The sequence below is a fragment of the Macrosteles quadrilineatus genome, unplaced genomic scaffold (genome assembly GCF_028750875.1).
Source record: "Macrosteles quadrilineatus isolate MER2022 unplaced genomic scaffold, UCM_ALF_1.0 Scaffold_8__2_contigs__length_117827958, whole genome shotgun sequence".
NCBI lineage: Eukaryota > Metazoa > Arthropoda > Insecta > Hemiptera > Cicadellidae > Macrosteles > Macrosteles quadrilineatus.
In genome coordinates, this window is record NW_026542601.1 from 91903406 (window position 1) to 92047584 (window position 144179).

The following is a 144179-nucleotide window of genomic DNA, read 5'->3' on the forward strand; positions in this document are numbered from 1 at the left end:
GGCTATTATGTCTAGTGGGGCCTTGGTGCAACCTGTTCCCAAAGCTATAAAAGTAACTGGATTAGGTAGGAACGAAATGTGGCATCTTTTGGAACAGACGTGCGAGGTAGCGGCGCACGTCTGACGTGTGAATAGCCTCTGCCAAACAAAACAACTAAGAAGAAGAAGTAAACTTTTTTTATATTATCATCAGTTATCAGTACTGTATCCACTACCACTAACCTAACCTATTGAACTTTTAAGTTCTATTGTTTATCAGTAATTTTAATCTTTTTAGATTGCTATATTTTTATTTTTTTAGTATAGTATTTTGTTAAGTGTTGCTTTTATTAGTTTCAAAGTGAAATATCCTTTATATTTGTAAGATGATGAAGTGTGTAGCTGTAGAACATCAACCTTTCAGCTTTGTTATTAAAACATAGGCCTAATGCTACTACACAACTTTTCTATATTTCTTTAATTACAAAACAACGTTAATGAAATTGGTATAGTTAACTATGGCTTTTAAATCTTGTGTCCCAGAGATTGCTCGTTTGTCCTCTAGGGTCATTTCAATACTAGGATGCAACCCAGGGCCCATGACCTTACAAGGAACTAATACATATCTCATTGGAACTGGAAAGAGGTGACATGATAATTTTTTAAAGTTTTGTAAGCTTAGCCTAGGCCTTATAAAAAATATCTTATTCTAAATGTAGAATAGATTCAATTAACTGAACCCACTGTTAAATAAGTTAAAAGGTTAACCAGCTATGCCCATGCACTAGCTTATGCCTATTTATCCTTACGGCAGGACATCCAAACAGAGAGTTAATGATATAGCATTGCTTATAGGCTTCCATTTAAACCATGTCATAGTTTGAGGACTGGACCTTGATGACTGTCTGGTGTAAAGTTTTAGAGACTTTAGGGCCTATAGTTCTTTTGTAATCAGTAATTAAGGTAGAATAGTTAGTTTAGAAATAGGAAATCTTTCTTTTGTAGGCTAATTAGAATAGTACAGTGACACAATGTAAAATTCACCACCATGCACTACAATGGTTTGAATCTTACCTTAGCAACAGGCAACAGTCAGTCTAAATTCCATTTATTGATAACAACAATAGTGTAGGCTAATTAATATTATACAGTAGTTCAGAAAAACTTGAAACAAAATCAGGTGTCCCACAAGGTCCAAGCTATGAAAAATGCATCAAAATCTAAAGAGTTTTATTTAATAGGCTACTAAACCTAAGCTTAATTGTACTGTCGATACAATTTATACTGTCAAGACAATAAAGTATTTATTTATTGGACGCAACTTAATCAGGTTTTGGACTAACATGGGGAACATGGCATTACTAATTTGTCTTCTTGACAATGAGGATTGTTCAAAACTTTGATATGCGACTCCATTGTAGGCTACTATAAAAACATAAAAGGACCTACCTACTGATTTGATCAATAAACAAACTCATAACAATTAATAATACTTAATCTGGAGTTGGATATCAAAGTTTTCCCGAGGAATGTATAGTCTTCTAAACTTAAGAATCTCACACTGTTCGGACAAACATGGCCTAAGTTAGCCAATAAACCATCGGTTTCCTCACTTTTAAGCTAAATATGAATTTATTATAATAGTAACTTACGCCTACGCATTTCACAGCTATAAAAATTATGAACTGTAATTTTAACTCATAATATTCCAGGCGGATACTATTGGATACAGGAGATGAAAATGTTCCTCAATACATTGCCAACTTGTCCAAGGTGTTGAAAGATGAAGTATGTGATATTGAACATGTTGTTGTAAGTCATTGGCATCATGACCACATAGGGGGAGTTCCAGATGTACTTAAATTGACCAAGTCAGGTAAGCTTTTGACGATTAAGGATGCCTACGGTTGAACCTTAACCAAACCTCAAAAATTTAAAACAAATTAAACAAATCCCCATATTAATCAAAATGTATTAATCTTCTGTGAATATGTCAGTATACCATACCGGATACCACAACTTTTGTTATTTTACCTCTATTATTTGTTGGTTGTTAATATGACCTTAATTAGTGCTGCATTTAACTGTAGGCCTACCTAGTTTCCTTAAAAATGATATTGTCAGGAAAATTGTGTGTGTCATCTCAATTGTTGGTATCGTTTCAAATTTTGTTTTTACAGATTGCAAAGTTTGGAAGTATCAACAAATAGACGAAGACGGCAATTTAGTACCCTCTGAAATACCATTCAACTGTTTATCTAACGGTCAAGTTTTATCAACTGAAGGGGCCTCATTGAGGTAGAGACCTAAGTATTAAAATTCAGTGACTCGTGACAGTAAAATTTAAAAAAAAACATACATGGTTGGTTGGACACTTTAAATCTATTTGATCAGGTTACCACTCAACATCATGAATTAATTAATAATGCCTATTAAGAAATGCCAGTATTTTTGTAAAATGGTAGTTAGTTACTGTGAACAAATAAATACAAATCAGAAATATGAATACCTTACACTAAGGAAATTGTTCTTCTTTTCACTAAGGACTACTGTCTAATTGTTTTACTCAGTGTAAATGCATTTTAAATATCATATTACTTATATGCATCTTTTTTTATAAAAAGATTATTGAATGTTACAGGCTACTAAGTAATACAGTTTTTCTTTATGTGTCCCTGAAAGCCTAAATGGAATAATTTTGATACAATTTTGATGAGATTTAGTATGAATTTGAAGAGCTGGATAAAATTTAATGAGTTTGTAAACCAACAAGATTGGGTAATGAGATTGTGGTGGCAGGTGTTGTAGGTTTTAAAGTTTTTTTTTTTTTATTTTCAACCTTTAGATCATGAAAATGTCAAATTTTTATGACAGCTAGGCCTATAAAAAAAAAAAATTATTTGTACCCCAGTGTTTTACAAATGAAGGTTATCCCTTTCCATTTGAATTAGTCGACCCCTTGTTGTCCCATACGCTCAGGGGTGCCCAGAGGGGGGGTACTGTGGTGCGTTTGCGCCACACTTATTTTGCAGACTTATTTTGAGATTTTTGGGGGGGATATTTTTTTGCTAGCTGTCATAATGAATGTATAATTTTGTATAAGCAGCCCGAAAAAGTGTTTCCAAGTAGCTCACTATCACCACCAACAACGTTTTGCCGTTCGTAATTAAGATAGGTAGTTTCTAAGAATGGTAAAAACGGACCTTGCCAGACAATCCTTAATATACCAGTGTCGAATGTTACTTGCTACATATGTTTTGGTGGTTCTTTAACTCCACCATCGTCAGGATTTAATAAAAAAGATCCACTTCTGGAGGTGTCGTCAGAATACGACAAACATTTAATACAAAACACAAAACGATTACAGATAGGCCTGTCAATTCGTACATTGCCGTCGGCAGGACTGGAAGTAAGTAAACTGAATCAGGTTCAGGTTATGACGGACCGACGTGGTCCCTGGATTGTCGTCTGCGTTTTCAACAGCTGATATTGGACTATTGTAGTGACTGAGAAGAGTATTGAAAATATAATGGGATTCATAATTAATGTGCTGTCAATAGTTTTATGTATATTTCAAACTCCTCAAAGTATTTAATAAATTTCCTTTTCTGCAGTAATGTAGAATGTCGAGACCATCCAGCATATAAATTGGTTATTATTGTCAATAATTTTGAATGGAAAAATCAATTATGAATCCCATTATATTTTCAACACTCTCCTCCGTCACTAGAATTAGTCCAATTTCAGCTTTTGATAACACAAACACCAATCTAGAGACCACGTCTTCCGTCATTACCTGATTCAGTTTACTTCCAGTCCTGCCCGCGGCAATATATCCACGCGTGAATTGATAGGCCTATCTGTTATCGTTTCGTGTTTTGTGTACAAAAGGATTGTCTGACAATATGCGTTTCTACCATTATTAGTCATAAAAGGTAATCCTGGTGCTATCAAAATGAATTATAAGATTACTTTGTCACAAAAACCTTTTGTACTGGTGGCAATTATTAAGAGATACTGTGGGTATTTTGCCCGGCGATTTTTGTAGAAGGCAGCCTGGGAGTGGCGAGCAACAAGTCTGTCTTATTTCGTGACTCTGCCTATAATTTTGAAACAATATACTTTTTGCCAAAGTATTATTAATGCACTTAAAGCTGTTTGAATTCTTAAGCCCTGTAAAAATTAACGCCACCTAATATATTGTACAGTTACAGTACTGTGTTGGAGTAGAGTAATTCACCGAGTAGGCCTATATTGTTGTACGTTTTGAAGACGTTGTCTATTGCAATTGCAATACTGAGCACACATATTGGCTGACAATACAGATTCTGAATTGTAAATTGAAAAACTTCTAATTCGTCCATTAGTTAGATTTATATTGATGTTAGTGTTAAATGACGTTTCATATTAAACATTTAATTTTGATTATCAGCAAGTTTGTTTTTCGTACCTCAAGTTTACTGAATACTTTAAATGCTTGTTTTATGAGGTAAAGGGAAAATTGTCATATAAATTGGTGAGGGGAGGGTAGGTTTAAATAGATGGCAGCATAAATTGGGGGGGGGGGGGGACTACTCCTTTGGCTTGGGGGGGATTGCGCCTCTGGGTTTGTGGGGGATGGGCACCTCTGCATACGCTTACATTTAATTTCATGCAAAAAACATGTTTTGGGTTTTGTGTACATATACTGTTGAATAGTATGTTGGTAAAGTTCAAGTTATTTAGTTTCAGAAGTTTAAAAGTTTGATAAAACTGAAATAAGTTGAAAGGGTTTGATCTGAGACAGTTTTATATTTTCATAGTAACAATTATAAGTTGTAAACAATAACAAATAAAATCTAACCAGCTGACATTTAATACAAGCTTTGGTACACTCCGGGCAATGTACAAAAACTTACAATTCCTCACTTCTAGTGGATATAAAAGGTTTAAGGGACGTACAACTACATCGTTTTCTGAAATTTGACAAACAAAATTCTCGTCCAGTTTAAAAACTTTTAATTGTTGCCAACACTCACTTTTAACTACAGGTATATTGATTGGCTGGACACCACCCGAAAGACTCGCTAGAAAATGTGCAAGTACTAGTTCAATAAATAAACCAACCCTTTGGATAGGTAGTAGTTGAATTACTCAATTTTTCAGGACTGAGTGGGATACCCGCAGACCTCTAATTTGATTAAATCTGTATTTTATCTTACAAGAGTGATACACACTCCAGGACACACAACGGACCATGTAGTGCTGACCTTGGATGAAGATGGTGTGTTATTCAGCGCGGACACAGTCTTGGGAGAAGGCACGGCTGTGTTTGAAGATCTAAAAGATTACATGAACTCTCTACATGTTATAAAGGATGCCAAACCTAAAGTCATCTTCCCTGGACACGGTCCTGTGATTGAGGTTAGCAATTTCATTACTTGAGAATCTGTATTTTGACGATAGGCCTAAATTTTGTCATACAATCTGAAGTCAGAACTTTACAACAATGGCCTAACTATCTGTGGTGTTTGTTCAAGCAGTAAATGTTCTCATACAATTTGAAAGATGTATTTCAATACTATCCCATATAGATAAGGCTTATATACACCTATACACTGGATAACTACAGAACTTAACAGTAGCCTATACAGGCTGTTAATCAGGCCACTTTGATCTTGAGAATCTGTAGGTTTAGAAAAAGATTTGAAAATTGACCCTGCTGAAACTTTTAATAAAATAATTCAAGCCAAAGAATCAGTTTCCGTTCAATTATTGACTTTTGTATACTTAAGCAGACATAAGGACCAGCTGTAGCTAGTTTTTCATTAAAACCCATAGTTAAATGAGCCACTTTTTTCCCCTTAGTTTATGTCACTGCACGTGATAGTTGATGTGACATAAACAATGCTGGAGTTTATGACAAATTGTCCTTGAAAGTTAGCTTGGTTAAACAAATTGGCATATTTGATAGGAATCAGTAATTTACTCATCGGCGTAACTTACGCCAATGCAACCAATATGGTGCACCAACATGGGGCGCAAAAATCTGATATTCTGGAAAATGTTTAGCAAAAAAATATCTCCCTGTAGCTCACGTACCAAAAAAATAAATGTAAAAAATGTATTTGTGGTACTTTATTCCATTACATTTACAACAGAATGTTGGTGACTCTTTTGTTTACTATTATAATGATCTCCTCGGTGCGACGTGCACATCTGCGCTTATTGCGTTCTTATCACAAGAATAGACTGCTCTTGTTTACTTATCGTTAGCTACAAAGATAGACAGATAAAATCTTTTAGTATTATTTAGTAACCTTGATCTTAGTTTAGTATTGAACATGAAAGAGCTCAGTTATTAGATGTAAAAAATTAGCAAAACGGTTCATAGAAACAATGAGCCATAGGGGTTTTGTCAGGGAATCTATACTTATTTAATACGCAAGCAGGTTTTTTGTGACAATTACTCCTCCGAAGCTACTGAACCAATTGACATGTTTTTGGTGTCATTGGAAAGAGCGTAACGTGAAGTTGTGCAGGAAACTTTCTTTTTAAGGAAATAATTAGAGAGTGAGGCCATGGAGCCCTTTAAAGTTTCGTATTTATCCATAAGATTAACATGGGAAACAAAATTTGTTATGGAACTCCAGCTGTTGTCAGAAATTAAAAGTGAAATATTTGTTGATGGTATCCATGGTACACAAAGACAAACCCACAAAATTTAAAAGTGTAAACAAGCAGAACTTACTGTCAAATTAATTTTGATTTCACAATTCCACACAGCTGGTTCAATTATTAAATACTGCATGATTATTAGAACAGGAACGCTAGGGATCATAAACAATTATCAAATATGTCACTCGCCCGAATCATTTTTGTCTATGCCCGAATGTAAACATTTAACATTGATTAAATGGAACTGTCAAAATATATGTCAATTTCATTAGTACGGAATTCTTTCAGTTACATCATTTGTTGATCGGGTTTGTTACAATATTTTTGAACTGCTGTAATAATATTTTACAGGAAATAATTGTTAGATAAATTCATGGATATAAGAAATAACTCAGATTCTTCAATCTTTGCTGTTATTAAAATTGTGTATCCGCAGAAAACCTTCAGACTAAGCGAATTTCCATTTAACTGGCTTAATTTATACAAAGATATTCCCTGAAAATGGTCATTTATTTCCTATTTAAATAACATTAAGTTAATTTTAATATGAGTACTTAGGTTTGCTGCTACAGTGAAGGTAGGTGTGTTTTTGTTGAAATGTTGATAGCTAAGTATGATTGTTATTGGTTTGCAAATCCTGTAATACTTTACAATTGCTCGAATTCGAGCAACATGTACACTAGTAGAAATTAATGCAGTATTGTAACTATGAAATGTAGGCAGCTGAATCTTCTAGTAAAATTACCTAATCAAATTTTGAATAATGAAACATGAACATTATATTGTAGCTTGCGATATCATGTATACTGTATCATACTTGGGAATAACGAATAGAAATTCTATCGAATAGCACTATTCATTAGTTTTTTTGGCTAACTTCTATTTTATTCGTTTGTTTTTAAATTAACTAACTAATAACTTTTATCAGTTACTTTTTACGGGACTAACTAATAACTTCTAACTAGTTAGAAATTTCAACTAACTTTCCCAATTATGCGGAAGCATCTCAAATACTGGTTATTTATTTCACGTGATCAGTGAGGGTTGCGTGCGGCCGTGAGAGGTCTGTGCCCTTGTAGACAAACAACGCGGGGGGTGGGGAAAGAGAAAGTCAAAGTCCAGTTGCTTTGGAATGCAGTGGGCCTGCGGAAGGGTAGTGACGGCCATTATCAACACCCCAAGCACTGATGGGTGGGAAGGGGAAATGTTTGTTTGGTGATTGATATATCATCTCAAGTGTCAAAACATTGTCTTTAGTTGATGTTCATTATCTGACAAGTTTTATGTCATTTGTTTATGTTGTAGTAATGTAAAATGTGACAATGTTTGATTAAAACACAAGTACCAGGGGACCGATCTTGCTCGAGGTGTTTGATTTGTTCAAGAGGTAAAAAAATAGAGCTTATAAGCCTACAAATATTTTCAGTCTTACTACGATTAATTAAGTAGTAAAGTCAATTCTTTTTTGTTAGACATCCACCTATCCTCAATTTAGTCTACAAAACTTTTTAATTTGGACGATCAATCTATAAAACGTCCACAATAAGCTTTAATCAATATAAAACTCATGATACATAACATCTGTTATCTGACGACCGTTATTGCATTAAGTTACTGGGATCGTGGAACGTTGCAACTATAATTACGGGATAGTGTAATAACGCGTCAATTCGTGCGGTGCATCGTCGAAAAATACAAATCTCTTTGGCCTTTCCTTTAGATTTTTAGTTCAATGTTAGTGTATATTGTTTTGCAGTAAAACAATTAATGTTTTTGAACAGTTGTAATTATCCCTTTGGTTAGTAACACATCATACAATGCAAATGTATTATACAAGCAATTTTCAATAGCATTGAAATTGGAGGAAATCGTAGGAGCCATTTTTTAAATCATATCTTGCGCAATCTTTACTCATATTATAGTATATATTAGTAATCAAGATGTGACATTAAAAAATACTTTAAAACAACTGCCCAACAAACAACTAATTTCTACTAAAACTAACTTTATTTTCTATCAGTTAGTTTTTCAACTAACTAATAACTTCTATCAGTTACTTTTTAAACTAACTAACTTATAACTTCTATCAGTTACTTTTTACGGGACTAACTTATAACTTCTAACTAGTTAGAATTTTTGACTAATTTTCCCAACTATGTACTGTATTGGGTATTGAATAAATATAAAAGTTAAGTAAAGTAAGAAGTAGTCTATATTTTATCGTCCTAATAAGTACATTAATTAATGTGTATGTAATCCTTACTTCAGTTATGTTAATGGTGTTTGGAAATGTTTACAAACTTAATTTTACTTTCAATTAATTTTTTGAACAATATTTTTTTTATAATTCACTTTATGGTTACCTACTCTACATAATAAATTATATTTCTTTGAATAATCTTTCTCTAATTGAATAGAGCTTGCACAATGTCGTGTGTAGTGAAACAGTATCCAGGAAGTATGGAAGTACAGTATGGAGAAATGTCATTGTTAGTTACTTTGGAGATTATTTGGGGGGAGTGGAGATTAAGTCTACGAATAGGGGCGCACGGGGAATACTTGCATCGGGGCGCAGTCAGACTAGTTAGCCACTGAATTTACATAACCACATTCTGTTGACTCGTTTCAACCCTGATAATATTTATTCTAAAACTGGCTACAACTTAAACATGGGAATAGAATGTCCAGTTTTATACAGTCAACGTAGCATTTTAATCATATCAACTGTACTCACGTATAGTGTAAGATAACTGATAAGCCTAAACTGAGTCACAATTACATCGAATGGTTAAATAAAAAGTATATGCTCTCTAGTCAACTAAAATGTAATTCAGGTAGTTTTGTTACAGAACCCAGATCAAGTAGTGGCATACTACATTGCTCATAGACAAAATAGAGAAGATCAAATTGTGAGTGTGCTAAAGAAGGCGCATCAACCTCTTAGTGCTGCTGAGATTGTGCAAACCATCTATTCTGTAAGTTCAGAAAATTGTATATTATTTTAAAGAACTATAAATTTTTCAACAAGAGTTACAAATACCCCCGCCGCAGCAAACCTGCAGACTAAGCGAATTTCAACTTGTTTGATTACATTTTTACTAAAATATTTCCATAAATAAGACATATTTATTCCCTATTTAAATAACATTATATTTAACGAGTGCTTAGGTCTGCTGCTACGGGGAAGGTAAAAAGTGTTTTTTGACGATACGTCAATAGTATAGGATGAAATAAATAAATTTGCCAAATTTTATCAATATATATCCATAAACAAGTAAACTACAACCATTTTCATTTTCTCCATAAGAATAACATGGGAATTTTAAATTACACTATTTTTGAATTTTCTCCGTGACTGTTAGGCATACAACAGCGCTTCAATATACTAAATTATTTCTTTTTTTAAGCTCTACAAAACGGTTTAGGAAGAAATTGCAAAATGTTTTGTTTTTAGGGTCAAAAATGGGAAAAACCCATTTTTACCCCATAAAACCCCCCATAAACCCCCGTTCCCATGGTCCGATTATGCTGGATCGCGAACTCGTTCGAATAAACGTAGGATTACACGTTTGTACCAAATTTCATCAAAATCGAATCATTTTTGCTCGAGTTATCGCGCTAACGGACACATATATCTATACTTATAAAAGGCAAAGCCCTCACTGACACACTCACTCACTCACTCATCACTAATTCTCCCACTTCCCATTTACCTAGGACGCTGAAATTTGGTACACTGATTCTTTAGGCATTAAATAGGAAAACTAAGTTGTTTTTATTCTGATCGGACCCTCGGGCTCCGCCCCAGTGGCTCTGGAGTTTCCCATGTTAACCTTATGAGTACTCATATTTAAAAGGAATATTAATGAATCTTATCAGCTGTTTCAATTAAACAAGTTGGTTCTGTTCTATGATGTTCAATAGCATTAAAGTTACAAGGATTACCAACAGGGTGCAGCACTATTGTTTTTTTTAATTTATGACAACAGCTAATTTGCAATCAAAAGGTGAGTGAGCGTAGCGAACGAACTTCAACCTGGAGGCGAGTTAGCGTAGCGAACGAGCTAACCTGAAGGCAAGTGAGCGCAGCGAACTAGCTCCAACCTAAAGGTGAGTGAGCGTAGAGAACGAACTTCAACCAACACGTAATTGAGCCATGCGAACGAGCTCATCTTGAAAATTAAGAAGTTAAACGGGCTAGTAAATATATATATATATATATATAAATATATATATATATATATGAATTTAAACGGATGGTGTTTTTGGTCTCTAGGGACCTCAAAACGAAAAAGTAAATCGGTCCCGGGTCCAGGTCTTACCATGAGTACTACGATAATAGCTTATTCCCTATATGGGAAATTCGCTAAAATGGATAATGATAATAAAATGATAATGTACCAAAAAATTTTCATTATTATTTTGTTTGTTTTTTAGGATTTAGATGAACGACTTTTATTAGCTGCAGAAAATAATGTTATTAAACATTTGATCAAGCTTGTAAAAGAAGAAAAGGTCATTGAAATTGATGACAAATGGCAAGTAAGTACCTACTTTAAGAATTGTAAATGTATCCTTCAGTGAACAAAAACCACAAAAATCTGGAAGAGTTTGGGTTTAGAGATTCGATCAGAACTTGTGTCACAGCTGACCACGTCAGACCGTAAATCAGCTGATAGCTAAACTAAATTGATGGCTTCGACATTCCCTAGTTCTCAAAATTAAATTTCTTTTTAACACAAAACCCATGAAAATCCGTCAAGCGGTTGATTCAGAATCTTGAAATAAAAAAAACCCTGTCACGTTTTAAATGTTTTAATATACAGGGTGTCCCGGAACTCTCCACCAATATTATAGGGCATTGCTCTTGGGTAATAAACATACCTAAATATCATATTTAAATTGCCCGAAAGTCCTTAGTTACTCACACAGCCGCCATTTTTTTTTTCAGTTATTTTTTTTCCTAAAGAATGGTTAAACATACGAAATGGAAACTTTGCACAAACATTTATGACAACTAGACAAAGCTACCAAAAGATTATGACGATTTTTCAAATGCATAAAACAAAATGGCGGCCGTTTAAATTTTTGTTTCTTAAATAACTCGAAAACCGTTGATTTTACCAAAATTTTACATAAATAACTTGTTAAGGCAATGTTATTACAAACCGATCGACACCTTAATCTTTAAGATTGGACGAGTATTAACTGAGATATGGCAGTTTTAGTGATACGTGACCGCTGGAGGCACAGAAAATATACTCTGGAGGTTAGTTGCAGCGCATGCTGAAAGCGGTCACATATCACTAAAACTGCCATATCTCAGTTAATACTCGTCCAATCTTAAAGAATAAGGTGTCGATCGATTTGTAATAACATTGCCTTAAAAAAGTTATACGTGTAAAATTTTAGTAGCCTATAATCAACGGTTTTCGAGTTATTTAAGAAACAAAATTTTAAATGGCCAGCATTTTGTTTTATGAATTTGAAAATGAGCCAGAAGAAAATCTTAAATGGAAGCATAGGTCAATATGCACATCAAATGTAAGGTCTTTTTTAGTAGAATACAATGCCGTAAACCGCACTTCAAAAGGTTGATCCTGTGCAAAATGGCAGTCGTTCAAAGATTTCTTGAATCTGCCATTTTGAATCTTTGAACGACTGCCATTTTTTACTCAGCTTGTTTTGAGCTTGAATTTACGGCATTGTAATCTACTAGTGAAGACCTTTAATTTGATGTACATGTCAACCTATGCTTCTATTTAAAATTTCCTTCCGACTCCTTAGGGGACGTCCCCATAATATGACAGAAAATTCATAGTTCCTTGAAAAAGTAGATTTTTAGGTGTGGTGCTGATGTACCAAATCTTATTGATATCTGTTGTCGTTTAGAAAATATTAAGCCCGTGCGGGACTTTATATACACCCTGTATATATTTGGCCTGGACCTAGAGCAGAGGAATCTTTTATCTCTCTACCCCCTAACGGTTATTGTGGCCAGTACGCGCAGCGAACGAGCTCCAACCTAAAGGTGAGAACTTTAACCAGGACGTGATTGAGCCATGCGAATGAGCTCACTTATGAAGTTAAACGGGGCAAAGCCCGCGGGTACAGCTAGTAATGATGTGTCAAAACTGAATCTCAAATCTCAAAACCATCAAAACTTAGGAAAAGTTTCGGTTTCGAGATTCGATCACCAAGTTTCGAGATTCAAAAGTTTCGAAATTGAAGATTTTGGCAGTTTTATTTTTGAAACTGCTGACCTTTTTTTTGTGTCATTGTTATTGTTTCCACACAACACTGTTTCCAAACAAGCTGGTAGCAATAGAGCAAACATCACCATTAAACATTAATGACACAAGTAAATTTTATTATGAACTTCAAAAGGTATCTTAAATACTATAACTGGTACAATTCAGTTTCACATCAATATCATAGACAAACCAACACAAGGGAGTATGTTTTATCTATGTCAATATTTACTAAACACAAAGAAATATTGACCACTAAATGTTCTAATTAATCTAATTCATGTTAATGTCGGTGTTAGAAGTTTTATTGATTTATTTTTTGTTGGTTGTTTATGAAAAATTATGTTGTATTGGGTTTTAAGATTATCAGTCACATTCACATATTTATGTTATGTCACGGTCAGAAGTCGATCTCTTACAGTTTTGATTGCATACTTAACATTTTATGATTATGTGTATTTTTATGTAACCTTGACCTTTGTAACCAGCTAAGTAAAAAAGTTTCGCGTTTAGGTTTTGAGATTCGAGATTTGGGATTCGATTTTTTAAAGTTTCGGTTTTGAGATTCAAAATTTTTGGTTTTGACCATCACTAATTTGCAGGTTATTAGAAGAATATACAGTGCTTATCTTTCCATAATATTATGAAACTCATATAATAAAAGAGACTTAATGTTGACTTTAAAGGACCAATTCCCTCAATTACATGAAATAAATACATTCTAACTATAGTTGATGGGTTTTCGGTTTCATGATAACCATTTGCTATTCCGTGTGTGTGCCTAGACATCAATCTTCACACTGCAAACGTTCCTTACTGTGCACCGCTACAAATGAAATGCCACACAAACGCTTATTTAAACATTTAAGACGCTCATAACCTCTCAACCACAGTGACTGATGACCCCGGGACCTGTATTAGTTAAGACGTTATGAGGCATGTGCTTAACAGCAAGAATGGACCTGTAGTTGATCAGGCTCAACTTAGTCTTCTAGAGTCTACTAGATATTTGATAATAGTAGCTATGAAAAACTTGCATGTATCCTATTAAAGAAACACTCGGTAGTATAGACATTTTCATTTATTTATTGTTAAAGAATACATTTCCAAACGTTTACACATTGTGCTTTAATCACAAAGTTTCTGAACACTGACTTCATTAACATACAGCAAACAATTAGGAACAAATGTCACTACTAATAGCTAAATGCAAAGGCAAATTAAGGGCTGCATAACATCAAAGAGGATTGCATTTTATAATAACTTGTAAAAAAACATGCAGCTTTAAACAAATTATTTTTTACAGTGTTTCACGATTAACTCTTAAACACACATTTAAAAAGTATATCTCACTGCTCCAGAATTGATAAATAAGACATTTCAATCTTTTGAATCTTGTGCTTTTAATTTAAACGTGCTACTCATCAAAAAGGTGATTGGTTTCTGGATAAATATTTCAATTTGCTTGTATACTTTTCAATATTTAATACATATTACCTTTTGTGATTTTGTGATTACCTTTTTATCCAAGAATATCTTGCTTGGAAATCAATTTAATTCAAATACATTTTTACAGAGCTCCATAGCTTGAAGTACATCAACTTAAGTACAAACTTAAGTACAAAAACTCAAATACAACCATAATATTAAAACCATTAAGCATCCCAAAAATGCTGATACAGTAAGCCAAGAACTGACTCATGTTGGTTATGCTCACACCAACTCGGACTGTAGCATAGCATCCTTTTTCTTTGTAATGTAAATCTATTGATCCGGAACTTCCCCCAACATCCCTTTTCCCGAGCAATAAACCCAACTCCTTTTTTCTCAAAGTTGAGCGACTTTTATATGACTCTTTAAGTTCATAAGATAAGGATATACAGTCCGGTAAGCATCCACAGTCACACATTTCCTTATTCACAGAACATTCTTGAAAGCAGATCTTTGTGGAGATGTTGAGTCGAGGCAGGTAATATGGAACACATCCACACACATTTAGAGAACAGTTAGCAATACATTCAGTCTCACAGTTTTTCTCAGTGTAGAATTTGAACATGGACAACTCTCTTTCATAGGAAAAATAACAACCTCTCTGATGAGACGAATAGGTTTTGATGCCTTCATCTGTTGTCAAGAGTTTGGGAATCACTTTCAAATGTTTTACAAATCCTCCTTCAAGAATGAAGTCACTTTCAAAGTTAAAAGGAATTTCGAAAGGGCTGTGTACAGCAAAAGATGTTTGTGCCTTATTTTCTTGAAAACATGGTTCCCCTTCTTGATCGTCTGTAATAATATGTGACTTGAGACGGATGGCTTGATCATTGGTAATGTACATTGGTATGGTATGTATATTCCCACCAGAATAGAGTGCATTGTCTAAGTTCAAATTTTCCCCAGTGTAGTTTTTCTCTGAATTTATGTTGGAGCCATGTTTTGCTGATAAAATAGGAATTGCAGTTTTTTTGTAAATGTCTTCATGATGCAATCCATTAATAGTTATACACACACTCTGATTTGTTAAGGAATATTGGCAGTGGTTATAAAAACAGCCCGATTCATACGCTGTCCCGAGTCCACCTTCAGATAACTCTTTGAATAAATTAATGTCATACCATAAACTGATAGCTTGAAATGCATAGTTTGGGAAATCTACAAAATGTATAGTTTGCTGAATCTTTTCATGGAATACTTTTGATAACAGTAGATTAGAAGGCAATAGAGATGAGCAAAGAAGGTAGATTAAGCCTAAGGAAGCTTGCTCTTCATGGGTACAATCTTCGTTAAAACAATAACTATGGTAATTATTGTGATCTTGATCAATGCTATCGTCTTGATTATCATACGTGGAATTGGATTTGCATTTCCAGCACGTCTCTACTACTCCAGCATAATCTGATCTGATAATGGGTTCGAGCGGATAGCACATCGTTATAGCTGGGAATGGGATTTCACTGGCCAAAGTTAAGTTATTAGAGATATATCTTATAACGGGTGTACTTTGCCAGCTGTCATACTCTTCCTTGATGAAAAAGAGGCTCAGCAGTAATGCTAACATTTGGATGGATACCCACAAATAGGTGTGCAATCGAGGTTGGTTCCTTTCTCCAAGAAACTGAAATCCAGGCAAGCTTATAGACTTTGTTATGTCTCTGAAGTAAGAATGTGGAAAACAGTCTTCATCCAAATGAAAGGTGTCATGTCTGTCTTCAATATCAGATTGACACTTGTTGGTATTTACTGATCTGTCAATTGTATCTAGAGAGCGAAAATTACCTGAGTTGGTACACTGACTGGATTCCATGCACTTTAAAAGCTCTTCCACCTTGTTCAATCTTATTTCAACCAATTCTAGCTTGGAGGAAGAATCTTGCTGCTCATGTTCTGGTGGAAACGAAGGATTCATGTTGCCAAACACGATAATTTGTGAATAAACACGAGTTCTGATTTGAAAGTTCACAATGATGCCTTTAAAATGTATTAAACACTTTTTACAAATATACAGTTCTACTTCAGCATCAGTATAGGATTGTGTTGCTTATGATATCCTGTTAAAATAATTAGGAAAATGTATCAAAATTACCCTGTTTATTTATTCAAACAGCTAATTTTATTACAACCACACCCTCTTAATTTGGGTAGCACAGGAGTAGAGTTTTCAGGCTGTTTTATAGGATCAATAACAGGACAATTAATTTTATCTACCTTATAAAAAACATAATTAGTAAATAGCAAATAGTATTATTACAAAAAAATAATACATATCCACAGACTCAAAATCTAAAATAAACTTTTTCAAATTATATACCAAAACTGTAATTTGTTGTAATTAAGTCAAATTTAAATTTATTGTTCTTGGCAGAAGTATACTGTACCCTCCCCCAAAAAATAAAACCCCTGTTTCAGGTGGAACCTGAGATGAAGTGATATGATGACAACAACCCAAAAAATGTTCTTGATCCTTATGGGTTTATGTTGGGGAAGTTTTTGGAAAATGATTTTACATATATAACTACTAGCAGAGTACCACTAATATAAATAATATATATATATAATATAATAATATTAATAATTATATGTATAATTAATAATAATAAAAATAATATATATAAGTACTAGCAGAGTTTGGGGAGCGAGCTGGCGTAGTGGTTAGAGCGCGGGATTTCAGTCCCTGAGGTCCCGGATCGATCCCCGCCAAGTCACCAATGGATTTCATCTAAGTGATAATGCCGCAACCCCTAGGTCTAGCCTGAAGTAATGTGACAAACAATCCCAGGCTCGTGCCTAGCGTCCTTAGGACAAAAAAAAAAAAGAAAAGCAGAGTACCCGTCCTTTGTACGGGGTTGGCATATAAGTATAAAATGCTTATTGCAGTTATACTCAAGCTTTGACGACTGGCGTTGCCTTGTCCATTACGTTCTTATGGTGGCTAGAAGGGCCCAAAATCTGTGGCCCTCCAATGTGTTAAGAGATTATTGCATTGTATTTCAACAAAAGTTATGACCCGTTGAAAGTTCAAAATTAATTTACATCGCAGTTTATTTAATAATATCAACCAAACAAAATAGGCCTATTAAGAATTTAAAAATATACTTTAGTGTTTATTTTGGGTGGGCCCGGCCCACTTGGCCCTTATGGAAGTACCGCCACTGATAGCTACCAAATTTATAAACATGTAACCGAATCTGGACATGACAGCCTGCTTAATGTAAAAGAAGACTTTAACGGTTCCATCATCTTTAAAACTATTCATGAAATAGAAACTAAATCTAACCCATAGTGCAACATTGCAGAAAACAGGCACTGTCGCAAATAGTGATGTGTCAAAACCAAATCTCAAAACCATCAAAACTTAAGAAAAGTTTTGGTTTCGAGATTCGATAGGCAAGTTTTGAGATTCAAAAGTTTCGAAATTGAAAATTTTGGCACTATTTGTTGAAACTGCTGAGATTTTTTGTGTCATTATTATTGTTTATAACACTGTTTATATATACAAGATGGTAGCAATGGAATTTTTTATTGACCTCTAATAAATGTTCTAATTAATTTAATATCATTATAATGTCATATAATCTGATAATTAATTTAATATCAGGAGTTTTATTTATTTTGATGTTTCTTTATAAAAAAAATTTTTGTTTTGGGTTTGAATTTTTATGTGTCACATTTGTCTGGATCAGGAGTTATCTCTTTCAGTTTTGATCACATAATCATAATGAAAATGTTATCATTAGGCCTACCTGTATTTTTAGGGTAACTTGGGTTTAATCACGTTTGGGTTTTGAGATTCAAAATTCGATTTTTTAAGTTTCGGTTTTGGTTTCGAGATTCAAAATTTAAGGTTTTGACCATCACTAACAGCTAGTACAGGATAAAGTACACTAGCCAATTGTTATCATGCAGTGTCTTTAATCAATAGTAAATAAAAAATAACATCAAAAATAAAACAATAATTTAATTTAAATGATCAGTCACTATCTCCTTGGGATGTAGGCTGGAGGAGGCATATCGGATTCTTCTTCTCTGTAGCGTTGCCTCTCGATAAAGTTGAGAAGAATTTCTGTCGTAACAGGGTTTGCAATAGTGTTACAAACCGCTGAAAAAAAAAATGTTTTTGTAAAGAGAAAACTTATGGCTGCCATGACTTTTTACTCAATGCCAAATACTGAAAAGTCCTTGGTGATTTAAATAAGTGTTGCAAAGTCCTGGGAAGAAGCCATATATCCCTTATTGAAGACCTAATTTGCAATATAGGTATTTAAGAAACCTTTTTTTTTCAAAACTCTTTCATAAATACTAGTACCTAGCCTATTAAATGATGTTGTTACTGTTATTTCAATTTTCGGTTCACTACAAACAAGAAATTTTGTATGAAATGAAATAGTTTCCTGTACTACTGATTGGCTATATTTATATCTTACAAACACTAAATATCAGATATAACTATTTACAACTAAATAATAAAATAGAACTAATTTCTCTTCAAAACACAATCCGGGAAATTGTAAACATAACTATTTCTATTCAGTCTCAGCATAACTGTAAAAATAGACAACAAAATATAGCGTAATTTAGGTGGCCCTGCTAGCTACAATGAAAGAGCAAAATGAATTGGCGATGAATGATTTGAAGCTTTTGGACGGAATAGACACATTAAACTGCCAATAAGTCCATGATATTGTTGTGTATTATATGAAGAGTTGATCTCAGCAATGCTCGTGAAGTCATAGCACCAAAGGATTAAGGATGCGCTCTATCTCAGCTCGGGCTTCAGTAGCGATGTTGCGCCATTGAACAGCACCGCAAGAAGCGCTTGAAGATGTTTTCAAATTACTCAGTTAAGTTTCAAATTTTTTTTTCATCTGAAGGATATTCCTTACACCTTAGAATAAAATTTATGACTCTTTTTTTATATTTTCTTCAAAAAATTCATTTATATGTGTAAAATGCTATAGAAAAAAGCTTATTTAGAAGTATTTACCAGTCATTTCCCACTTAAAATTCTAATATTACCAAAAAATTAAAACAATACAAGCCTACAAAAAGAAAATATTAATAAATTAACAGTAACATATTTTCAATCGGGTAAGAACTAAGCTGACAATGACGGAGATCCTAAACCCTTGAATTAGTACGTGACGTAGAGCGCACCCATAATGCCGCTATTTTGTCTCATAATGTTGGGTTTTATCCTTTTTTTTTACTTATCCATCAGGGACAAATTCCTGTCATACCATACTTACATTGTGCAGTAGTGAAACTGTTGGGGAAAGACTTGTCAGTTCGCTCTCTCATGAACACCCATGCGTTCTTCTCATATTTACACTCAATAATCTTGTTGTCCAACTCCTTCATCGATTTGGATACTTTCATTTTTGAAAATGGGGGTTCCAGACCTCCAACAAACAGCAGACCTACCAGACTGGGCACAATTCTGAAAAAAACCACATTTTGGTTAAGTTATTGAAAGTTATTAAAAGTTATCCTTACTCAAAACTCTTTTTAACTGCCATAAAAAAATCAATTTGGTTGATAGCATGCTATGTATGTGTAAGGTTTAAAAAATGTATGACAAGCCAATCAAAACATTGACAAATAAAAATAAATTATGCTGAAAATCATCCTTTGTTGGCCAATTATAACAAATCCCAGTTGGCTTAAACAATAAGATACACGTTTAATATAATTATTTATAATATATGTGTTTTGTTTTTGTTTGTTTCAGCTTATAGAGCAAACGTCAAAGTTTTAGGCCTAATACCACACAAGGCTTTTACACCAGTATACAGTTTATGTAACACGTGATATTATAATAATCAACATGCAAGCAATATAGACTTTGACTTGTTCACATTTGTTTGAACCATCGATCTATTACTACAACTGGATCGCGCGCTGTGTGCTGGGTTTTCGGTCCGGTTGCTCGGATCTTCCCCCACCACCTAACGCCTGAACTGTCTCTCTCACTCATTACTTCTTATTGTTTCTGTATTTGCGCTCACAAAATACGCTACATCTCTGTTCACTGTTACTCCATATTCAATTAATTTACTTAAACAGTTGTAATCTCCATGATACTGTGGAGATTATGGAATAGATTTTATATCAAAATCATTCGGTTTTAGATTACATTCGATACTAAAATCTGCTAAACACAGTCTGATGCTGCCACTTTAAATTGTAAAGCTGTTATCTTCGCTAATGATTAATTTATTTGTCCGGTAGTCAATCCGTCCAGTAGTTAATGCGTAATTGAACTTCAAACAAACAAACACACAAACTTTCACATTTATAATATTAGTAAGATAACAGATATCCATTAGCTTTTATTAACTTCACTTCATGGGTGGTTTCTCCCAGCTAATAGACATCCATCTTCATGGTCTCTAAAAATAGTTTTGGCAGAAGTTCCAAAACTATTTTCAGAGACCATGAAGATGGATATCAATTGGATAGCATGCCATGTTCACAACATGATAAACCATTTTTTCCTTTGTAATATTATTATTCAAAATAGACTGGAAAAACTTAACTAACTTAAACAGTTCTTGAGAAGAGTAAAACAAACCACCCATATCTATAGAAGCCGTGAAATCCATGTGTGGCTGAGGCCGTGTTGATCTTTGTTTGGGCCATCCTTATTTCCCTCCAATCTCCTTAATCTGGTGGAAAGTGAGTGAACTAAGTAATGCAGTGTTTGTGTTTGATTGGTGCTGAACTCTGGTGGGCAAAGCCTGAACTTGGTGGAGTGGGTGATCTTATCTACTTTCTCTCTTCTGGAAAAGTTTTCAGACAAGCAACATGTCTAGGGTTTTGTTTGGTGCAGTGTTAAAGTTTCTAAGTATTGGTTTAAAGTAAATGTAAATATGTAGTGCTTCAAGTAATTATTTTCTTTAATAACTTCCTATAAAGATGTAAAGATCTTCGAAAGTGGGTAAGATCACTCCAGCATCATAAGTGAACATTATTAGCATCAGTAACTTCAACAGACATTATGTGGCCACTTCCCTTCCTTCCTCCAAGTCCATTTAACCATTATTAATTATTGGGGAAATTAATGCATCTGGCCAGATTTAAACTAATAAATCTAAATAAAGTTAAATATGACTGTAAGATAAAAGGTACACTTAATTTCTAGGTAAAAGTAAACTACAATCCATGTTAACTGTGATGAGTGAGAGCCTTAATAAACCAATTGTTTCAAATGTATGTATTGTTCTTCATGTCTAGCCCCAAATAAGTCACCAAAGCAAGTCAGATAATACAGTCCACTTAAGTGTATGCTTAAAATAAAGTCAGTAAAAGTCAAACACGGGCATTGGTCCGAACAATCTTAGTTTCACTAAAACGTTCAAACATTCTTTATCATCAATTTTCCAGAAATGTAATAACAATACATTCTCCTGGTAATACAGATTACCAATTAAGGGTTGACAGAAAAGTCGAGACTTGAATCTAGTAATGTGCACCTGCAAGACGTTCCCGGGTATCTCGTCAATTTCATTTTAAAACATTTCCGTTTTGAATCAAATTTTTTACATAATGTGTTCAAATGAATTGATTCGAAAATATAATAAGCTCTACCTTATATTTTTCATTTCAACTTAAAAAAAATATTATTTTGACTTAACTCCACTAACTCATGCTGGGGCTTTTGTCATTAGATAAATTTTAATCCGTCCTATTATAGGGATTTATTTTAAAGTACAAAGTAGTACACATTTTGTAAATAAAGTAGGCTTAGAGGGCTATACCTTTTTCTTGCTTTGATAATGAATGGTACAATGGAGTTTGTAATAATAAAACAACATCAAAACCTCCGTACTTACATGATGAATACAACAGTGAAACCCGAATGTGAACCGAATAAGTATCAACAAAGATACGACAGTATATATCAATGAAAACACAGTAGCCCCATATTAAGTGTATGGCAGAAGCTGTGGAAGGGGGTGCGCCGGACCGATACGAACAAAATTTCTGAGCAGCACAGCCTGCGATCCAGTTGTAGTAATAGAGATGAATGGTTTGAACTTATTTAAAAATATGTGATAAGTGACAGCACAAAGTAATATATTTAGTAGTAAAAATTATGTTACCATTTTCAGTCAACTAATAAATTTAATATAGTTATGTTTTATTTGACTCTTTTCCCCATGATGCCTAGGATTTACTTACAAAATAGTGTATTTTTTTGGCTGGTACTTAATCCTTTGACTATTAATACAATAGTCAATGCTTAATCTTTGTCTAACGTGGTTTATTATGTTGTATTAATTACTGCCTGCAGTTGAATACAGGTTGTATATATTAATTGATAAATACTTTAGCAATAATAGACATAAAAGTCGTTTGCTGACATCTTTGTGCTTTTGATTTTGATTATTATTCTTAATGTACCTCAAGTTAACTCAACTTTGGCCTGCAAGAGCCCATATTTTAGTAGTGTCAAGATCTACAACTGGCTACCAAGGAACATCATTCAAGAGCAAAATATCAATAAATTCAAGAAGATGTTAAAGGAATATTTATGTGAAGCGGCCTATTTTAAAGTAGAAGATCTGTTCAATTAGGCCTATTATTGTGTTTTCTACCCATTTTGACGACCACGTCGCAGGAGCGGTGCTAGTGGGACATCAATAAAAAAAAAGAAAATATACTCATCAATTAAAATTAATCTCGTGGCTTTTTAGCTAAGTTAGGCTCAGAACCACCAGGTTATTACATTATTACATTGTTAAACCTGATCCTCTAGTCTAGTATACAAAAAAGTCTAATCATTAGACCAGTAGTTAGAGTTGAGACTTTACTCCAAGTACAGCTTCAAATCTCATTGAAGAAGAATCATAAGACCAGCTATTCTGCTCCCCCTCAAGTGACAAATCAAAGGTAAAGTGGAACACTTACAATATTTTCATTACAAGCAACTTTCTAATTTATTTTCTACTGAATCAATTTTAAAACTCACCCCTCGCCTCCCTCTCTCTGGATTTTCAAGCGGAAGTCCACTGAGTTGTGGCTCGGAGGTTTCCACTTCAACACTTCCTTACATTGTCCAGTCTTGTAGGGCTGAGGACACAACATTACTAATGAGTCAATGTAGTTGAAGATGATTTGGTAGGAACAAATATTAGTTCTATTTGGAGGGGTTTTGCTTGAAATATAAGGAATTTACAAATTTGTTTGTACAGAAAAGTATTTGGTACATTGTTAAAATGTAATTATCGACCTGATCAATAATTTGTATTATTTCCTAGCAGGTAAACATGACTTATTTGCTTATTTATTATTTGGATGGTTCTTAACCAAAGAAGACTTTTCAAACACATAAGTGAGAAATAAGGTATAACAGGGTCTGTCAGAATCGGCCAAATTGGATCAATTTTAAAGGATATTTTATGGTGGAACACTTCATTTATTACTTCCTAGGTACAAAATTTAAACATTTTGATTTTAAGCATTTGGGGAAATCGGGGACTTTTCAGGAGATTGGGAATATCAGGAATCAAGGAGCTGTAGACACCTTTTAAAACATACTTAAGAACACTACAAAATTATATTTTATGTCCAAACTGACTGAATATTTTATGGTGAGCATGATCTATAAAAAAAGCACCAACTATCTATATTCCCAAGATTTACCTGACAACAAGAACAGATGGACATTTTCAAAAATCATGGAGCGCGTTCTGGGAACACTAACCGGTGCACTGGTACAAGACCGGTGCAGAAAATGTGTTGTTCTAAGAAACCAGTGAGTTTACCTAGCAGACAGCCCTCCGCCAGTGTATATACACCAGCGGCTTCTGATTGGTCAGTTTCTTGGGCACCAGTCTGCAGCTATGGCAAGATGGCTGTTCCACAGAGTAAAATATCAATTGTTTATCAGTTTGATGGATTATATTACCCAATAATGGAATAATATATCAATAATCTATTCAGTGAGGGTAAGTTAGTTCAATGTTAATATTATAAAGTAAACAGTAGGTTTATGTGTAAATTACAATCCAATGTGCACCGTAAACTGCTGACTAACATTCTGGGATCCCAAGACTCAATTGCGCTGGGGCAGTACGAGTGAGCAAGACACCAGATGCACAGGGGCACCAATCACATGTTCCCAGAACGTGCCCAATGATAGATGAATTCTTATGTTTTAATTACTGTATGTTGTACTTACATCGTCTGTTGGTTGGAATATCAGTCCGTCTGGTTCATGTGACAGTTGCTTGGCAAACTTCTCTCCCAGCAAACTGCCAGCTTTGTCCACCGGATAAAACTGTTTCATTCTAATACTAAATGGTTCTAGTTCCTTTCTGATCCTGCCTTCAGTCACAGCTTTGTTCCTAGGTCCAACTACGTCTACCTCTATGACTTTTAGCCTCAGAGGAAACTTCATATGGGCCACGTCGATTCCATCACACTTGATGATGTCGTAGGCCAAATATCGAGGGATATTCTGGCCTTCGTGTTTGTCTATCACCATTTCCTAAGACAAAAGAAACACTGATAAATGCATTATAACAAGTAAAGCTGGATAATCAAGCTATTTTAGAATTATTAATTACTTATTAATTATTTGGATGAAATCTAAAATGAATACAGCCAGGTTGTTTGTTTGTGATTTGTAAAACAAACAGCAATAAAACACACCCGTGTTGTCACTAAGATTTATATCAGCTTATGCATATATTTTTTTGTAGTTTTTACACCAGTAGAATGTATGTTACCAGTTTCTAATTCTTATTTTAAATTATCTTATTTTTCTCAACATTTTTACTTAAACTCAATAAAAAGAGTAATCTTACTAATATTATAATATTGAAATAATTGCAGTTTCTCCACAAATTCAATAATATAGTCTAAATAATTTAGTCTAATAATTTAAATTTTCCTGTTATTTAAATCATTTATATTTAATGTTAAGATTTTCCAAGCGTTAACTTAAAATTGACCAAACCAAACTGAAAACAAAAACGTTCTGACGCACCCCATCTAGAAGAGTATTTGTGAGGTGTCTATTTGGGTCTTTACGATGAGGAAACTTTAGTCCTTCAACTTGAAAAACGCTGTTGTCTCTGTCCAAACAGTAAACTTCCCCTTGCTTTAAGATGAGCATCATGTACCTAGAAACAAACATGTCTGATTACACGATGGAAAGTTGTTTTATGTTAAGTAAATTCAAATACAGTGTTTTCATAAAATAATGGTGGGGTTTTAAATGTCTATAAAACTATTATAAGAGGAATTAAATATTTCATATTGGTACCCCTGCATTCGGTAGCTCAAACAGTTTTGTTTACATTAATTAAAACAGCCGTGTGGATTGTTGTGCTGATCAACAACCTACTAATTCTTTTAAATAAACTTCCAAGTTGTGTTTTCTTTACATGATTTCTGATCATGATTAGGCTAAATGTGTAATGTTATTAAGTAAACTAAAGTCAGTGACTCTAGTACAACAGGCATTTAGAAGTTCCACATCATGAAGAAAATAACATTCGTCGTTGGAGTAAGCCGTTTATAAACACTGGATCAGTTAAAAAGCAAAGTAGGCCTGGGAGACCACCAGTCTTGAACCAGGCAGTGAAAACATTTAATAGATAATAGGATGGCGTATCATCTAAACAATGATTGGTATATCTAGTAATCATTAGCAGGAAATGGGAGAAAAATCACACAAAATTGGGTTTTGGACGTGTGTAATTTAATTTTACTTCCTAAGTAGGTAACTTAGGCCATGTATTCTAGGGAAAAGTACCGGTATCAATAATCGTTGTCAAAATGTGGTTACAGTAGAATCCCGCAAACTCGGGGTAATGTGGACTGGAAGGGTGCCGAGTTTGTGAAATGCCAGGTTATCAGGAACTAGGGTTAAAGATAAGGACAATACAATTTTTAAGCTCTTTAACCTCCTTTTTTTATAATACAAGTCAGTATTAAGTCATCCGATATAGTACAAAAAATCCTTGGTACGGGTTGTGAATGATTTTACTTGAGCTGGCTTGAGTCCATGTTTAACTCGGACTCAAAATATTACTAATTTTCTGAGCCAGGTGATGGCCGAGTTATCCAGACTGCCGGGTTATCGAGTGCCGAGTTTGCGGGACTCTACTGTATAAATAATTGGGTGGGCCTAAGTACCCAAGAGATGGGCTATGGGCCTATTGGTATGGTCCAGCGATTGCAGCACATAGCGGTGAGTAGAAACCGAAAGTGATACTTTGGAAAAGCAAGTTTAGCAGCATCCGTAAACCTCTATTACGATCACAACAAAATCTAAAAGATCTTCCAACATCGCAGCGACATCCATCACCACCCACTGCAGTTGTGATTATTTACTTTACAATTCACACAACTGATATTGAAGCGCCGTTAATGAGTGGAAACCTTGTTTGTAAGCTATTGGCGACGATGATTTAAAACATGTAAGTTTCCCAGCCCTATACAACACTGGTTCATGGTCATGGTCTTTTCCCTGGCATCAAAACTCAGGTATAATTTGATACACACAGAATCTCCGGTTCCCGACCTGGATTGTGTTAAAAGCTTATCAAATAACTAGCTTGTAACTGCAATGCTAAGTTTAAACATTTACCTTGTCCCATCTGCCTTCCACGACACCTTATATGGCATCTTCTGAAGGAGCTTTATATTACTGAGATCCATTGATACAGGCTGACATCCTGGGAACCCTGATCTGGAAAAAGAGTTTATGTTTTAGATATTTCCCTCCTTTAAAATAATAAAACAAAATATTTAATATTGGATCATGGTTGTTTTGACAGATGCTCATGATGAATTAACTGCTATTTGGTTTTGTAATAATTTTAAACCGATTGTTAAATACAGTAGAGTGTTGTTATCTTAAATCACAATACAGTCAAGTTCCACAAACTCGGGGCCCCATAACTTAGAAGTTTGGATTCCTAGGCCCCTTTGGATAACCCTAACCTGGCGTTATTTATAAACCAGTGAGCAACTCTGGTGGTTAACCATAGAAAACAGCCTGAATTACAGTAGAACCCCAGTTAACCGAAACCCGGATTAACCTCAACTGTTCTATAAATTAATACATGGCTAAAATATAGGTACAATACAAAGTTTATGTAAACAGCAAAGCGCCGAGCCCTTCACTAGAATGGGGCTTTTCTATCCCATTGTAACATTTTTGTAGCTGAAATAAAACACTATATTATATGGAATTTTTTTTAAATACATTATTTATACACACTCTGGTAATACATATATAGGCTATTTTCAGCCTATGACAAGTTAACCAAAAAATTTGTCATCCGAAACGGCTCTCCCCCCTTTCGGTCAACAGGGGTTCGACTGTGTGATAAAACAGCTTCGAGCTTACGTCCTAGGATGTGAAGAGGGACATCAAAACAATACTTAAATAGTTCATTGCCTTGACTTTAGACTTAGCACTACTAGCAGATGTTAAGAACGGAATTTATAAGTTATGTATGATGATGATCAAAGTGCTGGACAGTAGCCTATTCAAGTCAAGTACTTTTTCAACAAAATAAATTAAAGAATTTTAATTTTGTGGTGTTGTAAATGTAGATTCTGTAAATGAAAAGAATGGAAAATGTGCTATTTGTGTTTAAGTTTTAATTTTAACTTTTTCCTAATGATCCTATATTTCATGAATTTAGCTCTCTTCAAGACGAATTTGTTAAATTTTACTGTATGAAAAAATCTATCCATCCAAAAAGCTTACTGTTGGTAAATATTTTTTATTTCAACTTGTCTTTACTCGCCTATTTATCAGCTGATTATTTAAATGATTTAAAGTTGTCATCTGCCAATAATTTTGTTTTACAATTATGTTAATGAAAAATAAAGTTACAAGTTTGTGTTAATATGTTGAATTATTTCCGTGAAATACACTTTCAGCAATTGTCATATGAGATGATCTACAAAAGAATTAACGAACACAAGGTAGACGTATGTTAAACTCACTTCTGCCAGTTGCACATCTCTTGTACAACAGTCTGTATTTTGCCGAGTCTTGGCTGGTCCTGCACTGGTCTCACTCCAGGTACACCTTCCATAAACACTGGGTTTTTGTTGTTCATCTCCCGTCTCCGCCGTTTGTTCTTGCTGCCTCCGCTGATGAAAAACATTGAAAAAAACTATTACCAAGGATAACAACGGTTCAAGTGGTTCAAGTTTCGTTCAAAGTAAATGTCTAGACTGGAGTGCAAAACACTTATAATATTTGTTTATGTAATGAAATGAAATGCAAAATTATTTATTTACACAGGCAAAGTTAGGGCCACATGACCCTTTATTACACTTAACCTGTACTTTAAAACATGATACATGAAGATTTGTTTCTTGGTGCCATGTGGTTAATGAATCAGACTTTTGCATATATTTTAAATGCAATACACTATATAAAATGCTGGTTTTACAAAACATTTCCTGAGTTAAGAGTGGGCCAAACAGCTACTGTAGTACATTTATAAAAAAAATTCATAGACTTACAATACATTACCTAATAATATATTCCTGTTTCAACGGTTTAAATTGGATCCTAATCCATTACCCAATTAAATAAATTAGGTTAAATTAGTTAACCCATTGGCCTACTTGGATATCCGTCGTACCACCATGACGCTCTAACATTCCTGGACGGAAGAGTTCATTGCTAGTAGTTTTATGATTTACCACTAGATTGGAGCACTTACTGGAACAACAGTTGTTTCTCCGTGAAACTGCATTACCAGTATTTTGTTCTGTACATTGGCTAAATTGATGTGCGAGATTGAAATAATACATGTAAACAACATAAGAGTCAAAAAAAAGGCTGACGATGTCGAAGAAATTAAGTCAAATATTTTGAATTTACTTTAAATTGTTGACAAAGTTGTATCTGATAATGCTTATATCAACAACAAACTAGATTTGATTTTGGATTCACAAACTAAGCCGGTCGATCATATTGTTAGTTATAGGTAAGCCTGCTGGGGAACGAGATGATCTAGTGGCAGAGAGCGCTGGGCTTCAATCCACAAGGTCCCGGGTTCCAATCCTGTCAGTCACCAAAGGATTTTATTTAATAGATAATACCGTAACCTTCTAGGCTTAGCCTTTTAAAGTAACGTGTAGGATAAGAAGGTGCAAAATAAAGTTAAGCCTGCTTAGTTCCACTTATCTACCACACAAAATCCATAAAACTTTGCCTTTACCAAATAACATCATAATAGATAGTAAGTGTGTCGAAAATTAATCAAATTACCTTGAATCTGAAGTGTCTTCTTCGTTCTTTCTTCGGTGGTTCTTCCAAGAGACAGGTTCGTCTTCTTCTTCAGGTTCTTTAAAAAAATTAAAATTTATTAAAGATATCAATAGTTGGCATTTGATTTCCTGAAACATGTGCTCATATTTGTCATGCAAACAAAACTGCATTGTTTAAGGCGAATATACATGATGCTGTAGTATGATAAGAGAATATATCCAAACTAAACATTGGGGCATTACAGAGTGCCCGAACAGTCATCAATAGCTTAGTTTGACTAAGTACACATGTTTTGATAGTTTCCTTTAACTTTGAACTAATGCAAACAGCTTGACAAGGTTTGGGATCTTACCGTCACACCAGTCAGGCAGGGCTGGTGCAGCAGGGGTATACTGTACTTCATCATAACGTTTGTACAACTCCTCCAGGTAGTCTTGCTTGTAGATGCCCGGAGGCCTGAAACATATACCAAATCAGGCCAACACAAATATTACTTCATAATCTTTACAATACAATAAGCGTTTTCTATGTAACATCTCTTTATTACCTATCCTTTACCAACTTTTTACAACTGAGGTCATTTGAAAGATTACGGAGGAGGGAAGAATGGCATTTAAATATTGCAGCAAGTATGCAGACCAGAGGGAATTCACATTTGTCATCATGCATATTAAAGACATTTCCTATTTAGGCTATATCCTTTTATGTTTTTATCAAGTAGGCCTAGATATTTCAACACCATTTGTCAATTTTTAACCAAAATAAAAGCTAAAAGAAAATCTGTATCCTCCTCCTCTATACCAATGTAAATTGAGAAAAAAAAACAGATGTATGCAGTCCTTTTTAAACTTACTAATGTGGTCAACTTTCAACTTTCGCCAGAGCCAGATACCGTTCATTTAAGATGGGCCTGTGGGCCTGCCATTACCCATTACAGTTAAGCCACACATTACCAAGCTCAATACGGATTGCACATGTACGGGATTCAAACCTCAGCTGTAGAAAAAACATCATGCTACATTTGTCAGTGCAACGCCTTAGCCAACTGAGCTACAATGCCACCATTTTTCGACCGGGTCAATAACCATTATAAGCGCACAAAAAAGACACTAGAGCTTTTATGTTGGATTTGATGTACTACTTGAGGGCCAGTAGGTTAACCGTATGAGTATCTTGAGGACGGCCTACACTCGCCAGTTGTCATCATGGGTTAAACATGACAGATTTATTTTCTGTTTAGCTAACATTAGGTTTAACAAGTAAGCCTACTTACGTTTTTTCCTAAAAGGGTGGGGAAAAGAGTGTTTTTTTTTTTTTTTTGAAAGCTTAGCATGAAATAAATAAATTTTAACCACATGTAATATTGTAAACAGTTTAAAAAAATTATTTTAATATGCTACTTTTATTGAGTCTTATTGAGATAGGTAAATCACTCTATGGTATGGATATCAATCGACATAATTTAGACATTGTAAGTTAAATAGCCTACTAGTTTTAATAATCTAATCTGGTGTTGGATAGACAAGAATAGGCTACAGTAATTTTCCTGCTGTAAAAGTATGTATTTTTTACCACAAAATATTTAAAATCCAGAAACATAATTTTAGGAAAAGGTTTCTTATAGTGACCCGCTAATCCCAACCAATTAGAACGGAATTCTATTCTGTGCAAGAACTAGGATTAGCATAGGCTTGTCATCGTAATATAATGTTAAATTTACTAAGCACTACGTTGATAACAGAAAAATTCTTTTGTAAAAAGGATATTCAAATATACATTAACATACCTGGCTTTAGCAAACTCTTGTATTGCTGCATCCAACCCCCAGTTAAGTTCGTCAACCATGAAAGCAACAAGCAGGAATCCAGTCCGATTGAATCCATGGGTGCAGTGGACGCCTGAAAAGCATACAATGATGAATAAAAATTGTGTATGTTTGTGATATCTGATATAATAAATTTGGATGACTCTAAATCTTGACAGTAGATTTTGGTTAGTTAAATCAAATTGGACGTTCAAAATATAATTGTTGTCACACAAATACGTGAACGAGGACACACTTTAAGGTAAACTATTGATGACATCACGGGTAGAAAGCTGAAGTTGAAAATTTATTCATAAACCTTACACTTGTTATGCATAATATAAAAATGTGTTTAATTTATCAGATAAAACTCCAGTGTGATTAAATAAACTAGATTAATTAAAAAAAAATAAGTTTTTGAATTTGTAGACTATTATAACTAAACAATTGAGTAACTCAGATAATTGGAAAAGATGGTGTTATAATAAGGAGAGTTAAACATCAAACAGTAGGCCTACACAGTAGCCAAAACACTAAGAATAAATGGTAAACAATAGTGTGGTTGTTGTCCATATTTATACAATCTAGATAGAATGTTACCTTAGGTACCTGATATAAGATATATAGCAAAATTAGAATTGTGTGATAGTAAAAATAGCCCCCCTGCAGGATCCTTGCAGACTAACCCAGAGCATATTTTAAGGGATTTCCACTGGGCGACAGTGGCGCCGGACTTACCGGGGGGTCTGGAATACCCCCCGTCAAAAAAGGGGGGTCCTAGGCCCCCCGTTAATTTTTGCATAAATTTAAGTGAAAATTACACATTTCTACGTATCTTTTAATGAATTTTTCAGTATATTTGCTTGTAAATAGTCCATTTAATCTCACTTAATTACGTATTCTAGAACTTTGTAGGTTTGAGGTTGTGGCTCCCTTCACAACCTCTTGGGCCAAAATCATAGCTCAATACTCTAAAATATTACATATGTTATTTTTTAAATTCCAATACATTTAAAAAAAATATGCTGGCACCACCCATAGTCACTGTCACTGGGCAACAAAATCCCAGCACTGTCACCCAGTTAACATGTTATTTTATGCCCTGGACTAACCTAATTTTCATTTGCCTGATTGGATTTTCACTCAAATATTCCCATGCTAAATAAATAAAGCGAGTTGTTTTTTCATGACTCAACCGGAATCAAAACACAGCTGAGTTGCACTGTACGGTAAAAACTTAGAGTTACTAAGGCACATCATGCGAACTTCAACTTAACCTTATTCCCATTATGGGAAATTCGCTAATATTCCCTATTTAGAAAATTCGCTGAAAGGCACATAATTTTGATAAAATACTGTAAGACAAAACTATGATATAAAGGGTGGAAAAATAAGTCCCGGGACGGTTAAATATTTCAAAAAGTAATATAGGGAGAGATTAAAAACTTGGTACAATAGACCCCTTCTTAACCAACCCTAATGGGACCGGACCTAGGTCGGCTAACTCAAAAGGTCGGTTAATTTGGAATTATATAATCATTTCATTTTGAAGTTGTACTTTCATTGTTTATAAAATAATCCACACTTATCTCCTTTTTTCGTATTGATAAAAAAGTCACAAATAAAGACTAAACACGGTTAAGTCGTTAAGTCAAATACTTTCAGTGGACTTTTTTCCACCCTGTATGATTTCATCCAATTATCGAACATGAAAGTATCAATCCAATTAATAGTAACTAAAGTTTTACCTGCAAATAAAATCAAAAAAATATATAACCTGGATTGTTACCAAAGGAATACTCACCAATAATGTCGAGAGGGTTTCTAGCAATAAAGTTCTTACACATATTGATAAACAGACGTGTTTGGTCCTCTGATGGGGTTTCTTTATGACCACGACATTGCAACTTGACATATTTTACTTCTTTCTCAGACCCGTTAGCATGGGCAATATCGTCTTTATCATAAAATCTGGAAGTAAACGTCAGGTCTATCCACAAACCAATTTGTAGCTAAAACAGAACCAGTAGTTGTAAGAAAATTTTGTAAGAAAATAATACCATTAAAATATCTATATTAAAATTGAGTTTTTACAATTTTACTGAGCTATGGAGGAGGAGGAACCTTTAACAATCTCAAAGCAAACAGACTGACATAGTGTTTCGCAATTTAGGAAAAACTATACTACAATATTTTACCTAGGCTTACAAAAATTTCCCTATTCACCCCTGGTAAAATAAGTAAGTTTATGTAAGAATAAGGGGACAGTAGCAAACTAAGTAAAATTAATCAGTTATTGTTACTAGACTCTACAAGGTATCAGTATGATTCCAGCAAAGCAAATCTAAATTGCGATTCATATGTAAAATGTTGCATCCCGCGATTGTGGCAAAATGTTAATCATGTCCTGCAGTTGTAGGGTGACCCGGGGCAATTCTGGCAGCCAGACGTGAACCTTAACTTTAACTGCTTGTACCGCGGTGAACATATTTTTCATTTTATTTTGACAATTACCATAGTAATTCTATGTTATTCCTCTAGTGTTTTCATATATTTAGACAACAATCTCAAACTCCCCTTAAGGGGGTTTGAGGTTTTTTTTTTTGGAGTGTCAGATGCCAGAATTGCCCCAACCTTGGGGCAATTATAGCAATACCTTATATTTTCCTTATTGTTTAAATTGCTCTGACATTGGGGCAATCATGGCATAGGCCTAATTTAGCTGTTTAAGATGGTGTTTTAATTTTTGTTCTATCTCTATTTATAAGGAAGTTGTGAATAAACCGGTAAGACAGTACAAGCGTACAAGGGCCTTAACCTCAAAACTTCTAGCAACAATAAACAATAAAAATAATCAGGCTGCCATAGAGTAATCTAAGCAAAAGGTGTTTACAAAGCCATCCAAATGAACTGAAATGAAACATATTACACATAACACACGTTGTTATACAATTTATTCTTTAATTTATACATTATTTGTATAAAGATATATAGCTGCCATAATTGCCCCGGGTTCTTTGCCACAATTGCCCCATAGCATATGAAAATGGGGCAATTATAGCACCCATTTAAATTTAAATATCTTAAAGGGATAACTGCTATTACTATTTTTGTTCATGAAGTTTTAAGTCTGAACAATTATCTTTGAGTATAAAAAAAAATAAAATATAAAATTCATAGGGGAAAAAAAATTAGCCGTGTGCGATGTTTCGATATCCTCGGGCTGTGGAAGAAAGTACTTTTTTAATCGCTAATAAAAATTACTGCAAACATTTTATTTTTACAAAAATGCTTTCCTATATATAGGAGGTATATGCTGAAATAACAAATATTGCTTCACTGATCTGTAAAGCTGAAATTTAAAAAAAATATAGGCCATTGCTATAATTGCCCCGTGCCAGAATTGCCCCGGGTCACCCTATGGAGATCATCATCGTCACGCAATCGTGGCAAAATTCTTGCTGTTTCCTGCGGTCGTGTGGACATTACCATCTTCTTCCGTAATTGTGGTAATATTCCCCTCGCGGCCGTGAGTAGACATATTATCGTCTCCCGCGGTCACAGAAACGTCATTGTTGTCATGCACGGAACGTTAAATTGAAAACTCCAGGTAGAAATACAAAATTCACACATAATTCTCGGTTCAAAAAACTCCCGCATGATTCCCGGATTTCCCGGTCAGTGAACACCCTGTTATATATATTGAAAAGGGGCGCTACTATTAGTTGTGCCTAGAGCGCTGAGAGGGTAAAAAACGGGCCTGCACGGTGTCTTGTGATAAGTTACCAACATGTAGGTGGTGTTGCGGTTTCCTAAAGCTAAATCCTTACTATAAGATGTAACAGTAGGTACCAATGCCAATAGTTACCGACTTAATGTAAATATTTCAAAGTAAAACCAATTGGCAAGCAAGGAATTTTAAATAAATTTTTCTCTTCAACCTAGTCTCTGAAGAAGTCTTACATCAGGACAAAATATCAGTACGCTATAAGTTAGTGTTTTGTGTTATTTTATTGTTTATCTTTTTGCCTCCTGGACTGTAATTTTCTGCAAGTTATCTAGCTGAACTCTATTCTGTTTGCAAAAAATGCTTAATTTAACTTATTGTAAAGTTTGGTAGGCCTAGGTCAAGTGACTAATAAAAAATTGAACCCTACTCACTTTATAGCTCTTCATTGAGGTAAAGAGCATTGATGGTGGAAAACGATCAGCCTCTGGGACTTGTTCATCATACCGGCCGTCAAGTGGTGTTTTGAATGCGATAAATTTATCCGCAAGTAACTTGTATGCCTTTCTCGGGCATCTGAGCCACCTTTTAGGAATGGGACCAGGATTCCTATCATTCTGGTAGCTCATATTCCTTTAATTGACTTACAGTAACATTTAGTGGCTTAAGCAGAATGTTGCAGTTTGGATGAGCCCTGAAAAAAATATTAATTAAATACTAGAGTGTACTTAAGCCTTGTTAATTCAATAATCAAGAGGAAATGAATAGGTTAGGCCTACATCAAACTTTTATTTTAAAAATGTGGTTAAGCCTATGAGGCTTAAAACGGCTGGTAACTAATTTAACATAAATCACAAGGGACTATTATTTTAATAGTGGGTTTGATGGTAAGTCATTGTATAGGCTACCAAAGGTGGTGTTTGTATTGATGATCTGAACTTATCAATTTGCCGGAAGAATGGTTATGATAGGCCACTACCGGTATGTTATTGGGATGTAGTTAACCTTCAGTTCAACCAAGTACAGTAAGTTAGAACCTCTTTAACCGAACCCCCCTAATCCGAATGTCTACTACCTAATCAGAACGCCTCATTGAACTGTACTCCATACACAGTACGTACTTAGTTCTTTATTACGTACCTACGCACAGTAATTCTTTCTATTGTAATGTACAGTAGGCCTACTGTTTATTCAATATGTTTAAGTTACTACCGGTACTATAAACACTGCATTTTACTTTATAAAGCATTTTTCACTTTTTCTGTAACAATTAAACTTATGAGCCAACTTACCCATGTTTTATCTATTGTTATGTAAAAACAACAATATGTTCTGTAATCCAAACTATTCAATAATCCGAACTACTCCCAGTCCCAATTAGTTTGGATTAAAGAGGTTCCACGGTAGGGGCCTATGCATACTTGTTGTTTAACATCAATATGTAAGTTACTTACCTATTTTATTCTTTGTCAAAATTCACTTGAGTAATTTTTAAGTTAGTCTACTTATATCAAACATAATTTATTTAATAGGCCCTAGCGATTAGTGAGTCAATTTAAGATTTAACATAATGTCTAGGCTAATTTGTGTTTAAAAGTACCTTAGGCTTTTAAATTTTATTGAACATCATTGAACATGATCTTAAGATTTATAAGAACATAACAGGGAGACTATAAAATAACCAAAAAGGCTTCCATTAACCTATATAGCTTATGTTTTAGAATAGAATAGCCTTACCAAAATTGTCTAAGATCTTATTTGTCCTGCCTGCTCTTCAAAATATTGTACGACAACGTAAACACCTTATATGACAAAATTTATCTAACAAACTACTAACACACACTACACTTTTTATTAATATATGGTGTACATACTGCTTAAATCAAGTAATTAATATTACGCTTAGAACATCTTTTAAAGTTAAAAAGGGGAAACCTGACAACATTGACAACGTTGATGGCAGCGCAATAGCACAGGCAGACGGTTCGTCGGGTTCACGGTTCTGTTCTGTTTTCCTTTCCTTTTTGCTTAAAAATATTGGACTTTCATTAAACAGCTGTTACAAACTGCAAAAATAAATAATTCCTGGCTTGAGAGAATCGTTTTCTTTCGAGTCATTCCAAAGGCTTATATAGTAAGTTCCTTAGCATTGATTTTAGTATTGATCTTGTATAGTAATCTAAATGAGATATAATAAACGTTATTATCATTCTATGGTATCGGCTGTTTTTAGTGTTTTGGTTTGAACAATAGATCCCTCAATCTATATTCTTGTTTTCTGTGTCAAAAAATAAATAATATCTTTTAATGAAGGTGCAATTTCTTACATTTTACATTTTCATCACAAATATATTTTTTCAGTTAGAAATTACACACCAGAACCAGGGTTGCTTTCAGGGTAGTGAAAGCCAGATGAACGAAGCGATCACTTATTTTCATAAGATTTTTTTAATGATTTAGGTCATTAGGCTTTTAGGATGCAGGATTTTTTATGAGTTAGTTAGAACAATGTCTAAAGAAGAAACTAAATTAATGTGCTAATTGAAACCATCGGTTTTTTATACCATTAACATTATATAACAACTGTTAAAAATAGCCTAAAGATGTGGATTCATATATCATTTGTATTGTCAGTTTGGCCCAATAAATGACTTATTCATCCAAAACATTAATTCTTAACGTCTATGCTACATCTTTTTAACGTAAATGGGATGTCTACTTGCAGTATCTAAGGTCAATGCTGAATCTGTTTCTCGTAAATGGGATTTAAACAATACATGCGAATACATGCAATATACAAGGTGAACGGTTAATATTAGCTCTCATAAATACATCCATTATCCAAAGTCAATGGCACATCTGATTCTCATAAATGATATTTCTAATTGCAGTGATTAGAATTTGAGAGTTTGCCACTAATTTGAGAGGCCGGCTGGGCGTGGAGACTTGGTAGAGGTGTCCAAAGAAAGGTCTCGGTCTGTAGATACTTATCTTAGACTTTCTGTGTCCGGAAATCAGACTTCGCTTTTCCAAAAATTAGCTACCGCGACATGGCTTTGTCTTTACTTGTAAAAGATCATCTAAAATGTGCAAGACACACAATTCGTCAGGTAAGAGACCCCATCATTTCTGCATGTTTGACTTGCATTTTGATAACTCGACCCTTATTCGATTTAGGGTCTTCCACACCATGTGCAGGCCTCCATCAAGAGTCAATTCCTCCCTGGATGGTATGGGAGGGTTAATCAACGTGGCCTCTCCCACCTTGCCACCCGATTGCTTGAGAGTGATCCATCCAGGACTCGTGTCCGTGATAAAAAGCTCTTTCTGGGCCGAAGCCGTCACTCTGCAGTCTGCAGGTTGGTCTGTAGATGATGAGCCATCAAAATAAAAAAAAAAACTAAATTCCCTTAGGGCTCTGCCCCAGAAGCCTTTAAAGTTCCCTTCTCAGATTTGTTTACGGATAATTTTTCACTACTGTTTAATAAAAGAGCTGTTAATATTTAAATTGTATTTTAAAGAACACATATTATGGGGAGCTACTGAGTTTGTCCAAAAGTAGTATTTTTGCAATGTAATTTTCAGATTTGATTTAAAATTGATTTTGTTCTTCATCATGTCATGTTTTGCAATATAACGTTCATCAATTACGAAATCATTGGAAAATCTTAATATTACAGTACTGCAACTCTTTAAATTATTTCTTATCAAATTATCTTATATCTATATTGTACGGGTTGGTGCCTGCCTTTTTGACCACTTTTGCCAATATATGACAGATCATCGTTCATGAGATATATGTCCATAGATGTTTTCAATTATTGGAAAAGATTTCGATTGTGTGATACAATACAAAATAATACAAGTGCAGAAAGCCCATACATTATGAGCCTTGTCCATATTTCGTTAAACTGTAGTGGTTTACAGCAACTGGATTATTTTTTTAATAATTTTTATGAATAAATATGTGTGCATGATTTAGAAAGTCATTAATCTGCAATATTGCAAACATTGCAGACTTTTTAGAGATGTTACTTCGATGTATTCATTCAGCTTAGTGAAAACACATAGAGCCTTTGAATGTGTAGGTCGTGTTCCTTATGAACTACATATATCCTCATCCTTTCTAAGATACACTGATTAACAACAATGCATGTAAACGTCACTATTACGTAACACTATTTACGTTGAAGATTAAAACACTGATTTAATCTGCATAACACTGATGAAATAGCAGAAGTGTGTACCACAAAAGATCTACCAATACGATTTTAATACTATTTAAAAATTCCTCCAAAACATTCTTTATATTGTATTCATCAAAAAGAAGATAAACCAGTTAACAAAGGAACAATAGCTCCTAGGATATACGGTATAAGAATGTTATTCATTGAATGAAGAACCAACTTTTGTGACTAACGCAATAGTGATTATTGTTTCTACACTTATTTATTAATAATTTAACAATGCTTAAATGCTCACATTTTTTACATTTCACTCTTTTTGTCGCAGTTAGAAGAATTGTCGAAAGCCTTTAAAGCAACCTACTAATAAAATAATATTTACAAATATTTTGTCTAGACGTAAACTCCCACCGGTCGCGTCGTATCATAGATAAAAGGAGTATAGACATACTCTATATACTCCTTTTATATGTGTCTATACTCCTTTTATCTATGGTCGTATCTAGTCATGCGTGACGTGTTTTTAATATTTTTAATGTTTCGATTTGTTGTGGTTTTGTGTGAACTGTGACGACCTGCTAAAGAAGCAACAATGTCCTTGCACAGCCCGATGATGGTTCCAGTGTTGAGACCAAACTAGATGCTACCGCTACCATTTGGATTACAAAAAAATACCGGTATTTAGACCAGTAATATTAAATATTTATGACTAACAATTACAAACTTAACCAAATTAAAGAGATATGCCTGTTAACTATATTATAGTTAATATTTTATAACTACTATTTTTATAACGCTTATTCTTTTAATCAAGATATGTTACAATGATTAACATTGGTTAATTGCTGATTTCTGACTCATGTCAATGAATAGTGGTTTGTATTCATTGCTCATGTCAATTTCATGCTGTAGATGTACCGGTCCTCATAGCCTAAAATATAAATTTGAGAGAAAAACTCTCCCGGCTGTAAGGGTTAGTGAAACAATTAAAAACCTCTTTTACACCAACTGTTACTTCTACTTGGAACGCTTTCACTTACAGGAAAGTGGCTTTATATTTTTTAAATGGAACAAAATAGTGTAGCCAATGGATAGGCTAATTTTATAGGATAATAAATAGCGAAGAAGTACTCCACATCATTTTTTATCAGCCATATTTTTTATGGAATGCAAGTTATAAGAAGTACAATATGAACACACAGAAGTTCCATGGCTTTTAAATGTTGCATAATCTAATAATTTTAAATCATAGATTTCCACTTGGCACTAAAAACGTGATGTCCACCGTAAGGAATTATTATAACGAATAACTCACTACCGACATAACTATTTATTTACGAAGCAATTTAAAGAAATCACTAGTTTGACAAAATACAATTTCACAGAATGATAAGTCAGTTTTTAAATACTTCAGGTTAAATCACTCATTTTTCAAATAAAGCTAAGTGAATAAAGAAATCACCATGAATGCATGTAATACGATCAAAATGATCAGCATTCCTAGCCAAACACATAAAAACCCTGCAGAAATGATATCCATGACTAAACTTTGATAAACACATACATTAAAACACGACAAATTGAATCCAAATTCAAACTTCCATACAAAAGTGTCAGATGAAAAAGGTTAATAAACAAATATACACATTACCACATGTTTTATTGTTAGTTCACAAGTTCATAGATACGGACACAGAAAAAATCGTCAACTTGCGAAGTAGTATTGACTATATCTTCTCGGAACTCTCTATTGATTATAGTTTTCCTTTCCCCCTGTTGGATTTGGATGAGCACATTTTTGTCTTGGTAGAAAACCGATTTCACATTTCTACCGTCTGGGGTTTCCTCGTCGAATTCTTCTCCCATCCTAAAATTGTACTTCTCGTCTTTGAAAAAAGTAGAAAGCACAAGTATGTATTCATCTTCGGATCTTGAAAGTTTCATAACGGGTTCCACAATCGCCAGTAAATGTCTGTAAAAATATCCGATGCCCAACGCCTTCAAGAGTTCGTCGCAGCTGTTACCACGTCCTGTGTTAAGTTTATATTTTTTATTAAAATACGGCTCGAGGTAAGAATCGTCCAATTCTTCAGAGTCTTCGGAATCAGCTTGTGTCAACGAAGTTTTAAAAATATAAAAGAACAAAAATACACAGCACTGGAATCGAAACATGTGTCGACGTGGATGGATTTCCTAGTTAACTGTCGAATTGAACAACTATTGTGTTAATGTAAGTTTACCTCATTTATGTGTTAGGCGACTCGGCAACAGCTACAGTATCACCCGCGAGCAAACATGATAATGCAGTTCTTCCTCCGTTATCAATGCCTCAAGGGCCGTGATAATAGGGAGGGAAACTCAAGACACTTTGTATTGTATGCAGCTAATAACATTCATTTCAGAATGTAACACATCTCAGGTAAGTAATATAGTTAGTATCCCTGCATTGACAATACTTAAAACTCTTCATCTTTGAAGTTTCATTGTCGATGCTCAACTGATTGCGCTAGATTTCACCAAGTAGCTCTAAAGAAATGTTTAGCCTCTAGTGGAAAAATAAGGCTAGATTATACAATTCTAAACCAATCAACCTTTATGTAAGTATTTATTATAAAATGAAACAGTTTTGATTAACCTAACTTAACCGAACTCGCTGTAAGATTTCATAAATCGGTTTTATAAGAGAAAAGGTCTAGAGGTGCAGAGTCTATCAGAGGAATTTACCGAACCTATCGTTGATTAAAATCATTGACTAGACTATAGAAACACTTCTAAAGTGGTTTATTAGTAAATAATGTTTCCTTTAAAGAAAATTTCGTATAATTACGGGGATGTATATAAATGGGCTGACTATGACCACTTACACCTCGTCCTTATTTAAGCATGTTATGTTAGTTAGCATGCATTATGTTAGGATAGGAGGTCGTTCTTTTTCTTTATGTTGATTCGGGGCTGTATTATGTGTTTTGAAGTTAGGTTAGCAAGGTAAAGTTTATGTTACAAAGAACCGAGTTGTTGGTTTATGTTATGCCCATACTTTTTTGGGTACTTCAGTATTAAACGGAGGCCACATTTTGTCAGCGCGCTGCGGCGGTTATGTTAGGTTGGGTTATCATAATAGAAAGTATCGTTCGATTCATAACGAAGCGAGGAAAGTCCTACACACATAACATTTACGATAACCCAACCTAACATAACCGCCGCAGCGCGCTGACAAAATGTGGCCTCCGTTTAATACTGAAGTACCCTTTTTTGTCTAATTAAACACCGGGTAAGACACTGGGAAATACTATTAAAAAGTGCTTGCAAACAGACAGAACTGTTTATAGGAAGCTCGAGTCAACCAGGAACAAATATTTATTTGTATAATCATCTGAGGAGGAAAATGGTAAACTAGCTAACTAGGTATGGTAACATTTATAACCAGTCCCAGGGGCCCAAGTGTATAAGATATGTTTACTCTTTATATTATAGACTACAAGCAACATGAGCAATATGACTTATGAGCAATATGACAACTCGGTTGTCTAGCTGAAACACCTTAAAATAATATTTAAACTTTTTAATTTTTGTAAGGCCACACTAATAATTTACTTCGAGTAATACGAATAATAAACTTCGGAGCTTGTCACAAACAAATTGGGAAATTTTGGATTTCAAAAGGGGCGATAAGTTGTATATTTTAAATACATTTAACATTACTTATAATATGAGAACTTAAACTCGTTAAATGCCATATAGTAGTCACACACAGTTTGCGATTAGGCTATTTAAAAATATCACGTGATAAATCACCGATATTTTAGTTTTAAAATATTGCTGCCATATACTATTAAAATTTATCTATCTATAGGTATATACTTATCTAAGTGGCCTTCAGTTCATCTTCAGCGGCCAACCACATTGTTAAGTAGAGTTGTGGCCTGTCTGTAAACTAGCAGGCGTCGTGAAATGTACAGAACCGTCCTCGCCTTCGAAATTCTCAGATAACATAATTAATTAAATTAATAAATTAATCACTGGCGGATAAGTATAGTAATGATAGGGAATCTGAATCAAGACGAGATCAATAAAGTTTTTTTTCATAAAAGATAAACACCTTCAATGTGTTACCGTGATGGACCATAAAAAGTTCTTTTGAAATCAGAGCTGAATTTACAATAGACCACCTGTAAATAGTTACAGTAGTTGAGATTATACAGAGTCAAGTGCATACACATACTGCTATGTATTTACTTGAGTTTAGTTGTTATGTTCATAATTTATATGATTGTCTATGTCATTATCATCTATCAATATTATTAGGAATTTGTTGGATTTTTGTGTGCAGCAAATTGACCCCTGAATATTTATTTTTATAGACGTATTGTGTATCAATTTAAAGTTCTTATTCTCTAGATGTGCCTTTTGCTAGTTTGGATAATATACCTTGAACTCTTCGTCCTATAGAGACTTGGAAAATCTCAGAGTTTGTGCTGAATTATGTTGTCAATCATATGAACTTTTCAAGTTTACATTTTGTTTACATCAAAACAGATTGCCAGGAAGCACAATTTGTTTTTCAGGATTAATTTTGCCAACAGTGTCATTTAGAGGCTTCTGATTGACTAAAAAGAATTTTTAGTAATTAAAAATTATTTTTGTTCATAGAATAAAATTATAAGTGCCTCAAATTCAATTTTATATTTTTTTATTTTGAAACTAAACCGTCATAACCTAACCAAACCAACCAAACGTGTTGACAATGAAAAAATCGAATGAAGGTTTATTAATCGAAAAAATAGTTCTGTTCATAAAATAGAATTATAAATGCCTCAAATCCTATTTTATATTTTTTTAAATATAAAATTAAACTATCATAACCTAACCAAACTAACCAGACTTGCTAATAATGAAAAATCAAATGAAGGTTTAACAGAAAAAAATATTTTTGTTTATAAAATAAAACTATAAATGGGTCAAATTCAATTTCATAATGTTTTAATTCTAAAATTAAACCGTCATAACCTAACCAAACCAACCAAACTTGTTGATAACGAAAAAATCCAGTACAAAAAGAAAGTTCTACGGATGGGATTCGTACCTTGGTCCTTCAGATCGTCAGCCCATCACTCTATCCACTACACCACCGAGGCCGCAACCGTTCATCAACCGTATCGTCGCGGTAATGATGTTTCCTCAGCCAATCAGAAGCCTCAAAATAATACTGTAGGCAACACTAATCCTGAAATAAAAATTCAGCTGCCAGCACATAGTTATTTGTTCAAGTAAACTATTGTTATTTGTTTAAAATGTAAAGAAAATATGACATTAGATTTTGTGTTTTCATGGTATGTTTTATTAGTATTTGTATTTTTTTCTAAGATGCCTGGAAGAGATCGCGAATTCAATGAAAATAATACAGCATGCAATATAATAGCAATACGATGAGAAATAATCGTTTTCACTCTTATCAATTGCCCTTAGCCATCGACAATTCAGTAAATTACTCTCTATTTGAACTTGGACCAATGAATGAAGTACGTAGTTTGTATTGAAAAACCTCATTACAAAGTTATGTTCAGGGTTTGCTTGGACAATTACAAGTTAATGAAAAGTTAATGCTTACACGTAAAAAATAGAAATAATTTAACTTTACTCAGAACAATAGAAAATTGTAAATTAATTCAAACATATCAAGGATTTTGAAGTCACGAAGTGACGATGGCTGCTAGTCTATCGATATATTCCATACTTAAAGTCAAATACCATTCTCTGACTCCCTGATCACTGTATCTCAAAAACTACTAGTAAGAACTCGAGAATTGGCATGGAGATTCTAAATGGGCTCTAGGTGTGCAATAAGAAGCGTTTTCAAGAAATTCCATCAGGGCTCTGCCCTAGTGGCCTCTTAAGTTCCCATGTTATCCTTAGGAGAAAAGATCCATATATGAAACCCGAAGTACCCATGAATTTTTGAGAAAACTAAGTCACACCCCCATAAACACCATACTTGAAATCCGTCATGACGAGAAACCTTGCGCAAAACTATCCATTATTTCATAAATTGCCCTTTAAGGTCGTAATTCCTTTCTTAAGGGAACTTTCCATATTCCATATACCTAATGTTACAAATACCTCAGCTTGATCAATAAGTATAGGTAAGTCAGGTTGAACATTTAACTTCTTATTTTAATTTTTCGTGAGCAAAGCTACGACACGGGTTTGCTATGAACCCAAATATGGTTTATCCCTCATTAATTAATTGTTATAAATTTTTATGTCAAAGACTTGGTCACCACAATTGTTAAAGATTAACAATTTTACAATAAACGAAGATTGAAGTAAAATAGTGGTCAAGAAATGCATCTTCAAACTTAAATGACTTTAATTATGGCTCACACTTTAATTACAAAGTTCACTAAATTGCCTGAAAATTTCAGCTTTTCACAAAAAAACATAGGCTGTAAAATTTCATATGCCACTAGAAAATGAAGAATTAATAACATATTCATTTCAGATTCTACTGACTGTAAACTCTGATATAGTCTAATAACACGAAGAATTTGAATTGGAAAAGAATAATTAGTTTTGACTTTAAGAACTTTGGACTCAAATCACAGGAAGAGATGAAGGTAAAGTAAAAACGACATTTTATAAGTACTATTTTATATTTGACAATCTAAGTAGTACCTAGGCAACAGAATGTACACAGAATATTTACAAATACATGATAGACAAGCGACTATTTACAATCAGTCATAGGCTGAAGTGATATAATTCCAACGACCTGGGCTTCAGCTCAGTCTTATACAGGCCTGACCACTTACAGATGATCACATTCAAGTTGGATATGTGGAGTGAATCCTTATTACACTAGTTCTTTTCTAATTTGGAAATTAAATTAACACTTTCAGATGTAAAGACAACCAGTGTCATAGTTGAATACTGCTATATGTTTGTGTTAATGTTGATTTAAAGGTTTACAATTAAAGCATTTTCCACCTTCATTAATTATTTTTTGAAAGGCCTTAAAATGAGCTAAAAAAAAAACTCATGGCACTTGCTGGCACAAAAATGTAAAAGATTGATGCAAATAAATTGGTGGATGCCTCACATTGAAAATTTAATTAAGGCCTAAGGTTTTTTAAATTTTTATAATCTGGAAAAAAGTTTTAAAATATTTTTGTTAATACAAAATGAAACAATATTCACATAATTTGGCACTAAAGAGTTCAAGTTTATGTATAAACTATTTTGCTACATTTAGCTAAAGTATCTATGTTTCAAATTACAGATTAATTATTTAACTATTTAACAAAATTGGAATACAAATTGGTCTAAACAATTTTCCTAAAATAGTGCTCACCTATAAATTCAAAGCTATAAACTGAAATTTGTGATAGAAATTTGCTACTATACAAGCTTTTTACATTGAAATATTTGAGCTTTAGTCATTACTCAATACAGATTCAAACTAAATAACACTTCCAAAATAAATTCAAAACAAATAGGTCACTCAAATAATTCTATAACATTACAATGTTAATTCACAACAACAATAGTAGTAGACATTTCTTTAACACATAGCTTATCACATTGATGTTAGATTTGTACAGTAACAATGATTTCTGCCAATGCCATGTGTTGCCAATCAATGTTCAACGTACCCTGAAATCATTCAATAACTTAACTATATATCTAAATGCCACTGATGCTGACTGGAGTTACTCATTAGAGCCACTTCAAACGGTTCCTGAGATCTTAATAGCTCGGATCTTTTGTGTCAGTGCTTTACCAATCAATATAATTAAAGTTTCAAAACCTAAATCGCAATAGTAAACTTCAAGAACTTTGTTTTAAATGGTACATGTAAAAGGTGACCATCAACTTAACTTATGTACAAATGCTAGGCGGTTCTTTAAAGTAACAAAGGCTGTATTGATAATAAATCAAAATATACCGTAATAGTAATAAATCATAAGATTCACAAAGAAAACACTTTTTTGGAACACAACAAAATTATTGATACTTCTTATACAAATCGAGGCCTGGAATACATTGATTCATTTGTTACACTTTACGTGAAAAATTTTCTTAACCACTATGACATAGTGTGACCCTTACTATGTTAGTACTGGCCTTATAATATGACTTAACTTCGTGTACCCCATAGAAAGTACCAAACAAACTTAATGCTTTATCCTATTAGAGATCAGCTCCCATCTGCACTTCTCGATTGGCACTGAACTTACACAAAAGACCTAATTTTTTACAAGCATAATAATATATTATGCCGAATAATTTAGACACGCACACACCAAAGGTCAAATTAAATACTCAGGTGCTTAAAGGAACAATTATTTTAAAAGTCCTAATTGAAAATAAAGTTTGTAAGTTAAAGAGGAACACAGTCTGGAACAAGTTGGTCCTGATGGTGGTTGGAGGGGGCGTAACGTTCTTCCCTCGTCAACCAGGGGTGGATAAGGACGTCATCTGCGGTCAGTCGCTCTGAGGGTTCCCGTCGCAGGAGGCTGCGGATCAGACACTTGGATCGGGACGACAGACTCTCGGGAACGATAAAATGTCCTCGGCTGATCTTGGCAAACAGACTGGCGTGCTCTATGTCATTGAAGGGATACCTGGAAACAGACGGTTAGGTTATAACGAGTCTTCACTAATTGCATCAAAAATAAGTTAAATTAGGGCCTAAATATGATTTTGTTTGATTCGGCCACAACGTTTAAAAGATTAAAATAAACAGAGAGGACTTGGCTGTACAAATGAACATGTTCTATGGGGAGTCCCCCACAAAGAATATGAAATGTTTCAGAGGAGAACATGCGCGGCCCTGGCTGTAAAATGGAGAAAACCATACTCCCAAATTATTGGATGGTTAAGGATCCAAAGCCAGCTTTCCATCATTCGAGCAGTTTCGCTTAGGCTTCGAGGAACGTGACGCAAAATTCGAAGCATTTAGTTTGAAGCCCCGCAATTCCCCCACTGCTCTATTGAGCCTTTATTTTATTATTATATATATATAATTTGTCTTACCAGTATTAATTGATTTGTAGTAGGGAATTATCAATAAAATATTTTGGTTTTGTTTTAAAATATAATAACACATTGTTAGCAGCTCAATTCAACTACCTTCCTTTATAATATAAATCTGGCTACAGCTTTGACAAGGGAATCAAATGTCTGGTTCAATCTCTTTCCAATGGAACATCATACACACCTTCCCACCAACATGGTGTACAGAATGACCCCCAGACTCCACATGTCAGCGGCTTTCCCGGAGTACCTAGCATGACTCCGAAGAATCTCTGGACTGACGTAAGCTGGACACCCTCGCTTGTCCTGCAGGATATCATCCTCCGGATCTTCCAGGACCACTGCATCCTCTAACGTCTCTAGCTTCAACTCCGTCCTGTAAACAAACAAGTGATTTGTAGAAAACTACAATTTTTATTTTAAAGATAGCCAAATTTTAAATTAGTTTAGAAACACTCTGAAGGGTTTTCTCAGTACGCAATTATGGTAAATAGTTGACCTCTTATTTCTTAAACGGGTAAACAAAGAACAAACAAGCTTATAGAATATTGGAGATGAATGAGTGATGAAACTACTTAGTAGATATCCAGTTAATGATCGGATTAAATTAAAGATTTCATCACTCACGGATGGCTCCTCATCTATGGTGAGAGCAAGTGAAAAGACGTGCATTTGATTCAAACTGAATTCTTTGAACAGGGCCATCACGTTATATCTATGAAAGAAAACCAAGCACTTCATTGCAAACTATTGATCATCAAAGTTATTGATGATATCGTGTTCCAAAAGCTGTTCCAGCGATTAAAATCTGTCCATAGAAAGATTTCCAAACTAATTGATATCAAATTTACAAGTTGGGCAATCGTACATTCATAGTTGAGATAATTATTTCGAAATACGTAATACAATAAGTGGTTCAGCTGATGATTGCATAACGCAAACAATTAATGTTGATAAGCGGGGAATTCACATATTCTATAACACTAAAATACACTTGTCCACGTTACGCAAAGCTGTCGCAATTCCCGATAGTGTGGATGCGAGTTTGAACCTAACCGCGGCCGTAACCCTACACCGGTACAGTTCAAAGTTGCGTCAACTGCCTGGAGCCGGGGCGAGTTACCCAAGGATTTCGTCAGAGGGATTTGACATTTGGCATGCATATGTGACAGAGTTAATCACGTAAGAGAGAAAGGAGCTGCACTGCCCGATATAGGTGATTACGTCACGCACCTGTAGCCTGTGAGGTCCTTACTGTGAGCAGACTCCTCCGACCAACCCCGCCTATAATAGCTCCACGCCTGTCTTTCTAAATATGATGGAATAACGTGACCATTTTTATTTATCTGCTTCTTAGGGAACATGCCAATTAGAATTTCAAGTGAGGGTTCTATGTCATGTATAGTATAGTGTTTTCCAACATTAGTCGGTTTCCATAATTAGTTTTACAGTGTGACATTCTACAATTGACTCAGAGAACCAACCCAAGAAAGTAGAGATCTTGCCTGTCAGAATATTCCAACACACTCGAGAATCACTTTGCACGACCTATTCCTATTAATAACAGAAACTCCGTCCATCAGATGAGCTAGGGAACAATGTGCTTACTCCATTGTTGCGTTTACAAGTGTGACAACATCGCACATTGTTTCCCAATATCAGGTGTACCAACTGATAATAACTCAGATGGTTAATGACTGAGCGGCCAGTGGCCTATCACGCAGAGGGCGCGCCACTGTCTAGCCTTCATCCTTCAGCCTCTCCTACACGGCTCGCAGCCAAGGTCACCGGTCATGCCATTAGTGGGTGACAGTAAAACCGAGTGGGCCATGAGAAGTCCTTGGGCAAAGGTCGGACGATTTGAAAAGTTCGAACACAGAATCGGATAGGATTTCCAGAAACCTTTAATGATGTGTGATAAAATGAATACGTAGTGCATTTAATTAACGCACTATAACAGTAAACTTAGCATAACGAGCCTCACAAGGCGACGATCCGTCTTGCAACCGAACAAAAAAGGAGCGACGGGTCTTGGCCATAACAGGTTGCTCTGAGGAATGAAACAATGACACAAGACAGTTTCGAAACTCGGTCAAAATAAGTTACAACACGAGCCGGTATCGAGTATCGGATCGAGCAAATGAATTTCAGTGCACTGGTTAGGCCGATCGTCTTACTCCATACAAGTGTTTACGTCAGAGGAGAAAGAGAGCTGCGTCTGGCAGCCGCTTGGAGCGCTAGTTGCGTCAGAGAGCGGTCACTAACCTAGGCCACCGGCCTACCGCCAAGTTCAAGCTCTCTTCTTCGACTTCCCTCTCTTCTTTGACGCATTTCTTCCGTATCTGAACTGAACTAAACCCATAAAATCAAGAGGCGATTCTGCATTTTCTCTCGTTGAAACGTAACTACTTGGCGAAACCTGGTGTTGGCGAAACGTAACTTTAGTTGGATAAACCGTTCAATAGATTTCATAAGAGCCCTACTAATTTAATATTTTTTGCGTGGCGTAGATCAACAAAATTTTACTTACTCGTAATATGTACTGTGATATATAAAATATATTGGTTCACAAACTACCACAGGATTTTCAATCGTCACACACTTTTGAAACTAAAGATAAAATTTCATAACCGCTCCGCTGTATCAGAAGGTCTAATTATCAAAAGGTTGTGTCGAGATATCTGTTATTTCACAACTGTAAGCAAGAAGCAATAGATATCTACTGATAAGCTGTAACGATGTTCATTTCGAGAACCCATCAAGACTCGAGTATCTCGGATTGATGTAACAACATAAATCCGTCTTGCGAAATCGGTCTGTTTGTGAACAAAAACTATAGTTCGTCGATTATTGGATACATCGGGAAACAAATTACCCAACTTGAGAACAAGGATATACGTTCACGCTCCTAGCGAGTGTCTTACATAAAGATGAGCGAAGGTTCCACGACAAAAAATTGTTTTTCGAATGTGGCCGAGCGACTACGGAGAAATACGATAACCCCGTCGTTGTGTAAGGGTGGACTGTGTATCCACGCGGCCGCGGGTTCACTATCACTTTCGACAGTAGCCGCAGCTGATAACACAAGGGATTGCTCAGTACTCGTGTCTTAATCAGCGTTTTGAAAGATGAACAAGATTTTGTATCGAAATAATACTGTAATAATGACGAGAGAACTAATTCACTAGTTGTCCTTTGTTCAAGCATTCACTGTACTAATGAATTACACAAGACTCTATTTGCGAGATAAAATGCGAAGGTGAAATAGCGTGAGGAAAACAAGAAAATAAAACCCGCATGTTAAAGAATTACAAAACTGCTGGCAATGGTATTTTGGCACAAGTCTAAATAGTTTGGACCCAACTGAGAACAATGCAACACTTTCAAAACGACGGGTGGGTAGGAGTTATTGTGTAATTCGGTCTTATTTTAATATTACAAAATAACTGTCACAAGAAATTGTTTATATTTACTTGAACATTTAGTTAATTGTGAGTATACAGTTTTGAAATTGTAACACCTTAAGAAGAGGTAACTTAAAAAAGAAAACTACAACAAGCAAATCCAAGAGAAAACTCCTAAGGACGGCGTCAGAATGCAGATGAATCTCATAACTTTCCTTACCACATTACATAAAGATCTGTCTCAGAATTGCAGTTCCTGCTCCGATCGCTTCCTGGTGTTGCAAGTTGTGACGAGAAATTTGCGCAAAGAAAGTCCACGGCGGCGTGGGTGAATGACCGGGGAAAGTAGGGAAGCATCCGTAAACTGTGAAAGTCAGTTGAGGCAACCTAGCAGAGCAAGCTCAGCCAGTGCAACCCTGGGTTCCGCATTTCTCTTGTTCAGTTGGCAATAGTAGCCAACAGGGCGTGATGTAAGGGATTGCGTCTAAAGCATGTAACCAACCAGTAACCTCTACACTTCTGGAAAAGGGCTTCAACGTGTAACCGTGTATAAGATAATGTCTGTACAATACATATGAACACACCAGCAAACTATATCTAGAAGTCCGCAAGAAGTAACTAAAATTACATGCCGTAAGAAAAGACTACAAATATGTTCACAAATCAATTTCACCCTAAGTTGAAAAGTTTTGAAAATTGTAAGTGAAGCTGGGTCAAGCTTCTCCAGAACAAATGCCAAAAATGCTAAACCTCAAGGTTCCCTCATTCATTTGACATTCATCACCATTCTAATCAACTAAAACAAATTACCGTAAATCTTTAACAATCCACCATTAATTTATATTACCACGTTTTTATAAACTAGACTGGCAACCGAATTAATCAAGACACAAATTTTCTCCAAGACAATGGTCCGCCGTTCCCTGACGTATTATAAATTACAAACAGAGTGTGCCAGACGACAAAGCCCAGAGAAGAGAAGGTTTGAACAAAGAGACCATCTTATTAGCAAAATGAGATGCGGCCGGAAACACAAATCGTATTGAATTCCAATCGGGGTCGAGAACAAAGCACTCGTGCAGGAAGTCTCGCCTTCACCTTCAAACATTCCTTTACCTTCACCCAGCAAGATGATTCTTGCGCAAATCAAAATTGTAGAACGCGTGTTTAGCACGTGTGTCTTGGTAGAAACGATACCTGGTCTATGATGCACATGTGGTGCGATGTGAAATTCCTAGAAAGGCATTCCACATTAGGCTTCGGTTCTGCCGTATATTTTCAAGCAGTGATGTAGAAATGAACGAGAGAAATCGAGTCTTGCGTGAGACAGCTGAGAGAAGAAAGCGTAGGCGAGAGAGAAAGGTCTTTGAGTGATTGCTCGGTCTAGAAAGGATATCGTCTGTTTCTCGGTCACGGAGTTATTAAAAAATAAATCAATGAATTTCGAAATTAAGAATAGAATACATTAGTTACTGTTTACAAACAATTCAAGTCCATACACGACAGCCTAGCTTCAAGTCCATCGACGACAGCCTAGCCTAGTTGTTTATTGACAAGTGAAATAGGCTACTTTTGTTTACAGTACCTAGTAAGCGAAACTCACAAAACTTTCCTTAAGAAAAATGTTACACTCGTTATCGTCAGTTTGAAATTCGATCCCCTCTCGATGACGTCAACATTGAACCATTGTGAGAACTTAGTCTATCCGATGCAACAACGGGTTCTCATCATACGAACAATAGCATTTTGAAAACAGCATTCCGGGATCAGATTCTGCAGATGATGGCAATATATCGCAAGCTGTAGAACAATGCAGATGAATATATGGCGAGTTGATGATCAAATTTCACAGAACACGGAGCTGTAGGAACTCACTCAGCGGCTGGATAAAAATTCGCCGAGTGAATGCAATCTGATATTTGAGTCTTCAGTTTGATATTCAGTTCGCATGCTCTAATAGATTTGCAAAGATTTCCATACACAATAATATGAAGGATTACGTTGACAGTTTATACGTCTTCAATCTTTACTCCAATAGATTATCAGGTGTTGCAAGCATCGCAACCTGCTCTAGTGCTCCAGCTGCATATTGATGTTTAGAATCTATTGTCGCAAGGCGGAGTAGTCTGGTCGGTGTTATTTAACCCAGAGCAACGTACGGACCGGACCAAGGTATGCGGCAACAGAACTCCTTCTTTGGCAAGCACCTCTCGTAACCACTCCGGCTCCGGCTGTACGTTGCAAAACATACGTTTCATCAGCTTTATTCAAATATAACGGTTCCAGATATGACTAGGCGCAAAGTGTTTATGGGTATGAATAGGTCAATTTAAAGTCACTTTAAGTAGTGTTTGCGTAGATGTAGTTGAGGATAGGTCACTAGGCCTGGCGCACACGGTCGATTTTTCGATCGGCTGATTAAAAAATCGGTCAAAAATAAATCGCCCTTGATTTATGTCTAGGCGCACACGTGGCGATTTTTTAGTCGAGAAATGGATTTTTTTAGTGCTTTTAGCTATCCTAAAATGGACTTTGTTGAATTAACCTGTGTTTGTGCTCTTCTAATTAGATCAAAGAAAAAAAAGAAGAAAACTTAAATATTGGGTCCATCCGATAGTAAGTCAGGGACATTTAAATCGACAGTTTTATAAACTATACACTTTACGTGATGACAGTAAATGTCCTTTAATTACTATAGATTCTTATAGAATGTCTGTTGAAAGTTTCAGTTTTTATTATAACAGCTGTGGCCTTTTTTAGCAAAGAAAACAACACAAATCACACTGAAGTTCACTGACTCCTGTGGAGAACAACAAGCGACTGGCCGATTTAGTCGACCGTGTGCGCGGACTGATAACAATCTGTACGTTACAGATTTTCGGGCGACAATCGCCTCGCCTTCCATTCAAATACATGATGCATAGATTGGCCGATGAAATAGTCGCCTCAAAATAATCGCTCGTGTGCGCCTAGCCTAAGTTTAGTCATTCAATAGCAAATTTTGAAAGTATCACTTCGCCCAGTTCGTAGTAAGTGTATGAAAGTTGAATTTAAAATGAGTGATCAAAATAAACATTAATGACAATGAGACTACATAGAAAAAATATGTTGTCCAACATTTTTGACAAGATATTGTATTCCCAGATTCTTTTAAGAATTCGCCATAAGTTGGCGATTTTGCGAGGTATATACTCTTTACTAGTTAGTTCCACATTAGAACTAACTCCTTCTGACCTTCTAAATGTGTGTGTCGTGTGTTTTTCGAACTATGGCAGCCCTAAGCAAAAACAGGAAAAACATATTACTTTTTTACTTTTTGCAAATCTTAGTTCGCTAAAGCGTAGGGTGAAATAGTATTAATTACTTCATCTATGGCTAAAGATCGTATACAGTTTCTCGATTGGCGTATTATCGATTCTTCCTAGGCGTTACACTCCCATATCTCTACTCATAACGTGTGTGCGAGTGGGAGAGAGGTGAGTGGCGAGTGTATCTGCGCTGTATGAGGATATCCCGATCAGTGACACGGACGGAGTGGAAGCAACAGTTTCACAAGCACTAGGTTGCGAGTTGCGACAGTCGGTTAGGACAGTTTCTTGAGCAACGCATCAAACTAGACCGACCTGTAGGCCTGCCCACCTCTACCACTTGACCTCTTCGCATCTCACATAGTGAACATTCAACGTTGCAACGCATTACTATTTATAACGGCTGTCCTAATTAAAGGCTATCGGATTGTAAAAACACATTATTCTAGAGAACTTTTGTTTGATTTTCTTTATTTGGCCTACGTTATTTTTTGGAAAACAGTCCAAACTCCGATTTATTTTTATTTTTGAAGACAAAGTTCCATGCCATTGACTCAGAATTATATACTCAAGATTTATTTCTTTGTGTGGTCACGTGCATCATTGACTCAAAAAAGCCAAATTACAAGAGCAACATATCCAGAATCGACCGTTTTCATTTTACTTTCAATTAGAACATGGACACTTTAAGTTTAAACAAGTAGGCTAACAAAATATTACCAACAATGATTATATTTTGTCACACGTACATGTAACATTTAGCAAATCAAGGTTTTCAGAATTAGACGCTTAATTTTACGCGGGATTATGACTAATCAACAACAGTACTACTGTATGAAAAAATAAACGAATGCCATACAATTTTTTATCTGTTTAACCACAGAAAACATACTACTATAACGGTTATAGTACAGTAGTATGTTTTCTGTGGTTTAACGTACATAAGTTGCTGTGTTATTAATGTACATTATGTTATTTACATTCCGATACGCACAATTATTTACAAAAAGGTTTAACATTAAACTAACGAATTATCATTTAAAGCCTGTTGCGAATTAAGAAATAACACCTAAATCTGTATACGAAATACGAAATAATTGTGACATTGTAATTTGGCCGCGGTTAAAATTAGTCACAATCATATAGCAGCCATTGGAGATCTCTGGACATTATCATTTCCTCGACTCTTTATCGTCCTGTGTGCGAGCACAGAACCCCGGGTCACCCGGAACTCGGGCGGCGTCGTCAGCACTCAGCACTGCTATAGTGTCCGGTCAGGAATCCGGATGTTAGGTGTGGGTGAACGACCCAGACTGCTTGTAGGCCAGAGTAACTGCTTTCTGCTTTCCCCGGACTATCTGCCGCATCTGGGTAACGGCTCCATACGCGCGGTACTAGAGGTGAGTCTGGGAATGTAGGGTGTAATGTTTACCCAAGGAGGTACCTCCATTGATTACCTTTTACTATTCAACACAACTGAAATCTTCTTAGGTTTGGAAGTGAGTGGAGAATACTTTAACTCTTATTAAATCTGCTTTGAAAGTAAGTCCTAGATAGGCGTAGCTATCAGCATAGACTAAACAGTATGTTTTATCTATGCTATTAGAAAAGTGCGCAATTGTGTCTACAAACCTGAGCATATAATTTATCATTTAGAGTCAAAGGCAAAGCATAAGGCATAATAATGGGACTCATCCAATAGGGTTTCTCTTTCGCCAACAATATTGTTCACGTCTTGCTGGAAGGTGTGGCACTGAACCACGTTTTTAGAAACGTTAGGTACCAGCACATAAAGGAGACCAGTATGCAATATATTTGAAAACATCCACATAAAACCGTATTGTGTGGTTCAGCACGAGTCGGTTGTTTTTAGAAACACTAGACTCTTGGGGAGTTTTGCTTTCACGTTGCAGCGGCCTCTGCTACATCTGCCGGGCTGGCGGCTGGACCCGGGCAGGTAGGCTTGTCGTACTGGAATGTTGGGCTAAGCCGGAAGAGGAGGCCAGGTGATCCAACAGCTGACAGATCACCTGCCGTCTCCCGCCAGAACGCCACAACACCCGCCAACCGCGCAGGACCCGCTCTTGGACAAAGAAGTTGCTGCATACAAAGGCACTACCTCGATGAGAGCAAACATGTGACTTCTTCCTCCTCGACACTATATAATCTTCCAAATGTTTTAAGGGATTACTGCTATGGATTCCCTAGTCTTCGCGCGAATTATTGGGAAACTCACTCACCGACCACATATTTATAGAATACTTTACTGTGTACTCGAAATTCCGCAAATTACAACTGCAGATAGAGTTGATAACGCTTAAACAATTCAAATGCGAATTTTATCATTGTAGAAGGGTTTCGATGGGTTATTTTATTAGCCTATTAAAATGGAATAAACATGCTATTTTGACGGTTTGTCAAAACCTTCTGAAATACAACATCAGGCATTGAGTGAGGAAACATTCTTAGAGAATTTTTTTTTATAATTGGTAAACAAATGTCAAATGTACTATGCGATATAGTTAACATATTAAATAAGAAACTCTGATAAATGCTTAAATAGGACGTGTATTTTAAACGTTTCTTGGAACTAGTCAACTTATGAAAAACTGATTTTATCAGGGATGAGGTACAAAAAGCGAAAAATAAGGGTTTAACTTCGTATTTTTTCCCGTATAAAAATACATTTGTATACCGTACACCGTACAAAATATGATTTGATTCAAATGCACGCAAGAACTAATTTGATTCAAACACATCTGATTTGATTGGCAAGAGCGACTGGGTTGCAACAGCGATCGACGAGGTTATTAGAAATGTCCAGAAGTGACGCAAACAGCTGTGTTGCTGACACCTAATTACAGTAATACCAACCATACACTGTTGAAGTAATACCAACCGAACAGTGATGAAACGAAGTGTCAATGGGCTCTTTTATTATGGTTAGAGAGCAAACTGGACTTTCCTACTTGCCCAATCGTGCGACGATCGCAATCCGCAGGTCGCGGAATGAGGTCGGTTTGGGAAGAGTTGATTTGTAATACAAATTATTATTCCCCTTAATCTTGTTCATTTATTACCCACAAGGTAAATGAAAAATAAAGCAAAGTAAAGTGGACTCTTTCCACTGTCTCGACTATGTTATTTCAAGGCAGGAATCGACATTTGAGGCAAAAATTGTAACAAGTTGGCACCTGTAACAATTTGTTTGTTACTTTTATTCCCATTCATACCAATTTCACAATAGGTACCGGCACAATTACCATCCTCAAGGAATAACAGTTGACTTATACTATCCCGCATCTCATCTTGAAAGCAGCAAGTATCAAGCAAAGTACCAGGCGATTCTGAAAAGGTTTGGATTTCCTAATGATCTAGGATTACACTTTTGGTGTTCTACTTCTTCCTAACTGACTACTGTACAATAAATCACAAACAATATATTTCCAAATCAGCCAATAGTCTTACAAAGGCTTAAAAATCATTACTAAACCAGTTGCATCTGTCCAAGACATATTGTACAATACTGAACGCATTCGCGAGTAAGCTAAAGAGGCCAAGGCAAACTATCAAGAGCAAAACCTTCGCATCGTCTTCGCCACTTGCCTCTTGCTCAACGCGACCTTAGCTTGGGTTACAACGATACAAGTGATTCCTGATCAGTCTTGCTTTGTCTCATGGTGAATAACATGTTTTTCTGCTCTTTGATACACTAAAGCAGGCCACGGGGAAAACTGGTTTGTAAAAGTGAGTGGCAATATCTGTGTTTTCCATCAGTATCCAAAAGAAACACCGACCAACATTAGAAAATACTTGTTTTTAAGTACGGTGGAAGTAATAATTGGCAGTGTTGGCGAATCTTGAGAATCTCCAGCGTCATTCTCGCCCACTCCGAGGTTATTCTCGGAGGAAATGACAAACATGTCGATCCCAGCTGCGAACTCCCGCGCAAAAATACAACCGGAAGTCTTGAGGATTTCCGGTCGCCAAATTTAGCGTTAGGGATGGCTAATCAGTATTTTAATTAACTACAGTATTAATGATTTCCTGTGTGAATAAGCGATTGTTTGCGAATGCGCAAATCAAACATGGATGACTTTGGAGTCCTTGACCAAATATAGACGAGAAAATACATTAATCATACATACATTGAACTTTGATCGACATCAAATTAATCACCGTTTTCGGAATATTGTTATCTACAAACTGTTTAGAATTTCAGGTTAGAACCGAGCCATAACCTAAAACTTCAAAGACGTATTGTTGCAAACAAATTAAACACGTAGTCGTATTCATTCCGGAAAAAGGTACTATAAGTTTGAAACATATTTTGTTATCCACTGATATACAAATAACGTAAGTTATTTACTCAAATTCAATATTACGTCAAATATTGGCAAACTTAATTTGCAGAAGACAAGTTATGCAATAAGTTATGTAATTATCTACTTATCTGTCAACACGTGTAAAGTGATAACCTGAAGTAAGCACTAAGCAGCTTGGAGATAAGTAAAGTAGCGTTGCGCAGTCGACAGTCTACACTCTACAGTCTGATGATAGTCGACCGCGCGTGTAGATACGCAAGCACTTGCGAAACATACTCGACCCGACACTGATAGCAATTCATTCATTCTACTTTCCTAGATTCTACAATCATCTATGAGTAAGCGTAGAGGTCTTCTCGTCGAGTGATTAGCGATTAGTCAATTTTCTGCAATCAATGCAGAATTTGAAGAATCTTGCGTTCTCTTTTAGATAGGCCTAGGAAGAAATCATCACCTAGGCGAGACTACCCCCCGGAAAACTACCCCCCCCCCCCAAGTAGGTTCCTACGTCATATCAATGAATACAGACGTCAGAGACCGGGGGGCAGTTTTCCAGTCACGGACACTCAAATTAAGTTGTCAAACAGTTCTAATCTAACCTTACCTAACCAACCAAACTTGCTGTAACATTTCGAAAATCTGCTTTATATTCACCACATGCCTTTTCTATTATCCAACAGAATTACTCGAATTAAAATTAAAATTACATAGCATGATTTGTATAGGGGGAGGGGGGGTAGTATTCCAGTCACGGACACGGCTTCCATATTGGATAGTTAGCAGATTTTGTGACGTCACGTTTCACCCGGGGGGTAGTTTTCTGAGGGATAGTATTCCGCATCCCCGCTTAGGTGATGCTTTTATTCGACTTCGTAAATTGAGGTGGAATAGGAATAGTTTTCAGTGTGTTATTTTGTGTGTCATTTAATGCACCTTGTAATACATGCAAGGACCCACTACACTCAACCTTTGGAAAGACATAATAGTTTTTTTTTAACATACAGTTCACACGATAAAAACTTAAGCCATACGCGACTCAAACGCCACAGCAGACTAGGTTTGCCAAGACAAGGTTTGGACCGTCCCCTACAAAAACACGTACAAAATTATAATTGCGCGGGGAAAACAAAAAAAGTACCCAGGTTGTTAAGCAAAATGTACAACACAGGTAAATCACGTACTTTATCGCGGTATTCACGAGTTACAATAATTCTGTCAAAACTGATGTCGGCCGGCGTTGGCACACGATCCAAGGTTGACATTGTAAGAGGCCCACCTTGGTGCGCCATGTTGCCAAATCTGGCGTCTCGCGCCTTGCGTCACCGACCACATTTCAAGGCCACACAGGTAGGTTAACGTCGAGGACCAAGGCTAGTTTGTGGTTCGGCCCTTCCATTCTGACAAAAGGATTAGAAGGGCATCAGCGAATCATCGTACATGAAGAAGTATGAGTGATTCCGATTGCCATTGACAGTAGAAGAGATTAATTTCGGTCTTACTTTCGGTGCTTACTACTTCTCTTCGGTCTTACTTTCACATTCTAGAACGCTAGGTTCAAGCAAAACGCCGTTTTTACACATTACTTCAGGCTAGTCCTAGATGGTCGCGGCATTATCACTAAAATCAATTGGCGATGTGCGGTATTCTAACCCGGGACTTCGGGTACTGAAGCCCGCGCTCTAAACCAGATCGCTCCCCAGACTTTTAAGATCGTATCTAAAAACATTATTTAGGTTCTTAATCTCTTTGGATGAAGAATATTTCACGATGAGACTTCAGACCTTATTTTTTAAATAGCAGAAATAGTTGTTTTCGGCAAATTCCCCAATTAATTTAAAGTTCTGCAACAATAAAAATTTTTTCAATGCACTGAACATAATGTAAAATGGATTAATAGAAAATGCAAAACAATACAGCAATCCATTATTAAAAGCTTCACTGACAAGACAAATTTACATAACGTTCATGCGGCAATACAATGTTTGCTATATTGAGCAAGATGGCACGCATGAGTCATGCATGCAGTTGCCAACTAGATGTCTGTAACTCCATCATTCATGTTTTCGTAACTATGTGTTAAACGTTAGTTAACTTCGAGCCGCTCTCGTCGATTTGGCAATAAACCTGTTCCCCGCTCTTTCGCAAACTCGGCAACAGTTCGGAATTACATTAGCGTTTAATGTATCGAATACTGTATATCGATTCTGTTTCTACAGTGCCAATCAGACGGGTGAAATAAATTATCCCGTTTGCAACTTTGAGAGTTTAATGTGATTAAAAGCAAATGGACGTATGGTTGAACTCATAAAATTGTCGAATGCCGTCAAATTTTTCGAAAAGCTCTACTATAATATTTAAACTTCATTATATTTTAACTATTAATCAATGTCTGTCGAACTCGGTACAGTATTTCACAAAATATTGAAGTTTCTCATACTACTTCTGTTTTAGTGCAAATAAAAAATACCACATTATGTGTAACCTTTGACTAAATATACCTATATACAGAGTATTATAATAATTTACTTTAATTTGTTCTGCAAGAAATAGAATGAACATTGATATTTCTAAAAGGTATACTGTTTCGTGATATGTAGTATCTATGGGTCGGATTTAAGGAACATTCTCGTATAAAATATCGTGATTTCTGACAGGAAAATGCCGCAAATCATAGGGCGACTTTCCCAAATCGAAGTTGAAGGAATTTTGAAGGATTCTCAAGACGTTTTGCCTTCCTCGTGGACGTGCAGCCATGACCTTCCACGGTGTCTACCGCGGTGGGAGGGGGGCTCTGCCCCTCGCGGCATACCAAGGGGTCGTTCACTCGGCAATTTAACCAACGACCCGTCTTTGTAGCCAGTCCGACGTTCTTTGTGGAACGATTGTGAGACGAGACGGTTCGGTCTACAAGAGTTTCCGGCTTGGGAAATTGTAAGCGACGCTTGATGAGCCTTTTAAGAGCAACTTAAGAGGATACTAGAGCATTTTCAGTAGTAGATCACACATAAATCATCAATTTGGTGATTTTGATGTTTTACAAGAATTGTTGAGATATTTGATTACCGGATTCGGGGCCTTCGAACAATGTAACCTATCGCAAGTGATTAACAAAATTAAAGGAGAATAAAATGCTAATGAAAGCGATAAAATTGTAAAATTCATTATCCATCCGGCTAATCACCACCACGCACGTACTGGAAAAAAAACCAAATTCACCAACTAATGAACCAATTTGTTCAATTAGCGATAAGATAATCTCAACCAAGATTAAACAAGCATCTCATTCAATGTTCTCCGGATGCGCCTAAATGTGTTATCAGTCGACCTATCCTGACATGTTACCGAATGTTTCATCAGCCACTCTTATCACGACCCATTGTGTAACTACGTTTCATCAGTAGATTTTACGATAAGAATGGTTTCAATGTCAATCATAACTACCCTAGTTTCAACATACTGTGGTTTTGGTAGTCTGTCGAGTGACAAGGTCATCAACTCTCATCCCTCGTTTTGCCTCCCTAGACAACTCATTAGTCCAAGACGCAGTCGCTTGCGAAACATCCGTCTTGAAAAAATGTCTGACAAACAACTTTAGCTTACAACGAAATGAAACAAACAGACTCTTATGGCTTTCCTTGTTGGTTTGGTCTTTTTGAAGGCGATTACATCGTATACTGAAATGGAATATTCATAAAACTCAAAGAACCCTCATAATCTGTTAGATAGAAGGTGGAAGATGACAAACTTAATTCCATTTACAAGATGTACTCTTCGCCACGTGGCGACCGACCGCGTGTAGGCCTGCCCGTATTAATAGTTAGGATGCATTTCGTCAGAGGGCAGTGGCGGCCAACCTTGGTGCAAGATGACGCTAGGCCTCCGGTTTCATCACTGAGTGAGGCAAGAGCAACGATGAGGCGGTGTTGCCACTTCGCGCCGCCGCTGTCTGTAGCCACCCACACAACACACAGTCGATAACAGGTGATTTTATGTCGGTAAGAAGATCATGGGGGTAAAGTAGATCGGTTTACACACTATATGTAAGATGGCGAGAATAGATCATTTTACCAGCCACACACAATCTCGACGATGAGCCATTCGCGTTGGTACATGCGTACATATGTAAGTCTACCATAGAGAATTTTCAAAACTAGATATAAATCATATCGACAACAGGCGGCTTGATTTTGGGATGTAATATTGTGGAGGTTATAGCCTAAATTGGTCCTAATCTGCAAGATGACGACAACAGGTAATTTAAATACAATATCCGAGGGTAATTCAAAATAGCAGTCGATTTTGCATCTTATGGAAGGTCCGTATACACTGACATTACTATTAATTATTTCACGTGTGTATGGTATAAACCATCGTTTGTAAAACAGGCAAATTACTTTTAATTACAGATCAATTATAAAAAAATAATATTTTGAAAAGAAAGGGGGTTTGCAATATAACAAAAAATTTAAAAAGCACTCTTTTCTAATGCCAGAGTGTTAAATAAGCTATGTAAAATGTATACTTAAACGTGAAAAACGTAACACTAAATAATTGACAATCAAACTTACAATACCGATAAACTTATGTTGTCATGCTACAAAACTATTACTACTACGAATCATACTTTTTGAAGGCAAATCCGTTTTCCTAGTCACTATCAAGTGACCCTCAAACACTGAACGCTTTGTAAACTCCCAATGAGACAAAGTGGAAAAATATGTTGATGAAATCCATACTTTGAATCATCACTTATTACATTAGCGTTTGATTAGGTAATGTTGGAAAAAACAATAAAGAAGGGAATTTTCCGACTGTATTTATGCAGCCAAGAATAACAAGATGAAGCAACCGAGGTGGGGTGGGGGTGGGACGCGGAGTCAATGGTATGATAATATTGATCACGTGGACGCGTAAAGTCAGGTGCTTCTTTTGTAAATGTCTTGGAACTAAATGAATAATAATAATATTGAAAAAGGCGGATGAAATTAAAATCTGTTTGCTTCCTAGTTACAAATTGTAAATGTGGTATAGTAGGCCTAAAATGATGCAAACAAGTTTTAAACTATTGAGATGAAATAATTTAACACGTGTTTCCACAAACCTCTTATAATAAAATCTTCAGTATTTTTAAAATGTCTAGGTTCCATCGAATAAGCATACACGTCACGATTGCGAATATACAATATAAAAGTTGAGAATATGCATGACAAAAGTGACGCGATGGCGTTAAATCAGCTGGTGGATGTAGCAATATGTTTACTTGCCTGGTCCAAGGTCGACAGTTATACACGTGGCGGTCATCTCACTGCCAGATATTGAAAATGTATTGTAACTGTCAGTTGCATCATTGTATGTGCACTAACATTTCTAATATTTTAGAGGGCCTACTGAGGCGCCACTGTCATTTTATCGTTGTCCAAAAGCAAAAACATAACTTCCACCAGTACAGATACTGAAGTAGACATTCGATAGATTTTGAACAGATGCACACTTACGTTCGTGATGGGAATTTAACACGTGGAAACTAAATCAACAACGAATGTTCAGTTATTACCACGTTCAGTAGAAATTTATGCTTTCGTGAAGATAAATTCACAGAATCTTCAAGGATATTTTAAAATACTGGATGAAACTATATTGAAATTAATAATAAAGATGATAAATCTACAAAGTCTACGTCAGTATCTGCACATTACAGTTGACTATCAAATCTTACCTCTGAGGGTCAGCGAACACGAACTTCCTCAGCTTGAGATCCCTGAGCACGATGCCCCGGTCATGACACGCCCTAACCGTCTCCGCCATCTGCTTGAATAACCGTCTCGCCTCCGGTTCCCGCAGCCTCTTCCGGTGCCTGACGTGGGAGTGGAGGTCGCCGTGGGACGGCGGGAACACCAGGTACATGAGCTTGTCACCCAGCAGCACCTCCTGGAGGGAGTTGACGTGGGGGTGAGAGTCGAGGCGGTAGTGGGCCGACAACAGAGTCGTCGAGTCCCTAGGGACCACCTGCGAGACCAACAGACACTGTATAATCTGGAGGTCAAGGGTTGAAGACTGAGGGTTCTGGGAGAGGAGGAGGTTCTAGGAGGATGCAGCTCTATTAGATGTGGAAGTTATTGCAGCAGATTAGGTCCCAGGAGAGGAAAAGGTTCCGTGAGATGAGAAGTTCTAGAGGAGAGGAGGTTGTAGGAGATGGTGGCGTTCTAGGACATGAGGAGGTTCCAGGAGATGAGGAAGTTCTAGAGGAGAGGAGGTTGTAGGAGATGGTGGCGTTCTAGGACATGAGGAGGTTCCAGGAGATGAGGAAGTTCTAGAGGAGAGGAGGTTGTAGGAGATGGTGGCGTTCTAGGACATGAGGAGGTTTCATGAGATGAGATGTTCTAGAGGAGAAGAGGTTGTGGGAGATGTTGGCGTTCTAGGACATGAGGAGGTTCCAGGAGATGAGAAGTTCTAGAAGAGAAGAGGTTGTAGGAGATGGTGGCGTTCTAGGACAAGAGGAGGTTTCAGGAGATGAGGATGTTCTTAGGAGAGAGGAGGTTGTAGGAGATGGTGGCGTTCTAGGACATGAGGAGGTTCCAGGAGATGAGGAAGTTCTAGAGGAGATGGGGTTGTAGGAGATGGTGGCGTTCTAGGACATGAGGAGGTTCCAGGAGATGAGAAGTTCTAGAAGAGAAGAGGTTGTGGGAGATGGTGGCGTTCTAGGACATGAGGAGGTTTCAGGAGATGAGAAGTTCTAGAAGAGAAGAGGTTGTGGGAGATGGTGGCGTTCTAGGACATGAGGAGGTTTCAGGAGATGAGAAGTTCTAGAAGAGAAGAGGTTGTGGGAGATGGTGGCGTTCTAGGACATGAGGAGGTTTCAGGAGATGAGAAGTTCTAGAAGAGAAGAGGTTGTGGGAGATGGTGGCGTTCTAGGACATGAGGAGGTTTCAGGAGATGAGAAGTTCTAGAAGAGAAGAGGTTGTGGGAGATGGTGGCGTTCTAGGACATGAGGAGGTTTCAGGAGATGAGAAGTTCTAGAGGAGATGGGGTTGTAGGAGATGGTGGCGTTCTAGGACATGAGGAGGTTCCAGGAGATGAGGAAGTTCTAGAGGAGATGGGGTTGTAGGAGATGGTGGCGTTCTAGGACATGAGGAGGTTCCAGGAGATGAGGAAGTTCTAGAGGAGATGGGGTTGTAGGAGATGGTGGCGTTCTAGGACATGAGGAGGTTCCAGGAGATGAGAAGTTCTAGAAGAGAAGAGGTTGTGGGAGATGGTGGCGTTCTAGGACATGAGGAGGTTTCAGGAGATGAGAAGTTCTAGAAGAGAAGAGGTTGTGGGAGATGGTGGCGTTCTAGGACATGAGGAGGTTTCAGGGGATGAGAAGTTCTAGAGGAGAGGAGGTTGTAGGAGAAGGTGGCGTTCTAGGACAAGAGGAGGTTTCAGGGGATGAGAAGTTCTAGAGGAGAGGAGGTTGTAGGAGAAGGTGGCGTTCTAGGACATGAGGAGGTTTCAGGAGATGAGGAAGTTCTTAGGAGAGAGGAGGTTGTAGGAGATGGTGGCGTTCTAGGACATGAGGAGGTTCCAGGAGATGAAGAAGTTTCATGAGATCTAAATACCCTATCTCTATCTGATCGTAAATGGATTGTAAAAACACTTTGACACGTTAGCTGAACATTGTTGGTTTTTTTTAAACTTCGTTACTCCAAAAGTAATCATCGTTGTTCCATTAAATATCATCAACTTGAAATATCAATTTCATGTTATAATATACTCTAACTTAAAACTTGAGCTAGGGATATAGAACATCTCCATTATTTTTTAATAGATTTACACTAGTAGTGGGCTTTAAATTAGTTATAATTCTTTGGTGATTGTTGGCAAAACCAATCATCATGAAATCGTTTCGGAACTGAAAGAGGTGGGGATCGTTTCAGTGTTTCAGTACCGGTACTGGTAAAGAAAACAAAACCAAAGACGGAATAAAAAACAAGGACTCCAGTAGAGACTGGACCTTGGAGACCGGATTGTGCGAGAGAGACGGATGTGCGGGGGTTCCACGTCCGTGACCTCCAGTCGCGAAATGCGAGACTGAATACTGTTGGGTTCACGTTCAGTTGAGTACCGCGTGGTGGCGGAATACAGTACTGTTAGGTCAATGTTCTGTTTGACGCAAAGTGTAAATGAGTTGTTGGCAAGAGCCTTCGTGTAAGGATGCGTACCTCGTATCAGAGCTGAAGAATGTTGGGCCAGGTTTTTTTGGGTAGTTTGAGAGTGGACTCACTTGGTTTGCATTCTATTTCGTGTGTCTTCGAACAGCAGTTTCAGGTTTCGTAAAAAGAAACAATACCGAATCCACGCAATTTTACTAGATTAAAAACCGACGAAATGGCAAACACTTTACAGTGAACGCCGCCTGAACTCCTCAAGATCCTCACGTAAAACTTACAATATTCAATGAATGTCTCTGATACAATAAGTTGTGACTTGCTTACCTCCATTTTCCTTGCCACATTCCAAGTTATACGACACTTAGGCCTACAGATAATGAACACAGAAAATCATCGCCACGCTCAATGCCACATTGAGGACAAGATGGAAATTAGGTTAGAGTGGCGCAACACGGAACAAGGGGAAACTACACGATAGGAACGGGAACGCCGGAACCAACGGAACAGCGAGGAGCGGTCGCTGACCCTACTTTCTCCGGCCAACGACCTGGTGAAAGTACGAAAGTTTGGCTCAATCCGCCACCGCAACGCGTTTTCGAATTGTGAAACCCGGAATGATTCCACACGCGAAAGGCTGAGGTCGATGACTCCTCTTTGATCCGGCTCGATGGACTAAAAATATAATTTATAACGTTTTAAGTAACATGTAAACAAACGTAAACTCCTACCAATAATATGGCATACGAAGAAGAATTCTGCTGTAGGCTACTGAGCACTGTTTTTGCAGTTCAATTATGTTAGGAACTACTTGTTTTGTTTGGAAAATACACCTCTTTCAAATCCATCCCGAACATCAGCTGAGATATTTTAGTGGTGGAGTTTTCCTGTTTGCAAGTTAGGTCATCACGAAGTGCTTTCAACACTTCAGCAATCTAAATTAATATTTTGAAATGAATGAAATGAAATGAAAAAGTGCTTTATTAACAAAAAAATAAACTGCATAGATACATATGAACTTATAACTAAACATAATCTTCTGCATAACAACAATTAAATTAATATTTTACGTAAACAAAAAAACGGTTTTAAAACCTTCACCTCACCAACGAGTTTATGATCGATATTTATATAGTAGTTTGCAACAGGAATTTCGTCCGGCCTCGCAAAACTACTCGCCAAGCCCTTATTCGGGTCAATTGGCAGAACTACACGCCATTGTGCTCATCTAAATTCGCAACTAGGCCAAGCGCCGGAGTTTGCAAAACCCGTCGGTTATATTTACCAGCGCTGTCATCGCGCAACGCCGCCCCACGGGAGCTATTTTGGCGTATCAACTTACGCAAACGATTCGCTAACTTTGTTTTGAACACGTGCAGTGTGGTTTAAATTTTTTAGTATTCAAAACCGCGTGTTTACCGTTGTAACTGTAACGCAGTTTGGGTAGTTCGTCAGGTGTTCAATGGCATTACTAGGTAACTAGGTGAGGATAACAAAGATGTGTTTGTACGTTCAAGTTTTTACATACAGTACCGATCTATTTATTATTAGGCCTACATGTAGCACTCCAAACTACATAAGTTCTTCTACAAAGTTCTTTGATCTTTGCTCCCACCCCGTTTCCTTATAATGAGTCCCAAAGATTAACAATTTAAGCAAATTTAGATACGTTTCCCTTTAGGAAAACTGTACAATAACCTATTCTACTCTCGAGTTAATAATTAAAAGATAAAATATTTTTATGGCAATATAAATTATCAATATAAGTAAACAACCATACTACGTTTTATGAACACAACAATATATTGTTTAATGTAGGAGATTACTATTAAAACAAATTCAATTAGTCTACTAAAAGAAATTAGGTAATCACGGTTCAAATAGCACGATAATTGTTGAAGATTAGATTTTTATGCCCGGCTATAACTATCAACATCGCGGAAACAGTTTTATCACTTTAGGTCAACATTTAAATCAAATAAAAGGCAATGGGCCTAATCAAAAATTATACGTAGTAATTATCAACTGAAATTAAAATCAATTTGCCGGTTTCAACACAATATACTAACAATTTATATCGGAGTACAATCAGATGTAATTAATTGATTATCCTATCAATAAACTGAACGTATTACGAGAATAGAAAATAGCCTTAAATGTCATTTAACAATATAATTGTCGTAAAAATAATTAACAGCGTTAGTAAATAGTTAAATAAGTGAAATGTAGTAAAACATAGTCTACGTTAAAACAGACATAAGAACATGGTGTAATTTAAATTACCATGAAAAGATATGAAATTACGGTAGGCCCATGTCAAGAATATGAGTGGGAGAGCCCAAGACCCGCAAGTTGACGTCAATGGCAGAAGAGGGAGGAGGAAGGGGACGACATAGACACGTGATAAATAAGAATACACCGCGGCATGTCTCCTACACATGTATAAGCTAAGATGACGTACGTGTACAAGTCACACCTACATGAAACGCTTGTTACACACTTACATGATTGTGCCCATATTCATAGTTTTTACTGAAGCGATGGAAGAAACTTAAAAGAAGATTTTAAGAAAATCGAATTATTTAGTATTAATTAGTAGACTAGAAAAATTATGTTGAATTTTAGAAAGAACCAGAAAGATCACCACAGGAGAACATATGTTAGCACTCTGAACATTGAAAGTTAAATGCAGGCTGTTAGGCGCTCTGATTTGGGAAAGAGGGGTCTATTCGTTCTGAAGTGCAACTTAACAATAATTAGCCTAGTTAATTAAATTCATGAGTAACTTGTAAAAGCTACCCATCTGTCAAATTATTGGCTTATGTGGTTCCTCCTCCAAAGACGGAGAATGTAAAGCTTTGAACACATGGTCGTATTTATCTAAGTACGGAACAGGAATGCAAATCAAATGAAAAACACTACACCTGGCCTTGTAATTTCTCTCTACGCGTATCATATACAGTTAGTGTAGTATATTTCATATTCATACGGGACAAGTGGGCTGCATGGCTAGCCAGGCGCCTGGCGTGGAGGTGTCAAAATACCGACGGTGGCGCGACCAGGTGGGAAGGCCACGTATTGCAAGGCCGTCCCAGCTGTTGGCTGTTCCTGGCTTTGTCCCCACGTTGGCGCGAACCCACGACAAAGAGTAAAAAACTTCTGCCTCAGATACAGGGAACAAGGGACGCTTGTCTTTGTAGTCTGGGGAAGGAACTGTTGCTGACAAAGGAGCAGGCCAGCTTTGTGTGGGTATCAAAATCAAAATTTGAGCAATTTTCAAAAAAATTATCTCATTTCGATTTAGGAGGCCATGGGCTTTTGTCAACTTAATTTAGAACAAATTACTAGCATAAATTATAGGCCTAATGCAATAAGGCACAATAAAAAAAGGATCCCCCAAAGCAAAAAATAAAATGTCTTCAAAGTCTCCCCCCTACTCATAAACTCAAATAGTATTGTACTCAAGGAAATGGCAGGATGAAATTTGCAAATGGTATAGGCTAACTACTTATGATAAGTTTGAAATACATAATTAGTTTGTGACTTTATTTGTCTAATACTGTATAGTTAACCTCAATTCCAACAAGGATCTAGTCCTACCTGCAGCAACAATACCTTCACAACTGCGGTGAAGCAAGCAGTCAAACAATCGTCAACTCAGTATTGAATCGGTCATAAACAATGGTAGACAACATAGGCAATGAATATGGTAAAGGACGAAGGACAAAGAAGGAAGAAGGATAAACCTGTAGAGGTGAAATAACCTAGATAAAGCAAGGCCTTGGAGAGTGCCACAAGGATAGCAAGGCAACAATCTGCATATGAATGCAGCAGCCTTGCTGGCTATAAGGACCCCGGTCCGTTAGATAAGAGACTTCAACCCACTGCTGTAACTAGGCCTACTTAATTACATTCCTAAAGCGATTTTATGAACAGAGTACATAGGCCTACTAAGAGATTAAAACAGAAGTGGAATCTCCCAATTCCTTTATTAGGACTAATTATAACAAAATTAAACGTATTTTTTTTTTAAACCACTATAAAAGCTACACACAGCTAAGTTTTTTAGTGAGTCGGTGGCTCAGTCCCGGTAGCGTCGCGGACTTATAACGAAATTAAATATAATCCAGTATTATAATTATTGCTAAACAATGAATGTAGACTTTTGGAAATGTTGGATGATATGTTTCTTAAGTTATAAAGTCTTGATGTCACTAAAACATTGTAATTGATAAACATCCAAGGGGTTCAGTAAATTTTTAAACCTAAAAATAGCCTCAAGCTAAATTGTTATTAATTAATTAGTCCTAGGCCTACTTTAAAATTACCGTACCTATGGACTACATAATTTGAGACATAAAAGTTGGTCTTACCTTACAGACTAGATCTTCCTGGGTGTGGACGTTGACACAAGAATACAACGAACTTCCATCTAACTGGTCCAGGATCAGGTACTTATCGGCGACCAGGGACGCCGCCAGGGGAAGTCTCGTCTGCTCACAGTCCCCGGGGAGTCCTAAGGGAGAGGAAGCAGGTTGACATTGTTCAGGATGTCCTGTGCACACCTTCTTGAGAGGAGGTTCGTCCGGCTGAAGGTCCAGAGGTTCATCCTCCGTTATCCTTTGTATCACAGTACCGGCTGGTTCCACTTCCATCACTATCACTTCACTACACTCACTGTCACTACACTATCGGTGGTATCCTTCCAAGTCGGGATGGAGTCTGTCAGTCTGTCTGGTGTCGAATGGCTATCTGAAACCATCAGTGAGAGTCATAGAGTGACCTTTGGGCAGCGAGGGGTGACCCTAGACTGATAATACAAACATATGCTGCCTAGCCTAACTTACTGATAAGGTTCCTTGAATTTGAGGTATTTTATTTTTGGGATTTTGGTAAGTTTCAAATTAAAGTAAACCCGTACAACACACAACACAAAGTTTTCGTCGTGAAAGTTTTGTTTCAAAGGAGGCCTACAAATAGGCAGTGCATTTCGATAATTGATTGCAAGGGCTTAGACAAAGGGAGGTGGATGGCGCCGGCGTCGAATGCAAGATCAATACGGCCAGACGAAGCATCCCGACGCTGCGAAATTCCAATTTCGACACAGCATGAAACTCGAATATTGAATAAACTGCACTCCAAGTTTAACGGTCGAGGCCTTTATCCCCTCCCACCCCTCTCTGGCTACAGCCCTTTTAAAGTCAACCGTCACCCCATTATACACCGATTGAGAAAGCGTACCGGTTTTAAAGGGACGTCTTTAAGTTACGGTCTTGCGAATGTCTTACGAAATGTTAACGATTCTGGTAATTGAATGATCCACGTTTTAGTGAATTTTGTAGTAACGTAGTACGGTTGTGTTGTGGTTGTAGTACGGTGATGAAATTAATGTGCAAGTTATGCCTTTTGAGGCGAAGAGGAAGAACACTTTAAAAAAACATATCACTTAGGTTTAAATTTAATTAACAACTTAATATTAAAACCATAATTTTCATTAAGATAAAGATAATGTATTAACACTGTGTATATGCAATGCAAGCTATACAAAATACGTTACACGGACTACGGAGCGGGAGCACATGGAGAAACAACCCCTAACAAATTGCAAATCAAAAGACTCCCTTACTGCCAACTGTCACGCACAATTTTAGTGTACGTAAAGAATATAGACATAGATAAAACGTACTCGGTTAGTCTATGATAAAGGTATAGGTTACGTTACCGTTCAAATAGTTTCATCATACGAGTTAAAATATTCTAAGTTTTAAGAACGATAACCTAACATAAAAGTGAGAGGTTAAGCAGGTCGTACGATACATAATCACCTGTTAAGTTTAGCATAGATACAACAGATTAGTCTACATACCTTGTTATTTTGATGAGGGATGTCTGCCTGATTGAACGGCTGTATAGGCCTGACTTGGGCCTGCCCTCTCAACACAAACGACACCGAACCAACACAGACGCCATCCTGTTTCCAACTAACTGCCAGTGGCGGGGCGGGCGGACGGTTTCCCCCCCTCCAATACCCCCACCACCGTTCAATATAGACACCCATTCATACGTTCCGGACGCAAAGCGCCATAGTGTTAACGAGTCCATTAGTTCCGTCGTAAGAAGTTCAGGGTCGTAATTAGTTGAATATTTTTTTTTTTTTAGGGACTAACAAGACCTAATTAGGTAAATTTATTAGTGATTTTGTTGTAGTGTTGTTAAGGATATGGGTAAATAATAACAATCGCATAACAATTTATGGTTTTTAAAATAAAACAGTCGATTCTAATTCAGTAATTTTGTTATACTATGTTTTGTAATACTATAGTACTGGAAACTAACAAGTCGCAGTTACCGAAGGTTGACTACAACTGTTTACTAAAATTATAAAAATATAAATTTGAATTTTAAAATTAGCTCATTTACTTGTTAGTGTTAGTTTTAGAGCATTAAATATCCTCTTATATTTAATTTGTTAGCCTATATGAACACGTCTTATCTTTAAAATAAAGAAGTTTTATTTACTAAAAGTGCCATGTAAGCGTAGTAATGGTGATCGTACCTTCTCCGGAAGGTCCCGGAACGTGTTGCCCTAGGGATTCGGATTGTGAAGTCGATGTTGGACAAGAGAGATCATTCATTTAAAAAAGTACACAATTAAAGATTTCCTAGCTCTAAGAAATTATAAGAAATGCTGTCGTTTGCAAACGACCCGGAAAAGTTCAGATGTATAGAGTGGGGCCCAGTCACTTCAGGCACGTCACAGTTAACAAAAATATTCTTTAAATGGATTTTCTATATCGCTATCTACACTCAAACGTTGCAGTCCCGCCAGTCACTCTGCTGGCATCCGTCAGTCAATTTAAGATTTCTTACCAACGATATTTTTTGATTGTTCAGACGCCTGACGAGACTGTTGAGGTTAGAAAATAGTTTTATTGTTATTTAAATGGTTGTGTTTATATTTTGAGTACTGTTTGTAACAATTAACAAGATGGACATTGAAAATTTGATAGAATATAGGTTTATAATTTAAAATTTTTGACTGTAAATTAATGTAAATATTAGAGACGGAAGACTGACTGAAAACAACTGACGGATAGTGGACTGAGAAATTGCGGATGCAACTGTGACTGGACTGTAACGGAACTGTGACTGGACTGATGTGTGTGAATCGGGAAACGGACAGAGGAGCGCAAGTCGTAAAACTGTCAACCCCTCGGCCGAAGAATTTGTCGGGGTAGGACCAAGGAGCGCAGAGGTGCTTGCGCTCCTTGGTCCTACCCGTGCAAGGAACTAATCCCCTACTTACGAGGGTTGAACAAGACAATGCTTGAGTCGACCCTGTGAGTAAATCCCATTAGTCGCATCTCACTGACTACACCATTGATTCAGGCATATTTTTCTAGTGCAACTTATTACCAAACTAATGTATCAACAAATTACCAAGCCGTACACTTTCACTTTCGAATTTAAATTGCAATATAAAAGCTGATCCTTCAGTTGAATGTTAAACCACATTTAGATTTTTTTTATTTTATAAAAATGGATTTTAAATAGGCTACTTTTTAATAATTGTGACTTGATTAAGGTAGGTGACTTTAGTCTTCATGGCGTGGATCTAAAATCACTGAATGGAAATTATTGTAAATTAGTAAGTTTATTCACTTTTAATAACTGCTTTATACAAACATAATCTTTGAAAAGAAAGGGGTATAGCACCGTTAGTTTTACCTTAGAAAAGGTGTTGAACCCTATTAAAATGTGCAAATTTTCAATGGGACCCCTCGCTATGAAATATACTAATTTTTATGCAGGAATGGTTTGTAAAATCCTTAGCTAATTTAAATCCATGAATACAATTAAATGCTTTCAACGTGTACCCACCATTGATAAAAACAACCTGAATTTTTCATCTTAGTTTTATAGGTAAATTCAACAGACAGAAACCATCTCTTCTTTATGATATGTAAAATGCGCATATCCATTGAAGTACTTTATTTTTCCATTGATTGATAAAAAGAAAAGGTAATACAAAACATACGTACCAATACAGTATTTAGTTGATATACTTTGCAGTTTCTCAGACTCGAGAGCAAGGATCGGAGTCAGAATTTTACTATGTATATTGTATTTGTGTCAAAATGATGACTTTTTATGTGGACAATTTTGTACTATTTCGAATCCCATATATTTTTTCTAAAAATACAATACGGGCCATTCTCAATTCATTTCACATTTCTTAGGAGGTAAGCTTTACTTTTTAATGCCAACAGTGATAACATAATATTACAAAAACAAGATTTTACAAAGGAACAATTTTTTAAAGTTACTTAGCCAACACTTTATATGGTAGCATGAATCAAATTCCATATAATTTTAAAGTTATTGCAATCCCAAATCATCTTCCTAATTTAAACTCAATTTGTATTACAGTACTTTCTTTTAGTTTTCGAATTATCATCTATATTTGGCGTTTATGTTGTCACCATGTAAAACGTTTGTTAAATGACACAAATTATGTATAATATAACATTGTCATCACAATGACTAAATAGCAACATGTCACAACGTCAAACAACATAATTCATTGTTACTAATGTTTGTATAGGCCTAAAAAATGTTTAAACTGTAGGCCTACGGTTTGATGTTTTTCAAAAATAACTTTGTTCTCGCTGGATAAATAAGTTTGATTATTTTGCCCTGAAATAATCAGTTAGCCTTATTTAGATGAAACAGTTATTGTTAATTTAAAGAAACATCACAGTATATTACATTGTGGATGCTGACTAATGGTGCACTCTGATTAGGATTTATTTGCCCCAATGAAGTATTTTTACCCACGAATCTGTGACATTAGTTAGAAAATGTACCAATTGCAGCGTTAACATTAACCGAGAATAGAACTTTCTTTAGGAATCTGCACCGGTAACGAATTTGTAAAATTGGTCACCTTATTAGATGTACAGCAAGAAATTAAAAAAAAACCCCACGTCACTGATTGTAAGTTACTCATTACTTATTATCTCTTATTTGATTCTAGACTCAAAAGATTATTTTTTTATAATAGATAATTTACTTTGTAACTGGTAACACTACTTGAATAAAGGCAAGTTTTAATTTTTGTAGTTTACTCTTTTTTTCGAATTCCTTTTAGAGTATGTGCCGGTTATTGTTATTTGAATTTAGCATTAAAATAGAGTAATTATGTTTATATTTATTGGTAATCCGGAGGCTATAAAATCTACTTAAACGATGCTTAAACCATTACTTTGGAAATAGCCAAGTAAATTCTGATTAAACAAATTTGTGCTTGTCTAAACAGTTGGGAATAATTATAGGATCTTGAGGAGTAAATGTTTTCATTAGATACACTTTTTTGTCGGCAATACAACCGTAAAAAAAGTAAACGAAACAAAATAATCGATTTATTTTCAGATATTTCTAACTATATACTTTCAGAAAAACCTAAGTAATTCTTATTCAAAAAGTATTTTTAAATTTAAACAAAGCCTATGTAAACAACACTACTTTTTGAAGTAAATTTAGCCCAGGCACATTGTCATTTGGCAAATATCACTTTCAGCAGTAGGCTCACCCACCTAATCCGGAAATGCACAACATAATATAATGTTGTTCTTAAGAATTAGTTTCAAGAATGGTATGCGTTGCTCCTAAATAGTACGAACGTCCGGTAATATTAAGTCATTCAATATCCTAACCTCTATCACGAGAGAAAATGTCAGGTGTTTCCACAGGACGGAGACGAAGGTTGAATCACGGGTTGATGATCAAAACAAATCACGTAGAATCAAGCAATTAATAGTCGTCATGCCTTCAAAGCTATTTCAAAATTGTATAAACTATACCTGCAAAACAAAATAATGTAAACATTTGATAGTTCTGAAACGCAGAGAGAAAGTTTAGCTGTCTCGAATAATCTAATATGATTTTAATTATAATAGAATAATGCAAATTTAATTCCGTACTATTTAGTGATAAATATTTAATTTTTATTAAACTGCACTTAGAAAAATATGCAGTTTGTCTGCATTGAAAATGGGCTTATTAACGTAGGACAAAAACCAACTGTTTTTAAGATAACTACTTAGAATGCATAATACAGTATCTTGCATTGTCTCTGTTAACATATTTATAGTTTCAAAATTACTCCTTACATTTTCATTTTAAAGTAGTGTATTCAATGAGGCACGACTAATGGGATTTACTTGCAGGGTTGACCCAGCCATTGTCTCTTTTAATCCGTATAATTAGGGGATTAGTTCCTTGCATGGGTAGGACCGAGGCGCGCAAGGTACCTCTGCGCTCCTTGGTCCTACCCCTACGGATTTTATTTATGACCTCCCATTAGAGCAGGTATTGTGCGCTCCTCGGTCCGCGAATCGTGTGAATCGTCCTTTAGGGGTTTTTTATAAATAACTGAGGAGGTTTTGTAAAGGGGGTTGTGAAATAGTTTGTTTCGAGCTCTTAGCGTGGTCCTTTTTGTTCTTATTTTCTATTAATTTTACCAAGTCCTAAGTCTTAGTTTTAAATTTTCATTATTTTCTATTTTTCCAACAGCAATATTTAAAACTGTAGCTACTCTGTAGGGGTCTTAAACTCATTTCAAACAATTTTGGCTAAGCTAACTGATTTGTAAATCTATATCCACGAGTGACGTTTGCACACGATGATTTCAAAAACGGCTCATATAATTTCATCTAAATAAAAATATGCATTCTTTAATAAAGAATGAAGAGCGGACGTCTACAACTGGAGATAGATTGACTTCACTTAGCAGCTTATAATTAAACGTGGCTAAAATGAAAATAAAATGACAATGGCTTGAGACAGCAAGGTCGTGCACAAAATGTTGTACAAATAGCACGAAATTGTACAAATTTAGCATGATAATATGTTATAATAACATAAAACCCAAAGGAACATCTAAACCCAAAGAAAAACATCACAAGTCGTATAGCCATTCACCTTTCAGAAAATGTAATGGGTGAATATGGTAGTCACCGCTATTTTTAACCAATGAAAACTTAACTTGATACAATTACCAGCTGTCTGATTTTATAAGGGATGAGACTCAATTTGCATACTAAAGGAAAAACCTTACGCCTGATAAACCTTTCATCGGACGGAATAAACCTATCTTCTATAACGATTGCATCATCGTTGTGACGCTGTGGATATTATAAATACATTAGTCGGGGTTATTTATACTTGGACACTCACCCCTGGAAAACAAGATGTCTAGGGTAAAATGATCTTTACCCCATAGACTTTGCTGCATTCCTATAGCTGTAGCCATAAGTTCGCCCGCGCCGGCGACGCTCCGACTGGAAAATTGGGCCTCACAACGTTAAATTGGATAATTGCTAATTAAAAGGGTTTCCGTGGTATATTGGCTAATTGGGTAATATTAACAATTAATTGGACGTTTCACGGTCTGGTCGTTGACGAGGGGCAAGAAGTTAGAAGAGGTCACAGTTTGCAGCGTAAAATAACAAGTCTCTATAATAATGAAATGTATAACTAAATTTAAATGTATTAGTCTTTATAATGTTTAGTACAACTTAAGTCTGCCTCTTTATTCTATGGTTTAGGCTAAGTTACCTTCAGTGTCCAGTTGTCAGTTGGGTTTTCCGTAGATTACACAACTAATAAGTAGGCCTAATGGAACTCAAATTATGGCCATTTTGTTAAAATAAAACCTACCTAATAGAAACAACGTGATGTCAACATAATGCTGCTTCAATTTTGCCTTGTATTTTCAGTATATACTTCAAGCTCGCTTTCAAAAGTAAACATCTTTCACGAGAGTTTTCTTTGGTCTGGAAATTTACAACACATTGCCTTTATTTTTATGATTAGTACCGGGGGACCGAGCCTTGCTCGGTTGTGGTTAATTTGGTCAAACAGTTGAAATAATATCATGACCATACACATTCTATAATTTACAAACATACTTATATTACAAACCAAAAATATATAATCACTGAAATAATATCAACTGTATAATGTGTGTCTAACTACACCGTTTCATAGATCATAGCATTTAGATTATTTGCCGTACTGTGACTTGAGTAATAATAATTTGTTTTAATATTAACCACTGACATAACTGTACACTTATATCAACTGAAAGCTCATGATTTTTTGACATTTTAAATTTTAAATGGGCAGTTATTATGAAATGCTACAGAATAGTGTGTTTAAGGCTACCTGTAGGCTACGGGGAGTAGAGGCCATCCTCCATGCCTCGAGGTTCAAACTGGATGTTTCAAGGCAAGATGTATGGATTCGAGCAAACACATTTTCTACCTGCCAGATTTCTGGATCAGTTTGGATGTTGAAGAAATACCCTCTGACCGCGGATCAGTTTGGACACACGTCGTGTTCATTCATGACACGTCAAACGGTTCCAATCGTGAAAATACAAAATCCGCTGACATGGCGACTTAGAGGTTTGAGGAATTGCAGTGCGCTGACGTTCTTCCAAACGTCGAGCAGCGATTCGTCGACACTGCTCAAGATAATCGGCCTGTTGTTATAACTTTGCACGGCCATGAGATCTTAAAATATTTCTCTCCTTTCATTCTTCGATGCGCGACTTGGCCAAGGTTTTGAGACATTTGGTGAGATGTACAAGCTGATTGGAACTGGGTCTGTTGTAGACGAGGAGATGAAATTTGTTAAAGATCGATTGTAGCTTCTCTCTTTTTCGGATTATTTATATTCGCTTCGAAGGTCTTCATTCTTTGTTAATTCACCTTGAAAACGTGTAACAGTAATCCAAACTGAAAAAATATTATTTATAACTAGCTGTGTACCCGTTCTACGCACGGGGATCTTATAATATTCAGTTGAAACCTTCTTATATAACGAACAGCAGTTGGTTTGCATATTTTAAGATATGCTGGCCAAACTATTATACATAGCTTCATTTTATGTTGTTTTTTGTTGTTCCGGATCGGTATGACAATCAATAAAAGGTTAAATTACCTCTGTGTCTGCCGGTCGATCCTATAACGGTAGGCTTACTTTTATTTTTACCATCTGATCTCGTTTGCATGGCTCAATCACGTCCTGGTTGAAGTTCGTTCGCTACGCTCACTCACCTGTATGTTGGAGCTCGTTCGCTGCGCTCACTTTCCTTCAGGTTAGCTCGTTCGCTACGCTCACTTGCCTTCAGGTTAGCTCGTTCGCTACGCTCACTCGCCTCCAGGTTGCAAATTAGCTGTTGTCATAAATGTAAAAGAAATAATAGTGCTAGTGCTGCACCCTGTTGGTAATCCTTGTAACTTTAATGCTATTGAACATCACAGAACAGAACCAACTTGTTTAATTGAAACAGCTGTTAAGATTCAATAATTTCATTTCTCATAAGGTTAACATGGGCTTCCAGAAATTCCACGTCAAAAATCGACAAAAACTTGATTTTCAAGGGTTTACTGTTAAATATCTAACTGTCTCATATTCGATGAAATACGTCTAAAACCATCTCATATATGTATAGTATTTGGAAAATAAGTTTCAGGCGGGACAGTGCTATAGTTATTGAGGAGTAGTTGTAATAAAGTGCGTATTTTAGCGTTACCAAGAGAATGACAGATAGACAGACAGACAGACAGACAGACAGACAGACAGAAATTGAGATAAGGTTTGATTCGGTTTCTCTGACCTATGAAATATAAAAATAACCAAAAAGTTCATTATTCTAAGCAATGTACAGACAAAACTCTAATTTTATTTATATAGACGTTTACCAAACTAACCAATACAGTTATTTTTGTTTACACGTAAAACAAAATAATGACGATAAAAATAATCTGTATCAGCTGTTTTTGTTGACTTTAACTATTCACGATAACATGGGCACTTTTAAGGGGTGGGATTTTCCACAGCCTTGTAAAAAAGTTTGCATGCACATGCGCGATCCATATTTTGGCAAATATCTTAGGTGAAAATGTCTTTAAATGATTGATTATTCATATTTAGGCAAGTATCGCTGTATTTTATTATACCACAGACTATAGAACTAATGGTATAATGTCTTTCATTATACTCAATAATAGTAATTAACAATATAGGTCTACTCAGCTCAGGTAGGTTCTACCCCTGGCCCTATAAGATCCCCTCTCAAGCGGTTTAGCTTCCCTCTTTAAGATCTTTAAGAGAGGTCGTAGTGAAATATCAGAGTATGAAGTATCTTAAGATATTGCAAACACAAACTGCTGAAATGCTTACATGATCAAAGGAAGTGATGAACTTATAAGATGTATGCTAGCTGATTCGCTAGTTTTCAAGGTAATTCTCTTTGGCTTTGGTATTCTATTATAACATTATATCACTCTAGCCAGGCTGGACTAGAACCAGCACATGACTTAAATTTCGCCCGGGCGTTACAGAGGTTACAGACGACACTGACATGGGCGTCTTGAAGATGAAAGAAGGTGATGATACAAGTTTTCACGGTTCTTCCAAAAACCCTCCACACTAAAAAAATCGAGTTGTCGTCTATGTTGAACATAAATTGAACGCCAGATACGGTACGAGCTTGTAGGGCTTAAAGGGCCTGTCGCACTGATCTTAAGAGAATGGAGAGAAACAATTCTAGTGCAGTATCTAGTATGTATTCAACAGTTAAGAGAAGGTTTTGGTCAGTATTCTTTTTAGCAGAAGTTTCACACTACATACAGGCTACAGTGCTTCCTGCGGGACGATGTCGAAGTTGGACAACGTTAAACGTGGACTACGTTAAAAACAGACACCGACTCAATCAGACAACGATAAAAGCGGACAACGACGAACCTGGACACATTCAAATGTGTCCAAGCTTAACGTTGCACGCAAACGACGAACCTACACATTTTTAAGTTGTCCAGGGGTGGCGCTTCACGACACGACGAAACTGGACACATTCAAATGTGTCCAAGTTTAACGTTGCACGCAAACGACAATCCTGGAAACTTAATCTGTCCAACTTTAACGTTGTCCGCGTGTGTCGTTGTCCAAGTTCGGCGCAGGGCCGGATCTAGGAACCGCGAAACCCCGCAATGCAGGGGGGCCCAAGCCCTTAGGGGGCCCAAAGAGCTCTATAATTTAAAATTATTTTAATGCATATAAACATAATTGAATAGGACGGTAAGTTTAGTTTTGACAGACAAATATTGTCAATATCAAAGCTAAAGTTACAATTATTGAGTAAATTTAGACCTACTGATTTTACTCGTCAACAACTCGGGACCTCGCCGTAGACAGTTTAATCTGTGGTTTACTGTCACTTTCAGTCAGTCCAGTCTGTATGCTCAGCTCAGTCCAGTCAGCTCGTCAGCTGCAGTGTACGCTTCACAGATCCACTACAGTCCGATCGACGTGGACGTAGTGTCAACTTAGTCAACTATCAGTTGAGCTGAGCAATAAGTCTGTAGTACAGGCGGGACTTATAATAACCTCTGTAGCGTTATCTAACGACCTCAGGGCCAGAGAGAGCCGTCACGGGCCTCTGAGCTGAGTGATCTCCGGCCCCCTATTTTCCCGATTTAGTGTCTAGCCGCCTCCGTGCCGTTTTGTTAAACATTTAACAATATATCTAAAACGCATAATAGTTTGATTAATTCTCTTGCTCCTAGTTGCAACTTTATTCCACTCAAAAACTAATATGTGAACTGAAAAACCATGCTAAAATCTTTGATTTTAGCAGATTACATGTACAGAAAATATTTCACAATTCACATTTGACCAGGCTGGGCCCCCTTCAGAGCCCAGGCAGGGCCCCGGGGCTTTGGCCCCTCTGCCCCACCCTCTGGAACCATGAATTGTATGTAGGCCTACCTATCTTGAAAATATACGAGTAGTGTAAAAAGAAACTAAGTTTAAATTGAGTCGTTTGTTTATTATTATACATTATTATTTATTCTTGAAATTGTTTATGTAAAACCTTTTACTTTTTTTGTACAATATGTATTTTATAATTTGTAAACCTATTTGAAAGGCTAAGAAATCCTATTGACATAAGAATAAAAAAGCTTTATTTGAAGTTTGCTGTTTTTTTTTTAGTACATAATTTTACAAAATTCCGCATTTTAACGAAAATGTTTTTTTACAAACAGGATCAATATTTTATCTTTAAAATAGCGTTAAAATTCAGTTTCAGCTACATACATTTTAAACATTCCCCCCCCCCCTCCCGCAAATAAGGCCTCCCTGCTATTGATGCCAGCTCTAAGGGCCCTTGGAGGATTTTTGCAGGGGGGCCCATATTTTGTAGATCCGGCCCTGGTTCGGCGCGGTCCCCTTCCTGCTTCTGTATACAGAACAAGCCTGCCAACATCACTCAGTTCCATCACTCATATCAAACCCACTCGAGTTTCACAACCCCGGACGAGTCTCAGCTGATTAGATAGATGTAAACAGTTTCCATGAAGCTGACTTGTTTCACAAGTTGGGAATAAAGTCCAGCGTCATTTCCGCCCTCGACGGAAGTGATGGTGCAATAGATGTGATCCGGCGACAATATGCTTGCGACACCCGCGCATCGTATACATAAATTATCATGTGTTGCTTAGTAATTGTAATTGTAATTGCTGCGGATGATTCAACATAGGTAGCTTTTTAATTGCTCCCACTCAAGCTATACGACGTCGAAGTGGTCATGGCTCAGGCGTAGCTGTAGGACCTTTGATTCATTCTCCTCTAGGAGTTGTCTATAGCTTCGGAAAGCTGCGCTGCAGCTATAGTTTTCTTCCTAAGCATGTTACCGAAGACGTAGCCATTGGGTAGTAAGCTTGGACCACAGACAATGGAATAAACCTATATAATATAATATATATACCATTAGAGTATTATATTGTCTGTGCTTGGACAGTGGTATCTGTCCACCCTTTCCCATCATTAATGTTAATGTCTCTAAACAATTCAGTCAAATGGTACAGTGCAGGTATTGTATAAACACATTACACCTCACACATTGCGGCAAACCCAAGTAACAAACTATCTACCACAAGGCGTAGTAAGGACATTAACATATGTGTTGAGCCACAGTAACATATGAGCCACATATCGACACAACATATGTGGCGGGCGAAGATCGACCGACAGTCTCTAAAGTATGGTTTCATGTCACAGTGAACGATTGCCGTCCTAAATCACGTGCAAGAGATTCTAGTTGTACACTTTCTAAAGATTCTAGAGACTAGGGAGGTATCAGGCTCAGCTCCGCCCATGAAAAGTAATAGAATCTATTTGCAGGCTCATAATTAGTTTTATGCAAGTCTTTATGCATGGGTAGGACGCCAGGAAATGTGGTCGTATACGTCTAAAACCATTGCAAATGGTTTTACAATGCCATTAGGAGTGGGGATAGAGTTTTGTCCCCTCGTGAATCAAAAAGCACTTATTATAAGACAAATCAGTCAAATACTGCCTCTTGGACCAATGTGGAAGTGGAATCTTTACCACATTGAAAGGAGTGCTTCTTATGAAACAAATAAGACGTCAGACAAAATTATTTTATAAATAAATACTATCATACAGATAGTCTTGCCTATCAGTTGTAATGTTTTAGTTGAATTAGGATTGGAATTGTAACTGCATTGTAGCGTGAAGCACTGCTTGGAAAAGCAATCAAAGTCTTGTTTTTTTTACATTAAAAACGGTCAGGTAAGCTTTGTCCTACTTATATGTGTCATAGAAAATAATTAATCCGTTAGATGTTTGAACTGTCGGGCTTTCACTCATAATCTGTATATAACTCAAGCATATATAACGCAAGCATGTGACTGTTATTTTTATCTAAGTCATATGTTTATGTTTATATATTTGATTATTGCATTTGTGTTTTCCCTTGATTCAATTAAAAACTAGTTTTCTGTTCTAATTTAATTTGATACTAGTGTACATGTTGCTCGAAATCGAGCAATTGCAAAGAAGTTAAGGGGTTATTTAAAAACGAATAAAAGCCATAATTTCCGATGAGTTTAAAAGACTCAACTCGTAGATTACGTACCTAACAGTTCCATATATTCAACATTTCTTGTAAATGTTTAATAAATTTTCAAAAGCTGGTCTGGTTTTTTAGAGTATTCTACAAATGTTTCCCACTTATAGCCGCATTAGGCTGTCCATGTTGATCATCGTCAATCATAATATCAGGGCCGGGGATAGTAGCTAGTATAATATAGTCTGCCCTAGTATAATATAGTCTGCCCTAGTATAATATAGTCTGGCCCTGCATAATATAGTCTGCATGGTGCCACCCATTGTCACATGTACGTTTACAAACTTCAGTCATTTTCTTATAGCGATAACATTTTGCATTCCTTAAACTACCTGATGTTCTTTATAACCTCTCTGTCACAATTTTATTTGCTTTAATTGGCATTAATTTGGCTAGTTACTGGAGTTATTGTTATAACGTAAATTATATTTACCCGAGAAAAAAATCTGAATTGAAAGACCTAATGTTGTTCAGATGGTTTTTTGTTTCCCTTAAATGCGAATGATAATGTGAATAAAGCGTATCCTCCAATGAAAGTTTTACTAAGCCTACTTGGATGTAATCATACTCTTTTAAAATCACTTGACTTTTATGAACACCTATTAATGTCCTTGTCGTACCAGATTAATTCAGCCTTAGAGGGGTTTCCTTTGCCAATCATCGTAAAGTTAAGTCTATGTTTCCTACAAAATACAGTAGTAGTACTTCGGCTAACATCCTTGTTCATTGTTTGTGGGAATCTTCATATAATAGGTGTTCTTCATTATATATGTTGATAACGATAGTAATTTAAAAAAGAAATCTCTACTTCTTCCACTTGGTGTCGTTCTATGACTTTCCTTTGTTTCCATGGTTAACACCCGGTTCTTTCAATGATTGCTCAAAAAATACAGAATTAGGCCTACTATATCAATTCATTTTTCTTATTTGGTAAAAAACATCAAATTGTCCAGGCTTTCTCGATTTTTTTACATTGCAATATGTACGAATGTAAAATAAAATATTTAATATTTAATTTCAACAAAATCGGTAAATGTGTTTCATTGAATTGAAAAATAAATAACAGCAATTAAATTATACAGCTGATCAAAATGTAAACAATTAGGCCTATGTTCTTCATAAGGATAACATGGGAACTTCAACAGCCACTGGGGCAGAGCCCAAGGGACTTTTTCAAAAATGTAAGGCCAGTTTGCAAATCTACGCGACACGCTCTTTCCAATGAGACGTCAATCGGGCGGAAGAGTTCAACCGACAAAGTTTCATGTAGCGTATTAATTATATAGATTCATGAGTTGTAGGGTCAATTCCACATTTAATATGCTCTCCACTTTATGAACATCTACAGACTAATATGTGCACAATTTTACCAATCACTTGCACTTAGAATAACGTTTGTTATTGCGTTGATGCAGGATACGTGGGCTGCACTTTACTTTAGGTCCTACACAAACAACCGAATGAAAATATCTACTATTCGATTGTTTCATTCGATATATCGTTTAGTTAGTTAGGTTAGGTTAACCTTACCTAACTAACCAAACGATATATCGAATAATCGATATATCGATCGATATTTTCATTCGAATGAGTGTAGGACCTAAAGTAAAGTGCAGCCCGTTACCAATATTCTATCCTCTATTTTACTAGAAAAGTCATTGTCACCCAATTGCAGTATGACGAAATTGATTATACAGTTTTCCTCTTTCTAGATGAGTTGGAATATTTTGGTGTTTTACCCGTCGTTATGAAGATAGTGTGACAATTTTCACCAGCCTTGAGCCTCGGAGCGGTAAACATATGTGTTTATTCTGCACTGACGCAGATGGTGCGATATCTGGTCTGGTTGGTTGCTCAATTTAGTCGCTTCTGTAACGGTTTTTACCAAATAACTTTGAAAATATTTTTCGTTTAGTACTTTCCTTGTTGATTCGTTATGATTCGTCTTTTCAAATAGAATGAAACTTGCTCTACTCGTTTTTGAACTTGATGTAAAATGTATTATGTGGGGTTTGATTATGAAATTGGCCTCCTGAGTGTGCAAATCAATTTTTAGGTATGTTAGGTATCTTTTCTAGAAGGACGGATACTCACGCAAAGTTTTGGGTACATGTAGATGATTTCCCCGAGCATAAAACTGCACTGAAACTGCCATTTGGGCCAAAATACATTTACCGCGTGAATGTGTTATCCGCATGATACTTTAATACTTTTTATTGAAATGGCGACCATACAAAGTAGGTATTTTATGCCAAGCATGAATGGAGATGAGTGTATGATGAGTGGCGCGATCTTGTAGTCTTGTTAGTGACTAAGGCCGACATTTCTTAGACACAGCTGTTAATTTAGCCCATACAGCTAATGGCAACTAGGGGATCTACAGTTTATAGTGGAATCCGAACCACATTTTTACCTTGGTATTGACAATATGTTTAATCTATGGTATTAACGAATTGGTGTAATTATCAGGATTGTACTGCGGATAGTCGTACTCACTAGTGCGGACGTTAATCCACGCCAGGGAATATCCCATCCACAGTGCATGCCTATAAATATCCACAATTCTTGACCTCCTAGTAGCTGGATTACAGGACGTCGCCAACGTCCCAGTCGCTGATAAAGCGACACTCACACATAACTAAATTGGAAGTTCATTTAGGAAAATTTCAGTGAATGTGTCACTTGCCCGATCATGAAAAAAATACACAGAATACTGAATAGATATCTTAAAATAATTTGAGGTGCATTTTACACTCACCATTCCACTGACGAGCATAGTGACATAGTCTCTGAAATACGCTCTTGGTTCGTGGAAAATGTAGCAACTTCTGTGTCGAAGTTTGATCTATGGACCAAGACACAGTTTCGGTACACCATGCCCTTGATTGTTTCCTATCATGTTTGTTGTTTACACATGTTTGCGAAACGATTAATAGCTTGAAAACCAACTGATCAAGTTTTTACTGCAACAGTTCAATGCCTTTGCAACTACGACTGCTATTTCATAATAAGTTTCAAGTTGAAACTCGTGGTTTTGAATTTTACTTGCACAATCCCCTGAACTGAATAACACGTTGGAGGCAATTTTATAGAATGTTATATATCAACCCCTTCTGCTTCTCATCATGGACAGTATATTGTTGAGATTAATTTTTACTGGAAAGTTTTAAGTTTGGCGAGTAAGAATAATAAACCTGTTATGTACCCTATTGTATTATTTCAACATTTCAACTGTGAACATAAACCCGAGTGTCTCTCTTTCAATTAAGAATAATAAAAATTATTCATTAGCAATCGCTAGCGAATATTTTCCCAATGCTGTGAGCAAACGCACCAAACCAAACGCATCAACGCTCCGATGACGTAGAGCAAACTTACCACGTGGCTCGCCATAACAATTCCCTCAACCGTGAAGTGAGTATCTACAGACACGTCCAGGAAGAGCAGCCCTTACCTCCAGACATCCGGTGATAACAACAGGTGACAGCTGATAAGAGTCACCTGTCTTCCATCAGCTGACGGATACGGCCACTCGGCTAGCCGCACCTATGGATCAGCTGATCAGCCCCCATGTTGACGTGGCAAGTGAAGACATTAGGCCATAGGGAATTGGTTGAAATGTTTGGATTGCTACTGATTTAGTGATTTCATTTGATAACGGTTGAGATAAGGTAAATTTGTTGGTCAGACACATCTCTTTTGAAAATAAATTTGAAATACTTGAACAGTGTGATTATCTGTTCCAGCCCACATAAGTAACATACACCACACGAAGTAGCTTTAAAGGTAATCTACAACGCATGCGCCAAGTACAATACCATAAAGAAAAAAGAATCTGTTGTAACTTCTACTTCACAGGGCACCAAGCAAAATAACTTGATAAGTAATAAGGAATATTGACTCTAATCTGAATATATGGTTACAATTAATTAGAAGTTTGATTAGAAAAGCAAGAAGAGAAAATTTGAATGGTTACATACAAATTCAGAGGGATAAAATACACGTATTCCGGTCGATTTGATGTACATAATGTCGGATTTTGAATCTAAAATTAAGGGTTTACCTCAACCATTATAACCTCATACGACTTTATTGGATTAAAATGTGCCAAGCACTGCATATTCAATCAAGAAGTGGCCAATATTTAAAGAATGGACGTTTGATTTTGTTTCAATAATTGATTACTACATTTCGAAAATAGTTCAGTGCTTGTAGATTTATTAGTAAACAACCCAATTATTTAGCCATTTGTTGTTTACGGTCGAAAAACCACGCAAGATACAACAATTTTTTTTAAATAAGACCGTTATTTTCTACCTTTAAACCATTTAAATGGTCCGTTAAGTCTGGATTTTAACAGCACCCTGATAACGCTTATCGTCAAATGGGAAGGAGACTTTGAAAAATGACAGACCAAGGGGAGATAAAATAGATAAACAGGAGGTGACCAAAGGTTATACTTAGGGTAGATAAGAAATCCAACCAAATAAATCAATATTTGAAAATTCCAGCTGAAAACGTTTCGTTCACACGATTTTACGGGAAATGCGTTTGACAAATTTGCAGGTTACTTTTACCAATACATGTCATTGGGGAGTATGACTATGACAGCCGATTAAAACACTTTTATAGCGATATTGTGTTTAAAGCAGCCCTATAACATAGTGATTTTGAAAGAGTGCCTTGATAGTTTGATAAAACCATGGCAGAAAACAACAAAGATCATGACCGAGTTGACAACAGCTTGTCGTTAACCAACTGTTGATGAAACAAGCTTCGAGTTTGAGTCATCTATACATAAAGCTAGGATGGATTTGAACTTGTACGCCTATCAACCGCATACTTGAATGAAAGGTCTTGATGTCAAACTTCTCCGAAAAATATCAGTTTCTCGATAAACACTCTCCTAAGGACAGAAACCACAATTATTAAAGTGATGTATTTTAAAATATTTGGTTTTACATTTCCACATAAAATACTGGATGTATTTTATCACATAAAATACTGAGATACATCAGCTGTAGGATTTTTGTGTAATTTTGTTTGTTTAATTTTCCTTGAGTTAACCTTTTGATTCTTCCATACAATTTCTACATTGCATTAAAAGAGGTGACAGTGCGTTTTTCTTATAATGTGGAATAGTGTTCAAAGCTTTAATTAAGCTGTGGAATAGCACAGCAATAATTTATGTTTCAGACAAATGTTGTTGATGTATAGTGACACAAGATAGTTTGGACGAGCTTTATGTGTTCTAACTGGCAAAAAAAACGCATCTGTAGAGTATTTTGCCTTGTGACTTGGACATTGATCAAACTAATTTATGCCTACATCGAAAACAAGCACCTGATAATCCAGCAGTTTGTATTGTACGAGGTGGTAAAGTACATTGGTACTTAGTACTAAGTACTTTGGGAGATAGTAGATGATGAGCATTGTTTTAAGCTCAGATTTTATTCGTAATGTTGATAGAGTTCCAATGTCGTTTGTTATCATACAATTTTGATTGATAGTAATTGATTTTTTTCTTATGTGAGTGTACAGCCATGCGTAGCTGATTGCACGTCTACAGTCTATGCTAAAGGTTGATTTCTCGGTTGAAAATCCGGGAAATTGAAGACGAAGAGTATTCACTTGTGTAGTAGACAGTGTAGAATCACAATTCAAATAAACTAGAACAGTTAAACCAACATAGATCGTTTTGTGGTCGTATGATAACTCGTTTTGAATCATTCGCAAGAAGTTAGCTTTGGCCAAAATTACCCTTCAATAAAAAAATGTGGATCTTTAGGCCTCTCGCCCACTATACGATTTCGGTCGTACGACACTGTGTCGTACGATATTCTTATCATATGGGTGGTCCTCGCCCACTTTACGACACTTTGTCGGATAAATGGCCAGTTGCTTGGTAGCCCTGGAAGAGTGAGGTGTGGGTGTGTTGCGCAATATCTTAAAACAGTGGTTCTGTATCAAATAGTAAAACAATGATTCCGTTAGTTTTTGCAATGTGGCTGCTGTGGCGTAGATTAAGCGATAGTGGCCAGTGTAGGCCTACAGCATTAAAGAAACATTTATTTTTATGTGTAAATTATTTTTTAAGTCAATGTATTTAAAGAAATTTTCAAATTATATTAGTCCATGCATTTTACAATTTTTAAATTTACCATAACTATCATAGGGTTTGGGATAGTCTGGTAAAAAGTATATACTGTATGTTAAAAATTGTTTTGATTAGTTTTTAAATATTAATGATTTAATTTTATCAATATAATCTACAAAAAATTATATTTATAGGTTTTAGTGAAACTTTTTTACACAATATAATTAATAATTAAGATTATACAATAATAAATAATAGCCAAACTCGCAATTTTTCAATAACGATTTTAGTATATTTACCCATAAGTGATGCAGTATTTAAACATAATACCAAGAAAAATATGAACAAATTGTAAAAAATAAATAGGAAGATCAAAATTACGCAAAATAATGGTTGAAAAATAAAACCAAGTAATATATCAAACATTGTAATACAAATGTATGAATGAATTGTAAAAAATATTTATTCACGATAAGAAATACGCAAAGTGATATAACAACTATAATAATGTCTAAGTATGAGTTAATTGCAAAAAGTATATATAAGAGTACTGGGGAGAACGCACGACACACGATAAAAATCGTATAGTGGGCGAGCGCCCATTTGATTGTGTACGCCACTGCGAGTAAAACAGTCGTACGACAGTCGTGGATCACAGTGGCAGTGGACGACTGCTTCACGACAGTTTGTCGTAGTCGTGAGATTATCGTACAGTGGGCGAGCTCTCATAAGATCCAATGGTTCACTGTGGAAATGTTGTCGTTCCGACACAGTGTCGTACGACCGAAATCGTATAGTGGGCGAGGGGCCTAGCTATGCATTCTGAGAACATCGAGTTGAGAAAGCGGTAAGTATTTAATTAAATACTGTTTTAACCTAACGTGTTATTTTATCGTAAAAGATGTATGCTGATGCTCCAGAATCGTTCAATCTGTCCTTTTATGTTCCAGTTCTTTCATATCTCCCACTTGTTCAACACGACCTACACAGCCACTTTGTCCCACAACACACTACTATGCAGCCTTGACGAACAAAGCAACAGAAGGCAATACCCTGGCCTCTTGCAAGTACCGCATTACATTAGTACTTCCAGTTTTCAAATCGTGTCGCATTCTTTCCCAATAACCGGCGCTTGCGCTGCGCCGTCCCACGGCCACTACGTAATGAGGGTTGCGTCTGCGCTGTTTCGCAGTTGCGCGCTGCCGCTTGCGTCGGCGATAGGCGATTGCGCTGGACATTCACTTGAAGCAACTGCATGCACCTGATGCACCTGCTACAATTTTGATATAGTAGTAGTGTTGTCATGCGTGGAACCTGTTACTACTTTGTAATAGGTACCTCACAACACCAACACCACAGGCAATCACTAGTATTTTACTCTATAGGGATTTTACAGACTTCAACTGAATGTGTTACCTGATGCACCTGCTACAATTTTGATATAGTAGTAGTGTTGTCATGCGTGGAACCTGTTACTACTTTGTAATAGGTACCTCACAACACCAACACCACAGGCAATCACTAGTATTTTACTCTATAGGGATTTTACAGACTTCAACTGAATGTGTTACCTGATGCACCTGCTACTTTGATTTTGATATAGTAGTAGTGTTGTCGTGCGTGGAACCTGTTACTACTTTGGAATAGGTACCTTACAACACCAACACCACAGGGACTCACTAGTATTTTACTCTATAGGGATTTTACAGACTGCAACTGCATGCGTTACCTGATGCACCTGCTACTTTGATTTTGATATAGTAGTAGTGTTGTCATACGTGGAACCTGTAACTACTTTGGAATACCTCACAACACCACAGGGACTCACTAGTATTTTACTCTATAGGGATTTTACAGACTGCAACTGCATGCGTTACCTGATGCACCTGCTACAATTTTGATATAGTAGTGGTGTTGTTATGCGTAGAACCTGTTTACTACTTTGGAATACCTCACACACAACACAGACACTCACTAGTATTTTACTCTAGGGTTTTTACAGACTGCTACTATATGTGTTTCTTGCATAGCACCTGTTACTTATTAGAGTAACCATCAATTCTTATTGAATGTTTAGTATCTATTATTTATGTAGGTTGTAACAGATACTAATTAGTTTTGTTATTCGATGGGTATTTATAGAGGCTACAACTACATGCGTTACTTGCATAGAAGAAACTATGCAACTGCGTCAGTAGAGTAACTCAGTAACTATCAAGATATTTTGCGTTGTATCTGTTACTTCCTTGTACCTGTTATTGTGGAATAGGTTACACTACATAGGCCTACTAGTTGCCCCACTCAATGAGGATTTTACAGGCTGCAACTGTATGTGTTACATGCAGAGCACCTTTTACTTCGTAGATTAACTGTCAAGCTATTTTGAGTGGTACATGTTACTCCTGTGGAATAAGGTGCAACCGACGCTCTTGTTACTGGATGGTGATTGTAAAGTTACTCTGTGCTAATGTTCTTGTTACCGTAGCGAATAACTTTTTCATCAGTGTGGATTACTTGCATGGCATCTGTTCTTTCACAACGTAGTGTCTGTTCCAATACTTCGTAAAATTTAATTGGCGAAGGAGTTACAACTGTTACTTATCTTTTAACTTCATTGTCTATGGGCTAGGTAACGATTGACACATTCAGCAAGGAAGCATTTCGCATTTCACGACGTTCCAGAGTAGACATTCAACTTTCTTTGAATCGCCCAATGACGCCGCCTTGTCTTGTCTTGTACGATGACGTCATCGTTCTGACTACACAATGGCCAATGATTCATCACTGACTAGTGACTACACTGGACAGTGGCTAACTGTTGAAATATTTGGAACCGAACTGATGTGATGACGTGTAGTCTGAACATGCGAACAATGTAGTCAAAATACACGGTTCATAGAAGCCTAATGTTAGCGTTGACTAAAAGCTTTCTAATATCATCACTAGTGATGAAATATCCGGCAACGATTGTTTAAAAAATAAAAAGAACAATTAATTGTTTATAATTAAATAATTTTATTTGGTTATAGAGTTTTAACATTGTTTAAATAACTAGGGTCAAATAGTAATAAACAAAACACAGATTTGTAATTTGTGATTTAGATTTGTAGTATCTAACCAGGCAGAGCTAATCTTAATACTGTATTTCAATTATTATCAAAGTAATTGAGATAGGAACGCCACCTAGGTGCGTATTTGAACCCAAATACTGTATGAGTGAAAGGATGCGTGTATAATGGTGTTGGATGATCTGTGTGTGTAGCGCGGTGTAGCTTTGTTACGGACTAGTTACTACGATCAGCTGTTTCATTAGCCAAGATCATTTATCTAAAGCCCAACGATCAGGAACAGCTGAGTGCAATTTCGAATCATCAAAAAGCTACTTAATGCCATTGACTATTGGAGTCAAAGATAATACTTCACTCGTGATTGAATCGGAGACATTTAATTATTGTTAGGTGAGCTCACGTACTTTCTTTCCGTGTCCGAAAATCAGACATCGCTTTTCCAAAAATTAGCTACCGATATGGCTTTGTCTCGCATGTAAAAGATCATCTAATGTGCAAGACTGGTAGGCGTGGGCAGATCAGCAGATGACCAGGATCCTGAATAGCACCACACGCGCACAAGATGTTTTCTTCGTCTGGTAAGAAACCCCATTTCTGCATGTTTGTCTTGCATTTTGGTACCTCGACCCTGATTCGATTTAGGGTCTTCCACACCGCTTATAACCACTTATAACCACTCAGCTTTTTAGCTGCCCAGTCAGTTATGGTCTTTAGCTGACCCATACCGATTATAAATCTTCATAAAGTATGTTTAATCTATCATGGACTTAACTTAACGGTAGTGTAATGGGTCTTTCATTAACAGAGCTTGTTTAACGACAAATTATAATTTTTTCGGTAAGTTTCGTACACATGAACAACAAAATTTACATAATACCTAGAACATTTAACTCTGTAATTTTTTACAAATCAATCTGTTATGTATAATCCACCTGTAGTCTTTAAACTATTTATAGTTTATTTTGAACACGGAAATAACAAGTTTAATATTTTTCATAGTTTAGTGAGAAGTTTTTTGATGTATGATCAAATTTAGTAAATGCCCATATGTTTAAATCAAAAGCTGAAGTACGACGTACAACTGATACACCGAAAACTGCATTTTGCGCAACACTTAATTACAATTTAAGTACAGTACTATTTGGTTGGTAAAACATCTTTAGTATTTTAGTTTTAATTTTTAATAAAAATATACTTTATTTAGCATATATTAGAGTACAATAGGACCACCATGTTTTGTGACACACATGACCCAAGCAAGCATGCAATAATGGGCCTTGCATTGTACGCCCTCTACCCTCATAGTGATTTTGCATATGAATAGATGAGTACCTGCGTACCAGCATTTTATTTGGCGCTTCGTCCTTTAATAGTGCAAGAGAATTGCGTGTTACATTTGACACAATGACAGAAGGTTTTTATTGTCGAGTGACAATTTTCTTTTGACCAGACAGCTGTAAAAATTTCAACCTAATAAGCGTTTAATCTGATCGTATTCGAGCATAAACCTTCGATCAGAGTAACAATTATGCACTACTCATTCTATGATTTCTTTGTATCAAGACAAGGGAAGGGTCTATGTTACAAAGTGTTCTCGGAAAGGAGTAGAGAATATAGGTAACTTTTGATTTGTAATGTAGTAATTTGTGAGTTTATAACATTGGTATCTCCCTTTGGGGGATGGAGTCTCATTGTTGAAAGATTTTTTACAAAATTTATAGGCTAATCAAATTGTACTATAACACATTGTTTTAATATTTTTGTTTCTACGTACACGTGAGTTATTCAATAACATGTAGTTTTTTTAATGCTATATTTATTTAATTAAATGTCTTGTATTCAATATTTTTAAAACTATAAAGGTGTATAACTTGGTATATCAGCTATTTTATTTAGAATAGAAGTATCTAATTCATGCCTTGGAGGACTTGATACAAAATGTGATCACAAAAGATAATGAATTGTGATTTGTGAAAGTAGTTTCAAGAATGCATGTTTTCACTCACTATTATTGTTGGAAGAAAACTAGCTCTAATAGTCACAACATCTATAATGTTTTTCTGTTTTTCATAACAAAAAATGTCAGACTGTTACAGTGAACATAAATTAGAATGGATCTGTTTCGTTTCGTCCATCTTCAGCTAGATACAAGTTGTGCCAATCAATAATGGCTAAAGTCTGAGAATCTACAGTTAAAAAAGAACTTAATGAGAAAAGAAAACATAATTTGATTGCGTTATAAAACAAGTAGTCTGATGAAAACCAAGTAGATTGTTGCTCAGCTGCTGTTTGGATCGCAGTTTCCTGTTGAACATCTGTTATCAGGTGTCACCCAAGGTCGTGGCTCTTATCAGTTACCACTATCAGGCCGTTGAACCGCCCCACTTGAGAGACAACCGTACGTTGAAAAACTATAAAAACTACATAAAAACTACATAAAAACTATAAGTATCGTTGTTTCTCATAGTATCTGAAGGACAAGTGTAATGTATTCTAATTTATTTGTTATAACTGACACAATTGAGTACAACTTAAATAAAAAAAGTTGTAAAGTTGTCTCCTAATAAGTTGTTAAATTAATATTTTTTCGCTAAATAGTTTTTGAAATTTCCGAGACGAGAATCTTATAATATTGTCGAGGAATATAACCTCAACAGTGTCAATATTTCTTAAGAATATTATAATATTTCGTAAGATTTGTTCTTGGATACGATATTTGAAATTCAATTTTTAGGATACGGATTCATAATCTGATTGTTTTTCTTAGTACAGTAATTCGGATTTGACCACTTCCGATTCTTCAAACCCTCTCTAAGAAAAGACTTTATTGCCGCCCATTACACCCCCAACAACCTAGATTTAAGACCTTAATTGGGCTGATTCTTGATTACAGTATTGTATTCAGTACGTCGTCTATATAAACATACCCCCCTCCCAAACTCTTGTCGAAATATGTAGGTACTTTTGGTTTTGTCGTCAAAATGCTAGACTGGTACTGTAGTGACATAGAAAAAACTATTACAGCACTGTTCTGCTATCGTCTACGACCTCTGTCAAACAAAACTGTTCCACGGAGTAAACACATGTTCCGATACATATTGACGGACAACATACTCTATGGACCGGAAACGGAAGGTGTTGACCGGATCCCCGCGTGTTTATCAGCTGTTGCTCTATCACTAGTGACCCCGGCCCCGGTCTGTCTGTGTGTCTGTGTGTTCGTACATCCGTCCACCAGTTTCCTCCCTTTTGTCGCACCCCTCGCCCCGCGGCATCCCCCGCAGCGGGGTTTGTAGAATCTATTTAAAGCCTGTTTAAAATCGTTTAGGATAACGACAACCTCGTTTCCTGTGTCCTAAACGAATAGTGATGTTCAGTTTCCTTTGGAAATTACGACGGAAAAATGAGTGTTTGTTCTCTACCCACGGACACTCGTGGGATGGGTGGATGGTTGAGGGGGCAGTAGAAATGAGAAGTGGGCGAGTAAAAAAATAAACGTTTCACAAAATTATATTTTGTTGGCGCAGAAGGATAAAATGTATAGTTATGTAGGTGATAAATCCCGTCGTCTCGATGCCTTTAAAAAGAATACTAGTGTACCTGTTACTCGAATTCGAGCAATTGCCAAGGATTACAGGTGTTATTTTAAAACAAATAATAGGCATAATTTCCGATGACTTTAAAAGAGTCTACTCAATGATTATGGAAATACTCACGATCAGTTCGATATAATCAACATTTCTTGTAAATATCTTATCATTTCTCAAAAGCGGATCTTGTTTTTTAGTGTTTTTTACATATGTTTCCCACTTACAAGGTTGATTATAATAATGATTATAAATTCTAAAAAAACATTATTTCTATTTCTTATACTATGTGGTGTTCTATGACTTTCCTACCTTTCCATAGTTTGCAAACCGGCTCTTTCAATGATTGATCAATAAATGCAGCACAGTGTTAATTCAGTTTTCCGTTTAGTACGCCAAATTGTCCAGGCTTTCTCATTTTTTTCCATTGTAATATTTAAGCCAACACAAATTTAAATAGTAAATATTTTTTATTTCAACCAAGTCAGTAAATGTTTGTGGCACATGTTTCCTTAAATTGCAAAAAAATATTAACAGCAATTAAATTATCCAGCTGATAATAATGTAAACAAATATGTTCTTTATAAAGAAAATGTGAAAACTTTAAAAGCCACTGGGGTGGAGCCCAAGGAACTTTTGCAAAAATGTAAGGTCAGTTTGCAAATCTGCAAACCTATAGACGAACATTTTGGTATATAATATGTGGGGTTAAATCTTACATTAATAGCTTATTTATGTTTTTCTTTACTTATATATTTAACTAATTTATACATTACTAGTGTCCCTGTTGCTCGAATTCGAGCAATTGCTAAGTATTACAGGCATAATTTTAAAACGAATAACAGTCATAATTTCTGATGAATTTAAAAGATTCGACTCAAAGATTGAAATTCTCAAGATGGACAAAACAGATTGATATAATCAACATTTCTTGTAAATATCTTATCATTTTTCTAAAGCTGATCTGGTTTTTCTATCTACAAAAGGTTGTCCATAATAACGGTTATTAATTCTAAGAAAAACAATAAATCAGTAAATGTATATAGTTTGTAAAATTTGCAAAACTGTTAAATTATAAAACTTATTGACTGTTTACAATTAAAATATGTTCTTCTTCTCACATTTAATTTCTTACAACAACTGGAGTTTCATAAACATTTTTGTTCCCATGGTAATCTTATGGAGAAATACGAATCTTTAAAGGGCCCCAGGGCCTCACTCTCTAATTATTTCCCTAAAAAGAAAGTTTCCTGCACAACTTCACGTTAAGCTCTTTCCAATGACACCAAAAACATTAGTTGAAGCATTTCTTTGAAATTACCAAGAAAATTATCATTCCTATTTTGCGATCTTTCATTTCCAAGGTACCTGAATAAACAGACCACACATCCATTGCCAAGACTTAATACAGCGAGGAAACAAACACGTTAAAACATCATGCAAAGAGTGTCTCTTGAGCAACTCCAACACCCGCCAAACTGGGGCGGGACATTCACATTTTGGCGGCAAACGGTCAATTAAAAGATGATTCAGCAGAGCCCAAAATAGAGGCATTGCGCAGACCAGCGTTGTACAAACATTTGGGCTAAATACAGCAACACTAAACAATCGATTTGGGTAGCTGTTGAACCGTCAAGGTAGCGACGATAGTCAGGGAATGCAAGTTTGGAAACGAAAAATCCAATTTGAATAGTAACATTGAGTTTGAGGCATTCGAATAAGGTAGGACGTGATTTAAATTTACCAGATATGATTGCACGATCATAGGCAGGAAAGGTATTCAAAAAGTTAAATAATAGATAAGAAAATAAGTAATAGATCAGCAACAAAATACTATGTATTTATTTGGTCAACCATAAAATCTATATGGTACATTATCTAGCGTGATATTCCATTTTCAGTGTTATGTTTAGACCTTAGACCTTCGAATATGTTATTGCATATGGAGTATTTGAATGAAGCAATAAAGGGATGTCTGAGAAATTATATCAATGGAAAAACTGAACTTAAGTGATTACGTGAGTGATTAAGTGAGAATTTACTTTTATATTGCAATCGGATGCAATTCGCGTCCACGATTTACTCATAATGACCTTGATGACTGCCAGAACTCCTTTTAGGTAATTGACCTTGGGCGAAAAACCAACAGTATTGTGTACAGTAAAAACATAATTTCCACACTCTCACCCACGGCCAGTGCCCTAAGCAAGGGTTAACTGACCTAGAATCAGCTTACACAGAGGTTACTGGTTTGGTAAACAGTTTACATTTATGATTGAATGTTAGGTGAAGTAACCTTGACCTGATTGGCGAGGTCACGAGGTCACGTGACCCAGAGGTTAGGGTTAGGCTGGTGACTGTTGACTGCACCCACTAGGGTGACCTTTAGGTAACAGAATCAGTTGATTTAGAAGACAATCGGTTTCATTTTGTGAAGGAAAAAAGGGCGACTCGTGTCATTTGTACGGACTATGTGATTCTAATTATGTCTATGTTAAAACTACTTATGTCAGTTTTAATACTAAATTCAAGGGACTTTTTGAGTGCATACATATGTTGGAAATTCTAAAGGCACGTAAAATGATTAAATAAGTTGCCATTTTTAATCTGTACAGTAATTTTCTATTTCATATTGAAATCATTATGACTAGTTAATTTCCTAACAGAATTTTACAATAAAAGCTTCGTTAAATTTATATTTAAAGTTCTTTAAATTTGATGGATTAAGTCTCTCGTTTTCTTGGATTTTGCTTTAAAAGCTTTAAAATGCCGCCAATTTGAAATTCTATATTGGACCAAGTTATATTTTTCTAAAAGCCTATATAACTCTTTTACTTTAACCAAAGCACTTTAAGCATACATGCCGAATTTCATAAACATCAGTTGAACAAGTTTAAAGATTTAGATTTGGATCTAGGCGATAAAATACAAATAATTCTGGCAGATATCTAGTAAATTATTTTTTTTGGCATTTCCCGGAGTTTTGCACTTTTCTAATTGGACACACTGTATATTAAAATATTGAAAGGATAATTTTTTTATATCTGGAGACAAAAATGAAAAAGTAAATGGGGTTATGTTTTACCATGCTACAGTAATAGCCTCTTCCCTATGTTGGAAATTCTCTGTAAAAGAATTATTTCAAAGTTTGAGTTTTCCTCGAACTTGCCAGTTTTCATCACACGATGATGGAGGCACGAGGTACTAAGCTGCACGTGGAACCGTAGTTGTGCAAGATAGGTGATGACTGCTATGTTGTCTCTGTTGACTCGAGATTTGCAAAGCAGATAAATAACTGTGGAATTGCCAAAACATCTGCTTGTGTATGATATGCGTATCCTCACCTTCGTCGACTGATTAAACTTGCCTTGTGGGGTAAATTGTGCTAATTACTTTAAGGTATAATTAGTAAAGTAATAGAAAATGTGAATACGTTTTTTGATACAGTGTATTTCTATGAGCAGTATATTTTTTTTTCTTTTGATTTATCTGAAAGTTCTCGTATTGAGAATTATCTATTACTTATTTAATACGCACGCAGGATTTTTGTGGCAATTACTCCTCCGAAACTACTGAACCGATTGACATGTTTTTGGTCTCATTGGAAAGAGCGTAACGTGAAGTTGTGCAGGAAACTTCTTTTTAGGGAAATAATTAAAGAGTGAGGCACTGGGTACCTTTAAAGTTTTGTATTTCTCCATAAGATTAACATGGGAAACAAAGATTGTTTTGAAACTCCAGCTGTTGTCAGAAAATATTAATATGTGTCTCCATGGAAGCTTGAGAAAATTCACAATGTTTACATTTGCTTTGACATTTAAATGTAAACAACCAGAACTGTCAAATGCCTATTTCAGACAGCTGATCCAAAAAAAAATAAAACAACTATGTGGTAGGGTTTATTTAATCTTAACACGTTGGGTGCTGATGACGGGAATTCCCGCAATTGCTTAACATTGAAATAAATGCAACTTTTATGTTCAAACATGTCGATAGCACGAATAGTGTTAAACTTTATGATGGATTATTATAAATCTATTTCAATGATTATGAAACAGGTTATTCCCGTTGCTAAGCAAACATTAATAATGAGAAGAGGAACATATGTTAATTGTAAACAGTCTATGTGTAAATTGTATTATCTATGTTGTATTAAAAATGTGTATAGTTTTGGATGTTGGTTTGTGTTCAACGATATTAGTTATTAGTATTTGGCATATGAGTAAGCCTATGATAGATAACACCATTTCATAGTTCTGCCAGTTTTTGCCTAACTCTGTTCTATAGAGTTTAAAGTAGCCTACACCTTATTGTCTACAAATTGGCTAAATGACTTAGGTACAGTACTTTATAAAAGCTGACAGCCTTTTTATGTTGACTTAAATTGTAGGCTTACCTTTTCCCGTCAATGGGCAGTTAAAAATTAACCCTTTAAACTGGAATAGGACTGTTATGTGAATTGTGAGTTTTTCCATTATATAGTTAATAATCTTTTAGTTGACTCTTTTCAAATCATCGGAAATTATGACTGTTATTAGTTTTTAAACAAGTTATTTGTTTATAAAACTCCTGTACTTATTTTCAATTGCTCGATTTCGAGCAACATGTACACTAGTGTGTTATAAATTGTCAAAAAGAGATTCGGAATTTCCTTAACACATGACTCAAGTTTTACAGGTTAGTATCAACATAACTAGAACGAACAGAGAAAACTTAGGCGAAGAGAACTTTCTCTGTACTAGAGAACTCTTTCCACTAAAAATCAAATGAATTTAGGATAAAATCACACTATAAACATAGATTCTCTTCGCCTGAGTTTTCTCTGTTTGTTGTAGTTATGTTGACATACTACTACAGGTGGGCTCCGAACCCCTGGTCACGGCATTACACAGTTTAGCTATTGGTGATGGCGACATTTTTACACGGACCTTCAAGACACTAGTTCCTCGATCTGATTTGATCAGCCATGCATCCCAATGTATTGTAGGCTAATTATTGCATATCTTGTATAGGCCTAGACAGCAGTTCGATACAGCTAAGCATCACTTGTTTACTTGTTCAGTTGTGTAGAATATATCACCAGAATTGTCTATTGGTGTATTCTTCACAAGTCGTACAATGTGTAGGAACAGACTATTGCATGCAATGGTGCAACTTGCAATGTATTGGTGAGAGGAGGTGTATCTGGCTATACAACAATGTATAGACAACAGTTACTTGTCCTCACGTAACACAGATTCTGCTCCTGATCTCTTGCTTTCAGTCTGTTATTGCGATGTATTAATTTTTAAATGAAGACCTACGTAACTTAACCCGTACAAAAGCAATACATGTCAAATATGTAACTATATTCTTTCTGACGTAGACCTTAATCTAGTTTCGACGCGATCTGAATTTCGTCGCAATCCACAAACTATTCCATATAGAAAAAATGTATTTTGAAATTGGTCATTATATATTTTTTATAAGTCGCATTCACAAAAGAGTTTACAACACTTGTAAAAAAAATACTATAGAATATTTGATGCTCATAAACAGCTGTAAACATCCATATTCATACAATACAGATTTTCCCTGTTACATCTCTTTTCCAGCCGTCCTACCTAAACCGATTTTTGCGGTTGATGTATTATTTTATAGCTTATGATCTAGAAAATGTTATTTCCTTTTCGCTCCCTCACGTTCAATTCGTTTCCAGAGACAATTTTCAAAGATCCAGTTATGCTGACTAACTATCCTAAAACGGTTTAAAAGTGGATTTTAATTTAACAGCTGTTCCTTCATTTGAATGTTTAACCACAGCCAGATTGTAAACAAGAGCCTATGAAAGAGTTCAAGAGTTCATGAAGTTTAACAACCTGTTATATGAGGTAGGCAAATCAATCTGTATAGTTTAAATATCTAAAATCAACACATTTATTTTAAATTAGTATTTCTATCAACCCAATAACTGTTGTAAGCAAACAAAATCTTGGAAAGATAAATGGGTATTGCACTGTATGCAATTTACCTCGGAAACGAGTTTCGGGCCTTTTACACGGCGCAATTTTGCAAGGATCCCTTCGTTTTGTAAAAATAAGAAATTGATCCTGAAATAAGAGTGGAACATTATGTTGAGATTAGCGCATTCAAACAAATATTAAATGCACATAAAATATGCTTAAGATTTTACTATATATTGAGAAGTCTACTTGTTTATATTCCTCCACTTACAATACAAAGCTTCGAGTTTCTTCCCATTATATTACAAGTAAAAAAGTGATCATTTTAACAATATTGATACAATTTTTAAAGAACCTTTTACCTTCGATGTCTTCACCACAATCCGTAGATCGGGGAATCGTCATAGTTCTTCCGTCTGGACGTGATTTCGCTGTATGTTCACGAAGTGAGGAAGTGTGTAAGAATGTTCCTCTATGTATTCGTTTATGTTGTAATATGGTCTATTGGTGAGGTATTTTTTAGGTGTTGGACAAATGTGTTATTGTTGTGTAGACGTTTAAATTGTTGTGGTAGCATGTTGTAGAATTTTGAGTCAGTGTATTGTGGTGTATTGCTGAATTTAGAGAGTCTATGTTGGGGTAGATCTATGTTTGCTTTGTGTCTTGTATTGTGTGTATGGAGTTCTTGTCTGCGGACAGGTGTTAAGTTTATGGTTTATGGTTTCAAGGATATACAGTGATGTGATGGTAAGGATGTTGAGTCGGATGAAGTGTGGTGTACAGTGTTCAAATGGGCCCAACCTCAAGATTGTTCTTACGGTCTTTTTCTGTAGAATTAATATTCTTTCGAGGTTTTTGGCAGATGTAGAACCCCATGCGGCAATGCCATATCTCAAGTGTGAAGCGAAGATGGAGTGGTAGGCTATCATTGTAGTGTCCAGATCGGTGGTGTTGCTGATTCTACGGAGTACAAAGAGTGCAGTAGACAGTTTTTTACTAAGGTAATCTATATAGATCTGCCAGCTTAGGTTTTCGTCAATGTAGATACCCAGGAATTTAGTTGAGTTGACCGTGGGAATGCTCAGTCCGGACCAATCGTCTGTTCTTTTATTCAACGAAGCTTTTATCCACTAACTCCCTGTTATTGCAACATTTATGTATATTTAGCGAAGCCTGAGACACTTATGAATGGTTTGACAATGCAAAGGTAGACAAAGATACGCCCAAGCTGATGAAATGTACTATTTACTCAGTCAACCTATTTGAATCATATCGCTATTTGTTAGGCAGACCTTGACCTAGTAGTGGTGTTTCTTGCGCCAATTGTTGAGGACATTAGGCAACAGTTGCTACAAAACATAACACAAACACTTAGGCCGGATAAGGCACCGACTGGGTGTAGGCTGACTGACAGACAGACGGACTGACAAGCCAATCATTCAAACGTCAAGGGCTGACTGATCGCAATTGAAAAGATAGAAAATGCAATTACTTCTTAAGTTTATCAACTGCAATGATTGCAATAACCACAGAACTAAGTCTCTGGTAATCATAGAACACGAACACCAAATGTACTGTACATCTGTCCAGGATATCCGAATCGGTTCTAGGACAAATTTCTGAAAGTATATACTTGTAAAGGTCGTAACTAAACAATAATTACAAGTAGTTTCAAAATCTTTTAACAATTGGGGAAATCTTATTGTAGTATAAGGAAGAGTTAAGTCTATATATGTTTTTTCCTGGTAAACGCAAACCCTACTGAACGGACGGGGCTGAAATCTTAAAAATGATAATCTAGAATTAGTAAAAATATAAATCTCGTATGTACCAGCCTCCAAAGAATATCCTATTTGGACAGCTGTATTCACAATGAATTGAATTTCCAATTGAAATTAAATGATAAAAGCCAAAATTAGTTGAAAAAATGCGAGTTTCCTATATTGCTTTTACTATCGAAACCAACTATACCGAGCCATGGGGGGAGTTATTATACATTGATGGCCATGGCTCGGTCCCCCGGTATTGATTTACTGATGGGGACGCCACTATGTGCGTATTTTAACCCAAATATAAGTGAAGAATGAGTGTAGGATGAGTGGCACGATCTTATTGAGCGGAGCGAGCGAAGCGAGCGTAGCTCTTTGGGATCAACTTCAATGCAACAAATAAAGCAACATCACTCAATAACGGCAGAACACATTTCAGCTAAACTTAACAAGATTACTTAGACTAATAGTGAGATGGTTAATAAACAAACAAATTTCAATTAGATAATGCTAATGAAATTTAAAACGAACTTAAAATTTCCAAATTTTAACATTAGGCTTATGGGACTAAAGTAGCCATATGACAGTTTTATGTTTACAAGAAAAATGTAAACAAGAGAACCATAAGTGGAGGACCAGTGACTACTTTCATGAGAACCCATTTGTGTTGCCAGCTGATTAGAAACAGCCAATGTTAGAAATCAGGATTTAATATGCGATTTGTTGAACCGAATCGAAATCGATATTTAATCCGATAATACATCACAGGTTATATCATGTTGAATTACATCGACGGTTCAGTAAGTTATTACACTTATTAATAAAACGCAGATTGAACACTGATCTAATTTAGGTATGTGGGGAAGGTAGGTCGGGGTTTATGATTATTCGTGACTTAAGTGTTTTGAAGTAAGGTTAGATTAGGAATGTAAAGTGTAGATTATAGGTAGGTGATCGGGTTGTTTATTTGTGTTGCACCAAATAAACTGATAATATTTTCCTGGTCAAAACTACCATAATGCACTTTTGGAAGAGGTATCTGAATAACAAGATGTAGTAAAAAGAAATATGAATTATTATAATTTTAATCAATAAAACCAGCATCTATTGACTTTTTTTTACATTTAGTTACTTATACAAATATAAAATCACGTTTGTTCCGCTCAACTGGCTTTCACCTCTCTGAAAGCAACCCTAGTAGTCTTGTAAGTGACTTAAGGCCGACAGGTTCCTTAGACACAGCTGTTAATTAATAGCCCATACGAGCCCATACAGCCAATAGCAACCAAGGGAACTACAGTTTGAAATGTATTAGTGACAAAGTTTAACTGTGAAGATCATATATTTAAAGGGACGACGGGAAAACACTTGAAGTAAGTAAATGTCGTGATATAATGGAATCTTCTCGTGCACATTTATGTGGAGGCGCAGACGGAAAGGAACGGACTTTTGAACGAATATTTGATCGCATGGAGTTAGTTATACTGTACTGGCAAATAGTTTGATAAATTGAAAACATTAATTGTGGGTTTTTGGATGATAGGTAAAGTGTCCCTAATTCCAACATTTTTTAAAAATACTTCCGCTGGATTTTGAGACATATATAACAGACAGACAGACAGACTTTGCTCGTATTAGGGAATAGGATTATCACCAATTGAGACAGCTGACTTATATATAGCATAGATGCGTATTTTAAGCTGATTATGATTGCAAGAAGAGTTTAGAGTGGATTTAGTTCACTGTGTAGCTTTCCAAGATTATCTGTGTCTTTAGACAGAATATTCAGCAAGTCTTACCAGGAGTATTAGAGACAAGACATTAGAATTTACTACGATGATTCACTAGAGTGCCTATGAGTCGAAGATGAGTGCACGATGTTGAACTAAATGTGATTACAGGTTTTTTACAAGGATTATAGTCGGGGCCAGGTTAACGCTGGGCAGACCCGCAGGCCATAAAACCGATAAGACCCTATTCAGCCCGGTCCTCGCCACCGAACCCTATTATGCCGCTTCGCTGAGCGCGTGACTCACTGCATCGGCAGTACAGTACGCCAACGTGAAAATCTTTATTTTTTTAACTACGTGAAAAATAATGTGATATTCTTGTTCGTCTTAAAATTCTGACAAAATTGATATAAAACTGAAATAAATCGGCTTATTTAATAGTTAATAAATTAATGATAAGTTATGTCATGTAATAACACAGACATTATATGTTATAAATTATGATATAGTATAAAAAGTAGGTCAAAAAGCAGTCAAGGGGGGTCATTACTAAAAAGAAAATCTCTGTCTTTTAACATAAAAAACAATAAACGCGCGGATACTTCATTCCTGATAATGCTTTCCGTTTATTTAAAGGTCAAAAGAAAACTTGCTACTTATAAATCCTTAGATCCTATAATAATAATTATTTTAATTAATTTACAATTAATTAATAGTAAACCCGTTGTTCGAAATCAAGGAAATAAATTTTGATTATTGTAAAAAAAAATAACAAAACAATTTATTTAAGAGTCCACTTTACTTGAAAAAAGGGGGTAGGCCTACTGAAACAAAGGTTGGTGGGAAATGACATGAGTAAATCGTTTAAAACCTATCTAATTGAATGTACTGTAGTTCACTCTTAAAGATCTGATAGTATTATGTTCGTAATTTTCATATAATTTGAAAATACTTGCAAACAAATTGAAGTGGATAATTATTATTGATGATTAGTAGTAAAACAGATAGTTTAATCATGTATAATTATGAACTATGTTCTATCAGACAAGTTTTGAATAACTTACCAATACTATATCATATACTATATCATAATTTATAACATACAATGTCTGTGTTATTACATGACATAACTTATCATTAATTTATTAACTATTAAATAAGCCGATTTATTTCAGTATTATATCAATTTTGTCAGAATTTTAAGACGAACAAGAATATCACATTATTTTTCACGTAGTTAAAAAAAATAAAGATTTTCACGTTGGCGTACTGTACTGCCGATGCAGTGAGTCACGCGCCCAGCGAAGCGGCATAATAGGGTTCGGTGGCGAGGACCGGGCTGAATAGGGTCTTATCGGTTTTATGGCCTGCGGGTCTGCCCAGCGTTAACCTGGCCCCGACTATAGCTGTTTATCTTCAGCTAGAACAGTTTTCACACTAAAGAACAAGACGTGATCAATTATTCTCTGAGCTCACGCAACGCTAGGATTACTATTACTATTACTACCACTTGCATTGCTAACCACCTCTAACTTACAACGCCTCCAATGCACACTACTACACATATGTAATGGCTAGTTATAACGCCAGGAGACAGTCTGGTCTGATGCAAGTGTTATTTACCAACTCATGTAGATGTAGGCACCAAGCGTCTCGCAACGCAGCGTAGGTTGGCTTGCACAACTTGACTATCGTCTGTGCCTTTGAAAATCAGTCTCACCTCAATTTATTAAAGTTACGTCATAAAAGGAGTGTTCTACCTGGGGAAGTGATTGATGTGTGCCTTCGATAAATATTGGGTGGAGAAATGTTATATGCTGCGAGGAGTAAGGATGGACAAAATAAGGGGTTGGGAGGGGTTTGTGTGACAATAACTCTACAGTCTACACAATGATCTTAAGATTAATACTCTTATATCTGTGTGGTTTAACCTGTACTCCGCATCGCCTATTTTGATAACTGAAGATTCTTGAGTGGAATTGTGAAGGGCGTAAACATGAACACAGGCTATGTTGTGAACTATGTTGTGGCTATGTTGTGGCTAGGTTGTGGCTAGGTTGTGAAGGGCTATGTGAACATGAACTTTCCACCATTCCATTATCTTGTGATTCATATTTATGAGGGGTTTTCCATGTATTCTTCGCAGCCTATTTGTACGAGACGAAGTAAATCTTATGCGATATTCAGTAAAGTCTTTTGCTATCCAAGTGGTTGATTTGTTGGAGAAATTTCACTTGCCGAGAAGATGGATGTGAAAATATTTGGGTGGCAAGAACTTCCCCATTCTTTTGTTGATGATTTTTACCTTTACGGCTCATCGTACATCGTGCACGATAGTATGGATGTTCTTCAGAAGAAAAGTGACTTCTACTCCACTTTTTTAACATTTGACCATCCACACGATCTAGATAGGTCTATAACTTAGGGAAATTACCAAGCAATGTTACTTCCTGCTTGGAATGGACCAAAATTTTGAGGAACTAATTTAGTATTTCCTGTCCCAAAATATTGGATAATATTGGGTGCCCTACATTACAAAAAAATGTCATGATTAGGCCGATTCAAATTGGACAAAGAACGACTCAACTTCGCAGAAAGGAACGTGTAGGCATTTCTGCTTCTTTTGACACGCCCGACCATATGTCAACAGTTGTTGCAAGTTGCAACCGTTCTATCAAACACTGCTGCAACTGTGTTTACACTAAAGTGCACGTTTTGTCGATATGTAACTGTAAGATGAGCCATCCAGCAGTTGGAACGTGTTGGCGCCTCTGGTTCGGTTACTTTGTCACGATTGAAAACAGCTGTTCACGCCATTGTTACGATAAAGTATTCATGTGGAAAGTCTCGTACAAAGGAATTGACCTAAGAAAAGTAGGGTAGACGTCATCACTTACATCAAGAATTATAACTATTATTGGTGAAAACCAAAGACATGACTGGGTGCAGATTCTTTCAGTGTATGACAGCACCAACTGATCAAAATTGTTTATGGACGATAATGATCAAGTTATACTTTGACAAATATTTATTTTATTTTAAGCCCATCTGATTTGACTCACACTCTCTTTCCCTCAAATAAAGCACAAAGACACGCCTCATTGTTTTAAACAAGGCGATGTACGCAACTTCGCAGAATTGGTCGTGTTGGCGGATCCCATTCGACACACCCAATCTTATTTAAAAAGCCAATTCTTCTAATTCTTTGCATACAATTTAGATCACTGTTGCACTGACTCATTAAAACGTTGCCATAAAATATGTTTTTTAGCGAATTTCCCATATAGGGAATAAGCTATTACCGTAGTACTCATGGTGAGACCTGGACCCGGGACCGATTTTTTTTTCGTTTTGAGGTCCCTAGAGGCCAAAAACACCATCCGTTCAAATTCATATATATATATATATATTTATATATATATATATATATGTGTGTCCGTTAGCGCGATAACTCGAGCAAAAATGATCCGATTTTGATGAAATTTGGTACAAACGTGTAAACCTACGTTTATTCGAACGAGTTCGCGAACCAGCATGATCGGACTATGGGAACGGGGGCTTATGGGGGCTTTTATAGGGTAAAAATGGGGTTTTCCCATTTTTGACCCAAAAAACATAAAATTTTGCAATTTCTTTCCAAACTATTTTGTAGAGCTTAAAAAAACAAATAATTTAGTATATTGAAGCGTTATAATGCGCCTAATGGTTACGGAGAAAATTCCAAAAAATTGTAAATTTAAAATTCCTATGTTATTCTTACGGAGAATAAGTAAACTGTTGTAGTTTGCTTGTTTATTAACATATTTTGCCCAAATTTGGAAAATGTTTTTATTTCTTACTAACTATTAATATTTTACATAAAAAAAAACACTTTTTTACCCTCCCTGTTGCAGCAAACCTAAGTATGTGTTTTAACTCATTCTATTTAAATAGGGAATAAATGTGATATTTTTAAGGAGACATTTTAGTGTAAATCCAATCAGGCAAATGGAAATTCGCTTAGTCTGCAGGTTTGCTGCGGCGGGGGTATTATATGATTTCGCAATTTTGAAATTGTTATACCTATAGTTTTGAGCCATCATCGAGAATAGATGGGTACAGTTTCGAGCCATCAAATGGGTACCGACTTGAATCAGGGTCGAATCGACGACTTCTGACTGTTAAACCAGCACAATAATTACTTAGCTACCCAGCTATCACGACTAGATTCAGATGTTAATAGGATTAGAACTCTACCTTCAGCATTAATATTTTGGGGTCTACACATTTTTAGCTAAAATTTCCAAAAAAACAAGTTTAGCAACAACATTTTAAAGAATGACAAGGAGTTTTACATCGGAGTACTCAACATTGTACAACACAGTCTTGTAACATCTGGCTGCGTTATTTTCCGTTGCTGTCTCACCCCGGAGTTGTAGTGAAGGTTGTGTATCTTAAAGAAGCAACAGGAAACATTTAAGCCGAGAGACCATGACAGAGACCTTGACTACGAGAAATGACAAACAAGGTTCAGGATAATTAATTCAGCGATGGTGGCGTAAGCGTAAACACGTTGTGAAATCGAAACCGCGGGAGGGATTGCCATGTGTCCAAACTGGAGATGCGGAGGAGGCTGTGAAGACGATGGAATTATTTGTACCATTTCACCGAAGGATTTTACATTACTTATGTAAATTTCGTAAGCCCTATTTTTTTAGACAGATCTCCAGTTAAAAGATTCGAATGTTTGTGCTGGCAAGATTTGTTATTTAAAGAGAAATAGTTTAGTCGACGTCTCTGCATCTGGAATCTGATCCCGTCTTCAAATGAGAGGAAACCTAGAAAACTAAATGGCTTAGTACACTATATAGTTAGAGCATAGATAAAACATAGTCCATCTATGGTTATAGCTATGATTACAGATCCTGAGAAAAGTCAGTAGATTTTTGATAGTTCGAAATTGGACCCAGCTGTCCCTGACCATTTGGGGCTTTAAATAGATGATCTTGACTAATAATCCGCTGATCTTAGGCAGTAACATAGCTACACAGATCATCTCACATTCTACACTCATCCTTCACTTACATTCGGGTTAAAACACTCACATGGGTGGTCGATGTTAATTTACAACAACAATGATAAAAATACACATTTTGTCTAGCCACCTAGGCTGTAATGATTCGTCCATACTCCTTTATTCTTGTTTTTGCCTTGTGTATTTCACTGCCATGAGCTAAAATATATATTATATATTGTTCACTGTTGGTAATTTATTTTTTGTTTGCGTGTTTCTACAACAATGGCAAAGTTTACGCTTTGAAAGGGAATAGTCCAAACCCTGGCCTTTTTACTATCTATCGTCGACCTCCTTGTTCAATATTTGATGGCTAGTTTAAGTTGATTACAATGAAAATTTTCATGAGCTTTTTGGATCTATAATTTGATGCCATCCTCTGGGATTTTAGGAACATTAATCATGACAAGATTAGGTCACACACCTAGCAGCGCTCTCGATTATGCAGCTATGACAATTTCTTCAGTAGACAATGTTGATTGGACGCATTGGTTTTAAAACTTCATTTCATTTTAATTTGTTTTTTTTATTACCGGTACTCAAAAAATCCTTTTTTCCTAAAGTCGCCCGACAAAGTTGGCTTTCTTGCACTGTTTATAGTACAGAAAGTTGCTAATCGGCAATCGATGCATTTACTTACTTTGTCGCACGGTTTATACTTTATCGTACGGTTTATACGAACTGTTTTCTTCTTGGCGCGAAAGTAAGAAAGCTACTAAGCTGTCAGAAAATGTTTTATTGGCATATTTTAATTTTGAAGAACAATCTACTTGTCTACTCTTGAAAATAAGTAAGGTGGCACTTACTACGACTACAATCAGCTGGTGCAGTGTTTCCCATTCCGTTCATAAGGCCTTTGCTCACTAGTTACACACATAACTATTTCATCAACCGGTTCGTATAACTTGACATGTTAGGCTCTTTCACACCTCAATGTGTGAGGTGAAATCATTTAATTTCAATGTGGAAGCAAATTTGAAATAGCAATGCAATACAAAAGTTGTATTAGTGATTCTCAGGTGTATGTAGATAATCGTGTTGTTTTCTGGCCGAGTGTTCAACTTATCTTCGGTGCGAGAAGAACGGGTTCGATGTTGGATCTTCGGAATCCTCATTTGATGGGTTCGGACCTTTCCCACTGAAGGTGTTTGTGTATTCCATTACCAACCAAAATCTTCGTAGACACATATAATCACACTTGGCTTAAAATACCTAGATTCATATGGTCATCATTTATAGTATTACAGTTTTGAAGGAAAATTCTTGGTCGAAACGTGAAGACTTCTCTCAATTAAGTTACTTATAGTACTTGATCACACAATAGCATCCTTTATTGACCCTACTTCAACAAAAAAACTGGAGTGAACCAACCACAGCTGTTGTAAATTGTAAATCAAAGAGAACAACAGGGGCAAGAGCAAGAGGTTGAGCGAGACAGAGGTCTTGCTTGCGCAAGCTGCCAAAAAGGCAAATTCAGGGTTAGGCTCTCAAGGTCGCCTCACAAAGACATGACGCAATTCCCGCCGGATAGTTCCCATTATGTAACTCCATCTCTCTTCCACCCACGAGCCTTCATATCTTCTTCTTTGTCTATTTTTCCCTCTGTTTTACACAGCTAAGAAATCCGATAATATTGTAAAGAAAATCACTTTGGGAAATATTTATCGTAACATTGTTTTGGGTGTGTTGCTACTAGGTATATCTAATTTTTCAACATAAAAAAGAGTGGTACCGGTAGGTATTTTGGTAGTACATGCAATTATGTTTATCTTAATTTAACACAATTGTTTTGTTGGCTCATACACTGGTTTTGTGCACATAAGTATGTGGCCTATTACAATATTATATACTTTTTATAGTAAAAAGGGGTTATTGTATGCAAGCTAAGTAATGTGAAGTGGTTTATATATACTGTTATTAGTAAAAAAACTCAGTTTTTCTCTTGCCAAATACAAACAAATGCATTATAGCAAGCAAAAAGCCTATTTTTGACAATTATTTTTAAGTATGTAACCCCAGAAGATGGGTGCAGTAAGATACTAAATCATGATTAAAAATCCAAGATTTTTCTGGGTTTTGCAGCTTTTATATGATTCAACAATAAGTACAATAATTACATTACAGTACTTTAGTTTAAACCATCTACGTTTCAAACTACTTTTACAAATTATTTTATTGCATCAGTTTCAAACTTAAACTCCAACTAAATAAAAAAAAATTAAAATAGATTTTATTACCAATAATTCAACTCTAATACTAAGATGACCTCTAGGAACCATTAAGGCGCAATGATGCAATTCAGAGGCTTCATTCATGCAATCGTGATATAATTGAAGGCGATTTTCGTTACATTATATTTTCACTTAATAAATAATACGTATTTTAAAACTTCTAATCTCAGTTCCGTTGCATAAAATTAAAAAAAAAGATTTATTTTTAACAGTATACTTTTCTTTTACTAAAGGATTTCTGAGAACGAATTTTTCAGTGCTGCAAGGTGTTACAGTTTAAGTATCTTAAAGGTATCTATTTGAGGCTTATTGTACTTATAAAAAGGCTAGTTGTGTGGTCTTAAAGGTTGCCACTTTGATCCTGACAAAACTTAGCTTTTTTAAAATGGAATAAATATTTGGTGGATGTAAAGCAAAAGCTATTCTACCATCTCTCAGCCTGGGATTGAGCTGGTCTAGTGGAGAAGCGCGGGGGTTCGGAGCCCGAGGTCCTGGGTTCAAATCCTACCAATCACCAATGAGTTTTATCCATCTGATAATGCCGCGGCCCTCTAGGACTAACCTGTACTGATGTGTAAGAACAGTTCCGGGCTAGAACCCACCATTCTAGGATGTGGGAAAAGATCTCTCATGTACATTACTTTGTACACAAAATTGATGACGATTGCACAAGGTTCAAGAGCTATATAACGTCTAAAAATATAAACCATTCTGGAATTCAAAAAATAATTATACGATGTTCCATTGTATAAACTCCAGTTCGACTGATTTGTGTATAAGAAGAGAGAGGGACGTAGAGCTACACAGGATACAGCTTAAAATTGACTTGACGGGATATTTAATTGTTCGAACAATGCTGGAATACACGATTCAAGATTGAATGACTAATCAAAAAATACTATTTTTCACTAGTGTTGTTCATTAACTCAATACTAAAAACTCGATCATTTTTTCGTTTTGAACATCTTCTCCAAAGGTAACGGAATTCGTGACCCGCCGCACCCTGCGTGTCTGACTCCTTGAGGACCCTTGGACGTCCTGGAGTCGGCGGTCAAGGTTGTCACGGTCCGTCGGCCACTGCTTCCTTGTTCCTGGACCTCCTTGGACCCCTTACCACGCTGCTTATCACAAGGCCGCTGTGGTAGATAACGCAACTCAAGGTTGATGAGTTTAGGCACAGCTTGCAGATTATGATACCAATGTCATTAATGATGTTTAACATAGCGTTACAAAACGTTGCGGTGCCTAAAATGTTTAGTAAAATACAGTTGACTGTAAAATACAATTCTATAAACTAGTGGTCGAAAACTCGACCAAAAATTTGTAATTGTACATACTTCTCTATTTACACCCCACACTGTAAATAAAACATGTGATTGGCATTTCTTCCATTTGTTTTGATTTCCTGTTTATATTTCGTCCCCAGCATGGCAACCAATAAGGCCCATGTTATTTTTTTTATTTCAAATTTATTTGTTATGTTCATTTTTTTGTCTATTTCATTTTATAAACGGATTCTGCACATCTACAGGAAAATATATGTCTAACAATATGCGTAGAGTTTCCTTGTGATGCACACGAGCTGAGAAAAAAGGTTTTAAAGAAACATGCTTGCCTATTAATATATACGAGAGGTCGTCCAGTGGTCGAAACTCGACCAAAAATATGTAATGTACTCACTTCTCTATTTTCACCCCACACTGTAAATAAAACATGTGATTGGAGTTTCTTCCATTTGTTTTGATTTCCTGTTTATATTTCGTTGTTATTTTGTCACCAGCATGGCAACGCATAAGATCCATGTTAATTTTTTCAAATCTTTAAACTCATTTTTTGTGCTTATCTTTGAGCCTATTTAAATTTATAAAGGGATTCTGCACACCTACAGGAAAATAGCTTTCTAACGGTATGCGTAGATTTTCCCTACGATGCACACGAGCTGAGAAAAAAGGTTTTAAAGAAACATGCTTGCCTATTAATATATAGATAGATATATTCACACAACGTTTAATTTAACTTGACGTCTTTCATGATTTATTTTGCTTTGGTATTATTTTTTATTCATATTACAATTGGTTGTGTTTTCTTAGTTTTTTAATTTTGTTTCAACTTTTACGTTTTGGATTTATCAATTCGGATGATTTTTAAAATACATTTTTTATCAAAACTATGTTGTTGGACATAGCATAACGGATTACGTCGCAACATTTACGGTAAGAAAGATGAACTTCTATTAGTCTTGTTTAATGTTTTAGTAGGCCTAGATACAAATCCAAACCTGGTACTTACCTTTAATCACCGATTAGAGTAGAATGCTTTGACACCATTTTCTGTCTACTCTGTAAGCTGTGCTTTAATTTAAACAAAATATTGTTCCTTACAGTTACCTATTAAAGCTGTACGCTCAAATGGGGATAGTTGTGAAAATGGAATATAGTACTACCCCAAAAGATTGTTTTGTTTGACACACTCACACTGAGTAATAAATCTAGTATCATTTTAACGTAATATCATTGACTATATATACCTATATATAGGTAGGTATATATAGTCAATGGTAATATGAAATTCTTAAAAGGTAAGAACTAAGAAGCTAAGTAAAAAAATCCTGACGTATTAACCGCAGGCATAAGTATCTGTTATTCACTAACAAAATATGTTTACTGCACACGAAAACTATTGTGTACAAACAATACATTTATCTCTCTAAAGAAGCAAAATTCACTATATTTTCAAGAGAGGATTGGGAATTACTGAACATTTTTATAATTTAAATACAGCAAAGAGAACAAGAGTTATCACATCATATGTCAAATTGTATTGCAACTTTACACCTTTTTCACCGTAGTCCCACTCAAGTTAACCCTACGCAGCCAATAGTAATGTATCGACAGTCACATTCCTCACTACAATCGAACAGTTCAGCTTTATGTACCTGTCTACATGTGTTGTCGTTTTATCTCTATCAGCAAGATATCCAGAGAGTTATCGTCATAGGATAGTCAGCCGGATATCATGATGCGGAGGTGGAGAAAGTGATGTCATAAACAGTAGTAATCATGGTCATAAGTATTTACAGTGTCATAAGTCATAAACAAGGTTCACGCTGTGATATTACGTCATTGGAGACTGTGAACATACAGAGAAAATATACATCGTGGCGTTTTACCAAACTGTCTGTTGTATCGCTGCGAATCTTTTTTTTAAATCAAGATTAAAAAAAGATTCCCAGAAGAAGAAGAAGATTCTTTACATCCTCGGCCTGTTAAATTAAGAAGGAACCTTTATGTTAGCATTAAATTTATTAGGAACATAATTTTAAAAACTTTACCTACGTCAGTTTTTTAAGTAGCTGTTTCAGTTTAGTTCTTAGAATTGAAAAGTTTCACATAACAGCATTGTTTACTTTCATAACAACTGTTGTATTAATAGTCAAAGGCTTTACTCATAACAACACGGGTAACCAATGAGGTTCAAGGATTGAGAGAGAAGTAAAATTGTAATGATTTGAACTTCAAACAAACAGCTGTTCAGGTCAATTTAATTGTTGAGTGGTGTAATTTAGTGTTTGTTGAGTGGTTTCGTTGCATCACTGTCATTGGCAATTAGAGGTTATAAACGAAAACATAACCTCTCTTAGAAGTTATGAGTAATTATTTTTAGTAATTAAAACACTGTCGTAGATAAAGTAGTGTACGCAACTCTCATAAATCGTGTTTACCTACGACCGTTTTTTAAAGTAGCCTTTTCAGTACAGTTCTTAGAATTGAAAAGTATCTCATATCAGCATTGTTTACTTTCATAACAGCATAGCTTTACTTAAAACAACACTGGTAACGGACCAATGAGGTTCAAGGATTGAGAGAGGAGAAGTAATATTGTAATGATTCTAAATTCAACTAATCAGCTGTTCAGGCCAATTTAATTGTTGATTAATGCTATGTGTTTGATACAATGTTTCGTTACATCACTGTCAGTGGCAATGAGAGGTTATAAACGAAAACTCTCTTATAAGTTATGAGTAGTGATTTTTAGTAATTAAAACCCTCTCGTAGGTAAATTAGTGTACACAACTCGCATAAATAGTGTTAACGACACTCGTAGAAGTTTTTAAGGCACTCGCCAAGGCTCGTACCTTAAATTTTCTACTCCTGTCGTTGTTTATCTTTACGCTATCGTTGCGTAAACTACTATTACAGATGAGTTCAACATTATAAACTAAACATAAGTCGACATTTATTACAGCACGGTAGGCTCAAACGATATTTGATTAAAAACTACTCTATACAAAACCTGGTAAATTTATTACGTTATGAAGGAGGGGGGGGGGGGTTTGTATGTCTATGCATAGACAAAGTAATTAAATATTTTTTCCCTATAGTTAGTGTGTTTTGGAAGAATTCCACGGCTACTGAAACGACTCAAGCTCGCTGAAATTCTTTCACAAAGGTAGAACCACAGAAAACATACTACTGAAACATCTACTGGTCTGTGGTAGAACCCGAAACCGACCAGCATATGCATGATCACGTCTTTAAAATCCTCTTGAGTGGTTTCCGAAGGTTCCAAGTACCTAAATTAAAATGCACAAATTTAAACTTAATGTGTTCTCTTAAGTAAGGGAAGATATTACACTTTGTGCTTAGACACTTTGGTTGGAATATCATACAATGGATGTTATGTTTGAATTGGTTGCATAGGTTTTTGAATTGCATGATAACAAGTGACAAATAATTAAGAAAAAGTCACTCTCGTCACAAACCGGAAGGGAATTACCTTAAAATTGTCTTAACGTTATTCATAAGGATAATAATTGAAAATTTTAAATGATCAATCTGTAGTATTATCATCGGTTTTCTAAAGCATAGTGTGCTTTTCTGTGTCCGTATTTCTCTGATATCACCTTTTGACTATGGTTAATTATTTTCCGCAGCAAAACAACAACTTTTGTATCTGCGTTTAACATCGTGTTTGTTGTTTGTGTTAATGAGGACGTCCTTATATGAGGGCGGAACAGTTGCTGGGGAGGAACTGTCAATTGAGGACTGGTGACAAAAAAAAAACAGGAACAGGAACAGGAACAGGTGACAATAATCTCTCTACTGGTAGTGGTAGGATGAAGAGTGAATTGTTGTAACATTAATACACTACAATGGGCTCTGGTCCTGGTTTAAACATATGGTGAATAGTGTATGGATTTGTGGGCTCAGAAAGTATAATATTTATAAGGTAAAACCTTTATTTTCGGACGTTTAAGTTAACTCTTTAGTAATGATTGATATTCTCCATGAGATGGTGTCGATAGTGATATGATTAAAACAGACTAATCAGTAGGGATTTCATTGGCTGGTATAAGCTATCAATAAACTATTAGAATGACGATCCTATGTTAACGTAATCTATATATTAATAGGCAAGCATGTTTCTTTAAAACCTTTTTTCTCAGCTCGTGTGCATCGTAGGGAAAATCTACGCATACCGTTGGAAAGCTATTTTCCTGTAGGTGTGCAGAATCCCTTTATAAATTTAAATAGGCTCAAAGATAAGCACAAAAAATAAGTTTAAAAGTTGTAAAAAATTAACATGGATCTTATGCGTTGCTATGCTGGTTACGAAATAACAACGAAATATAAACAGAAAATCAAAACAAATGGAGGAAACTCCAATCACATGTTTTATTTACAGTGTGGGGTGAAAATAGTTAAGTGAGTACATTACATATTTTTGGTCGAGTTTCGACCACTGGACGACCTCTCGTATAGTTTAATATGAATCACACTTGTTCTAAGAGCTACAAATTCGCTACATTACCTATATACGTCTGAATTGCCTTGGCAACCTTATATTATTATTTAATACAATTTGAATGACCCAAATGAAATACAGTAGTGGTAACACTTACAACGTAATGTTAACGATTTTGCAACTAAGTAAATGACAAATGAGTCTTGATAAGGCTGAAAATTGAGCAAACAATGTCTAAGTATGTCATGGCCGAAGAAAAACGTTTGTTGGATGATAACTGGATCGTGTCTTAAAGAAAAACATCTGATGTAACCGCAGAGTATTCCGATGTAGACTGAAATTTAGAGAGACAACATGTTTACGGTAAGTTGGTTGTATGGTCATGTTCTGTGGTCATGGCTATCTATGTGGTTTGCTGCAGGCACGGAATATCAGCCTGTTCGGGTATCCTTCATAGCCATATACTCCAATTGTTTAAAGATTTATTAAAACTTTGCTATACTTTAGACTATACAAAACGTCAAACCTGTACAATCGTCACCGAGAGTGAAACCATACAAAAGGAATTAAATATAGACCGTCAGCTGTGCTGTGGTTACCATAGGTTCTGGCGCTCACCGCTGGGAGTGCCTTGTAATTAGGGCATACGCGCTACATAACGGTGCTCCCAGCAGTGTGCGCCAGAACCTATGGTAACTTTGGTAACCAAAGCACGGCTGACAGTCTATATTTAATTCTTTTTGTCTTATGGTGAAACCATTATCCCCGTTTCTGAAGTATTCTAGTAGTAATATCGATAGGATAATTTTTATTTGAAATTTAAAGCTGTATTGGTTTTTATACGCTTCAGCGTCATATGCTTTTGATGACGCACGGACTTGCCATCATGTGTTTTGCTGCTGATTCATATACTGTATCATGATCGTGACAAATCAGAGCTGATGAATACGCGCATCCATGCTATAAGAGAACAACTTACTGCAAACGATAGCACATTTTATGGCGCATCAATTAGCAAAGTATTAAAAAATAGGAGAGTTATTGAATTTCGAAATCAGTACACTCAGCTATAGGTAAGTGACTAATTTAAATATGTTCCATTAGAATTTAAAATGACAGTTTATACAACCTCGTTTCATCATGTGTCTGTCTGATGACTGATATGAGGTAAGCCCATGTCATCATGGGTCTGATGAATTTGTTTGTGAAGATCCTATGGCAGACAGATTATGATGCAAGTGTAGGTCATCATATAAAATTGACTTTTCGCTGATTAATGACGACTGATCTTGACTAAGTCAGCTCAGACGATCTAAGACTCAATCGCATGTCATCATGGGTTCGTTTGATGACTGATGTGTGACGCTTGTGACCAAGCCAGCTGATCCCAGAAGATTGTGGCATGTCTGTCTGATGTCTGATGATCCGGACAAGTTAGCTGATGATGTTGAAAATGCTCGTCTTAGTGGGTTTGCGTATTTGGACGTCTGATGATCCTGACAAGTTAACTGATGATGTCGCAAGTGTAGCCGATGTCAGATGCAGGATACAGGAACTGTGGTAATCACGATCACACACAACACAGCAGCTACTGTATGTAGGTGAGGGCCGTTGATAACAGATGACACAGGGCCGCGGGAACAGCTGACCTCTGCACACGTCAACAATGCTTAAACAGCTGATTATGACAAACACACCAAATTTAAAATGGTCACTTTTTTGTTCTAAAAGAAAACATTAAAATCGCAACAATCATAAGGGTATTCGTGATACCATCTGAGTAGATTACTTTTATTCAGAAACGATAGTGTGCATTGATGAGTGATGGGTTTTTTAAACTATTCATAGGAACTTCTCCAAACGTTTTAGATAGCAAAATACCCCCATCGCAACAACCATACAGACTAGTCTGTGCAACAACCATACAAGCAAGCCTGGGTGTGCTAATTCTTCATTTCAGTGATTCATTCTTTTTACGATTATGATTCTCTCATTACGACTAGCTCTCTCTCATCTTAGCAATACCAAAATTTATGTTCGAGTAACATGGCTGTTGTATTGCATCAAAGATATCCCGCTTGAATAAGTCTGTATATGTTTGCCAATTAAAGAAAAGTAACATCATAGTAGGTGAAATTTAGTATCTTTAACCCTGTACACATTACAAACTATATTTGTCGTACTACAAAGAAAACCCACAACGATACAACGCTTAAATTCCCAAATGCAAAGCTAAAAATTTAATAGTTTATCAATAGCCGTTCCCCAAACTATATGCAGCTTGGTTATTTCAAATGTTCCAAAATGATCGTAGTTTCAGATAGAGATATGTAGATTATTCTACGATTGCACCTGTTGTCGCAATTATAATTTGTAATAAGACGTTTATAAGACGCTCTCCTTGCACCAGTAGGTCACGGCTCCTCAATGTTCCCTACTTCTTGCTCAGACCTACTTCCAGAGCACTTTGTTATGCAATTTATAGGTTGTAAAGCTTTTCAGAAATATCTAAATACTTTGCCCTATGTGTAGAAATCAATTTCTGATTAATTAATTATCCAATTGGTTCGGGTCTACTTAAACTTTTTAGTTTATGTGGATGAAGTGTTTTTATGTCGTCTCGAAAATATGTTGCACTACGTTTCAAACATTACCAGTAATGAAAGGTGACGCTCCTATAATAAATACGGTCTTCTTCGGGCTTATGTATAGATTAAAAAATTTTATAAGGCAATTTGTAAGTCATCAAATGTATTTAGAGTTGTTGTGTTAACAGTTATTTAACTAAGGGTGTTTTTTATTCTCGGTGTTTGAGGAAATATTGAGGACATTCCCATCACGATAAGTAAAAAAAAGTGTCCATGATTTTTCGGGAACTCTAATCTGATCCCACCCACCCTCAGGCAAGAAAACATAAACATTACAAGAATAGTAAACAAACCTTAAGCTGGAAAATCTCATAGAATAACTGCACAGAAAACTGTATAGTAGTCGGAAGAACATGCAAAAACAAAATAAAACCTCTCCGTAGCAAGAAATTATTGTTGTGAAAATCCAATCTGGCAAATGGAAATGCGCTTAGCCTACATGTTTACTACGGCAAGGGTGTTTATAATTTAACTAGTTGACTGGCTTTCTTAGTTACATTATAGTTTCCAAAACAGTGAAACATCCCTCAAGGCCAGTGACAGTGAACGGTCAGCGGTCAACGAGGCGACAGACAGACAAACCAGGGCCGTGGTGCTGGGGCCAGGGTCACTCAGCCACCAATGGATCAACACTCAGAATATGCCTACTACTTCAACTCATTGTTGAACAGCTGTTTGATTTGAAAATATTACTTGAACCATAAAAAGATTAGCCTAACCCTCTGTTTTTTTTCAAACAAACATTTTGAGGAATGACATTGATGGGCAAAAAGTGAAGTGTTGTGCAAAGGGGTATTCTTACCTAAGCAGTTATATATATTTTTTAACACTAACGGTTCCTAACCCAGATTAGTCCATTTATCTATTGTTGGTTTACTATGTGGTTCAACTCTTGGGTAGGCAGCCTGAATTTGTCCAACTGCTTCTGTAACGTTACCAATAATAATATAGGTACCTTTCACAACTTTTTCTTTGACATTAAAAGTCATGCTTAAAACTGTAGGTCCATTCAAACTGCACTTAACAATTATTTTAGGTTATTTTTTATGGTTCATAACAAATTCTTCTATCTAGTCTAGTAGCTGTCCAAAAATGATTGTCAGTATTGCAACGCAGCAATTCAAGAAAGTAATTTTTACAGGAAGCAAATTAAGTAAAACGTTTAATAAGTCACCAACTCATGTCGCCAAAATGTAAGAAGTCGCTATTTCCAAACAATATTTTAAAAACTACTTTATAAGTTTTGTAACTTTTCAAAGCTTTTGGTGCATAAATGGGCCAGTAATATAAACTCAGACGTCTAAAACTACATTTGTGGAGCACTCAAGAGTGCGACTAACTTACAGATGGCTTGTACTTTAGTCCTACAACCCTAACTAGTAACAAATATATGAACATTCAAATACACTTACCATAACCTTCACTATCTATTTACTCTCATGTACTTTCCTCATAGGTCATAAATTGCACCATGAATCTGTCCAAACATGTCCATATGACGTATGGCGCTTGAGTTAACTGTCTGCTTGCATTGCGTCAGCTGTTGACATGTATCTATTACGTTGAAATATACGATCAGCTGTGGGATGTATTGTTGAGTAGGTCACGTGGTCACATAACTGTCAAATTAGAGAACTGCGTCGTGTAGAGTGAATACCACGCCCAAACAATCGAATACCAAGAAGATAATTGATTATAGATACACTGCCTTGGTATACTACGGTATATTCTTCCCACCCAAACGATTTTGGCTTTATTTTAATAGTAATGTACTCGTTCTTGATAGTTATTTGTTATTAAACTTTTTGAATTAAGATTTTATGGATGTAAACACCAACACACAACACACAGCGAAACGTTGTTCCACAGGCATCATATGAATGAACTATACGTCTCTAGACCACTGCTATGGGCTAAAGGGGCTAAAGTATATAATTATTATTTAGCGAGTTCAATGTACGGTAACCCTAGAACTTTGGGGTGACTGTTTCTGTCTCATCCAATTTTTACTTTTTAAAAAACGAAGGAAAACTAAACCCCCAATCAAAAGCATACATCTTTACATGATACTAGTGTACCTGTTGCTCGAATTCGAGCAATTGCGAAGCATTACAGGCGACTCACGAAGATTATGCAAATACTCACGATCTACACAACAGTTAGATATAATCAAAATCTTTTGTAAATATCTTATCTTTTCTCAATAAGCTTATCTTGTTTTTTAGTGTTTCTACAAATTTTTTCCTCTCTTAGCCGCATTAGGTTGTTATAATAACGATTATAAATGAAAAACAAAATTATTTCTTTTCTTCTACTTGGTTGTGTTCTATGACTTTTTCTATGTTTCCATTGTTTGCAAATCGGTTATTTCAATGATTGCTCAAGAAATGTAGCATATTGTTAATTCAGTTTTATTTTTAGCCTATATCAAATTGTCCAGGATTTCTCTCTTTTTTTCCATTGTAATAATTTCACCAACCCAAGTTTCGTCTACAGATGCAATACGCCAAAGAATATCACAATCTCCAAGAAGTGGCAAAAAAAGGCAGATACCAAAGATATAAGTTAACTCCTCAAGAAATAATTTTAAGAGTTACTGTGATATTAGGATTTTCCACTGATTTGGTAATAGAACATTATATTGCAAAACATGACACGATGCAGAATAAAATCGATTTTTAAATCAGAAAAACCCATTGCAAATACTGTACTTCATTTTGAAAAATTCAATAAATCACAATTTAAATATTAACAGCTGTTTCATTAAACAGTTGTGTAGAATTATGCATATGGTAAACAAATTTTAAGAGGCAACTTTAAAGGCTTCTGGGGCAGAGCCCCAAGGGAATTTACCTCGTTCCTCTTTTGATGGCTCATCTATAGACCAAGACCTTTCTTTAGAGACCCCTACCAAGTTTCTACGGCCAGCCGTTCTCTCAAATTAGCTGGGACAAAAACCCAGTTTTTCCTCCATAAGAATAACATGGGATGGGAATTCAAAGGCCACTGGGGCAGAGCCCCAAGGGAATTTACCACGTTTCTCTTTTGATGGCTCATCTACAGACCAAGACCTTTCTTTAGACACCTCTACCGAGTTTCTACGCCCAGCCGTTCTCTCAATTTAGCTATGACAAAGAAAAACAGTTTCAAATTAATATATAGATACCACATTGGACAGCAATATATACGAACGAAAAACAACTCTCACTCTTGCGTTGGTAAACCAAAACAGCTGAAAACACAAAACCACCTTAACTGTTTTCAATGGGTGATAAGATGAGTCACCTACATGTTTTTTGTATTGTTTGCATGTATTAACACGGAGTTTTCCATTACAAAAAGGGTTCTCCTCTTCCTAAGATGTATATCCTTTTGCGTTATAGATAGACAGACTGAGCTACCAGGTCAAGGCAGACGCATGGCCAAATAAGCCATTTATATGCCCATTAGATTTACCGCATCCTCTCATAATACAATATCAGTATATTATAGAATTTGATTAAATACTGTTTGCTATAGAGAGAGCTTGGAAACAAAATCGACAATCATGTACAGTACTTATTTCTATTTATTTACTATCTCAACAATAAATAAAATCAATGACATATTCTTCAGCTCCGTATCCGTCGTGCAGGTAGGAGGGCGTTGCCGCTACATTTCTTGTGAAGTCGTGACAAAAATGCGGAAGCCGCGATTCCGTTGTATGACGTATTATGACGTCATGATCAGCTGATTGGGTTCCCAGCATTCCCAGCTACATCAGCTGTTTACTACAGTGTTCCGGGAAAACGGAAAATATCATTTTCTAAGCTGACGTAGCTCACGGATGTGGACGTTAACGATCTGTTTACGATAAAATGATTGTCGAAATGGAAAATCCATCTTTTGTTTCTTTACGCCTTCGTACGTAAAATATGAAATGCAAATAAAGAATGAATTTACTTATTTACGAGAATATGTATTTTTAATTAGAGACGTCAATCATGTTTACGGTGGGGTTCCAAAGAAAATATCCTTTTCTTGTTCAGACAAGAATACGTACGTCAGCGTAGTTCACGGATGTGGGCGATGTTAATGATTTGTTTACCCGATTTACAAATGATAGAAAACGCACGTTTTGTTGTTGTATGTTTCTTACACAGATATGAACAAAAGATAAGTTACTTATATTATTTTTCCTGGACAATCAGTCACACAAAATCAAACATAAGACACAATAATAAGATTGGTTACTGATAGAATTATACCACCATGGACTATTGTGGGGAAATAATTTCTCATTTAAACAAAATAAGTTTATTTCAATGTAATTCGCATCCACACAGTCATTGTGTAATATCTATTTTAATTGAATATTAATCATTTTTGTTTTGATTTGGCTATTTGTTTTCAAGCCTCCTCACAGATCTCGATTTATAGATTTTAAGGAACTGTCAAGATCTTTCCTTCTCGTCGGTAATTTCATTGATTTCATCCTATATCCTTAAGCAATATAAAACTTAGCACAACTAAAAGCAGTTAAACAAAATTCAGCATCTGGCTTTTAAATGCCCGAAGAACTTTTTCTTGGTTGTTGAGACATTTGTTGCAAAATCAAGAAAACCGAGGTATGTATGGCCGGAGCACATGAAAAGAGCCCGAAATGTTAATCCCCAAAAAGGTTCACAAATCTTAAGCATGGAAAGAGCCCGGGTCTCCACAGGTACCTGAGGAAGAGGACGCTGACTCGTGTTCTGAAATAGTGTTGTGTTTGGTTGGGTTAGGTTAGGTTAAGTTAGGTTAGGTTAGGTAAACAGACTATTTCTTTTAGTAATGTAAACATCTTTTAATAATCTATATTTTAATAATGTATCTTTTAACAGTATATCTTTTAATATTGTAAATAAATTCATGTATTTCAACTGTGTTAATGGTTCTTCCTCCTTTGAATACCCGTTGTGAAAGTTCTAGGAAGAGTCTGGGCTCTTTTCGTACCGTCCTGGGTGGGACCTTGGAGGTCCGGGCGCTTTTCAAGCGTCTGCCTGAGTTTTTGGGCTCTTTTCATGTGCGTCCTGTATGGCAACCCTAGAGCAGGTATTGTGCGCTCCTCGGTCCGGAACCCCCTATCCGTACAGCAAGCGGAATACCGGACAATTGCGGACACGTCTTAAAAGCGGACAACCTAACCTAACCTAACCTAACCTAAGGACCTAACCTAAGGTTAGGTTAGTGTGAAAGTGTGATGGAAATCACTCTTAAAATCATATATCATGTATGTATCTGTTCTTTAGGTGAAAATCAGACTCTTTCCAGAACATGTGTCCGCAGTTGTCCGGCAGTGAAATATTTGTAGAGACTGTCAAACCCATGTCAGATAGCATTAATCCCTAGTGTCCGCAATTGTCCGCTTTTAAGACGTGTCCCAAATTGTCCGGTATTCCGCTTGCTGTACGGATAGGGGGTTCCGGACCGAGGAGCGCACAATACCTGCTGCGGGGGGTCCGACACCCAGCAATCGACCTACAATTTGCCAACGCCAACCCGTTCTATTCATACAACACTGATGTTTGACTTGTGAGGAAGGCTGAAATGCCCATCATTAGATGCCTCAATTAAACACCTCTTGGAGGTACTCTCGCGTCAGAACCATGATCCTCAGCTGAAACTATCTTTTATACCGGATTTTGCTAATAATAGCATACTCTCCGCAGACATTTGTGTTAAAATCATAAGTAGATACAAGTACACATTTACCTTGCAGCCAATCAAAACTATTTAGATAACAGGTAAAGATCATCTCTGGAACAATGAGTCGAATGTGACTTGACCATTGTTCAACCACGATTTCCGCTGGTTTGCGTTTCAACAACACCGTATCTTCTTGTTTGTGAGAGTGCTTGCAAATAAGACATCATGATCTGATCTTCACAACCATTTCATACATCTATTGGTCCTCAAATTGATTGAGTGTTAGTTTTACCGTTGGTTTTACACGAATATACACCAGCATCTGCCGCATGTAGGTCGCAGTTCATTTTTGGTTTTCGTCACCGTCGCCAGTTACCAAGTGTCGCCACTGCAAGTCGAGGTCGCGCCAAAGTTACGGACCTTTCCCGCCTTTGTCTCCCGCGCCCTCGCCCTTCCCTCCGTGGCGTAAGATGAAGTCACGTGGGGCGTTGTTCAGACCGTTTAAGATTTGCATGAATTTAATTGTTTGTGTTTAAAATAGATTTTACCAATCTCAGTTTCTTAGTTGATGTTCTTCCTACAGTATATGAAAAACAACACACAAATAAGGCCTGTAATTGGATCCGTTTCTGTTTTCTCAAGGCTTAGTTTAACTTCTACAAAATTGTCTAAAATATAAAAATATACACTTAAATTTGACACCACAGTGCATTTACTACATAGAAATTACAAACTACGGTACATCTTTATGCTAATTCAACATAATAGTAAGATAATGCTGTTGACTCCATAAAAATAAGTTTTGATGGCATTAGCCACCAAGTTCCTAGTTTGAATTGAGAACGATACAAGTCGTGGGAAGGTCTAATATGCAGTATATTAGGGATAATGATGTGTACGAAAGGACCAAATTTGCCCTTTCAATGTGTGTCATATCTTGTAAACGTCATGAATGTAATGAGTACACGCAGTGTTTAATGTCACTGCAGAAAACAGAATACAGAATAACGAGTGATGTCTGTGATGTCATCAATACTATATCAGTGAACACTTAACAGGCATGGAAAAAAATTCAGGCACGGGACAACAAAATGGAACCAAGGTGGTTTTCGATATGACTAATGTAATTTCTCAGGGTAGAATATAGGATATCCAACATTATATGTTTTACATTCACAACTTCTTAAGATAATAGATCAATTCTACAATAGCACAAGTCCTGTCACCTCCCTAAAAGTGGAGCTCTATAAAAGGGCCCTAAAACAAGTCAGAGTTAGACAAGGGGATTAGAGTGTATTAGAATTATATCACTGCTGGGTTAGTCATGTTTAGAATCCATAGAAACATTTGGTAAATTGATATCTACTGCAACTACTATTGCATGTTTTGCACTTAATTGTCTCAGGTAAACGTAGTTCTAAAAGAAGGGTACCCCAAAACATGTCAGGGTTAGACAACGAGATTAGAGTGCATTAGAAAAACTTAGGCAACTGCAGGATTAGTAGTTTATGTTCAGAATCCATACTATCCATAGAGACGTTTCATAAATTGATATCTACTGCACTTACTATTGCATGTTTTGCACTTAATTGTCTCTGGTAAACGCAGTTCTAAAAGAAGGGAACCCCAAAACATGTCAGGGTTAGACAACGAGATTAGAGTGTATTAGAAGAACTTGGGCAACTGGGAGAAAGGTAGGGACAATTTGACGGATGGGTAAGAGGGCAATTGAATCAAGTGGTGAAGAAAGGGCTGAGCCCGAGCCCTCTGGTGGGGGCGCCCTTGACTGAACCATGTCAAGGCGCGCGGTTTCGGAAGTGGCAATGCGTCAGTGTTACTTCACGTGCGAGGCTAAATGTTGAAACGCCCCCCACACCTGTGTACCACTGTGTCTTCCAACCCTTACAGTAGGGGGGGGGGGGTTAAGATGATCCTTAAATACGGACAGAGAGACACGAGTCTGGGTTCGTTATAGTTCATTATCTGATTATGTTAAGGGTCTTTGCATACAGTATGACATGTTGTGGACATTTTCTGTAATAGAAATGAGCCCTCCAACCCCCACATTAAAAGGGATTTGGAGTTGGAGAATTTACTTGAAAATGAAGTCTAAAGATAAGACCCGTGATGGGAAAGGTAAGCTGTGATCATCGAATAGAAGTTAAATTAATTTATAACCAGATTACGATTTGGGCCGATGTAGATTTTCTATTGTTTTAAATGTTTGTTTTTGTTTGAGAAAAATTTTCCTTCCTGCCATCACAGCGTAAGAATTTGGAGTTGGACTATACCTAAAAATTAAAGTTCAACAAATTACTGGCTGATGCCCAGTTGCACCGGTGGTCAAATGAATTTGCAAGGGTCGACAAAGTCCTCCCTCCCAAGAGTGCCCAGTTGCACCAATGGTCAACAATCTCTCACGCTTGGACACTCCTTCCCCTCCTCGAATACTTTTATATACCTATCCCATCTTTTACGTTCCATCGTATACAGTCTGCGCTAAATATTTGTCATATTGAACTAGCACTTTAACCTTTAACCTAACCTAACCTAACACAGCAACATTTCAATGAGAGGGGAGGGCGTCAGGGATCTTTGACCGCCGGTGCAACTGGGCATCACTCTAAAACGACCATCGGTGCAACTGGGCATTCGAGATTAGGGCCACCCCTGAACATCGGTGCAACTGGACAACTGCCAAATTGGCTTCTTCGGGATGCACAAGAGCTTCGGTAGGCGTGCCGTGACCTTGCGTCTGCCCCTTCATACAATCGTGTACTTCGGGAGGCTTAAGTCTGTAATTAAGGACATGATTTTTTTGGCTTGATTTCCTTTTGGCCTTTGGTGCAAGATTGTTAACTAAGTATTATTTGGTGTTATACTAATTTTGAGAGATTTGTTTTGCTTGAGTTTAGAATCTTCAAATGTTAATGCATGAACTCCACTTTCAGTATTTTGCTTCTTGATTTTGTTGTTAGTTGAGTATGAAACAACAAAATGTCTTAGAAATTTTACATTAACGATTATATAGATTTCAGTTCTAAAAAAAACAGGTACCGTACATAAATCAAAGAGAAGTCACTATCTCTCATCCTGAGCTAAACAGAGAATTTACCTTAGGCAGGAGAACAAACTGTAACTATTTTGAATAGTTAACTGAAATTCCTTTGGTCGACAGTGACCATGAAGCAACAAATAAAGCTTTGAACACTTTCATTTCAGACGTATTTACAACTATAAATAGATCACGGCGAAGTGGAGTGTTAAAACTGTCATCACTATTCATGTCGGTATTAATAAAACGTATCAGTAAAATATCAGGGTCAGTCTGCATGACAAGTATGGAATGCAGGTATGCAAGACAATAGGGTATAAATCGTAACCACTCCCGCTGAGCATACATGGGGTACGTAGTAGAATCAACTGTTATACTCGATTCAGTTGCTCTTGTACAAGCGCTATTTGTAAATCAACTGTTTGGACAAAACGTTACTTTAGATGGTCCTATTTAAACCTTTCATTCAGTTTATCCACGTAATCATATAGAAAAATGTTTAATTGTCTAACTTCAGTGTTCAGAGGTTATCACTGAGTACATGTTAAGTTGTCGTGATATTAGAAAATTCTGTGATTATTTATCTACTTCTTGCTACGCCTTGTATACTCCCACTCCCAAATCTTTCGTGCTTGGCCAAAGCGGGCTTCGCACTTGGTCTAGGCTAACAGCTACAAACCTTGTAGGCCCACTGTATAACCATAGAATTTCATCTATATAAACAACCAACAGCAATGCTCCAAAGTAATAAGAAGATGAACGCCGGAGGATGGAAGGTCCTTCAATTTATGCATTACATTTCTAATAAAAAATCTTTGGACACATACTGAAACTGTGCCACTGCACCAGAACTTTTCCGCAAAAAAGATCCTGTCACTTACGAGCACAGATATTCGTGATCAGAGAGTGAAAGAGTATGCATATTCATTCGCAGAAGATAGTATACGAACTGAGAAACATATAATCGTCTCATCAGTTAGTCAGTTATTCAGTTATTAAGCTCAATCAAATAAGTATGGTTGAACTGGCAACTGAGCGTCCCTCTTTATTCTGCAGTTTATCTAATATGATCGAACACCTTTATAAAGTTTAGAGTAAGCTAGTTTTATCTTCTTAAACGATTTAAATAAATTTTCCATGCGTGTAAAGTGTTCAAAATAGATATGAATAGTGTTCTTGTACTACTCCTAAACTCCAGCCCACAATATACTACAAGACTCCCACCCATGGTACTTGCTACTCGATCTTCATTGTGAAGTACTAGGAGAGATCACGACAAGAGCGTAAATTAATTGCCACATAACCTCCTCACGTGTCGTATAAACAAGTAAACGTAACGGTTCTGAGTCCGATTGAGCAATAAAACGTGACTATTGCAAGCGACGTATATGTTCACCACATGGAGGAATACCGGACATTCCCTAGTACAGCTCGGCCTTGTCTTGTAACATGTAACTGTTTAGTGATAGTGTCTAGCAGACGTCTGAGGCGGTGCGTGGTCGACTAACGGTACACCCTGTATGGCGATATTGTCAGGTGTTTGCACAACAATGGGTTACGTCACTAATCAGCTGTCTCTGATTCTTGCGTAGTGGTTTGTTCGTGATGAGGATACGTGCGGTAGTTGCGAATAATGGGATACGTTTATGATAAGCACGTTAGGATCCATGTTTCACTACAGTATACCTTCGAGATATTGAGTATTGGAAAGCCAGCTGATAAAGAATCTTGAACATATGGACAGATTTTAATACAACACTCGCCTTATGAGAACGGGTGAGTGGTGTAGCATGGTTGTCCCTATATAATGGAGGCAATTGTCTGGTTAAATATGTTATAAAACAAATTTATCCTAGTTAGTAACAACGCATTACTTCGAGGAAGGCATGCCAGAGATCACCAAGCTCATTGACAGAATCTGAGCCCGTGGGTTAGCAGACCCTAAGTCCTTCACTCTTTGCAGAGCTTACGAGCTGTAGACACGGAACATGTGAAAATAGTGTGAGTGCCTGAACTACTCCTTGTGTTACCCGCAGAACCTAAATGTTAATGTCTCCAACTTCTAGTTATGACAAATGAGAAGGGAGGTTCACTAAGCCTATTTTTTATTGTTATATATTCAATAGGCAATTTTATCAAGCACAAACTCTTGAACTGATCTCCCTCTGAAGAATAGGAGACAAAAACGGATGAACTGAAAAAATGTTGTCCTTATGAAAGAAAAGTCCGGAACGAACCGAATGAATGCTTGTACTCTCTATAGCCTTAAGAATGGAAACGAAATTCCTTTAACTAATGCACAATGCTAGTTTGTCAACAAGGTCAATTTTGGAACATTATTAAGCTTGTCCTTTTAGTTTTACCACGTAAACGGCAATACTGCCAATCACATCATGAACAGTTGAATACAACTTGAATATTCTATTATAGAACTGAATTGCGTTGCTACGCAGAACGATGTATTGGTCTGAAAGTGATCGAGATAGGTAACTTTCACACGCGCCGTTAACCTTTCAAGTTGCAACATGCCAGAGGCTAATTTACTTGGTTCTCAATCGTGAATATATTTTACACATTGGAATATACAGTCCAAGGATGTGAACATTCCGTTGGAATAGAACGTGTTTTCAACTTCCAAGTCGCTCGGAGACAACCAACGCTTGAAGCCATTGAGCATGCTCCATTACTCTAACCATAGATAGACCCCTATGCTCTTCTCCCTATGCTCTAACATTGAATCAGGAAATTGTATACCTTGAAGCGGTTGAGTAAGAAACTTGGTAAGTAGGTGTATTTGTTCCATTCATGCTTTTAATAATGATAATTGCATTTGAAAGAAACCCTAAAGCGTGATCGATGTAAAACAATAATAGGTAAACAATAATATGCAGGTAAACGATTAAATTAAGTCACGATTACATTATATCCAAACATAAGTGATTTCTTTTGTTTCATAATCCTTCTTCGTATATTTTAACCATGTTCGTACAACATCAATGTGTATAACAAGTTTACTAAGTGGTCCTGATGTGAGCTTCCTATGAATTGTCCTGCAGGTATATGGCTAAAGATTTTACAGTATATGCTTTAGTCTCAAAGAATAAAAAGTCTTTAGTCTTAAGTCTCAAGTTACAGATCTCGGAACATTACAGATTGGACTTTTTGAGATCTAAAACTCCATCAAAACTTGCTTACACTATGATTAATGGTGACCTGCACTTGTTTAGGTGATATACTGTTCGCGCTCTTGCATGTGTTGCGCGTGCGTATATAGGGCGATTGACGCAACTCTCGTCCCAAGTTGTCGACAGACGACGGTCCAATTGCAATGTCTACTCCAAATACAGATCGCTTTCGCAACACCTTGCATTTGGCTCTTTAACTATGGCACAGCTTACTGTAACATTACACCGTCGCTGCGGGTTGGAATACAAACCCAAAACAATACTGTTAAAACACTGTTCGAACTGTTATATAATATTCGACTGTGTATATTTAGTTTTAAGGTACATGGCATGGTGAGGCAATGCGATCCAACCAAACTTGCTGTATTATTTAAAAATACCTTTTGATAACAGAAAAGGCAAGTTAAACATGGAATGTTACACAGCAAGTTTGGTTAGTTATGTTAGGTTATTTTATTTTAACAGTTTCATTTCATTATTTTTTTTTATACTGAACAATATTTATCGTAGTTGTCAGCTGATATGTTTCAATTTGTTAATATCGATATATCGAGACAAAAATCATCGATAATAATGAATGTTCCCTTTAACAGGAAAGTACCGTTTCTTTTCATTGCACTGTCTCAAAACAGCTGTCTTAACGGTTCGTTTTGAGTCCCTCCCTAAAGATAGCTTTTTGCGGACTAGTCCGTAAAATTTTACGGACTTGAATCATATGGTTATGTCAAAGCTTATCACAAAAACAAATCAGCTGTTCTGATCCTTTAAAATGCTTCAAAACTCAACGACAAACTTAGTTTGTTTCATACTAACAAATAATTCATTTTTAATCAAACGGTTTTGGCTATATTTGTGTTTTCTGCTATAATATATGACAATGTAATGAAAAATATTGTTCGCAACTCGTCCTAAAATGCTTTTTTGTGACTTAATCGAATTTCCGTGGTATCGTCCCAAAAAAGCCTACTTTAGGGACTAGTAAGGGAAACTACTATTTCGTAGACGCATGATAAATATTGCAACAATAAACAGCTGTCCCTTGATTACAAATATGTAATTTTAGTTAACATGGTGCTATGGCGTTATGTACTCCGTGCTTTTGCTGTAGAAACTTGAAAATAATAGTGATTCTTTTGCAAAAACCTCAGAAACTTTTAAAACACAGGGAACTGGGTAAAATTATTGTAAATACAGCTTCAACAAAAAAATAAATACATGGGTGGAAGCCTCGAGTTTGTATGTACACCAGACAATGTGAAGAGAGTGCGAGTCGCAGCACCTCGAAGTCCAAAGAGATTCACCAATAAGTAGTGACGAATAGTCAGGAGGACGTTATTTCAAGAAATGGAAAATCTATAGTTAAATTGGCAAAATAATAAGATAACTTTGTTTTGATTTGATATTCCTATGATTATTGGTATTACGTTTGTACTGATGTATTTATTAATTGTGGTGTTCCCACTACCCCACATTGCATTATTGTTATTGGTTTGCTTTTTATGTTAAACAACATTAAACACTCTTGATAGATTTGTCATTCTTATTGGAAAACTAAATACAGTATTACATTTTATGATATGAAGACAACTTTGAAACAAAAAATAACGATACAATAATTTTAACAATGTTAACAGTTGAAGTTTTAGACTTATTCTGAAAATCCATTCTAACACATCTGTAATAGAGTCAGAGTTTTAACACATTCACTACCGGGTGTCAGTTAGTAGACAGCACATACAGATCAGGGTGACGCCTGATAGTGAACCTATTCGTTATGTCTAAACAATTTCAGCACACACCTAATGATCAGAGGATTGCTGGTTCAATCCTGAGAAAAGTTAGCAGTTTTTATGTTTTGAAACTGGACCTAATCGTCGATCATTGGGTTTTAATTGTGTTCCTAACTAATAAAATAGCTGTACTTAGTCACTAACAAAGATACAAAGATTATCTCACTCCTAACCTTACATTCATATTGAGATTAAAATAAGCACCCAATCCCAAGTGTGTGTCACTGTCTTAGATAGATTGATTAATTAGGATTAAAATGCCCTCAAATTAGACCTTTCCAGCACAACTACCTTCTTTATCGAAGAATCTTGAGTTCTTTGAATTTTAATGTCTCTACAGTATCTCCCAAACGCCTGTATATACTGAACTTGTAATGTATAAAGCAATACACTCATCAGAGTTGACCCTTGATACATTGCCGCCCAGCACCACCTAGTCGCCCAGTCACCCAATGGGTGGCGCCCCGGGTGGGCGGCAGGTGCAGCCCGAACATTACCTCCACTTAGTTGTGAACAAGGCTGATGTGGCAATTGATTGACCAACCAAATGATTGACTTGGTCCACTTAGCAACCCTACGCCCGTTGTCCAATGTGGGTTGGTGTCCAGGCATGAGCAAAAGTCTATTTGATTAATGGGTTAATCAGAGAGAAGACCTTACAATACAGGTCCATGACGTAGGGAGTGGTGAACGAAGTAGTAAAGACGAGCAGTGTGGAGTTTGGGAATGGATTAATGTACCTGCAATATACTAAGACTGCTTTCAGAGTAAACGAATGATTTTCCTCGAGGAAAGCTCGGTCCCCAGGTACTTAATAGGTTAATCGGGGAAGACCTTACAATACTTTTAGGACAAGAAGTAGTTTATTTCGCCCCAGTGTATTCTGTTGGAACAATCATTGTAGTCCTTGCAGATATTGAAGTTGATTGCGTCATCCGTGACAATTTTAATTAAACTCTGAAAGAGGTTTAAACATGTTATAAGTAGGTACCTGGGTTAGATTCCAAGTAAGGTGTTTCTGTGCCCAAATACCATTGCTAAACAAAAGGTCAATGTCAGTAACAAAACCACGGTTTGGAGCGTTTCCTTAAACGTTAATAGATTGCCAATAGCGTAGAAACTAACGAAAATAACTATTTCACATTTCAGTACTAAACTTCTAGGTTGACAGAGAATATTCCTGTCTTCAATCTTCAGCTCTAAAAAGAGTCTTTCTATTCGTACCCAACAAAGATCATTCACGTACCGAAATATGAAAAAAGAAAAAGAAACCACCGCCTTTAACCGCGTTTATTTTCAGCCAAAACAAGAAACAAATAGATTGATTTAATATGCTAAGCACCACCAGGATTGGCACTGATTTTAAATCTATCAAACGATTTGGACAGACCGCGACCGCTGGAGAAGGCGAGGTAGCTGGGCCAAGGCCTGGTCTCTGGTCTTGTCACCATGGACAGTGAACAGTCCTTCTGCAAGACATCACAGTCACAGTATGTCCTATACTATAGTGATAACATCTACACAGCCGCTGTATACAAGCCAGGACACTAGACACTGACCTCATTACTACCGCTGAGTAACAGGACATCTCAAGAAGGATGCATTTCATAGCGTAAAGGTCAAGTGTCGTAATGTTAGAGTTAAGTTGTCATTCAATACAGGTACAAAACAAAATGAGGAGTTTGAAGTATCCCACTTGAATTTGATTGTTTCATGTAAACCAGTAATGTATTTTTCTAGACTCTTTTGTCTTTAGATGGATATGTGGATTGTACAGGGTGGGGCAATGAGAACGCCACAATTTGTTTTAGCTGTCACATGTTAATTGTTGCAACAACGAATGATCAGCTGTGCTTAAAACATCAATTAAACTATGCCATTTTAGTAAATATTATGCCCGAGGCTATTAACACTGAGATTTTGATGTGCAAACCTATTTTTAAAATAGTGGTTCTTGTGCAAAAACCCAGAGATTGTTTGGACCACATTCCATCCTTGGTCAACATGGCACTGTTCCAGATTGGAAAACAATGGTGAACTGGGTAAAATTATTTAGGATAAACGCTTAAACCTTAAAAATAATCGGTGGGTGCCGCAAAACTCTTTGTACACCAGCAAATGTTAAAAGAGTGCGAGTCGCAGTAACTCAAAGTCCAAAGAGATTTGCTAGGAAGCTGTTGTTGAAAGCTTTACGTTGGCTCCTTTTTTGGAAGGGGGGGTTTCTAATAAGCTACTTGAAGTTCGAGGGTTTTCAAAGTCACCCCACAAATTTGCTTGAACCGAAGCTATGAATTGTCCAAAAACTAAAGTGATTCCTGAAGAAATGCTGGAGGAGTATTTGATGGAGTTTTCAAGTGCCTAATGTCAAGTAGGACAAGGACGTCATTTGCAGGATTTCGTTCTCAAGAAATGGAAAAATGACTTTGTTAAGTTAAAATAGCAAAAGATAAGCTGTGTTTTGATGTGCTATTTATATCCATAGGGTGAATATTATTGAGTTTGTACTGCTTATAAATTGGGGCGCTTTCATTGCCCCACCCTATATATCCTGCCAGATGATGGCCAAGTTTTAAATAGCCAGCGAGATGTATGTAGCGATTACTACAAGCAGCTATACTGTCAAGGACTGTTTGACGAATTATCCTTTAACCAACTTTTGTAAAATCCTAGTGATGTAAAAGTAAATAAAATATATCAAGCCTTAAAAACAGCCCCATCAATAGTACAAAATAGTCTGTAGGTATAACAAAAGTTATATAGCAAAAGTTATATAGCAGGTTTTCTACATAGTGTAAACCCGGCTTTAAAGGGGAAAAATCCTTTTGCACTGTCTACTATAACACTCCATAGAAACAATTCCATTCCAATTTCACTAGATGCAATCGGTTCCTCTAGTCTGTTTTCACAATCAACAACCAATTGTGGTAGGTCATTCATTGTCAACTCGGTCATGCAGGTTTGCTGCACCAGGGTGCCTCCTGTTTGCATCAAGGCAGATGACGACGGAGGAATGAGGCACTTGCTGCCTATTTAGGCACAAATTACCCGAGATGGCTGAGCATTGCGCGCCTGGCCTCGACATTTGGGATCATAACGGGTCTATTAACCCATATCACCTCCTGCAACGCCACAAACGGTTCAAGGTTTGCCAGCGATTCTAGTATTGTTTAATTCCTTTCCAATCGAGGGTTTTTAAAAGTTTGTAGATTTCTGGGAGTAAAGTTGCTTCGTTTAGTAAGTTATTACTACTGAAATTGTGGCTTACGCGATTTTTGAGCAAATAACTTGTCGACAAGGTGTTTTTGATTGATAATCATTACTTCAATATCACATCCATACACTCAGCGCCGAGCAAATGGCGCCCCCCCCCCCCCGAAAATGTACTTTGAAAAAAGACGTGTTCGATTCAAAGCTACATAGAGTTTAAGGTTTACGAGTAATTCTGGTGTATGTGTCATTTTCAATCAATTTTACTTTACTTTACAAACTTTGTCTTTAGATTCTAGGTAATACATCTTTGGCACCTTAAAAAATTTAAATCTGTGTTAGAACGTGTTCGCGTCAACGCCACAAGCTGTTTAAGGTTTGCTAGTGCTAGTTATTCTAGTATTGTATAATATTTACTTTGAAATCATCAAAAACCTATTTTAAAGGTGTTTGGGCCTTAAATTGTCCAAGATGATAACATGGAAATGATAGTATCTTCTAATATTTATATCTTTACTAAGTTACTGCTATCATTGACTATACATTACTGTTATGAAGTTTTTATCTAAATATTTAATCCTACAAATTTAGTTGTAAGATGTACCTAAAAAATTAAAATATTGAGTCATATGTGTAAATAAATCGCGTTGAATGTTGTAAGGACAAATCGATAACACCAATATTTTAAATTACTGTTTCTAGGATCTGTATGGGGCTATAAGTGTGAGATAATAACTGAGAACTGGGGATAGTGTACATTATCATATTTTTACCTACACAAAATTAAAATATTGCATTTTCCCACATTATTAACTTCACTATAATTTCACGTCAATTTACTTGAATTCCGCAACGTAAAACCCTTTTAGTAAATTATTTAATCAAAATGACTAACACAACGCTCCCTCGTTTTCTTTACACCTGGTTTTTATCTTTCGGTATCGGGTTTCGCTATACTTTATCGTAAGACCGTGCCATGGAGATAGTTGAACGGCCCAAGCAAGGTGTAAGCCTTAATTAGAATTAACTACCGCGATTGTGTAGACAATATCAGTATGTTTTCTGTGACAATATCTAGTTGGTGGCCTGGATTTAGCGCTACAGTACTGCGCCTACCTTTGCAAAGCTGTACGCATGTGACAAACCAAAATAGCTAAATAATACTTCACATTTTTGTTGTTTTTTAAATTTCTTATTTAAATTTTACCCATATCGTTTCGCAATATAAACTAACTGATTGATTAATTTTCATAGGTATTTATTTGCCCATACTTGTAAAAATAATCAAGTGGTGTTAATCGTTTACTTCGCATTGGAACCTTATCGCATTAAATGGGATCATCCAATAACACCAAGTAAATTTATTTCCAAGTGTTTACTACTAGTAAATATAAGCCCAAGTGAACATAACTCCAAGATATTTTTAATACAACGTCTCACAGCCCCAAGTCATAGAAAACCCAACGAAAGTGCGATCATTAAACAAAACCAAGTAAACTTATTCCCAAGTACTTAAAGGCCCAAGTGATCATAGCCACTCATAGCTCAAAAAACTAAATGTACTTGGGGTTATGAACCTCACCCCATTAAACTGGGCTTATCTTTATTTTTTCATCAATAATAATCAAATCATTCGTCGGGACCACACCTAATAATTATAACCTAACCTAGGGATGGACTGTGTTTTAGGTAAGGTTAGGTTAGGAAATTTTTGTTATTTAAACTAATTACAATCTTATTTGGAAGTCGATTTATCGGTGTGGTCTGTATAATACCAAAGTACCAATTCGTCTTTTAATGTGAGTAGGGGGGCTTGGCTGGTCTAATGGCCAGGGTGCGTAGCTTCGGTCAATGGGTTCCCGGGTTCAAGTCCCGCCAATTACCACCTTCAGCTGTGTACTAATGCCGTGACTCGTTGGTTCAGAATCCATCTATAAATTTAGATCCTGCTATCTTTAACTTGAGGAGATACAGTTCTATCAGTCGGGTCGAACATACTCTGCACCATGGTGGAAGTAAATAAAGTAAATAAAATAAATAAATAAAGTAAATAAAGTAAAGTAAATATTTACTTCCACCATGCTCTGCACTAGAGATCTTCCTTCAGACGATGATTATTAGTTGGGCACCTACCGGTTGCGCGGAGTGGTCAAATTTTTTAGATAAGTCTGTTATGAAATCAGTATGAATACAGACCTTATTTTATTCCCTTTTTGTCATTCATTTTAAACATAGCATAAAACGAGTTATGCAGAGCACGTCACAACACTGCCATGAATGGAATACAATACCACAGACAATACAGTATTGGAATACAAGGCCAAACTGTACTTGACCCTATTAGACGTCTTCGCAGATACAGTGTCGTGTTTTAAAATGTCCGTGATTATATTTTGCAGTGTTTTAAAAGCAAGTTCTTCAACTAACTATTGTCATCCTTGCTGATATTCTTCATTGTAACATTAAATTATTAAGGAACTGGCTATGGTGGCTAAATATCATCGACATTTCACTACATCGCAATAGTTCGTCGACGTTTCGTTGATTAGAAAATTGTTCAGTATTAAGATTCGTGATAAATCAATTAAGCAGATGTAAACCTTACAAAAGTACATTCATCGACTTTTGAACGCAGCATGAAGACTGGAGTTGGTTTTAGGGGAATGCTATTGAAATAATTCGAATAACCATAAGTCACTGTCGTTGTCAACCAATTTAGCAAAGTTGACTCAGCGGAAGTACTTGATAGTACTTTACTACATTTTACATTGAATTTTTAATCCTAACTTCAAGTCCATTAGGTACTTTCTTAAATCAAAACCTGTTTCTATTTTGTGTTAATCGTTTCACGTCCGTTCACGTTTAGATGCATTGATATCGAAATGTTTGGGCGGGCATTTTTGCACCAACTGACCTGTATCAGGTAGTTGGGTGTTCCTGAATTGCGCCAACTACTCCAGGGAGCCACCTGCTAAGTTCTTTAACCGCAAGAGGTGGTCCTCTTATCTTTGACTGTATAATTAAGTAGGTTAGGTTCGGTTAAGTTAGGTTTGGTTAGGTTAAGTTAGGTTTGGTTAGGTTAGGTTAGGATGACGCGTAAACAAGGTAATTCCTTCTGTCATCAACTCGACTCACCCCTACCTGGCTTAAGCTTGGCGCAAGTAAGGAACATTTTTTGGGACCCTTAGAGTACTTGGCGCAATTAAGTAACTCTTCGGCGAAATTAATGCACGACCGATTAATACAACTAATATTCGATTCTTAGGAGCGAGCTGGTATATAGATTTTACCAAACAATTTAAAATATAGGCTACATATTTATGTATATATTGACAGGTATAAACTTTGGTTGAAGCCTAGAAACTACCACAACACGGTTTCCATATACTAGCACAGTACGTTCATGACTAATATCATAGATAAAAGGAGTATAGACATACTCCTTTGTCTATATGTCCCTATGTCTATACTCCTTTTATCTATGCTAATATGAAAATGTGTTTCAATGTCTCTCTACTTTACGGTGACCATTCGCTATATCTGGATGAATTTAGACCATATACTGATGAAAGGAAGTAGAATGGATAAGTCCAGGAAGATTGCATACATTATGTGCCTTAAGTGATGTATCCACAATATGCAAATTCTGGTCTGAATAGATAGCTACGCTATGCAAGGGTTAGGCAAGATAGCCTGTATAAGGAACTGTAATGTATGACTGAATGTATGCCATTAAGACAAACTAGTGAATACTTATAAGGCTGTGGAATACTTAAGAAATATATATACACAACATGTAATTGGTAGCTTATGTTTGTTCAATAAATTATTTTCT

The 144179-nt window shown here is 36.2% G+C and overlaps 3 protein-coding genes across 5 annotated transcripts; 1 reads left to right on the top strand and 2 right to left on the bottom strand.

The window, feature by feature from the left end:
- Window positions 1-219: 219 nt before the first annotated feature.
- LOC128999795 (beta-lactamase-like protein 2 homolog) lies at window positions 220-22499 on the top strand. 3 transcript variants are annotated; one of them, XM_054426475.1, is made up of 7 exons: window positions 220-625; window positions 1692-1855; window positions 2160-2277; window positions 5184-5382; window positions 9486-9611; window positions 11074-11178; window positions 20110-22499. In XM_054426475.1, the coding sequence occupies exons 1-7, from the start codon at window positions 498-500 to the stop codon at window positions 20134-20136; spliced, it is 867 nt and encodes a 288-aa protein (XP_054282450.1). In that variant the 5' UTR covers window positions 220-497; the 3' UTR covers window positions 20137-22499. The 3 variants fall into 3 exon arrangements, with proteins under 3 accessions (XP_054282450.1, XP_054282449.1, XP_054282451.1); XM_054426474.1 differs by lacking the exon at window positions 20110-22499 and adding an exon at window positions 12529-12618; XM_054426476.1 differs by lacking the exon at window positions 11074-11178.
- On the bottom strand, window positions 18274-37150 carry LOC128999794 (mRNA-capping enzyme-like). Its single transcript, XM_054426473.1, has 13 exons — window positions 36906-37150; window positions 35603-35862; window positions 33246-33453; window positions 31424-31535; window positions 29990-30093; window positions 29638-29713; window positions 28356-28505; window positions 26983-27084; window positions 25375-25510; window positions 24565-24873; window positions 23353-23453; window positions 19628-19818; window positions 18274-18480 (listed from the first exon to the last, which is right to left on the bottom strand). Exons 2-13 carry the CDS (start codon window positions 35795-35797, stop codon window positions 18359-18361), a joined length of 1806 nt encoding a protein of 601 aa, XP_054282448.1. The 5' UTR covers window positions 35798-35862; window positions 36906-37150; the 3' UTR covers window positions 18274-18358.
- An 8833-nt stretch (window positions 37151-45983) lies between these two features.
- On the bottom strand, window positions 45984-73543 carry LOC129001387 (tribbles homolog 2-like). Its single transcript, XM_054428638.1, has 5 exons — window positions 73433-73543; window positions 71940-72318; window positions 65139-65428; window positions 48570-48761; window positions 45984-47973 (listed from the first exon to the last, which is right to left on the bottom strand). The coding sequence occupies exons 2-5, from the start codon at window positions 72219-72221 to the stop codon at window positions 47730-47732; spliced, it is 1008 nt and encodes a 335-aa protein (XP_054284613.1). The 5' UTR covers window positions 72222-72318; window positions 73433-73543; the 3' UTR covers window positions 45984-47729.
- Window positions 73544-144179: the final 70636 nt, after the last annotated feature.

What these genes read in the sequence shown, in the direction of transcription:
- LOC128999795 (XM_054426474.1), top strand. Translation starts at nt 498, where the DNA reads ATGGCTTTTAAATCTTGTGTCCCAGAGATTGCTCGTTTGTCCTCTAGG. An exon ending in TTGTGCAAACCATCTATTCT is followed by an intron (nt 9,612 to 11,073) that starts GTAAGTTCAGAA and finishes TTTGTTTTTTAG; the next exon opens with GATTTAGATGAACGACTTTT. An exon ending in AAATTGATGACAAATGGCAA is followed by an intron (nt 11,179 to 12,528) that starts GTAAGTACCTAC and finishes GTTGTCGTTTAG; the next exon opens with AAAATATTAAGCCCGTGCGG.
- LOC128999794 (XM_054426473.1), bottom strand. Translation starts at nt 35,797, where the DNA reads ATGAGCTACCAGAATGATAGGAATCCTGGTCCCATTCCTAAAAGGTGG. An exon ending in CAAGAGTTTGCTAAAGCCAG is followed by an intron (nt 30,094 to 31,423) that starts GTATGTTAATGT and finishes TATATGTTTCAG; the next exon opens with GCCTCCGGGCATCTACAAGC. An exon ending in TATTCCAACCAACAGACGAT is followed by an intron (nt 23,454 to 24,564) that starts GTAAGTACAACA and finishes TTGTGTCCTCAG; the next exon opens with CCCTACAAGACTGGACAATG.
- LOC129001387 (XM_054428638.1), bottom strand. Translation starts at nt 72,221, where the DNA reads ATGGAAGTGGAACCAGCCGGTACTGTGATACAAAGGATAACGGAGGAT. An exon ending in GTGTTCGCTGACCCTCAGAG is followed by an intron (nt 48,762 to 65,138) that starts GTAAGATTTGAT and finishes GTTTGTTTACAG; the next exon opens with GACGGAGTTGAAGCTAGAGA. An exon ending in TACACCATGTTGGTGGGAAG is followed by an intron (nt 47,974 to 48,569) that starts GTGTGTATGATG and finishes GTCTGTTTCCAG; the next exon opens with GTATCCCTTCAATGACATAG.